Source organism: Patella vulgata, chromosome 6 (assembly GCF_932274485.2).
Source record: "Patella vulgata chromosome 6, xgPatVulg1.2, whole genome shotgun sequence".
Classification (NCBI taxonomy): domain Eukaryota; kingdom Metazoa; phylum Mollusca; class Gastropoda; family Patellidae; genus Patella; species Patella vulgata.
The window spans coordinates 35,206,394-35,350,572 of NC_065884.2; the positions used below are offsets into that span (position 1 = coordinate 35,206,394).

General features: G+C 35.4%; 1 long non-coding RNA gene across 1 annotated transcript; it reads left to right on the forward strand.

Moving 5' to 3' along the window:
• The first annotated feature begins 34,797 nt into the window (after window positions 1-34,797).
• On the forward strand, window positions 34,798-37,677 carry LOC126825474 (uncharacterized). The gene is made up of 4 exons (XR_007681999.1): window positions 34,798-34,807; window positions 35,068-35,445; window positions 36,251-36,374; window positions 37,047-37,677. It is a non-coding gene; the product is annotated as an uncharacterized LOC126825474 (long non-coding RNA).
• Window positions 37,678-144,179: the final 106,502 nt, after the last annotated feature.

A 144,179-nucleotide genomic window follows, 5' to 3' on the forward strand; every position in this document is an offset into this window, starting at 1 on the left:
ATGAGGCATTTCTTTTTCTTCAAATACTCGTCGAAATTAGCACTGTGTCTCTTTTTCACGTTTGTTCCGCTACCCCTGCCATCCGGAAGTGACACGTGACAGATATTCATAGACATGCGCTGATCCAGGCGGAATTCTTCATTGCTCTGTAATACGGCAGCCACTTTCTGTAAAAGGTCTTCGGCTTTTAACAAACGATGCTCACGAAACGGTAACCAAATAGGTGATTTGAGTCCTGGGTGACTGATGGCTATTCTAACGTAGTCACTTTCTCTAGCGTCCAAGGTTTGGCGAATTACCTCAATGATGGCCCCAGAGGTGTCGTGTAATTGCTGTGGTACATCTACGGCCGGAACGTGGGACCAATCCTCGAGAAAATCTATGTCCACACATAGCGATTCGGTTCTAAACAATCTACTGTATCTTCTATCGACGGGTCGTAAAGAAAAACTCATCTTGCTCGGTTCGGTGATAGCGTGAAAGTGTCAGAACCTATCGCGTCTCTCCCTTTTATCCTCCTTATGCCGTGACGTCATCAAACGTTCGATATCGTACACCCCACGTGATATAACGTTGCACATGCGTTGTATAACGTTGCATCACGTCTATATTTAGCCTTCAACACTCTACGATGTATAACGTTGCATCACGTCTATTTTTAGCTTCCAACGTTCAACCTACGATGCATCACGTTATGCTAAGCGCTGTGACGTCACACCATGAATGGACTCGTCTGTCAAATGGATTCGTCCTTACGGTAATAAAACGACACACCATCCCTCTCTCATTATCAGAATGGGTGACCGCGCTCCGATCATTCGCCTCGAGAAAAACCTCAACGTAGATACCCTCTTGTATCTCAGGGGTAATACTCTGGCCGTGATTACCTCTGACGATATCTTTGTCTTACCTGACGAGGTATTAAAAACACCTCCCAGGAAAAGACCCCCTCCCGAATTAGTGGAGACCATCAGACGCAACCGACATAAAGTGCGTCGCACCCTCATATTCTAGTGAGGACAACGACCCTTTTCAGGGCCAACTTATGCAATGTAAAAAGAGTTGTTTCCCCTTCCTCTCCCCTTCTCCCACTTCTTCTTCTTCTTCATCTTTCCTCTGCTGTGCTCTATCTCTCTCTCTCTCTCCCGCGCGCGTGCCTCTCTCTTTTCTCACACACGTGCAAGGGGTCACGCACGTGCAAGGTCACGCACGTGCAAGGGATCATCCTGTGCAAGGTCATGCACGTGCAAGGTCACGGGGTCATTCAGTGCAAGGTCACGTGCACGTGCACGCACGCGCAAAAAAAGTTCCTGAACAGGCCCCCTAACTACTCTTACTATACACAGATCTAAGTACATATATCCATCAATGTGGAATCGGATTGGAAGAAGTCTTAAAAAGATATTTCCATTTATTTATGTATAATTCCGGAGATATCTCAATCTCCAATTTAGCATGTTCTACTAAAAAGCTTTCATACTTATTAATATTGAGTCTTTCGTTTCGTATTTTAGCCCGATATATATAGAACTTAGTTAAAATAATTTTACATGATTAATGAAGATCCATTCAGTATTATTTATATAATCTGGTTTGTTATTTAAACTAAGATGTTTCATATGTGTTTTTAATATTTATCTTTATATTGCTGCGATCTAAGATAGTATGAAAATGATTATATTATTTGTGAAAATGGGCAGAAAACAAAGAGATATTCTACATTTTCTATATTAGATTCGCAGAAAGTGCAGAGTGTGTTATCTACTTTTCTAATTTTCAATAATTTATCATTTGTGAATATAATCCTATGGAGATATTTGTATTCAAAGCTCCCCAGTTTTGTACTAAGACATACAGTGTTTATTATTTTAAATGTATTTTCTACGTCTAGATAGCTTAACTCTATATCTAGAATGTGTTCCCATTCTTCAATGTCTTTTGGTCTGCTGAACTTTGCTTTTATCGGGCTATCATAAACATCTTTTGAATCTACGTTGTGAAAATCGGTATGATGTATTTTGTAAAAATTAGTATTTATATCTTCCAAAGGAGTTATATTACAAATAAATTTTATATATGTTCGGCTCCTGTAAATACCCCAAGATACATTTTTCTATTCCATTTAAGATAATTTGATGTTTTTCTAAATATTGATTATCGATCTTATTTATTTTATCAAAATATTCACTAACGTATCGAATATTATTGTTAAAAAGAACTTTTAAAATATAATTTTATTTTTTTATAGAAAGGAATGTTTAAATTTAGCTTTTTTGGAAAGTTGCAAGCCGTTAATAAATGCCACCATATTCAGTCATAATGAATTCATATGGCATGAGCCATGTTTGGACGGGTGACTGGTATAGTTTTTTAATCAAAAAAATGCTATTGCATATTAGGAATTCTTTTAAGTCAATCATTTTTAATCCGCAATTTTTATTGGTCTGTATAAGAATATCTCGCTTTATTCTATCAGGTCCGTTCCATATAAATTTGTAAAATATTGAATTTGGTTCTTGAATAATAGAATCCTACACTGGATTAACAGTTGCCGGGTAAAGAATTTGTGAAATACAAAATGTTTTAATTATTTGTATTTTTCCAATTAAAGATAATTTATGTTTATCCCATTCCTTTAATATTTGTTCTATTTCAGTCATTTTATTTGTAAAGTTTAATTCGCCGGTAATATGAGTGTCTTTTGAAAAATGTATCCCGAGAATTTTTATGAATTTTTCGCATACAAATATACCGGTTGATTTTAATTTTTGCATTAAATTCATACTATATCTATTAGATCACTATTTCAATTATAACTTATCATGCCTACCTATGAAATGATAATCCACTCCCTTTTCGCCTGACATTGAATTAACCAAAACAACCACAACTCTCCGCCATGTTGGTAAATGCCAACGTAGGCTAAATCTTCCCGTTTGTGAAATGGCTGGCAACCTCCGTCGGCAAACGATCACGTGACCATCATACACTCTAGTCAATATATACACTTCCATGGCTCAACCCTGGATCAAAGGGGCGTGGGGGAGGTGTCATATTTTTTTTATCCATGCAAGAGAAAGTATATGCGCATGATTTTTTTAAACGCCAATAAGGACTAAAATGTGTAGGTTACATAAAAGCTCGGATAGATAAAATGTTGGTCTCTAATGTTTTTGTGACCAACAACACTTAACATGGCGGCAGGTGTCAAGACGTGTCTCACACTGCTATTCTAAGATCTGTGTAATATGAGATCGGATCATCGGATCATTTTATGAGTTTAAATTGTGTGTAGTACGACAAATAGCGATGTGGTAAAGCTGAACTGTATAACTTTTATATAATAAAACCTCTGAAAGTTACTTTTCCTGTGTGTACAAATTCAGGTAACCAGGGACGCTTACTGTGTGATTTCAGTGACTGTGAAGTCGCCATCTTTGTTTGCTTGTCTTTGTTGTCTTCTGCTCGTATGGTGTCTAGAGATCCTTAATTATGACTTCAATTAGTAGTACTAGAATTTCATTCGACAATTTGAGAAAACGAATAGGTTCGGGTTCAACAACTAATCCCGAAACCAAGAAGAATAAACCATCAAAAGATAATGTTTTCCTTGATGAAGAGGTTAGCACCGCTGTATCAAACCAAGTCTTAGCTTGCTTACAGGACGACAGAGTTGCCTTTAAACTAGCAAACCTCCTGGCCCAGGTCGTTGTCCCACAATTTGAAGAAAAACTTGGCGTTCTTAAAAAGAAAATTACAGAGTTACAGACTGAAATACAAACTAAAAGTTGTGAAATCCAAGAATTACGAGACAAAAACGACGAATTGGAACAATATGGGAGAAGGGAGGGGATAAGAATCGCTGGAATCATAGAAAGACCTGGCGAGGACACAGACAAGATAGTCATAGAGGTTGGTAAACTAATTGGTATTACTATTACACTAAATGATATAAATAGAAGCCATAGAGTAGGAAACCCACATGGAGAAAGCACAAACCCAAGACAGATTATATGTAGATTTAAGGGTCATTACACTAAGAGGTCCTTTATAAAGCAAGCTAAAAATCTCAAAGACATAAGAAGCAAAGTAGAAATATTCTCTAGTGTCAGCCCTGAAGGAGACCAAACTGAGTTAAATTCGAATCAACCTGGCTCATCCCAACTTACTACCTCAACACCAAGAACCCACCAGAAAATTCCAGATATTTTCCAAAAAAATGTTTTCATTAATGAAGACCTTACAAAAGTTCGCTCCAACCTGGCTTACCAAGCGCGTCAACTCCAAAAAGAAAAGAAAATTCAGTGAACATGGACAAGCGATAGCATAATTTTTGTTAAAAAACGCGATGACAGAGTGGTCCTAATAAGAACACAGAAACAACTAAATCAGATCATATCGGAAACAAAATTAAAATTGACTCTTCGTCGTACAGATGTGGATGATTCTTTTGTTAATATTCCAATGGACGAAGGACCTACCCAAGCACAGTCATTTTTATTTATTTGTCTTTTGTTTACAAACCAAATAAGCAAAAAGAAACTAACGGTATGTATACATTGCTCAAGATGATACACGTGCATATGTGACTGACTAAAATGGCAAAAGAGATTACCTGATTGGCTGAAACTTTCCCCACGTGATCGTTAACGCCTTAGACTAGCGGTAAATGAGCAAACTTCTTGATATATCTGAATTATATTATAATATATATATTAATAGTTATATCCATTTTATACCAATCATCACCTTAGTCTGTGAATATAGATTTATAATTTTAAATCCGCGGATAAAATAAGTGGTATATCACTTCATAGCTAGCTAGCTTTATCGTTGTGCATTTATTTAATATGGGCATACATACCAAACTATACCATTAAGAGCGTATTTTGATCTAAAGATGCATACCATCAGTAGCGATAATTGATATTGTTTCTACATGCCTGCCTTTTTCACTGGCCATGAATATGGTATCATTGTGACATCGATTGATTTAAAGATGTATACCCCTAGTTATCCTAAGTTGGAATTATAGCTGTGCGCCTAACTTTATCACTGCACCAGCATGGCGACAACCTAATTTTAAAGATACCCCTAGTTATGCTAATTGACATAACTATATGCCTGCCCTTATCACTGTGCATGAATATTTGATCTATAGATACATACACTTGGCTTTGATTATTGAAACATCTGTCTTATAAAAGTATATCCCTAGTTATGATAATGAACAGTATATCTGTATATTTACCTCTATCACAGCCTGAATATTGACTTAAAGATGTATACCACTGGTTAGGATAATTGATATCACACTATACACCTTCCTTTAGGTATGCATGTATTTCCATACATATCCAAAATTACTATAATGTATGTACCCCAACATACATACTATTGCTATTAAGCATACATCCCTACACACTCACCATTAATTGTAATTAAGCATATCCCTACATACCTACCATGATGTATGTATCCCTACATACCTACTACATGTAGTATATATGTATCCCCACATGCCTACCACTACTATTATGTATGTATCCCCACTTACCCCTACATACCTACCACTACTATGATGTATGTATCCCTACATACCTACCACTACTAAGATGTGTGTATCCCTACATACCTACCACTATGATGTATGCATCCCTACTTACCTACCATTATGATGTATGCATTCCTAATTACCTACCACTACTATGATGTATGTATCTCTAATTAGCTACCATTATGATGTATGTATTCCTACATACCTACCACTACTATGATGTATGTATCCCTACATACCTACCATTATGATATATGTACCCCCTACTTAACCACCATTATGATGTATGTATCCCTACATACCTACCACTACTATGATGTATGTATCCTTATTTACCTACCATTACTATACTGTATTGGTCCCTACATATTTGCCAATACCAGTATACACGTATACCAACATACCCACCATTGACTAGTACCTAATGCATGATCTGGTTATATAGAGACCTTAAGGCAACATAGTATAAAGAAACTTGTCAAGCAGGAAATTGTGGATTATAACCCACTTTGACTTATACTGAAACTACCCACTATTAACATGTGTATATTGACCGCGATCCGATACTCATCCAACACACAATCGAGATATTATTTTGACTCGCATCTATTGTTATGTGCCTTGTCAAACTGTTTATATGTCCAATAGAGATATTATTCTCTGCCTCTTATGTATATACTTTGTTCTCATCTTTTTATATTTGTTGTTGAAAATATGTTCACTTTGAATCATACCATTTGTCGTCATCCCCGTCGTCTTACGTCTTGGTTACGCCATCCTCATCGTGGCCATCGCCCTTGTCTTTGCCATTGTCATATCTGTTGTCAAACTTCTTTAATCAAGATTCCAAATTAAGATTGTTGTCTGTCAAATACCACCCACTAACCATTGCTAGCCTGCTCCTTTTAGTCTCTGGCGATATTATCCCAACCCTGGTCCGAATAAACTCAATATAATTCACTTAAACGTTAGAATCCTGCAAAACAAATTAGACTTACTGTCCATCGATTTTTCCGACGTTGATATACTTACCTTATCTGAAACGTGGATAAATGACTCTACTGAAACTAAGAAATTACGATTAAGTAATTTTCATGAACCCATTCTTGTTAACAGGTCTGGTGGACAAGGTGGCGGAGTAGGCATCTACGTTCGCGAAAATCTGTATTATAAACATCGTAGGGATCTTGATTTAAACGGCCTTGAAGCAGTTTGGATAGAAATCCACGCCCTAAACAAAACCTTTCTAGTTAAATGTAGAATATTGGAATGAACTTGAAAATAGTATCTCACAAGCTAAGGACGACAACAAACCAGTCCTTATTCTAGGCGATTTTAACCCAACATACTCGGAAACTAAATGAAATATCTAATCGCTTTAACTTGGTTCAGCTGGTAACACAGCCTACGCGAATTACAGAATACTCTAGTACAATCCTTGACTTGTGTTTTGTAAACTGTCCTGATTTTATTCAGTCTTGTGAAGTCTTGGAAGCAGGAATAAGCGACCACTGCCCAGTCAAAATTATTGTGAACATACCAAAACCGCAGAGAGAAACGTTCACCCGTCTAATTTAGAACTACGATACACAGAATTTAAAACATCTTGATGAATATTTTGGGAACACTGACTGGAATTACTTTTTGCAGAACCCTATCCAGCCCACCACTATTGCCACTGTCATCTCTGAAATTATTATTGATGGAATAAAAAGCCATATCCCCTCAAAAAAAGTTACAATAAGAAGTCTTGATACCCCATGGATGAACGGCTATATCCGTCGTCTAGTAAGAAAACGTACTCGTATTCACAGGAAGGCCAAAAAGGACAATACCCCATCTTCATGGTTCGAATTCAGACAATTTCGTAACCACGTTGTCAGTGAAATCAGGAAATGTAAGTTAGAATATTTTAGTAAAATTGACGATAAAATTAGTTCTAATAAATTAAATGATCGAAAATGGTGGAATTTAGTAAAATCAAACACTGTCAATTCTGGACAGACTAAAAAGGAGCTCCCCCCACTAGAAATAGACAATAATATCTTTTTCGGAAACCGCGAGAAAGCAGATGCTCTTAATACATTTTTCGCTAACCAGAGCCAAGTAGAAAACCCTCAAGATGACTCCCCAAATGTAATACTCCATGATGTATCTATCGAAGATCCCAGTTTCTCGAATGAAGAAGTTGGCAACATTCTATTATCCTTAAATATTAACAAGGCTACAGGCCCCGATCATGTGAACAATCGTATATTCAAATCATGTTTTAAAACCTTATCTAAACCCCTAGCTCTTCTGTTTAATATATTATTCGAATTCGGTACCTTCCTAGATATTTGGAAGCTTGTCAATGTTGTTCCAGTTTATAAAAAAGGTGATATACACGACGTGTGCAATTATAGGCCAATTTCACTTCTTAGTTGTCTATGCAAAGTTTTTGAAAAATGTCTTCATAAATATTTACATAATTTTTTATTAGAAAATGAAACTATTTCCCACTTTCAGTCGGGCTTTAAACAAAATGATTCTACTATATATCAATTAATTGAAATCAGTGATTATATTGCTAAGGCTATGGATGAAGGACAAGAAATTAAAGCTGTATTTTGTGACGTAAGTCGCGCGTTTGACCGAGTCTGGCACAAAGGTTTACTAAACACATTATTTGCTGTAGGAATTAGGGACACATTTTTACTCTTAATAAAACATTACTTATCAAATAGACAACAAGTTGTAGTTATTAAAAACGAAACTTCTAAAATAAAAACAGTGGAAGCAGGAGTTCTCCAGGGCTCCGTCCTAGGCCCAACATTGTTTCTCATTTACATTAACAACGTCATCAAGAACATAAACTCCCATATCAGACTGTTTGCGGACGATACGTCTTTGTATGTCATAATAGAGGACCCAGTTTTATGCCAATCTAGTCTTAATGACGACCTTTCTAAGATATCTACCTGGTCAATTGATTGGAAAGTAAATTTTAACCCAAATAAAACAGAAAGCATGACCTTTTCACGGAAAAAAGACCCCTCTTCGTTTCATGTGAATTTTAACAATACCGACATAATAGATACAGCTGACCACAAACACCTTGGGCTAATATTCCATTCCTCGGGACAGTGGACTGTTCACATTAACTCCGTAATTACTAAAGTAGGTAAACTCGTGGATGTTCTAAGAAGTTTCAAATATAAGTTGTCAAGGAAATCATTAGAGACTATATACAAATCCTTCATTCTCCCCATATTTGATTACGCTGATGTGATTTATGATAATTGTAATACAACTGACACTGACAAACTTGAAAAAATCCACCTAGATGCCCTAAGAACTATAACAGGTTTGGTTAAAGGTACATCCCACAAAATTCTATACACTGAATCAGGACTCACTTCTCTGAAACAACGAAGATATAGGCATAGGTTAACCATATTTTACAAACTAGTAAACAAACTGGCCCCCCAAAACTTATGTCTTCTTGTCCCACCTAAAATATCTGACATTAATCCATATTTTCTACGCGACACCAACTCTCTACGATCTGTCCATTGTAACACAGAAACCTATAAATCTTCCTTTGTCCCACTGACAGTGCACGATTGGAACGAACTACCTGCCAATGTTAAAGATTCCTCTTCACTTAAAACATTTAAACAGCATCTTTCCAAACATGATAAACAGGTCCCCTTATACTTCTACCTTGGCAATCGCTCAGTAAATGTCGTCCATACAAAACTTAGACATGGTAAAAGCGCACTAAATTATCATAAATTTCTAATGCATGTCTCCGAAAATCCTTCATGTAAGTGTGGCTACTACATGGAAAATACTGAACACTTTTTCTTTTTTTGCCCACTGTACAAGGAAGAACGAACCCGTACCATCGAAAGTAATGCGAGCTCTAGATTTGTTTCACGTATGGTAGAATAATTGATAGATTTTTATAATTATTGGATCAATATAATTGCGTAAACTAATTTTCAATTTTCTAAATTAATTTCCAATTGTCTAATTTAATTTTCAATTTTCTAATTTAATTTTCAATTTTCTAAATTAATTTTCAATTTTCTAAATTCATTTTCGTTTCTCTAAATTAATTTCAATCTCTAAAGGCAAATTCAAAAAAGCCTTCGAACGATTCCCTTTATTATTATTCATGTAATTTCTAAAGTAGGACAATTTATAATCTAACTTCTATTTTTGTTCCGCGTAAATGGAGCTTCTACTCTTCCTATTTTAGTTCAAATAGTTTAAATAATATGTCATTCAGTAAAGTGAACCGGGTTGAACAACAGACAGAAGCTTATATAAGTTCTCTCCAAAAGTATAAAATAGTTTTAAAAATATCATGTTATCTTAAAATTACACTCCAAGAATGGGTAACTCACTGTCTAATGAAATGATTAATTCATTAAATAACTGATTATTTAAAAAGGACATCGAATGAGAACACTAAAGTTTATGTACTTATAGCCAATGGTTACTATATACACTTTACAGCAAGTTCACACCAATCTGATTGAAATTACTCGACATATTACCGTTTTAGTATCAGATACCGGAAAACACTTTTCAATTTTTCAATGACAGCCTTAATCCGGTTGACGTCACAGGGACCACACATACAATCTACTAACGTCGTATCACTATCATTAAATAATTGATTATTTAAAAAGCACATCAAATGAGAACACTAAAATTTATGTACTTATAGCCAATGGTTACTATATACACTATACAGCAAGTTCACACCAATCTGGTTGAAATTACTCGACATATTACCGTTTTTGTATCAGACACCGGAAAACATTTTTCAATTTTTCATTTACAGCCTTAATCCGGTTGACGTCACAGGGATCACACATACAATCTATTAACGTCGTATCACTATCCATACACACCACCAGTTGACAGCGACTGTCTTTGTTATGGCATTATAAAAAAAAAATTCTAAATTGGATCTGAACTTAATTATTCCTAATCATCTGTTTTATTTAATTTGAGGGGGGATTAAGGAATCAGTATAGTTCAAGCCCAATTTCTTTATTCCATTAAAGTCAAAGACTCATCAAGTATAACATACAAACAAATAAATAGTTTGCCAAATATAGAAATTTCTCTAGATTAATTAATTCATTTGTTTTTTACGCCCATATTTTCATGTGGACGTATTATGCTGTCGCCCCTGTCCGTCCGACCGTTCACAATTTATTTGTGGATACTCTACAGGTCACAATTGTTATCCGATTTTGACGAAACTTGAAATATGGGTCTATCTTCCAAAGATCTTGTATTCTTTCGATATTGGCATGTATCGGACCATAACTTCATGAATTATGGTCCCTGATTGTACGAAAAATCAAGTTTTTCGCTTGTGGACACTCTAAGAGGTCAAATTTCACCCGATTTTGATGGAACTTGAAATGCATGTTTATAACTCAAAGATCTTGGTTCCTTTCGATATTTGTGCATATCGGATCGTAACTTCCTGAATAATGGCCCGGCTTGTATGAAAAATCGCGTTTTAAGACTGTGGTCCCTCTAGAGGTCACAATTATTATCCGATTTAAATAACCATTTGAATATATCACCGTTACACCGTAATGTTGGTTGAGTTCTAATTTTGTAAAAATCGGACCAAAACTGCCGGTCAAAATGGCCGCCCCTCGTACGCAAATAATGTAAACATCTGGTATATCAAGGTTATGGACCCTCTAGAGGTCATAGTTTAGATTCGATTTTGATGAAACTTGAAATGCATGTTTATAACCCAAAGATCTTGGTTCCTTTCGATATTCGCGCATATCGGAACATATCTTCCTGACTGAATTATGGCCACTGATTGTACGAAAAATCGCGTTTTTAGCTTGTAGTCCCTCTAGAGGTCACAATTATTACCCGATTTAAAAAGACCCCTTAGAATATATCACCGTTACACCGTAGGGTTGGTTCAGTTCGAATTTCGTGAAAATCGGACAAAAACTGCAGGACAAATTGACTGCCTGTCGTACGCAAATAGTGTAAACATCTGGTATATCAAGGTTGGGGACCCTCTAGAGGTCACAATATTGATCCGATTTTAATGAAACGTGAAATGCATGTTTATAACCCAAAGATCTCGGTTTCATTCGATATTCGCGCATATATACAAGATGGCGGAAAGGGTTAGACGCATGTAACTTGGTTTCCCACAACATGTGAAAGTTGGTTCATATTCAATAATATATACAATGAAAATATGTGTATGTACTACATAATGTACTCTGATATCCCTACTAAATTCCTTGTTTGAAAATAGAAGCGGTTGTTTATGAAATTAGCCAAATATATTGTCTACTGAATGATGACGTCACCCTGCACGGACTTCTCAACTCCTCAATGCATAGAACTGTGTCGCCAACAAATACGATATGGCATGAAACCGTTTTTGTTGTTTGACTCAAAGTTTGTCTTTCCCTTTTATAGACAATTTTTTAGAATATCACATGCCGCGGTTCTAGTGTATCTTCTATTTTTTCGACTGATATACATGGAAAAAAGAAATCAAAGGTTTTATTTGTGACTTCCGTAAGTACAAACTATCTTTATCTTTGTGGTTGTGGTTCTGCACTTTGAATGGAGAAGTTGTTCAAGCGAGGATTGTTTAGCAGCTCCTCGAGCCCGCCTGAATCTGAACCTAAGCGTTTGAAAACCAGGAGTGAATCAAATACAGACGACGAAGTCCTGATGGATTCAGTATCCATAAATGAACATGTCATAATGAATGTCCTCAATAATGACACCATCATATCGAAAATAGCAAACGCCGTGGCATCTCTAATTGCTAACAAATTGTGTGAGTGGGTCGCCGAACTCGAAAATAGAACAAAACGGCTAGAATCAATTGTCAGAGCCAGAGATGCCGAAATAATCAAACTAAATGAAAAATTAGACGATCTCGAGCAATATGGGAGAAGGGAGGGGATACGGATCTCGGGGGTTAATGAACATGTTGACGAAAGGACTGATGATATCGTCATAGAAGTTGGCAAGATACTTGGGGTCGACGTTGATAGTTCAGATATTAATAGGAGCCACAGAGTGGGCGCCCCAATTCGCTACCACAAAACAGAAAAACCACGCCCGATAATAGCCCGCTTCAAAGGCTAGTGACGACTAATGAATTATAATCTTTAAACAGTTAATAAATGGAATTAATGTATCCATTTACCCCCCCCCCCCCAAAAAAAAAACCCAACAAAACCCCACAAATTAATTTCGACGAATACAGTCCCTTTAAATCAAACAACTTTTTCCCTGGCACACATATTGCTCACAACTTTATCTTATTGATTTGTCCATTGATTTGGCTTGGGCCTCTTTTACTGGAATACCACATATAAATTGTGATCTAGACCAAATCTTAAATATGCTTCGTACAAATTTAGTCGAACTTAACAAATAAAAAAAAAATAAAAAAATGGATCCATCGCAATTTAAAAAGAAACTATTATTACCACTACCCGCAGGTCAGTGTCCTTACATGAAATTGTAATATCCCAATAGCTAAAGGAAAAATGTCCCAACGCTATGTCAAAGTGATAAAGCCATTGGAAACCGACATGTTATTCATTTTATTTACCCTTGTCTATAGATGTGTATGTATGCAAATAATGTCATAGGTTAAATGTCATTTTTATACTTTTACTCGTAATTCTTTGTGTAGTATTGTCACTTAAACTGCAATGTTGGATTAGCCATGCACAAAAAATCGTTATGGGTCAGCAATGTTATCTTAACACATGTTGTTGTTATAATGAACTATGCCAACATAAAAAAGACCCTTGTATATAAATATATACATGTATAAAATAAATGTCATAGGTTAAATGTCATTTTGTATTGTGAAGTATTGTCACTTCAAACTATCGCACAGAAAATCGTTATAGGCCAGTGAAGGTTGTCTAACACATGTTGTTGTTATAACTAACTAGGCCAGTATCAAAGAGACACTCTTCCAAAACCAAATTTCACCAGTCTTATATATAGAAGGTTGCAGAACAAAAATTGTCTACAAATTATTTATTTGAAGTGCTAATATAACATTGTCGATTTGCATGCTCCTGTAAATCATCAATTAATGTAAGAGCATCCTAGATGAAATAATCTATTAAAACACAAACCTAGCAGCAACTATATATAACTATATATATATCTAAACAGCACAATACCTCACGTACAAAGTGGTCTTTAGATAATAAGTCCCTGCATATGATAGTAGGATACACCATATTCTTTCTGAGCCTTAAACTTCACATGTTACCCTACCGCATGATTGATAAGCATTCCAAGAGAATACTTGGAAATATGTACATATGTTACCCTGTTAGTGATCTTCTTATATTGAGTATATATTGTTTTATTCAAAAGACGCTACAATTCCATTTCGTTATTTTGTTAATTACTTTTAAAATATATGTAATATGCCTTATTATGTACACTTCACAGAACAAAACATCAACTCCTTGCTTTAAAATTTACCAACTATTTTGCATTTTTCCATCTATAATCTCGTGCTACTTAATATTTGTTGTCACATATAACCTTGCTTCTTCTTCTTCGCCCATTGGTTTAAAACAAAGTGTCATTCCAAAACAATCCCTAACGAAATAGCCTTATTGAAGAAATGGGTAGAAGAAGTATTACATGCTTTCCATACTACAGCTATATCTGCTCATCAAAATGTTATATGTGGCACACTTACTTCCATCAGTATTAAAAATACCATAATCTTGTCACTAATAATTTATATCTTACTCTTACTTAGTGGTAACGTACAGCCCAATCCGGGACCAAATAAACATCTGAGTCTCTTATACTTAAATGTACGTAGTATCTCACAGAAACTTGATCTTATAGAAGCTGAATTCGCCGATAACGATATCCTAGCATTTTCCGAAACATGGTTAGGTAAAGACTCAATAGTAGAAAACTTAAACATAGATGGTTTTCATTTACCTGTACTACGTAACCGTGATGATGGATTTGGTGGGGTGGGAATTTATGTTAAAAACTCCCTATTTTATAAACCTAGACCTGATCTTCATATACCAAATCTTGAAGCGGTATGGGTTGAGATCAAAACTAAAAGTAAAACCGTTGTCGTTGGCTGTTTTTACAGGGAACCTAATTCAACTATTGATTATTGGGACCGGATAGCAAATAGTGTGTCACTAGTTAAAGCTGAAAACAAACCTTGTCGTATTGTAGGCGATTTTAATGTTAACCTTACGTTAAATACATCATCCAGATTGTTTGATATTATAAAACGCTTTAACTTAACCCAACTGGTTAGAGGCCCAACACGAATCACACCCCACTCTTCAACTTTACTAACTCTCGTTTTAGTTAGCTGTACCGATTTCGTTCATTCAACAAATGTTCTTGAAGCAAGTTTGAGCGACCATTGTCCGGTTCGAGTGCTTTTTACATTTGATAACCCCCAATTGAAAAGCTTTTGAAGAACTGAATAGGCACTTTGAAACATTAAATTGGCAAAGTATTTTTGAGATAGACGAATCCCCTAATAATTTGGCTAACGCCTTTTCTGATGTGTTGATTAAAGCCATTGGGGATTACACTTCACACAAAAATGTGATTATACGCCCCCGAGACGCGCCATGGATGAACGGCCATTTGAGGGAAATCATACGTAAAAGAAAGCGTATACACCGCCACTCGAAACGTCATAACACTTACGAATCTTGGGAAAATTTCAGATCGTATCGTAACTTTGTTATTTCTGAAATTCGCAAATCGAAACAATTATACTACATAAACTTGACCCAAAAATTTCCGAAATGAAAATAATTGGTGGCGACTTGTCAAATCAATTTCCACTAAACAAGGTAACTCAATTAAAGAAACACCCCCTCTCCATTTTAATAACACGACATTTTACGACAAGAACGAAAAGGCGAATATTTTAAATAATGTATTTGTTAGTAACAATCAATTAAGCGACATAGACGACGAGCCACCGACACTACCATTTAATGATTTTTCAATCGAATACATAGTGATCACATCTTCCGAAGTGCATGATATTTTAACTTCCGTCTGCGTCAATAAAGCCCCCGGGCCCGACAACATCAATAATTTAATATTAAAATCGTGTGCAAAACCCCTATGCAGGCCCTTAACAAAACTTTTCAATTTCTTATTTGACAACGTCACTTTTCCCAAATGTTGGAAACAAGCCAGCGTAGTACCGATCCACAAGCAAGGGGACAGGCATGACCCTCAAAATTATAGACCAATATCTCTGTTATCAACCCTAGGTAAAGTCTTTGAGAAATGTATTTTTAAATATATTAACAATTTTCTTATTAGTTATGATGTCTTGACTCCGTTTCAATCTGGTTTCAGAAGTAATGACTCTACAATATTCCAATTAGTTGACTTATATGACCAAATTTGTCGGTCGCTTGATCACGGTAAGGAAGTAAAGTCCATATTCTGTGATGTTAGTAAGGCATTCGACCATGTTTGGCATAAGGGTCTCATCTATAAATTAAACTCTATTGGAATCCGGGGAAAACTGCTAAGATTAATTGAAAATTATTTACAAAACCGTCAACAGTCAGTTATAATCCGTAGTCAAAGCTCTGATGTCCTCAAGATAAATTCTGGAGTACCACAAGGCTCGGTTCTCGGGCCTCTTCTATTTCTGATTTATGTAAACGATATTACGCGTGGAATAAATGCAAATATCCGTCTTTTTGCGGATGATATATGGTAATCGATGATCAACTGGGATGCCAATCCCTTCTAAATGAAGATTTAAAGAAACTTAGTAACTGGTCAAAAAGCTGGAAAATGAAATTTAATCCGCACAAAAAAAGACTATTACATTCTCGAGAAAACAAAACCCTACTCTTATTAATCTTTACTTTGAAGGAACAGCACTAACTGATAGCAAAGAACACAAGCATCTAGGAGTATAGATTGTTTCAGAAGTTTAAAATATCGTTTAAGCAGAATGTCCCTTGAAACAATATACAAAGCATTTATACTACCGTTATTCGACTACGGTGACGTAATTTGGAATAATTGTACTAAACACGAAAGTACTCTACTTGAAAATTTAAATCTTTATGCCCTTAGAACAATCACCGGATTAGTGAGAGGTACATCCCATAATCTATTATAAAGAATCCGAGTTCACTTCGCTTGAAATTAGACGTTATCGCCATAAACTAATTCTGTTTTACAAAATGGTGAATAAAATAACTCCAGGTTACTTGTCTATCCTAGTTCCTCCCAAATCCTCGGACGTAAACCCTTACGAAACGCGGAATTCACAACTATATAGAAATATTCCTGCTAATACAACATTCTATAAAAACTCTTTTCTACCGTCCGTAATAAAAGACTGGAATAATTTACCTGAGCACACAAAAGCATGCCCTACTATAAAATTATTTAAAGCACACTTAACCAGTAATGATATATTACTACCTTAATATTTTTACGCGGCAAAGCGTTCTTCTCAAATAATTCATACAAAACTGCGTCACAATAAAAGCAACTTAAACTACCATAAATTCACTATGCACTTAACGGACAACCCAGCTTGTTCCTGTGGCCATTATATAGAGGATACGGAACACTACTTGTTACACTGTCCAAATTTTACCAATGTTAGATTCCAAACTATAAATACATTACCAAATATTTTTCTTAATTTACAAACTCTAACAAACGGTGATAGTAATAATACCCTTCAAATTAATACGCACATTTTTAATACAGTCCATAAATTTATACATTTATCCAAGAGATTCCAATAACCATCGTAAAATATTAGCTGAATTAATTACTTTCTCGGTTAATATACATCTGACGTCCTCAAAACATCATACGAGCAAGCGTATTATGAAAAGGTAAGGTATTGTAAGTGACACAAATTATTAAATTGCTTGCATGCACGATTAATAGTAAGTAGAAAATACCATATTATTAAATGTTTTTTATATATGAAGTGTACATATTACAATTGTATTTGTAGTATATTTATTAAATAAGGAGACGAATTAATATGAGCCTTTGGTTTGTTTTTGAATCCTTATACCTTTTGACAATGTATGTATACAATATCCATCTTATTTGAATAAAAATATTGTTTAAATCATATTCGCGCATATCGGATCGTAACTTCCCGAATTGTGGCCCCTCATTGTACGAAAAATCGCGTTTTTAGCTTGTGATCCCTCTAGAATTCACAATTATTACGCGAGTTAGAAAACCTTTCAAACAAATCACCGTTACACCGTAATGTCGGTTGAGTTCAAATTTCGTGAAAATCTGACCAAAACTGCCGGACAACATGGCCGCCCCTCGTACGCAAATAGTGTAAATATCTGGTATATCAAGGTTGTGGACCCTCTAGAGATCACAATTTTGATACAACTTTAAATTTATGTTTATATCACAAAGGTCGTGGTTCCTTTTGATAATCACGCATATCCGAACATAACTTCCTGGATTATGGCCCCTGATTGTTCGAAAACTCGCATTTTTAGCTTGTGGATTCTCTAGAGGTCACAATTGTTTATCGCACATTCGCATTTTTGGGATCAAGGAAAATAAATTAAACATCCAGGAAGATATTGTTGTTGATGCGGCACATCGCGTTGGAGTTGTTAAGCTGGCTAATAATGATAGAGAGGTGCAACTTAGACCGAGAGGTATTATGGTTAAAATTCTTAGAAGAGATTACAAACAGAAAATTATGTTTAAAAGGAAACATTAAAGCATTCAGGTATCTCAATATCTGATGATATGACCTTCAGAAATGTTCAATTACTAACCAAAATGAATGCTCATTCTAGTGTTAAGAATGCGTGGTTTGCAAATGGGAAGATTTTTATTGAGGGGCATCAAGGTAACTCGTGCAAGTTACAACCAGATGTTGATATTGATGAACAACATTTAAAAGCTACAAAACATGACAGAGCTCGTTAAATCTGATAATTATCCAAATATGCCGACGCGAACTTAAGCAGAGGATTATCTTGTAAAAACTCGAACCTGAAATTTGCTCACTCGATGACAATTATATGAAACTTTGATTTGAGTGTACAACGCATTTACTCATGCGTCCTAAGTTTACCTCGATTTTGTTAACAGATTTCGTTATCTAAAAATTAACCATGTGATATTGAGTCTGTCTGACATGACGTCACTCCATTAGTATTTGTAACACAGAACATGTTTGTAATCATCTGTGGAAAATAACCACACTAACTTATCCCGAGAACACAACTCATAGTGTGACGTCACACTACAGGTCCCTCATCTTACAATAATACTAATTTCAAATTAAATTTGATAAGCAATTCGCTTATCAAAAATAGTTACGGCCTACTCCCATAGTAATATTTGCATGGAAAATGCTATTTCGAACCAAATTTTATTCGACTTCAACGACATTTAAGCACGATCGCTTCAGTGATTCACATAAGTTACAAATGCCCAGAAAACTATTTATTTATAAATTCAAAGGTCTGTTGTCATCCACCAAATTGGATAGAAGAAATTAAACAAACGGTATTTGAACAAACGCTGAGTTAATGCGATCCTAATAGATGCATATAGCTATATGAAAGAAATACTCATTCGCTTGTAAGCTATTTCAAATTAAATGATTCTCTGACAATTTACAATGCTGTCCTGAAATGTGAGAAACCGGACTGTCTCTACAACATTACACGAAATTATTTGTTCCATCACAATACCCAAGAAAAGGGTGCCTGGAACGAATTTTCCTATTTGTATTATCTTTATGACTTTATATATTCCTTACTTTAATTCACTTCTGCACATTTTCTTTCAGCACATTCTATTTGTTATATCATTGACCCAAATCACAACATTCAGAGAAACACATTGGTATGAAGCCAACTGTCATCACACCACCAGTAACAAATTATCACGATATCAATCAAACGTGTGTTCATAACTCTTAACTAATAATAGGTTTTTGCTTAAACAATTTCACTATCACTCTCAAAAGCCAAAATCCATATATAGCAAACGATATTTCTCCTAATCCAGGCCCCAATTCATCACGAAAACAAGCAGATTTCCACAACCTTACTATCTTCCATCTAAATACTCGCAGTATCAGAAATAATCTAACCGAGATACAAAACCTGACTAATGAATTCCACATTCTCACCTTTTCTCAAACTCATCTTGACGAATCTATTAGTAATGAGGCCATTTCTTGGTCTGGATTTCACCCACCAATTCGTAGAGACAGGAACTGCCTTGGGGGTGGAGTACTCGTTTATGTATCTGAACTACTGATATATAGACGACATGATCTGGAACTAGGTAATACAGAATGTATCTGGGTTGAACTCAATCTCCAAAACTGGTTAATTAATTTTAACCCTATTAAAACAAAAGTCCTGTTATTTTCATTTAATCCCCATTCACATCTACCAAACTTAAAACTCGGTGACATAGAATTAGAAATAGTCCCCACATATAAACACCTTGGTGACTTCGGGTATCCAAACAACTTGGTATTCTACGAAAACTGAAATTTCATTGAATAAAAAGTCACTAAACATAATCTAAACATATATAATAAGACCTAACCTGGAATACTCTTGCCAAGTTTGGGATGGGTGTAATGACTCCGACTGCGCCAAACTAGAAAAAATCCAATTAGACGTTGCCCGCATCGTTACCGGTTTACCGAAATATGCAAGCAAACAATCGCCATATCTCGAACCAGGATGGGAAAGCTCGATCGAAAGGAGACATCAAAGGAAACTTACAACTCTATATGAAATTCACAATAACCAATGTCCTATGTACTTATCTGATATCTTAAACAGTTATAAACCTCCTAATACTACATGCACACTACGAAACCCTCAAAACCTAAAACCACCACTTGCTAGAACCACAACATTCCAAAAATACTTCTTTGCCTCTACCATCAAAGCCTGGAATCGTTTGAACACTACTACTAAAACATCGAGAAATAAGACAATTTTTAAACGTAATATCAAACCTAAACCCAAAACAAAAACTATTTCAGACTTCCTATGTACAGGGGACCGTAAATATGTGATAATTCATACAAAACTACGTCAAAACTGCAGTACACTGAAATCGGATCTATACCGAGCGAACCTGGTCCAAAATCAAAATTGCTATTGCGGCCATACCATTGAAAATGCACAGCATTATTTCTTGGACTGTCCAAATTACAAGACACAGCGCCACGATTTGGTAAACAACACGCCAGATCATATTAACATTAATATTAGTACATTATTATGGGATGATGATAACTTAAGGAATTCTCAAAATAATCGACTCAGTCAAAACATACATAAATACCTTAAAGATACAAAAAGATTTGACAATGTTACTTAATTATTACTTTTCTTTATATCCGAAATAAACAGTAAAATTTGTTTAAAACCTGATTTGGGTCAACATTTTAAAAGTGTACTTCCAATAACATATAAATTCTATAGTGAGGTGTAAACGAACATTCGCCAGTGGTTTAAGGGCAGTCCTTATCCTAAGTTACTATTTGGTAATACACCTTTAAGCTTGAAATAACCTCGAACCAACAGCTCTTGCAACCTTTCGATATTTTCTCCTGTAAGATAGTTGCAAATGGGGTTACAATTTCAAGATCCTTGCACTCACTGGAATAATTCTCAGACAGTTTTCTTATGATCCTCTTCGTCAATCTTGAGATTTATTCCCCAGCACCGTCTTAATTCTCTTCTTATTGTGTACCCCTTGTTATCTTGAATAATTTCATGTACTTATGAAGGAAAGGATGTTTTTGTAATTTTATGTAACTTTTGTGGTAATAAAAGTTTAAACCAATAATACAACCGGAGATGACCTTCCAGCTTTTAATTCTAGAACCCTCTGTTCATTTTCTCCACCAATTATTGTTGAGCCTGGACTAGTGGATATAATCAAATGTCTTAATGCCAAAAAGGCCAGTGGTCCTGACAGGATTAGACACATTTTACTTAAATCGTAGAACTAGAATACTAACGGGAACGCCCACTCGGTGGCGTATAACGGTGATGACATAATTATGTTGTACATCGCATGCGCAAAGTCAATAAGGCACAAGTAACTTCCGGTCGTATGTCAACATGGCAGAAGCGTGCGATGTCCTGAAATTTCAAGAACTTGATGGTGTAATAGATGTAAGTTATTTCATAATTTTAATGGATTTTAGTTAAATTAGTTATATAATATACCATCGGGAGTATAAACCATTCATTTTCGGACATTAAATTATCCTAACACACGTTTGTGTCTGCATCATTTTCGACTACATATTATTTATTATTAATAAATTATGATGACATTCACACTTCATTTAGGACTTGTTATTATTTTTATTTATTGTTTTGTATATATTGTTGTTAGCCTTTGGCATGCCCGTGCCAGTTTTGGCTGGTTTCCCAGTGCCCTTATCTTGTTTATATCAAGGGGTTTTACATAGGCTAAGCCTGTTCTCCAGTCCCATTCAGACATCCTGAATAAAAATATTGTTTAGAAAAAAAAAATGTTTATTCTTTACAGCTTTTCTTTGCTAAAGATTTGTTTGAGACATCTCAACCTGTCGTTCCAGTAGCATCCGTAAGTTTTCTACATATACAACATACATACATAGTCACATAGTGTTCGTAGCAAATGGACAAGTTTTGAAACTCATTATAGTCTCGACCCATGTCTATATATTTTTTTTCTTCTCAAACAATCAAATTGCTTTGGAACAGTTTATTTTATTTTGTATAATATTTGCTTTAAAGAACTGTATTAATTTGGTATCAAGCTCCTAATTAGATAAAATTGTAAGGAAAATTATAACCTCCAACCCTGTCTTTGGTTGTGTACAGATTTACACTTGTAATTTTAATTCATGGTTTTGTTTGGTTTTTATTTACATTTTTTCCATTGTTTTTTTATTTTCTTTTTAAGGTTCAAACTAATCCAGTTAAAATTAATGGGAAAGTTCAAGTAGTGGTTATATGAAAAATGATCTGATGGTCACATGATCTCAAGGGTTTGCCGAACCTCAATCGAGTTTAACCCCAACATGGAATATTATACATCAAAACTGTTCTAGTATAAGTTTATCTATCATTTGGAACAAATAGTTAAATTACTATTCAAGATAACTAATTTAAAAAACAAGAACAACAATATGTGGTTGCAATGATCCAAGACTGTTCAAAGATATTTTATTCACATGGCAGTGATGCTTGTTAAATAAAACTTTTGAATTTAACAGATAATGGCCATTGATAAGTACTAAAGGCAAATAGAAATCCACAAAAAAATCCATAAGCTTATGATAATAATGATTAAACATACATTATGCAAGAGCTAAATCTGGCTATTGCAGGTTTTCTTTAGGCCTGAAATGTTTTCTAAATTATTAATTAGACATTAATTAACTTATCCAGGCCCTAATCAACTCTCGATGGTGTCGGATTTCTCCGATATTAAATAGATTAGAACAGTTTAGCCATATTTTGATTAAAGCTAAAAATGGAGGAGTGAGACTTTACTTCGAACAACCAGTACGATGGTTGAAATTATTGCACACGTCTTGTCAAACCTTCAAAGGCTAATATCTTCGCTCGCAATAGAGTAATTTGAATGAAATTTTCAAATTATTCATTTTACATTATCTGTTTGCGAACTATTATAGCAAGAATGGCTAGCTCTTTATCAAAATCTTACATAATGTATATTTAAGAATAATTTAATACCTTTATAAAGCTCACACATTACAAGTAGTGCACCTGTATAAAATGGGTATAAATTTTGTTATCATTGTTAATATTTTATACTGAGATGCAATAAAAATAATACATAAGTTTTATAAATGGAAGAATGTAAATCTTGTTTGAAATGAATCAAGGTTTAACGTCCTACTTAGTACTTTTCAGCTCAATTTTGTTTTAAAGATTTGCTTTAATCTTGCAATTCTGAATGTAACAACATCATATTACGATGATAACATGTGAGAATGTTTTGAAGATTGCGTAAACGCACCCCTAACAATTCTCAATCAAAAAAAAAAATAAACCCAACAGAATCAGTATGTTGATTTTTCTGGTACACACGTGGGGTATATAATGCAGCCTTTAAAAAGCTAGGTTTTGTGCAACTGTGGAAGATGCAAAGTAATGCCACGTCATCTCAGAGGTGCTATTTCATTGCGTCTCGGTATATTTTGTTTACAATTATTATGCAGGACGGAGGGCCTGACGAGGAACGACGAACCGAGGTCCCGTGTACATATTGGCGTACACGTAAAAGATCCCTTGGCAGTTGGAATTCGATATAAAAGTAGGCCGTAGCGCCGCTGCCCGGGCAAAATTTCCCTCATAGCACACTGTGTGGCGTATGACCGTCTTCATTAGCCCAGTTTAGGAGCAGAGCAGTAGGACGTTAAACCCCATTTCATTTCATTTCATTTTTTTTTGTTTACAATTATCAACCCGGCCCCAAGTTCACAAAGCATTCCCAGAATTTACTCAACTTTCAATCACTGTTTTTGAGAAATATCTTTGATCCAGAAACACAAAACTTTTCACATAGTTTCTTACTGATATATTTACATTAAAACAACAATAGTTTATAAAGGGCTATATTTTAGTTAACATAAGACAAACAATTTTGAGTAAAACCTTAACTTAAAAATGAGAATGCTTTGTGAACTCGGGGCCTTGTTTTCTTTTCATTACTTATTAACTACAGAAATAAAAAATCTGTAGAACACTGCTGATTAAATTCAAGATTTAATCTTAGATTCAATCACATTTATATTTTTATACTTCCAATATCGATATTAATTCCAATAGAGCCAGGAAATGTTTAGTTTAATTATACACTTTCTAGTTGTTGTATGAAATTATAAGTATAATCTGTGTTTTTGTTTCTGTCATTGTGTGAAATACTTGCAGAAAAGTGCAGTAAATAAAATACCTGACATCATTGTTCACAGTTTACCTCTATAACTTCTCATTTGACCTCAAATCTATGTGGAGTGGAGTCAGTTGGAAGAAATAAATCAAAATGGAGTCAAATCTACATTTTAATCAAATTCGTACTACATGATTATATTCTATCACTTTTTGCTGGTTTATATGGCAACTATATATTATTGCTAAGCTATTTTTGAATTGTAAATTACATTTACAAATATGTAAATATTGATTCTTTAAATTATATATTGTCAATCAAAATCTGAATATGCTATGTGCTATGTAGCCATATATGTGAAATAAACTATTATTATTGCTATTTACTTTCTCTGTAAATCCCTGTTAATCTGCCGACAACTTAAACAAATTTCTTTTTGAGTGTCCTCAACAAAACTATTACATACAGAAGCAAGTACACAGCTTTCGTAACTTATATGTTGACTTGTGTTCATGAAAAGAGTAACGTGTCTGAAATATCTTGCGAATAAGACTGTAACTGTTTTGATGTTATGCCCCTACATATCTTCATATTCTCAACAGTTCTTATAAGTAAATCAATAGGAGATGAAACTTTAATTTGAACAGAAAACAAAAAAATATTATATTGTACTTCACAATTCAAGTACTTGGCAATGGTTAAATGATATGTTACTCTTTTATCTTCAGTTTTAAAAAGAAAGATATAATCACTTGAAGACTGACATTTCCAAGAAGCAGGCATTTAACATAAAGATGATTTCTGCAACCTCTGAAAGGTTACTTCGTTTGTATGTAAACATTGTATTTCCTCGGTTTTCCTTGGCAGAGTCCAATAGACAAAATAGACAAATTCATCAAATTCAATTAAAACAAGAAGAATTGGATTCTCATACATGTATTCATAATTTTCTCGGTTTCTGAATAAAATCGAAAAAATTATAAAAGTAAATAAAAAGAAGAATTGGATATTCATACAAGTATTTATAAATAACAGTATGGGAGATTGCATAAAGAGCTGGTAGTTCTCACTATAATAGTTAAAAACTAGATAATGTAAAGGGAATTTGCTGAAAATTTCAGTCAAATTGATCCACCCTGAACCAAGTATTTAGTGATTGAATTTTGGGCCTAGCCTCGATAATCATTACTAGTCTCGATATTCCATTTTTTTATTTAATCAGAAGCAGCAGCCTGGGTTCTAATCCAGTATATATCGCAGGCTAGCGATGCCATCGAGCGTTGATTATGGTCTGGATAAGTTAATTAAGGTCTAATTAATAATTTAAATAACATTCCAGGCCTAAAGAAAGAACTGCAATTGACAGATTTAGCTCTTGCATAAATGTTCATATACTGATATTTAATAAGGAAACATTGAATGTTCATATTCATAATTAAGTTAACAGAAATTTAAGTTACCGGTGGCTTCCTTGGATCCAATTTCTTTATTGTTACGTTTTTCTGTGGAAGAATTAAGTTTGGTAGACTCCCTAATCCCTCTTTTAATCTTCTATATGTGGATCCAGAATTTTTGTAAACATCTGAAATATTCATAAAATCAAAATAAAAAGCTTCCCACAAACAAAACAAAAGGTTCAGATATAATTATTTTTTTTCCAAGATTATTTCGAATTTAAAAGTAAAAGGATTTGACAGGTCAAGGTCAGTCATAAATAAATAAACAATTTTAATTTTTATGGGGCTGCTCAGTTAAAACTTTGACCATACAACCTTATTCGACTATAAAAAAAAATAATAATTAGTAATTCATAAAATTAAAGTAAAAGAAGATATATTGGTAAGAAAGTAACGCCATGCTGTCACACTCATCGGGTGTAGTATTCGTCAATTTCATAACAAATTGCAAGTAGACTAGGCCTAGCTACGGCACTAATGTAAACAAACCTATATGCATACAACTTTGATGAGAGAAATGGTAAAATCTAACGGGCAAACATGAGAATACAGACACTCAGCTAGTATGGGTTTAATTTAACTTCAGTGTAGGTTGTCAGGGTGGACTGCAAACTAGAATCTACATAATTAATTTCTTTTGAGTTTTCACTTACTTTTCCAACGAAACAATCCGGCTCAACTTGTCTTGAACTGTATGATACGTAATGATTCTCTCTCCACTCTATGTTCTTTTTGGGTAAGCGATAGAAAGATCAACCCCGATTTCTTTTATTGCAGGCGGAATATCCGAACAAAACACAATTCGCGCCAGGCATTTTGTCAGTGCGAGCAGAAACCGGTAGTACGCTGTGCCCGATATCAGCCTCATAAGGTAGTGACGTCACACGGTTGGGGTTCCCGTTAGTATTCTAGTTCTATGCGTAAACACACTATTAATTCAATATGTGTTCCCTTGACTATTCTTTTTAACAAGTCCATCATTGAGGGAATATTTCCTGCTCAATGGAAGGTAGTAAATGTAATCCCCATCTTCAAAAAGGGGAACCCATGTGTTCCACCAAACTACAGACCCATTTCTCTTTTAAGCACTGTTACTGTTAGTAAACTTCTCGAACGTATAATATTCAAACACCTATACAATTTCTTTCATTCCATAAACCTTCTATGGCCCGTATTTTCAATTGATGATTAAAATAACCTCTGATTTGGTCTAGTCAGAGATTAAAAAGTTGGAGATTAGCACTATAGCAGATGATTAAAAATGATATTCTCAAAAGGAAGATTAGCTAATCACTGACTATAATTTTTTAAAAACTATGTTTTAATTTCCTTTTAAACACTGATGTTACATTATCCTTTTTAATCGCTGATTTCTTTAAGTCGAAGATTAACAGGTATTTTTCCTATAATGTAAGGGGCCTTCAGACAGGAAGTGAGGTCAATCCGAAAGCACGTGGAGCATTACTCTTCCCATTTCACAAGCTTGATTATTTTAGGCGTACCGGTAACCAAGGAAGTTGTGTTTTTGAAGGTGAGCAGAATTATAATTAAAAAAGACATGGCAATGCCAGCAATGGGAATGGCAAGACAGAGGTCTTGGAGCTGGACCACTGAAGAAAAAAATAGACTCATAGAATAGGTGGAACAAAATGTAACACTCGTGGAAGACAAAAAGACCGACAATAACTCCACAAAAAAAAAGAACTTATCTCATCTGGAAAAAAATCCAGACAGACTTCATGAAAACACATGGGCACAAGGATCTGAAAAGAATGAAGGAGCAGTGGACACGCATAAAGGATAATGCTGTTCTGTTGACAGAACGATTTTTGTTTAAAACACTTTATTTGTTTACTTTAAGTTCTAGCAGACGATAAATTTATTTGCTGTTGTCACTAGTATAGTTAAGACCAACTTGATTACCACACTGATCCGCAGTGAATATTCGCTTGGCCGCTACAATCACTGATAAGGATGACATCGATGCGACTTAATGACTAAAAAATATTAACTTTTTTCTTTCGACAAATTAAATTCTGAAACATTTTTTTTTAGTATTAGAAAAATAAATAAAGGTGTTTGAAGTATATCTTGATAAAAAATATTCCATATTTAGCGTAAATAGGTACAGAAAATAGTACGCGGAGGCGTAAAATGGGTAAAACGATATAATTCTGCCCGTACCAGTTCATATTACTACGTTCGATGTAAACAACGCACGTGTGACCATCAATTTTTCTGTTTGTTTACTCTGAATTCTTTCAGAAGTACATTTTGTACTGCCTAATCTGATTGACCTGCTCGTGTTTGTTTTAAAACGAACAAAAACAAGCCACAGAAGTAATCTTTTTTGGCGTTATCGATGCCATCTTGCTTTGTTGGTAAACATTGTGATGTGACGTCACCCTTAGAACTACAGCGGTCTGACCTTTTAAAGGTCAGTCATCTTGGACAGAGATAAAAGACGGATGTCGAATTAGGTCTGTTAAACAGATTGCTTGATTACGCGTACTAGTGGCTGCTCCACAAACGGTTGGCTAACTTTACCGGAAGTAAGAAAATTATGTTACGTCAAGGCGCAATTTAATTCGAAGATTTATTTATCCTATTAATAATGGCTAAATTTGTAGTAAGAGGCACGGGTAAGTTGATTTACATTTAAATACTCTGTTTAGCTTATTAAGCGTGTAATATATGTGCCAAATTAGTTCAGTTTATGTATAAGACCCGTTTGTAAAGATTTCCTGGTTGAAGTTAGCAGGCAGTTAACACAGCCACACATAATTTGTGTACAAGCGCTATAGCTTATATATCGACGTTTAATTACTTAAGCTTTATTTACTTTATGTAGTTTAATTTGAACGATATTATTACTTAAAAGGATATATATTATATATTACAGATTTCGAATGGTTAATTTAGTTATATTGGTTTAGTTCATGAATGATGATGAAAATAAATAGTTGCAGTTTCCCAATCAACAATTGTCATCTTTCTATATGGGCCATGTTACCCAAACCAAAAAGCCAAACACACCATACGAAAACCTCTCCTCCACCATTCTTCTACCACAAACAATTGAATTAGCCGCCCACTATTCGAAATTCAAGCTGTATAATGGTGAAGAAAACAGAACTCACAATGATTAATCCTGTTATGCAACTTTAACAACAAAAGCAAATTTTCTTCATTTTATATCTCGATTGTAATTTGCAAACTACTTGGTTTAGAGTATCCCGTTATCAACGTAGAAATCTACTTTGACAATTCCAAACAGGAGCAACTCATATAAATTATGGCGTCACAAGCGAAGAGGAATAGAAGCATCCAAAGGGGCCACTTCACATGGGCTGATAAATTTTTATTTGTCTTAATTGGCAAAAATCGACCTGAGGAAGAAATTAAACCTGCTCTCGATGCTTTTGAAGAAGCTTATGAAAATTTAGAAAAGGCGCACCAAAATTATTGATCTTTCATAGAAGAGGATGTTTTAGAACAAGAAGATTCTTGGCTCGATGAATCTTCTGATGCCATTGGTCAAGCCAGGATTACGGTATCTGATTATTTAACAAATTTACGCCAAGCTACTTCATCACAAGTTACCACTAGAACGCATCTAAAAGTAGAAGTCGAAAAGGCTGAAAAACCTAAATTCTCTGGAGAAATACTGGATTATTTTCAGTTCAAAAAGGATTTTGGCTTCGTTTATAGCAAAAGCTATAATTCCGATGAACTTTTGTATATCCTGAGAAGAAGCATTCCAAAAGAAGCCCAAAACTGGATCGCCAGTGTGGAGTCACTTAACGAAGCATGGGTAACAATGGACACTATTTATGGTGATTCAAGAGTCGTGTCGGATACAGTATTAAAGAAAATGAGCAAAATTAAACCCCTACCGGAAAATGACCTAGCCAGACTAACACATTTATACCACGAAATTAACAGGTCCAGGAATATTATGAAACAAATTGGCCGTGCTTCCGACCTGGACAATTCGACTACACTGGCAACCATTGAAAGTAAACTGTCTAGAACTGATAGATTAAAATGGGCAAGAAAGCAAATAGAAGGAAACATACCAGCCAACATAGACAACTTTTTACAGTTCATAAATGAAGAAATTATTGTTCAAAGACTGGCAGGAGCCGAAATACGAAGTTTGTTAAAGGGCAGTGTTGGTGTTGAAACAGTAGAGATCGAGAAAACCGCAACCACTGTTTCCAATCTTCATCCACCAACACCCTCTACAACACCCTCTACAACACCTAGTAATGTACAAAACAAGAAGCCTTCGTGTTGGATATGCAAAGGTGAACATAAACCACCTGTTTGCCCTAAATTTTTAAACCTAAATCCAACAGAAAGACTGCAAAAAATTAAAGATGCCAAAGCAAGCATATTTTGTATAAATAAACATTTCGGCCGTTGCAGACAAAGGAAACCTTGTGACCAAACCACAGATGGGCAAGCTTGCAAGTATTATCATCATCCAACTCTACATGGTGCTCCATTTGAAATAATACAAATGAGAGGTATAGAGGCAGGAGCTGTAGCAGACAGTGGAATTTTACCAGTCACCACAGCTGAATTGTCAAATCAATGCCAAACAATTACCAAGGTAGATTCTTTAATAATGGTAGACGGATGTGCAGCGTTATCCCTTATTAAGAATTTAACTGCTTCAGACCTAGAATTAAAGGGATCAGACATAATGGTAACACTCGGTAAAATAGGCAACGTACAAGAGACTTACCAAACCAAAATGTATACTCTCTATGTGCAAAACCTAAATGGTGGACCATATTATAAAGTTAAAGCTATTGGTACATGTATCCCTGAGATTTGTAGTGACATAGAACAAATCGACTTAGAATACTTCTCAAAACGATTTCACGTTGACTTACAAAGGATTCAACGTAGATCAGGTTCACCAGATTTGTTGATTGGAATAGATCACATCAAGTTTCATACTGGAGAGCTTGAGGTTGATAAAGATGTGGCTGTGATACATTCAATTATAGGCCCAATAATATTTGGAGCAACCAACATTTCTGACAGCTACAGCAACGAGAAGTCTTACACAGAAAATTTATGTTCAGAAGTCGAGAACATTTTTCCCATATCTATAGACAATTTTATTCGAGCAGAAGAGATGGGAATAGATATAAATAGTTGTTGTATGGAAAGGCGACCAGGTCAAAAACTGTTAGGTTCTACAGAGCGACACGAAGAAAACATTATTCGAAAATCCGCTACAAAGATTAATGGTCAATGGCGAATTCCCATTCCTTGGTGTAAAGATCCTTCTAATCTTGGTAACAATTACAATCAAGCTTTATCAAGGTTGGAATCTGTAGAGAAACGCCTAGCTAAAACACCAGAATTGGCAAAATTATATGGCGAGCAAATCATTGATCTAGAGAAGAGAAAATGTGCAAAGAAGCTGGAGAAACAAGACATATCTCAATACAACGGTCCAGTATTTTATCTGACTCACCATGCAGTTTTGCGGCCAGACAAAGTATCTACTCCATGTCGTTTAGTGTTTAATAGTGCTTTACCATTTAAAGGGCATACACTAAATGACTTTCAATATAAAGGACCAGATCTCTTGAACTCTTTATTGGGTGTCATTATTAGATTCAGAGAAAAGCAAGTAGGTGTAGTTGGAGATTTGTCTAAATGTTTCAACAAGTTCTTTTCGACCCAAAAGTAGATGCAAATACCCACAGGTTTCTTTGGCGAAATATGGAAAACAGGTCACCAAACATTTATGCTATGCAAGTTTTAATTTTTGGTGACAAATGTTCTCCAGCAATTGCAAATACAGCAGTCAACCTAACAGCCGAAGAATATTTAAATACCTACCCCGAAGCTGCTTTAGATATTTTAACCTGTCGTTACATGGATGATTTATGCAACAGTTATGAAAGCTTAACACAAGCTCAACAAAGAATACAGGAAACCGACTTGATTTTATCCACAGGGCACTTTTCTGTTAAGCAATGGGTGTCAAATAAAGACATAGGAACCAATCAAAACTCAACAACAAATTTCAAATTGCTGGGACCCAAAGACGAGAAGGTATTAGGCATATCATGGGACCTACAGCTCGACAAGCTTAAAATTTGTTCAAAAGTTCCTAAGATGTTTAAAGGAAAATATGACACTGATTGGACGATGCCTGTATTCCTAAGCAAACGTATGGCATTTAGCGTATGCGCAGGCATATTTGACATGATTGGCTACACAGCACCCTTTGTAATTCGGGGAAAAATTGGCATGCAAGAATTGTGGAGTGCTAAATATACTTGGGATGAAGACCTTCCACAATCTATTAAGGACTTTTGGTTTCTTTGGTTCCAAGAATTAAAGGAGATAGACACTGTCAATTTTGAACGTTGTTTGACCCCAGAAAATGCAATAGGATCACCAACACTTGTAATTTTTTCTGATGCCAGTTCACAGGCTTATGGAGCCGTAGCTTACTTCCGCTGGACATTAAAATCTGGTTCGTTTGCAGTTGGTTTCGTGATGGCAAATCTAGGGTTGCCCCTTTAAGAAATATTGGTATTCCAAGACTGGAACTAAACAGTCTAATTGTAGCAGCTCGCTTAAACAACACAATTATAACCGAATGCAGAATCAAAGTCGAGAAAACTGTTATATTTTCTGATTCAAGGATCTGCATTAGCTTGGATTAAATCTGACTCTCGTAATTTCAAGCCATATGTGTCTGTTCGTGTCGGGGAAATTCAAATAAAAACCGAATCTGCTGAATTTCGATTTGTCCCGAGCGAACTCAATGTTGCAGATGATGTTTCGCGCGGTCTACATATAAGTCAACTTGGAGGAAGGTGGACCCTTGGTTCAGATTTCCTTACCACACCTGAGATAAGTTGGCCTGAAGACACTAGCGACCCCGACACAGAAGAAAAGGCTATTATTTCTACAGAAAAGGTCAAGAAATCATTAGCCGCAGTCGCAATAAATAACACGCCATATCACGAGATCTACATACAAAGATTTTCTTCATATCGACGAGCTATATCGGTTACAGCTATAAGAGACAGAGTAATCTACAACTTTAAATCGTCTCTGCAAAACACACCAAAAATTTCTGGTGATATAACAGTCAAAGAACTTAAAAATGCGGAGAAAAAGTTAATAATCGATGCTCAAAAATCAATAATACCATCAATAAAAAAGGGAACATTAAAATCTCTTAATCCAGTGCTTGATGCAAATGGTATTTATGTAGTGAAAGGCCGTACTAACAATCTAGTTTCGTATGAGAATTATCGCCCACCAATTCTGACAAAATCCTCATGGCTATCTGAACTGATTGTCCGTCACGTTCATCAAAATTGTGGACATCCTGGGGTAGCGGCTTGTGCAGCGAAAGTTCGTAGAAAATATTGGATTATTGCGGTAACGAAATTAGCTAAAAAAGTAAAATTTCAGTGTGTATTTTGTCGCGAATGGAATGCCCAAACAGAAACACAAATAATGGCAGAGCTTCCTTCTGTTCGTCTTAAACCACATACACCACCATGGTACTATACAGCAGTGGATTTATTTGGACCCTTTAAGGTCACTGTAGGGAGGAAAACTACAGACAAAGCTTATGGAGTGCTGTTTACTTGTTTAAATGTAAGAGCAGTACATATTGACATTTCAAAGGACTATTCAACTATGGAGTTTCTTCAAGTTTTACGACGTTTTTTCAGTTTACGAGGCCAAGTCCATACTTTATTTTCCGATCGCGGTTCGCAGCTAGTCGAACTGATGCTGATCTCCAAAAAGCTTTAAAAGGCTGGGATCAAACCCAATTAAAGGACCTTTGTCATTCGCGTCAAACCAATTGGAACTTTTTCACACCAACTGCCGCTCACCAAAACGGATGTGCTGAAAGCATGATAAAAACAACAAAATTGGCTATTAAACGTGCTATAGGGGAGCAAACTGTGTCACCTCTAGAGCTCCAAACTGTGTTCTTTGAAATAGCTAATTTAATTAATGACAGGCCGATAGGAAGAATTCCAAATGATCCCGACGACGGACATTATTTATCGCCAAACGATTTACTTTTAGGTCGCGCTTCAAGTAGCATTCCACAAGGAGTTTTGTCAAAAAATTGTGGAAAACTGGTAGCAACGTTGGTATCGAGATGTGTTTCCGACACTTTTACCCCGGAAAAAGTGGCACACTGACAATAGAAGTGTTTGCATTGGTGATTACGTACTGTTAAAAGATTCCAATCCGATTCGTGGAAAATGGACAAAAGGGATCATAACCGATATATTCCCTGGAACAGATGGTAAAATAAGGAACGTTAAAATAAAAACTGTTGCAGGCGAATATGAACGTCCAATCACGAAAATAGTTGTGATCTATCCTGTGCAAGGATACGAGGACTGAGTTATCTACCCTGTGCAAAATATTAGGATTGAGCTATCTACCCTGTGCAAGGATATTTTTTCTTATAATTAAGGCAATTATTGTATTCGCACCATTTATAGCCAGTTGCATGGTATTTCTTATTGCGGCGGGAGAGTGTTCTGTTGACAGAACGATTTTTGTTTAAAACACTTTATTTGTTTACTTTAAGTTCTAGCAGACGATAAATTTATTTGCTGTTGTCACTAGTATAGTTAAGACCAACTTGATTACGCGTACTAGTGGCTGCTCCACAAACGGTTGGCTAACTTTACCGAAAGTAAGAAAATTATGTTACGTCAAGGCGCAATTTAATTCGAAGATTTATTTATCCTATTAATAATGGCTAATTTTGTAGTAAGAGGCACAAGTAAGTTGATTTACATTTAAATACTCTGTTTAGCTTATTAAGCGTGTAATATATGTGCCAAATTAGTTCTGTTTATGTATAAGACCCGTTTGTAAAGTTTTCCTGGTTGAAGTTAGCAGGCAGTTAACACAGCCACACATAATTTGTGTACAAGCGCTACAGCTTATATATCGACGTTTAATTACTTAAGCTTTATTTACTTTATGTAGTTTAATTTGAACGATATTATTACTTAAAAGGATATATATTATATATTACAGATTTCGAATGGTTAATTAAGTTATATTGGTTTAGTTCATGAATGATGATGAAAATAAATAGTTGCAGTTTCCCAATCAACAATTGTCATCTTTCTATATGGGCCATGTTACCCAAACCAAAAAGCCAAACACACCATACGAAAACCTCTCCTCCACCAGTCTTCTACCACAAACAATTGAATTAGCCGCCCAAATGCGAAGAAAGAATATTCGCACCATTTAAAGGAAAAGAAGAAAACTGGAGGAGGACCCCCACCCCTATCGGAGGTTACACAGAAAATTGTTGAGATGATCCCAAAGGAATTTGGCCAGTTTGTTAATCCATATGACGACGATGCTGCAGAGATGGCTGAAGACGAAAATCCAGTCTCAACTCAGGTATTATTTCTGAATAATATAGAAGGCACAAAGATATTATTTTTACATGCAGCAAGCTGGCAGAGAGGCCCACTAGAAACACACTTTTTGGATATGAGGCTTACAAGTCACAAGGCCTACGAGCATCAACCCAATGCCCCCCCCCCCCACCTTGGGTTTGGCAAAATGAAGTGTCTTTAATCCGCATTGGCGTGCTTCCCCCTTGTCATTGATGCAGGACCTGTGTACACATTGGCGTGCATGTAAGAGATCCCTTGACAGTTGGAGAATTCGATATAAGAGCAGGCCGTAGTGCCCCTATCCGGGAAAATTTCCCTCATAGCACACTGTATGACGTATGCCCATCTTCATTATCCCAGTTCGGAGCAAAACAGTAGAACGTTAAAACCCCATTTCATGTCTGTAATCCGGGAGTTGGTTGGGTGCTGTGATGCATTTCCCAGAAAAACACACAATTATTCTGATTTTGATTCAGGGTGTGCAGTTTTCAATTTCAAGGTGCTACTTGCTGTTATTTGTAAAGATTTTACAGCAGGTATTTTTTGCTGATGGTATTTAGGTTCATTTTTCAGGCGCTGATGCAATAAATTTTTCGGAAAAAAAAATGAAACAGCCCCCCCCCCCCAAAAAGGGGCCCATACGCCTATGTTGCGGGGCAATTTTATTTCAATAAGGTTTGTGTGTTTGGATTCTTTAGCAGTGAGAGGAAATCGCAGAGCACCCACAAGGTTAGACAGGCTTGTACTAGCTTTCACAGCATTCAAGTTCAGAGTCCCGTTTTCAAGCATGAATTATTCATTTTCAGAATTGACTGAGGATGTTCATGAACATATAGAATTAAACGAAGATGATATTAGACCTAATGATATTGGTGATACAGTCGAGGTTGACAAAGTTAAAGAATTAGAAAATGAAACCCCAGTTTTAAGGTAAGTAACAATCCTGACAGTTGGGTTCGAATTTCATGAAAATCTGACCAAAACTGCCCAACAAAATGGCCGCTCCCCTTATGCAAATATTGGAAATGTATTTGTAATACAAATGCAAAGGTTGTGGACCCTCTTGAGGTTATAATCTAAAAAATTTAATCTGAATTTGATAAAACTTAATATATGTTTATAACCCAAAATTTGTGTTCCTTTCGATATCTGTGTGTATCGAACCCTAACCACCTGGATTATAGCTCCTGATTGTACGATAAATCACGGGAGAGGGGCGGTAGGGGGTTGAATGGCCGAATGGTTAGCGTGTGCGCTGTATCATAAGATCTGTCATTGAGTAAACTGGCGTGGTTTTGATTCCCTGGTAGTATGTGGCAAGGAGTGTCCAACCTCGTGATTTTTCTCCAGGTTCTCCAGTTTCCTCCCACTGCTAAAGACCCTTACGCGCAAACGAATTATTGAAATAAAATAGAAGCATGTGTTGGTCCCCAAAATGACATGGTTTGTGTCGAGTGGATGTTAGCCCATCTCCATCTGTCTCGGAATAAATCGCTTTATTTGTGGCTTGTTCTCTGTCCATCTCTTTCAAAATGTGTCTGTTCATAATTTTTTAAATAAAGAATCAAGATTTAATTTGGTAAAATATACTATATTTTTCAGGCGAAAACCTGAACCTGCTCAAAAAAGAGTGAAAACCTCAGTTTCACCAATAGTGAGTGAATTTGAAAGCAGTATATATGAATTATCCAAAACAGAGCATAACTGCAAATTACAGCTTTTAAAAGAAGAACACACAGTTAAAATGCAAATTCTTGATCTTAAGAAGCAACTGCTAGAAAATCAGAAGATCAAGCCCATCTAGCCCATTGTGATGAAACTGACTATGTATGTTTATAACCCACAAATCTTGGTACTTTTCCCTTCATTGTTAGCTTGTTGGCCTTCTAGAGGTCGTAATCTTATTTGAATTTGTATTTCATGAAAATTGGACTGATACTGACAAAATGGCCATCCTCCTTTATGCAAATAATATAAGCATGTAGTACCAAGGTTGTTGACCCTCTCGAAATCAGTTTTTATCCAATTTTGATCCAGTTTTTGCTTCTATATTAACACATGTGGTGCTGTAACAATCAAGATTATGGCCCCTGATTGTACATGTATGAACAGTCGTTGTATTTTAGCCCCTGACCATCTCATGCAAAGCATATCTAGTATGACAACCGCTTGTTACACTTCTAGCAAGAAACATCATATGTCATAATAGCCAAGTTAATCTAATTAATGAAAACAGAGTTAAGTTGTTTTATTAAAATATATTTTTACGTTTACAGACCATTTCGGTTTTATATTTCACTGAAGTTCAATTAGAAGAATGATTTAATATCCTTTACCAGAAGTATTATTTATTGTTTAATGTTAGAAACTGTAATAAGTTTGAGAAATCATGGTAATTTGATTGACACCATATTTTTTATAATGTTTGAAGCCAGCACCTAATAATTATTTTTAGAATATAATTTGGAAATATTTCTTAAATCAAAACCAAATTCATGTTTTTCAATGTTATACACTCATAGTTCATAATTTATGTTTGATATTATTGACTTAAGTATGTTCATGTAGGTAATTTCCTTTAACTTTTAAGCCTTATTCGTGTAATTATACTTTTCAAGACTGTTATAAGTTCTTTTTATTTAAAAGTATGGCATACCAAGCAGTTATTCAAGTTAATCGAGTAAATTATTTAAGAAGAGCAATGCGTAGGGAGCGTGTTTTTAGAGACAGGGGAAATCCCTTTGACCTTTATGATAATGAGGAATTCCGAAAGTGCTTTCGATTTACAAAACCTTCCTTTAACTTCTTACATGATCTTGTATGTGAAAAAATTAGGCATCAAACAAAACGTAGTAATGCAATTCCATCCCTGCAATTATTTATAACTTTAAGGTACTTTGCAACTGGGTCTTTTCAATTAACAGTCGGTGATTTGTGCCATGTATCTCAACCTTCAGTAAGTAAAGTCATAAAACGCGTATCAATAGCTCTAGCTGAACTAAAGCCAGGCTATATCCAATTTCCCATCGACTTAATGAAGTTAAAATCTGACTTTTATGACATAGATCAATTCCCGAATGTGATTGGGGCCATAGATGGTACACATATTAAAATCTGCAATCCAGGGGGAGAAGATGCAGGTAGATTTATCAATCGTAAAAAAATTTTCTCTATAAATACTCAAGTAGTGTGTGATTCAAAGGGAAAAATATTGAATATTGTTGCTAGATGGCCTTGTAGCGCCCATGACAGCCGAATTTTTAACGAAAGTAATCTGAAAACACAATTTGAAAATAATGCATTATCTGGCGCATTAGTTGGCGATCAAGGGTATGCATGCTTGCCTTATCTCATGACTCCTTTGGGTAATCCTATAATCAGAGCTGAAAGGCGTTATAATAAAAGCCATATTAAGACCAGAGGTATAGTTGAAAGGACATTTGGAATATAGAAAAGGCGGTTCACAGTTTTACGGTTAGGTATTAATACAAAATTGCAAACATACAATTGCTGCAGCTGTCTTACATAATATTGCTGTTGCTCTTAATGAACCTGACCCAATAGATGACGCTGAAGATGATAATGATGAAGATGATGATAATTATGAAGCATATGCTAGTCCCAATTGACCTATTTTGTGTGGAGTGGATGTTAAACCCCATCTTTATCGCTGTCCCTCTGCATGGTGTAAGGCCATGTTCACTATCCCAGTTAACGCAGAAACGTGGCACATTAAACCCAAATATTTAAATTTATTTTAGTACTTTTGAATTTAATCAGCCTTTTAAACTACCCCCCTGAGTTGACTTAATTTTGACATTACTTAGACACAGATTAAAGGCAAATCATTGTTCGAGAATACAAACTTTTGCTGTATTCTCAAAAGCTGATTTGTTCAGTGATTAGATTAATCAAAGTTTACGTTAATCACTGTTTATTTTTTAGACAACGTTTGATAATATCATTTGCTTTATAATCAATGATTTAACCTCAGATTAGATCAAGTCACTGTTTGAGAATACTGGCCTTTATGGTATTCTCAAACAACGATTAACTCAATGATTATGCTAATCAGAGTTTATAGTAATCTTAGTTTAAAATTTAATCAGCTTTTCAGAATATGACTGGTAAAAAAATCGAGGATTAAATCTCTGTTTTGGACTAATCCACGTTCGAAAATATGGCTTGCAAACTGGATTCAGACCACAACACTCAACGGTTCGTCAACTTCTTGAAATATATCACGATGTCGTCACTGCGTTTGAGGACCACGGATTGTCCTGCTACGTTTTCTTTGACATTTCAAAAGCCTTTGATCGAGTATATCACAGAGGCCTGATACATAAACTAAACAACTACGGTGTTGACGACCAATGTCTTAAGTGGCTATCAAGCTACATCAGTAACAGGAAACAGGCGGTAACCTTCAGAGATTTTACATCACATGAAACAACTCTAATGTCAGGAATTCCGCAGGGTTCTGTTTTGGGACCTTTCCTCTTCTTAATCTATATAAATGATATCCAAGATACGTTAACAAACATAGCACGCTTATTTGCTGACGATACAGCTTTATGCAGCAATGGAAAAACGGTTAATGATATAGAATTATCTCTAAACCATGATTTAAATGCCATAAATATTTGGTCGCAAAAATGGTTAATTAATTTTAACCCTATTAAAACAAAAGTCCTGTTATTTTCATTTAATCCCCATTCACATCTACCAAACTTAAAACTCGGTGACATAGAATTAGAAATAGTCCCCACACATAAACACCTCGGTGTTACACTATCAAGTGACTTCAGGTGGTCAAAACACACTGATACTTATGTTCTTCGGTATCCAAACAACTTGGTATTTTACGAAAACTGAAATATTCATTAAATAAAAAGTCACTGAACATAATCTATAAAACATATATAAGACCTAACCTGGAATACTCTTGCCAAGTTTGGGGTGGGTGTAATGACTCCGACTGAAAACTCCAATTAGAAGTTGCCCGCATCGATACCGGTTTAACGAAATATGCAAGCAAACAATCGCTATATCCCGAAACAGGATGGGAAAGCTTGATGGAAAGGAGACATCAAAGGAAACTTACAACGTTATACGAAATTCACAATAGAGACTTTTGGCAAGCTTGAATTCCTGGCCCGTATCGCGTATCCGTATTGATTTTGCGTGTGACGTCATCAATGCTTGTGTATTTCTCATACGTGATACGACACACGGATACGGCAGCACGTATCGAATAGCTTTCATACGGAAAAGGTACGTATAACATTGTTGTCTTTTTACCGTCCTTTTTGCTACTTTCAGACGCTGGAATGTTATATCATAGCGTGTATATGAATCTATGTGTATCCTAGAACAAGGTGTATATTTGATGTGATTTTAACCATGGCAAAGACTGGAATTTAATCGTTACTTTTGATTATTATTATTATTATTATGAACATTTTTATAGCGCACAATTCACTAGGTGCTCAAATGCGCTTTACAAAACATTATAAATTATCACACATTATAAATTATCACAAAACAGTATCACAGAAACAAAATAATAGAAGTCAGTAAAATAAAAGATTACTAAAAGATTAACAAATAATTAAAATCGTTATAAGCTAAAGGCTTCTTTAAATAAAAAAGTTTTGACAGAATTTTTAAAAACAGAAAGAGACACAGCGTTTCTGATAGAAAATGGAAGCTTGTTCCATGCAATTGGCGCCCGTACCAATTGTTTTGAGTCTTGATCGTTTAGAACATAAAATTAATGTATCAGAGGATGAACGAAGCGTTCGGGACGGTGTATATAATTCAAGTAAATCTCGTAAGTAAAGAGGTGCAAGACCATGAAGTCATTTAAAAACCAAAAGAAGGATTTTATATTGAATTCTAAAATAAATAGGTTGCCAGTGTAATTCAATTAAAATAGGGGTTATGTGCTCTCTAAACTTTGATCTGGTGATAAGCCTTGCAGCACTATTTTGTACCATTTGTAGTTTATTAATTAAAACATCTGGGATTCCTGCTAAAAGGGAGTTGCAATTATCTAATCTTGATGTTACTAGGGAGTTTACGACAGTTTTAATGGGATCAATAGTGAGGGTTGACCTTATTTTACTAATGTTTCTTAGATGGTAATATTTTTCCTGACTGACAGTCTGCATCCTGGTTGATATCCGTGCTAAATTTAAGGAGATGGGACCTTGCAAATATGTAAAAGGGGTATAAACTTTCCGAAATGATACATTAGTAAAACCAAAAATTGCTGTCGAGTCGAAGTCGGAAGATTTTTAAATAAGATTCGACACTGAATGTTTCTTAAATTTTAAATAGCTCAGCGACTGTCGAGCGACTTTACTCCTTTCAGGAATTTGTAGGCTAGTCAATTACTGCCATCATGCTGTAATAGAGCTAAGCTCAGCTCAGCTAGCTATACGTATGAGGCGCGAAATTCTGCCAAAACCCTAAAACTACATTGACACAACGTATAACGTGATGATACGGATACTTCATACGGATGGGAAAAATTCCACTTGCCAAAAGTCTCCAGTAACCAATGTCCTACGTACTTATCTGAAATCTTAAACAATTATAAACCTCCTAATACTACATGCACACTACGAAAAACCTAAAACCACCACTTGCTAGAACCACAACATTCCAAAGATCCTCCTTCCCCTCTACCATCAAAGCCTGGAATCGTCTGAACACTACTACTAAAACATCGAGAAATAAGACAATTTTTATACGCCCACATTTTCATGTGGACGTATATTGTCGTCGCCCGTGTCCGTCCGTCCGGATGTCCGTCCGTCCACAATTGTTTGTGAAAACTCTAGAGGTCACAATATTTATCCGATTTCAACGAAACTTGAAATATAGGTTTATTACCCTAAGATCTCGGTTCCTTTCGATGTTGGCATGTATCGGACTGTAACTTCATAGATTATGGCTCTTGATTGTACGAAAAATCACGTTTTTAGCTTGTGAACACTATAGAGGTCACAATTACTATATCACCGTTACACCCTAAGGATGGCTGGGTCCGAATTTCGTGAAAATCGGACCAAAACTGACTGACAAAATGTCGACCCTATAGAGGTCACAATTTTTATGCGATTTTGTTGAAACTTGAAATGTAAGTTTATAACCCAAAGAGCTCAGTTCTTTTCGATATTCGCGCATATCGGACTGTAACTTCCTGAATTATGGCCCCCGATTGTACGAAAAATCGCGTTTTTAGCTTGTGGACCCAATGGCTATAGAGGTCATAACTTTTATCCGATTTAATATATCACCGTTATACCCTAAGGATGGTTGAGTTCGATTTTCGTGAAAATCGGCCCAAAACTGACAGACAAAATGGCCACCCCTCGTTCTCAAATAGTGTAAAAATATGGTATATCAAGGTTGTAGACCCTCTAGAGGTAACAATTTTCTTCTGATTTTGATAAAACTTGAAATGTTAGTTTATCACCCAAAGATCTCGGTTCCTGTCGATATTCGTGCATGTCGAATCGTAACTTCCTGAATTATGGCCCCTGATTGTACGAAAAATCGCGTTTTTCTATTGTGAACCCTATAGCGGTCAAAATTCTTATCCCATTTGAAACCAGCGGCTGTCAGGCAGAATACGCCCACATTTTGCAAGAGATGGATAGAGAACAGGCTAAAAACAAACGGGATTTTTTGTACAATCAGGGGCAATAATCCAGAAAGTTATGGTCTAAAATGCGCAAATATCAAAAGGGGCTGAGATCTTTGGGATATAAAGATATGATTTAAGTTTCATCAGAATCGGACAAAAATTGTGACCCCTAGAGGGTTGACAACCTTCGTATTACATACTTTTACACAATTTGCGAACAAAGAGCGGGCATTTTGTTTGGCAGTTTCATTTCAATTTTCCCGAAATTCTAATTCAACCTTCATTATGGTGGAAAGGTGAAATATTTAAAATTGGAAAAAAAATTGTGATTTCTAGAGAATCCGCAAGCTAAAAATGCCATTTTTTGAACAATCAGGGGCCATAATCCAGGAAGTTAAGTTCGAGTATCCGCGATTATCAAAAGGATCCATGATCTTAGTGTGTAATGGTAAATATTTACACATTTTTTTTTAAAATCAGATAAAAATTGTGACCTCTACAAGGACCACAAGCTAAAAACGCGATTTTTCGTACCGTTAAGGGCCATAATTCAGGAAGTTACAATCCGATATGCCGAATATCGAAAGGAACCAAGATCTTTGGGTTATTAACTTACATTTCAAGTTTCATAAAAATCAAAAGAAAATTGTAACCTCTAGAGGTTCACAACATTGATATACCATATTTTTACACTATTTCCGATATTTACGAAATTTGAACTCAACTATCCTTAGGGTGTAATGGTGATATATTCGAACGTTTTTTTTTTTAAATCGGATAAAAATTATGACCTCTATAGGGTCCACAAGCTAAAAACGCGATTTTTCGTACAATCAGGGGCCATAATTCGGGAAGTTACGTCAGATATCGAAAGGAAACGAGATCTTTGAGTTATAAACTTACATTTCAAGTTTCAACAAAATCGGATAAAAATTGTGACCTCTATAGGGTCCACAACCTTGATATACCATATTTTTACGCAATTTGAGAACGAGGGGCGGCCATTTTGTCTGTCAGTTTTAGGCCGATTTTCACGAAATTTGAACTCAGTCGTCCTTAGGGTGTAACGGTAAGTTACGGTCCGATATACGCGAATATTGAAAGGAACCAAGATCGTTGGGTTATAAACTTACATTTCAAGTTTCAACAAAATCGGATAAAAATTGTAACCTCTGATATACCATATTTTCGCTATTTGAGAACGAAGGGCGGCCATTTCGTCTGTCAGTTTTAGGCCGATTTTTACGAAATTTTTACGGGGCCATAATTCAGGAAGTTACGATCCGGTATGCGCGAATATCGGAAGGAACCAAGATCTTTGGATTATAAACATGCATTTCAAGTTTCATTAAAATCAAAATTGTGACCTCTAGAGTGTCCACAAGCTAAAAACGCGATTTTTCGTACAATCAAGGGCCATAATCCATGAAGTTATGGTCCGATACATGCCAATATCGAAAGGATCTGACATCTTGGGGAGATAAAGCTATATTTCAAGTTTAGCTGAAATCGGATAAAAATTGCGCCTCGTAGTCAAATAGCGTAAAAATATGGTATATCAATGTTGTGCACCCTCTAGAGGTCACAACTTTCTTTTGATTTTGATGAAACTTGAAATGTAAGTTTATTACCCAAAGCTCTTGGTTCCTGTCGATATTCGCGCATATCGGATAGTAACTTCTTGAATTATGGCCCCTGATTGTACTAAAAATGGCGTTTTTACCTTGAGGTCCCTCTAAAGGTCACAATTTTTATCTGATTTAAAAAAAATGTGTGAATATATCCCCATTACACACTAAGATCTTGGATCCTTTTGATAATCGCGGATACCCGAACTTAACTTCCTGGATTACGGACCCTGATTGTTCGATAAATGGCATTTTTAGCTTACGGATTCTCTAGGGGTCACATTTCTTTCCGATTTTAAAAACCGTTTAAATATGTCATCATTCCACCATAATGAAGGTTGAATTCGAATTTCGGGAAAATCGAAATGAAACTGCCCAACAAAATTCCCGCTCTTTGTACGCCAATTGTGTAAAACTATGCAATACGAAGGTTGTCAACCTCTAGAGAAACTTAAAATATATCTTTATATCCCAAAAAATCCCGTTTGGTTTTAGCTTGTTCTCTATCCATCTCTTGCAAAATGTGGGCGTATCCTGCCTGGCAGCCGCTGGTTAAACGTAATATCAAACCTAAACTCAACACAAAAACTATTTTAGAATTCCTATGTACAGGGGAACCTAAATATGTGATAATCCATACAAAACTATTATTATTATTATTATTATTACAGCATATTTATAGTGCACCCTTTCATGTAACATGTTCAGGGGCACTTTACAAAGTGACAATGTAAATCACACATAAACAACAAGATTATGGGCATGTTAACGATTGTATACAGAGTCAGTTAAAAGCCTGATTAAATAAATGTGTTTTAAGTTGTTTTTTAAAAGAATATAGAGATGTACAACATCTTAAACTAAATGGTAGATTATTCCATAAAACAGGTGCTTGATAACTAAAAGAGCGCTGACCATAAGAGACTAGTTGAACAGTTTTGAGCTTTAAAAGTAGTTTATCTGATGTACGTAATGTTCGGCCAGGTGTATAAAGTTCTAAAAGATCTGAGAGGTAAACAGGAGCTAAATTATTTAAACATTTGAAAGTAAGTAATAAAATCTTAAAATCAATTCGATATTTAACAGGTAACCAGTGTAAATTATATAAAACAGGAGTTATGTGGTCACATTTCTTAGTTAAAGTAAAAAGTCTAGCAGCAGTATTCTGTACTTTTTGTAATTTATCTATAAGCTTTAAAGGTAAACCAACTAAAAGTGAATTAAAGTTATCTAATCGAGAATTGACCAGAGAATTAACAAGTGACTTAGTGGCCTCTACAGTTACACATTTACGTATTTTACCTATATTTCTAATATTAAAATAGTACAATTTACAAATATTATTTACTTGAGCTCCCATAAGCATAAAACTATCAAAGATAGCGCCAATATTACGAGCAGAATAAGATGAAAATATATCACAATTACCAATTACAACAGGGGGGTTATCTTGTGCAGATTTACTTAATTGATGCCTTGAGCCTAATAACAAATATTCGGTTTTATCATCATTCAATTTTAGAAAGTTCTTTGACATCCATTTTCTAATTTCACTAATACAGTTCTCAAGTTGCAGTACACTGAAATCGGATCTATACCGAGCTAACCCGGTTCAAAATCAAAATTGCCAATGCGGCCATACCATTGAAAATGCACAGCATTATTTCTTGAACTGTCCAAATTACAAGACACCGCGCCACGATTTGGTAAACAACACGCCAGATCATATTAACATTAATATTAGTACATTACTATGGGGTGAGGATAACTTAAACATGCATTATGCAAGAGCTAAATCAGCATAGGCTTCAGATGTCATAGAAATTATAAATTAGATCTTTATTTACACAACAAGCCCAAAGTCAATTCTGTAGACCCACGGATGACTTGGATTCGGCTTGGATTTAAACAGGATTTCATTGATTGATTAAATTTTTAAATTGCGTCGTAAGCGGAGATTAGCCGTTACGTTGACGTCATACTCCCATAAAAGGCAGTGATAATCGAGGCTAAATGATAGAGCGTACGAAGCGAGACCGCTGTTGAGCGAGGCCGCATGTCATTGAATTTGATTGAAAGTTCGATATACGGCCTTGATATTATATTTAGTTGTGGTTAAAGTGAGAGTTTGGATGTCGGTATTATACGCTCTTTTGTCACTTGCGTTTTCAGAAAAATTATGGAAATTGATAAACATCGCAGCTAACATCACCCCTGTTGAATTGCAGTCCCATTGGATCACTGTTTCCTATTTGTCTGCTTCGGGGGTCACGTAGGCATACCAGTTGCAGTACAAGAGTACACGCAGGCTAATAAGAAGTCGGCTATAATTATGTACAATGCTGCCTCATTGATTTGGTCCATTCCTTTCAAACTTTCGCTTCTTATCTATATATTAAAAGTCTTATTTTTAATTTGTAGTAAAAATAAATGTGATACGAATTGAATTGCAACCCCGTCTCAAACCGAATAGGCTAACGGTACCACAGTCATTGAAAATGTTACTTGATAATCGAGATTATGTAGGTGGAGTTAACGTCTGTCAATCAAACGATCGGCCATTCTCGGAGACGGTGAAGATAGAGTTGACTCCTATTTCTAGTCACAAAATACAAAGGTGATAACTTTGTTCAGAATAAAGTAATTTGACTGAAATTTTCAATATATTCTTCTTTCATCATCTATTTATGAACTGTTATAGCAAAAATGGCAAAATCTCTAATACAATCTCCCATAATGTATTTTTAAGCAATTCTCAAAATAATCGACTCATTCAAAACATACATAAATACCTTAAGGATACAAAAAGATTTGACAATGTTATTTAATTATTACTTTTCTTTATATTCGAAATAAACAGTAAAATTTGTTTAAGACCTGATTTGGGTCAACATTTTAAAAGTGTACTTCCAATACCATATAGATTCTATAATGAGGTGTAAACGAACATTCGCCAGTGGTTAACAGTGGTGCTTATCCTAATAGTCCGGTGGTTAAAGGGGGGGGGGGGGTCAATCGCCACCCCATCTGTGAATTTATGAGACCAAGTATTTCTAGACCAGTTTTTTGCGTGGATTCCGAATCTAGGTGGTTATCATTTATGCTGACATAAATGATTATCATGTTATATATTAATAAAACATAAATTTCTAGGACTGTCCATCTCTAAAGAAGTGTGTATGATGACCCTGGACAATTGTTTTGACTTGTGGGGAGGTGGGCTGGGGGTAGCAAGAGAGCGTGTATGGATGGGGGGGGGGTAAATTGACGGGAAATGATGATTTTCTTAGAGCTTGGTAAAAACGTTACTTTTAAATTCCGCTGCACACCTCGATATATGGGTCTAAGATTCCCATGGTATGGGGCGGGAGGGGGTATAATTTTGGGGACAGAAACCAGTTGGTTCAAAATTGACCTGAAAAGTGTTTTATCGTTAGTTTTTTTCGTTCAATCTGATTAAAACACATATGCTATTTCGTTTCGTGTTTTAGTTCAAAATTTCGTTTTACTTGTCTTCACAACACTAGGATCTGGAAGAGTTGTTATACAACAGGCGGTCTAGTTGATGTGAGGAATTAGTCAATGAAGCGGTCTGTTACGGCGAGTTCTTGGCGTGCTCTACACGGAACTGTGGGTAAACCCCCAGAAACGTCAACGCTGATTGATTAATCAATGTCTGATGTCATAGGGTCAAAAGCCGCTCGTATGACCCCTGACGCGACCTCCCAGTGCAACTGATCAGATCTTCATGTAGTGTAGGCCATCGAAAGTATAAAAAACGAAACGAAATATACATCTGCATTTTAATCAGATTGCTTTTTCGTTCAGTGCGAATTTCGTCATTCTAAATACTAAATTATAATGGTACTTTTCAAGAGATCTGGAAATGTACATAAAAAAACACAGTAAATCAGAGACATCTTTAGATATTAGTTTATTCTTAGTCTTCATCAGAAGATTCAAAATCATAGTTTATAATATGAGCGGGATATATCTTCTGGATGGCTAATCAACAGCTCGCATATATCCTTGTAAATCTTCATTCCAGCCTTGTATTGCAGGATTATCTTGTCCGATCATTGGTTTTGCAGCCTGTCTCCATATTGTTACAACATAATTGTTGCGTTTAATGTGCAGCAAAGATGGTATTAAAATTCCTTCAGAAAATCTTTCTTCTAGTGTCATCTACTGATGTGAATCGCCTTACAAACATTTTTTTCTACTCCAGCAATTACGTCATCAGAAACATCATTTGTCTGTCCCAGCTCTTTAAAAATTGTTAGAAAGTTGGAAAAAGAAAGACAGATAGTCATTACCACTGAAAGCATGTATGCCAAGATATTCTTGACACTTCAATACTAATCTTGATTGGATAACAAGAAATATATCAAGATTAGTATTGAAAGTCCCGAGAATATCCTAGAACTGACAACAAACCACGAGGACACCAAAATAGCTTACCTACTCCTCTTTGCATTGCAAATTAATGGAGGCGCTGAAACAAATTGTATATTGCGTTCTTGCTCAGGCGAAATAGACATCCCAGTCATTCTCCTCGCAAACAATGATGCAAATACACACATTCTGATCGATAATGAAACGGGCAAAGGTAGAAAATATCGCGGAAGGCGACATACATCAGTAGATGACGCTAGAAGAAAGATTTTCTGGGTGACAAAATAACAGACTTTTCTTTATTACCACCTTCCCGTAGTGGTCTTTTGCTGCATGGGTGGAATGAACATTTATAATGTGAATTGGTATCTGAAGCATATGCAAAGGATGTATGCGAGCTGTAGGCCAGCAACCAAGAAGATATTTATCCCGCTCATATTATGATGAAGACTAAGAATAAACTAATATCTAAACATGTCTCTTATTTACTGTGTTTTTTTATATACATTTCCAGATCTCTTGAAAAGTACCTTTATAATTTAATATATTGAATGACGAAATAGGTACTGAACGAAAAGGCTAACGAGAAACCACTTTTAAACTTTTAAGGTCAATTTTGAACCAAATGATTTCTGTCCACAAAAATATATGTTGCCCCCGGCGCCCACCCCTACACAATGGAATTTCGGGAAAATCGAAATGAAACTGCCCTACAAAATGGCCGCTGTCTGTACGCAAATTGTGTAAATGTATAAAATACGGAGGTTGTGGACCCTCTAGAGGTCACAATTTTTATCCAGTTTTGATGAAACTTAAAATATATCTTTATATCCCAAAGATCTGAGTCCCTTTTGATATTTGCCCATTTCAGACCATAACTTTCTGGATTATGGCCCCGCTTTTGTTTCAAGCTTGTTCCCTATCCATCTTTTGCAAAATGTAGGCGTATTTTGCCTGACAACCGCTGGTATCAGTATTTAATGATTGAATTAACTTTTAAATACTGGGGTTTGTATTTCTTTATATATTTAGTCCTAATATCCTAAAAGTCTTAAAATTAAAATAAAATGATATCCATCTTGAATATCTTCTAAATTGCAGTTAGTATAAATTCTATCGCAACTTTTAATTTTATTATATATTCCCTTTCGATGTTGAGATTATGGCTTGAGAGTCTTTATTTAGTTATTTCTTTACGATATTTTATCAATTTGTTTTGTTACGTCATGTTGTAAGGAAAATGTATCAATAATTTGTTTATATTGGATGGTTGTCGTATTTGCCCGCAGCACTCTTGTTTAATTATGTCGAGTAGTCTCCCTATAATGATCAAAATATCGGATTTACGAATGATATGAAGTGAGTTTTCCCTCATATAACTAAGCCGTAATTTAAATAATTCATTTTTTACATTTATTATCAACGATTCGTCATTTATAAGCATATCTTTAAAACATTCGTTAAGTAAATTGTTTTCTGTATTACATAATCGAATCCAATATTTAAATATTTTAATTTTACGAGTAATTTCTAATGGTTACCTGCCCATTTCAAAATATAACGTACAGGTATTCCTAGAATTACGTGCCCACAAATTTTGAGATAATTAGTATGAAATAATCCATTTTTACTTTCAAAATAGTCAGATATGTGCCCCCCTCCCCCCATGGCATACTGAGTCGCAATGAGAAAATTTTGAAAATTGAGTTATTGTTATTTTCACATCCTCCAACTCATTACCTTCAATTTGATGTATAGTTTGTTTGAATTGGGCAAAAGTTGACTGAGCTGTGTCCATTTGAAGCTACCCAACTCAGAAAAGTAAGTTTTGAGAAAAAGCAAGTCAAAGATTTGGTATGTTCCAAAACAAAATCCTATAGCAACCAGGTCATTTATTTGCTGTTTTGTCGTTGAATATATCTTTCCATGGGTTTTCAGGGGTACTGAAGACGAAAATCGTAGTAAAAATTTGATCCTACGATTTCCGCCATTTATTTGCTATTTTGTCGTTTAATATTTTTTTATTTAGGATTTCAAGGGTGCTGCCGTCGAAAATCGTAGTAAATACACTCCTTTCGTAACGAAACATCCACAACACATGCGGCATATTCACATGATAGTGTTATACTGAAGAATAATCTATACATTAGTAGTCTGTTTTGTATATTATAAATACGCCGAGACCTCCCTAGCTTTGTGAAACCCCTATATCTCTGAACCATACGATAAGATAGTACCTATGTATACTCTTCAAAATAAGAAACGTATAGTGACATTTCGTCGTCGGTATCCCCTTCCTCTACCAACAGGAACCGCGACTCGTCGCTGAACCAAACTGTTCTCCGGCGTTGCTGTGGCCATACCCTATATGATTGAACCCATTGAAGTCGGATTTGACGGTGCCCGCGTATCTCAAAACTACAGCGCTAATATGGTTGGCTCTTATGGTTTCACGTAAGCCTCTATGGACTGTCTGGTCTGAGATCCTACGCCGTCAAGGAATTGTTGTTGCAGTAGAGGTCGCTGTTGTGAACCGTGTCCGCAAATAACGTAACCGGATGTGACGACCCAGGGCAGGTGGGGTCACTCTTTCTTGGCCTGAGCTTGGGCGGTCACCTGTTGAACTTTGTTGTCGGTACCTATCCCAAAGGCGAGAAATGGTACTCAGGGAAACATTCAGCAGCCTGGCTACATCTTTCTGGTAATTCAGCTGCTTGTAACCGACCGATAGCATAGTTGCGTTGGTTTTCGTTCAAATGTGGCATCACTTGGCTCGTTGAGTGTTTACATGTACAACTGATTTTGAAACCGAGAGCCCCAAGATTTTAAAGGCCTTAGGCCTTAGAAGTTGTTAAACTCATGTGTCTTGGTATGGCCAGTCACAACCAGTGACCCTACATTTAAAGCCAATAATGAATTTCTTTTATCCTTACATAATGACATTAAAAACAATTAATATACTATTCAAAAAAAAGTAGGGGATATTTGATTTTGGGGGCATAATACTAAAATATGCAAATGACTACGAAAAAAGTCACTATAGAACCTAACAGAAGAAACATTTCCAGTTACATGTGACGCCCAAACGCACCAATAGCTACCGCATGGAATGCAGGTGATGCTTGGGATCATCATGGGGGTCCAACCCAAGATTTGCACGACTCTGACTTTGAATGTTACAGTCATTGTGGCATTGAATTCCAGGGTGGAAACATCAGTTTAATTGTTTTAGTGACCATATTTCATAATTGTAAAGAGAATTTAAAAGGCTTTAAATACCCTCAATAGTTTCTGAAAATATTACCTGTTCATCTGCATACATCAAAAGGGATAAATTAAGTGTTTGGATATTACTTGAAGGACAATATTATCAGATATAAACAAGAATGAAAATAGACACTACGGGGACAGATGTGACTATCCTTCGTTACGGCACCGAAAAGCGGTACTTAGACACCACCGAATGACTCTGGAACACTTTGCCTTGTTGGTTAACTATGTTTTTATATCTTTAAAACATGCTAATACAACGGTTATATACAGGAAACTACACAAACAGCTATGACATTAAATATAAGCTAAATATAAGTTCCCTAGCTTGCGGTTCGCGGCGGTACGCTCTTCTTTTGAAGTCTACATGGTAATCTCCTTCGGTTCCTAAGGCGAGGCGACTAAAGGTATGTCCCTCTGGGAACACTGCGTGTTGTCTCTATTTCTTCTAAGAAACCAGCGGCTAACCTTCCCTCTAGGAACGGGTGGGACGATTTACCCAATACTACCCAATACCACCCCAATACCTCCTCAATATCACCACACACAACCCAATACTACAACATCATGATGCAAATTAGACAGATTATTTGACTTTTTTTCAAAAATAGATCTATATCGCGGAAAATGTACTTCAAATGCGATACCGATGCCTGGCTGTTCCATATGCCTCCCTATACCACCCAAGACAAGCCAAAAATAACCCAATACTACCAAATACTCATCAGATACTACCAAATACTACGCAACATGATCAAGTAACAACCTAATATTGTCAAATAACAGCACATTAGTATAATTACTGCAACGAATATTCAATATTTTGCAGAAAATTGAAATGTTTACCCAGTTATCTCCCTTTCCAACCGATAAATAGATTTTAGATTGCTACTCAGCTTTATCATCTTCTTTGGCTTTGCAGTTGGTTTCCAGGGCGACAAACTTAAAATAAGAAAAACAAGTATGACGACATACCATATTTCATCTCATTGTTAAACGGGTGCTGTGACATAAGTCACACTGGATTGTTTATCAGTACCAATACAAGTTTCACTTCAACAGTTTATTAAACTGAAATCATCAGTGTCAAAATATGATCAGGCGATACAAAATACAACGTGAATGTCAATACAGTACTAGGCTAGGCCTATATCAATTCAATCTTCATTCGTTCAATAACAAAGTGCAGTAACAAGGAAACAGGCCCGACATGGGCTCAATGAAAACACAAACGCAGCTCTCACAGTGTTAGTAGTTCTGTTTTCATGTAGTTTTGTGAACCCGGTGTCTCAGACTTGACCAGACATTTTTCCAAACTCAAGTGGAGCCGTCTGCTTGACAAACTATTTCTAGTAAGCGATCTATTGTTTAAAATAAGAACAACTTCAGCAATGACAGTTAACAACACTCAGTGCTCACTCTGGGTTTCATTTTTTTCCGGCAAATTTTCATTTTAATTTATTAGCCATATATTTTCTCCGCCAAATATATATTAGATATTTTCAGTATTTTTTTAATTTTTTTTACATACGTACATACAATATACATATGATATTACAATTTATAATATTCTTCTTTGCTTTGCAGAAGCCCATTTTTTAAATCTTTTTCAACATCTGGGTTAACCACTTTTCCATTACTTAGTAACACACAGTAAATTTGTTTTTAATGAATATCTGTATATCTGAAAATTTCCATTTATCCTTAAAAGATCTACCTTTTCAGAATAGAGACTATGGATTTTTTTATTGCACCGACTTTAGTAATGATGATCGAGGCTAGGCCTAAAATTCAAAAGCTAATATCGCTAAGTTGTCAACACTTCGTCAGATACTAACTGTTCTTTTACAAGTGACTTCAAAATTTGTCGTACCGATCGGATCATTCTCTCCCATACGCCACCCATGTGACCAGCTGCAGGAGGATTAAAACGCCAAGAAATACTTTTCTGTGCACAAACATCAATAATTCTAGAGTTATTAAAGTTCTGAATAGCTTCTTTCAGTTCCTTGTCAGCTTTAGTAAAGTTCGTACCGTTGTCACTTCTAATGGACTCAGGATAACCACGAACACTAATAAATCTACGCAATGCATTTATCACGGAGTTCGTGTTCAAATTATGAGTTATCTCAATGTGAACAGCGCGTGTTGTCATACACGTGAAAAGACAACCGTAGCGTTTAACAGTACATCTACCTTGTTTTACTAATAAAGGTCCAAAGTAGTCCACACCGACATAAGTAAATGGGGGTTTATCAGGGGCCAATCTCTCTTTTGGTAAATTAGCCATAAACTGTTCTTCATGTTTTTTAGTTCTACGTTGACAATCAATACATTTATTAAGAAAGCTTCGTACAGCCGAACGCCCTTTAACAATCCAAAATTTCTGTCTTAATGCTGACAGAACCGATTCTTGTCCCATGTGACCAACGTTCATATGATAATAACGAATAATTAAATCTGTGACATGATGCTTATACGGTAATATTACAGGATGTTTTAAATGATCATCAACAGGTGCGTATTCTAATCGTCCACCAACACATAACAAATCATCCTTGAATTTGGGATTGAGTTTAAACAACGACGTACCAATTTTCTTCAAAGACTTCTTTGTGGATTTTTCCGAATCATCTTGAGCTGAACCAATAATGTTCAAAGCATCAGAGAAAATATCACGTTGAATAAGTTTCAGAATCGCTATTTCTGCTTGATTAAGTTCATCAACAGTCAAATATTTCGGCACACTTCTAGGTTCACTGAATTCCAAACGACTATTTACTCGATCCCGAATAAACTGCTTAAAACGTAATAACCAAGCTACTACTCTTTTCAATTTCCACCATGACGAAAAAGGTAGTAAAAGATTATTCAAACAATCTTCATTTGACACAGTAGCATAAATATGTGCTTCTTTTCTAACTTCTGGATCACTGCTTTGTAAATCTGTGTTCCAGAGTCTATCATGTTGTTTTAAACAAATGTCCGAACTCCCAAGTTTATCATCACCTAAGTTAAGTTTTACAAAATTAACGCAATAATCAGCAGTGTCCTTCCTGGTTTCGCCCACAGGTCCCAAAACCATCCAACCCAAACTATACCGAATTGCGACAGGTTGATCTTCTTCACCTGCTCTGTAATCATGCGGAATAAACAAATGAGGTTTCTCTTTAACACCAATTACTAAATCAATTTCCATACAGCCTAAGTCCTCATATTTAACATCATTTAAATGAGGCCATTTTCGAATATCGAATAACCGTGGAATACAACTGTAGCCTGAGTAGGGTTTTCTTAATTATAATTTTCCGTTATTTTCTGGCCCTATATCTAACTCTGCCCATGATCCGAGATCGATCCCCTTTATCACCATTTTCTTGTTATTTGGTTTACTATATTTATGTAATGTAGATTTCTTTATCTAATTTGTCCATATTTGTTTAATGTGTTTGGTGTGCCGTCCCTTAAATCCTTTGTCTTTATATATATACTAGCAGGATACCCGGCTTCGCTCGGGGGTCATAGGTAAGCGTTTTTTTCCATCCACTGGAACCAGGTGTTATGACTTTATATGTGCAGTGGGTTAGGATAAGGGTTAGGAATGGCCTAGGGTTAGGGGTAGGGCTAGTCCTGTCTACATCTCGAGACTCTGACGAAATCTGCAGGCCACACCCTTACCCTAACCCTTATCCTAACCCACAATCCACATTTGACGTCATAACACCTGGCTCCAGTGGATGGAAAAAAACGCTTACCGGGGTCATAACTCCGAAACCGGAAGTGGTAGACTAACGCCACCTGGCCTATGTTACTCCCCGGTCCGAGCTACCCCTATACCCCAAATTTCAGACTCTGGGCAGACCTAGTGTAGCCGCCAACCCCGAACAGACAGACAGACAGACAGACAAACGACAGTCACAAATATATAGATAGATAGATAGATGAGCATTCATAGTAGTGAAAGATGGATATCGGCAGGCATCGACAGAATATCTTTGAGTCATGTTTTTTTGTGTTTTATTATTGCAATTAGTATTCTGAACGCGTGCCTATCATTATTTTTGATGTGCCTATGAATTGCCGAATTTTATTCATATTTTAATGCTTTCCTTTCATATTTCCTGTAAATCTAGGGGACACAACTCTATTTTTATTAATTATTGTTTAAATACAGTTTTCCTTAAATATTAATTACCTCCTTTAATATGTTTGTAGATTTTTAGTGTCAAAATGTAGGAAATATATATTAACAACTTTTGCATTAGGTTTTCGTAGTTGAGGCAAGGGTTCTTTTATGATTTTAGAATATTCCCAAGTCTGAGCTTACCAGTCCTTTGTCTTTTAAAGACAGTTAATATAGTTTGCCTACGATATCACCTTAGGTGGAAGTGGACGTAAAACTCCAGAAACGAACGAACGAACGAACGAAGTTTGCCTGTGCGTTGAGCGAATTGATCTGATTATTATGTCAATCCCTGTTATTGCAACAGTAGAAATTACTGATATAAAATTATAAAGGAGCTTAATTCTTGAACGGTAAATTTTCTTTTATTTATAAGTTTAGAGTTTGAATATTGTTAGCGACGCCCACAAAGCGTCCCGAACCTGTCGATTACCCGGCGCTGTTCAGCCATCCCAACAACCGAATTATATTATTTTCATGTTTAATGTATAAATAAAGCTGTTTTGGAGATATTTTAGTATATTTTTATTTGGAAGCTATCCTGTCTAGTGAGCGGGTAACACAACTTTGTGAAATGGGTAAAGATTCAACAGTTCTAACATTATTTAATAACACAGATGTGTCTCCGTTCAGCGATTTTACAGCAATGTCTACAATCTCACTACTATTTATTTCAGCCGTTCCGGTTATACCAGTAAGTGTAATAGGTGATGATCCATTTCCACTGCAAGCCTGACCAAGATATTTCCGTTTAAGTAGGGTAATTTCACTCCCGGTGTCTTAACAACGCATAGGTTCTCTTTTTTTGATTGTTTACTTCCAACTCGACTGGTATGGTGCCTAAACAAACTTTACACTCGCCAGCCCCAGTTGCAGCAGTTACTGCTCCACAGTTCTTGACATCAATATTTCCATTGGTTTTCGAATTGCTATTAAAATTACCATTTCTTGTTTCTTGTCTCTTCGCTTCCGTATTTCTTCGTTCCGCCAAAATACTAAAATTAAACCCATGTAACAATGTATGGTGATTTCTACTACAACCTTCTATTTGGCATTTAATGCCAGGTTTATCACACAGTTTTGACTGATGTCCTGAATTCAAACATTTAAAACAAAGTCGGTTATCAAGTGCAGCCTTAACACGTTCTTGATCAGACAGTTTACTAAACTTAAAACATTTCCAAATTTGATGTTGACCGGAACAATAAACACATTTTAATTCTTGATATGTTTCTTCATTATGTTGTACTTCATAGGCATAGGTCTATCAGTAATTTTGTCTTTTGATTGAATCATAATATCTTCACCGAATTCATTATTAACCAGTTTAGCTTTTACGAAACTAAGAAAGTCTGAAAATTTCGGTCTAAGGCCTGATTCTAAGATTCTTCTTGCACATTCAGTCCACCTGGCACGAAGAAATAGTGGCAGTTTTCTATTTAATAACATAAGAGTATATGTAAATGATTCAAATCACTCACATAATCGGGACCCATCCTCGTCAAAGTTCTACTAGTAATTTCTAAATGTCTACAAAATTCTAATAAGGTTATTATGTATAGCTGAAAAATGGCTATACTGTGCCGATAGTGCGTGAAATCTTCTATTGTTTTGCACTCGTTATACTATACGTATTTCTTATCTCTGGAATTGTCAAGAACCACCAAAGTTGTGGCCTTGACACAGGAAAGGTTACACCCAGAGCAGGGGAAATTTTTTATCTAACACGCGGTCTTCGTGAGAACCTTCTTTACATATATGTAGACACCAACACAGTTAATAATTAATAATAGTTTATATTCAGCAATATAATGATTACAAAAGTTTATATTGAAGTATATAAAGTTCTATATATAGTCTATATTTTGATGATAATAATCATAAGTCAGAAGATATAAAGCTCACTTAATTGCTTGAAAACTATTCACCCACACGATGAATGTCTCATTGCAAAATGAATTAAAGTCACTTACTAATATGAAACACAACACACAATTCATAACATGAAATTATTCACTTATCACTAAATCCCTAATACACGCATTAGAGTCACTTTTGTTCATACTAATTTAAAATCACTAAAATAAAAAACACATAATGTATACACGTTGTAAAGACAATATGCCTTCCACGCTAATCGACACCACGGTGGTCACGCTTTCACTGCCAGAATTCCCGCCACACCAGCGGTTTATATTACCTCATGAATATTAAGTGAAATTATATACTCATGTACTCGGACAATTTAGACACTAAACAAATTTGAACATTACATACCGGCCCCTATCGAATATAAATGAGATACCATAACATAAAATGTTCAAAATTTCTAACTAAAAAACTTGATTCTTTACTTAAAATATAAAGATCACTATCGATTAATTAACAAATGATTCTTACTTTCACGTACATAATAAAATATTTTTATTATACATGCTTTAATATTGTTTACAAAATACATAACACTATGAAATGACATTATCCAATTTGATGTTTTTCTTTGAACTACATATGATCGAGTTTACACACTTCACAATAATTAAAGTTCACTTTGTTTTAAAACAATTCAATAATCATATTTTACTTAATTTGTAACTTAATTATCTTGTTCTAAGATAATACACAGTTTAACTATAGGACGAATTAAAGTTGTGGTTTTAGTTTTGATTCTAACGCTTCGTACTAAACCAGATTTGTCAGAAAAAATCTCAATTACACGTCCCATTATCCAGGAAGCACGAGGGGCGTTAGAAGCAACAACTAAAACCACATCCCCTATATTAAAGTTTCTTGAAGGTTTAATCCACTTCTCACGTTTCTGTAAAGTAGAAAGATATTCTTTGGAAAATCGCTTCCAAAATATATCCGACAAATATTGAATTTGTCTCCACCGTTTCCTCGCATACACATCTTTGTCAGTAAAAAGTCCTGGAGGAAATGTCACGTCACTTTGACCCAATAATAATGAATTAGGGGTAATTGGGCTTAAGTCATCTGTGTCATCTGACACTCGCGTAAGCGGCCTACTGTTGATTATAGACTCGACTTCACAGAAAAATGTTCTTAATTCTTCATCACTCTGGGATGTCTTAAGATATTGCTCACTTAAAATAGCATGAAGAATCTTACGGATTGTCCGAATAATTCTCTCCCAAGCACCGTCGTGATGTGACGCGGCTGGAGGATTGAAATGCCACTTTATCCCATTTTTAACAGTAAACTTCTCAATAAAAGTTTGATCAAGTTCTTTTAAAGATTCTTTCAATTCATTACATGCACCGATTAAATTAGTCCCGTTATCCGAAAAGATTTTCTTGGGAAAACCCCTTCTAGCACAAAATCTTCTGATAGCACTGATACATGATGATGTATCAAGACTATCTGCAACTTCGATATGCACAGCACGAGACGTCAAACATGAAAATACAACACCGAAACGTTTTTTCATGGAACGTCCTAATTTGACATCAAAATGTCCGAAATAATCCATGCCACAATAAGTAAACGGAATTTCACTAGTCTCAAGTCTAAATGAAGGAATGTCCGCCATTTTTTGTTCACCAATTCGAGCTTGATATTTTCGACATCTTACACACTTGCTCAAGATGCCTTTCACCATTACTCCAGCTTTAACTATCCAATAAGTCTTACGAAGTTCTGATAAAGTATGATTTCTACCAGAATGTCCTACTTTAACATGACAATGTTTAATTATCAATGTTGACACATGATGGTTTTTTGGTAATATCACTTGATGTTTCGAATCATATGGTATTTTAGCATTACGTAACCTGCCACCAACTCTCAAAATACCATCTTTTACAAAAGGGTCAAGTTTCACTATGTCACTCTTTAACTTGATAGATTTACTTTCACAACAAAGCTTATGTTCTTCGGGAAATGAACAGCGTTGCACGGATTTCACTATTTCAGTCTCAGAATTATTAATTTCATCTACTGACAAAGATTTTGTCAACAATCTGTTAGGAATATCTGCCTTTTTAACTTTAAGACGTAATATTTCTTTCAGTCTTAACCACCACGCCACTGAACGTTTTAGTTTATACCATTCCGAGTAATACTCAAATAATCTATCCATTGTAACTGACGATTTGTCATCAAGAGCTACAGTACACACAGGAAGTGTTTCGGGTTTGTCATTTGACAATATCGGTTGTTCAGGCCACTCACTAATAGGTTTCCACAAAAAGTCTGGTCCTTGTAACCAATTGGAATTGTGAATCAAGCTATGAGCACTTGAGCCACGTGATGCTAAATCCGCTGGATTTAACTTTCCTGGAACATGATACCACTTATCTATGTCTGAACCGTCACGAATTATTGCAACACGATTTGCAACTTGATGTCGCATAGTGTCATTGTTTATATATACTATTCAAACAAAGTAGGGGATATTTGATTTTTAAGTGTTATTAAAGTCACCTAATGAAACTGACGAAGAAACAAATGACAAAATGAAATGAAGTTCACATTCATCGATTTATTCCAAATGATCGTTAGACTAAGTAAGGCACAGACTGACCATTATAAGGGTAAAATGATGACCGGGGTCAAACAGCAAAGTTACCACAGCATCACAACCAAGTCAGTAACGGGTAAATCCTCCCCTGTTTGCCAAACAAGCATTGATCCGACGTGGCATACTCCTAATGAGACGTCTAAGGTCATTTTGGTCCAGATTGTCCCATTCCTGTTGCAACGCAGCAGCAAGTTCTTGGACATTGGCAGGACGTTGTTGACGTTGACGTAACCTCTGTCCAAGCATGTCCCAGACATGCTCGATGGGGGAGAGGTCGGGACTCAGTGCTGGCCAAGGTAATGTGGTGATGTTCTGTTGTTGGAGGTAACCTGTAACGATCCTGGCCCTGTGACATCTTGCGTTGTCATCCTAGAAGATGAAACGGCGGCCATGACATCGTGCGAACGGCACAACATGGACTGCCAAGATGTTGTCCCGGTAGTACTGGCCTGTAACACGCCCTGCAACAACATGTAAAGCCGTTCTTCCAGCAACAGTGATGCCTCCCCACACCATAACAGAACCACCCCCAAATCGATCATGTCTGATGACGTTAACGTCTTGGAAGCGCTCGTTTCGACGACGCCACACCCTCCTACGTCTGTCCAAAAAATCAACAGTGAACCTTGACTCATCTGAAAACATCACATTGCTCCAGCGTCGATTATCCCAGTGTTGACGATCCCTACACCAACGACGTCTTGCCTGAATGTGATGATCTCTCAAACAACGGATCACGCGAGGACGTCGGGCGCGAAGGTGACCCCTATGCAGTGGATTCCGAATCGTCTGGCCACTCACTCTCACACCAGTGTCTGTTTGAAGACGAGCGCTGATCTGATTTGCTGTGATGACACGATTTCTCAAGGCCAAGGTACGGATAAATCGATCCTGGGCTTGAGTTGTCGCCCTTGGTCGACCTGAGCGTGGTCTGTCCTGTACAGATTGTGTATCACGGTATCTGGACCATAGCCTGCTTATGACAGACTGAGAAGCATTCATCGTCCGCGCCACAACCGCCTGTGTTGTGCCGATCTGTAGCATGCCAAGGGCACGTAACCTTTCATTTTGGGTAAGCCGACGCATATCAAAATTTGTTTTCTGGTCACTAAAACAATTAAACTGATGTTTCCACCCTGGAATTCAATGCCACAATGACTGTAACATTCAAAGTCAGAGTCGTGCAAATCTTGGGTTGGACCCCCATGATGATCCCAAGCATCACCTGCATTCCATGCGGTAGCTATTGGTGCGTTTGGGCGTCACATGTAACTGGAAATGTTTCTTCTGTTAGGTTCTTTAGTGACTTTTTTCGTAGTCATTTGCATATTTTAGTATTATGCCCCCAAAATCAAATATCCCCTACTTTTTTTGAATAGTATATTTCAAAACAGTTTGACTGTCTGTCCAGAAATATACATTGTTTACTGGAAGGGTCAATTCACGAGTCAACATATTATTAATCTTCACAATTGCCGTAGCCGCAGCCAATTCAAGTTTGACTATAGTGTGTGGTCTTATTGGCGCCACACGGGAACGACCTAATAAATATGACACATAGACTCGTCCACTTTTATCCTCAAATCTCAAATATGTCACGGTTCCATACGAGTCTGCGCAAGCGTCAGCAAAATGATGCATTTGGATGTCAATCAGTTCACTAAATTCCTTTGGTTTCAAACAACGGTTCACTTTTAGATTTTCTAAATTTTGAATGTCATTAATCCATTTTTCCCAATCTCGTTTATGATTAGAAGGAATGGGTTCGTCCCACGAAAGTTTTTCTTTGCACAACTGCTGTAAGATTAACTTCGCTTGAAGTACAAATGGTGAAGCGATTCCAAATGGGTCGTAAATGGAACTCATCACGGATAGAATATTTCTGCGTATTGCAGTTTGCTTAATATCACCACGACTAAATGTTATTGCGTCTGTTGCAATATTCCACTGTACACCTAGCGCTCTCTGCACAGGCAGTGCATCAGCGGAGATGTCTATATCATTGATCGACATGGCACGATCCTCTTCAGGAATTGTAAGCAATACGTCCTTACTATTGCTCACCCATTTGGTCAAATGGAACCCGCCTTTTGCTAAAATGCTACGGAGTTCTTGCACAAGACTAATGGCCTCATTTTCACTTGATACAGATTTTAAAAAATCATCCACGTAGAAGTCTCTGTTAATTGATTCTAATGTCTCTGTAGAATAATCGTCTTTATTATCTATTGCGACACGTTTTAACGCATAGTTGGCACAACTTGGCGAGCTGACTGCGCCAAAAGGATGTACTAACATTCTATATTGTATCGGGGGCTTATTCAAATCACTATCAGGAAACCAAAGATACCTTAACATATCGCAGTCATCCTTTTGCACGTTGACCTGGTAGAACATGCTGCAAATATCTGACATTACACATATAAAGTCCTGACGCCACCTAATGAGAACACCCAGTAATAGATTGGTTAAATCGGGTCCTTGCATTAATTGTTCATTTAAAGAGGTGTTCATAAATGGCAAGGGACAATTAAATACACATCTCACTTTGTTAGGTTTTTTAGGATTTGTTACACTATGGTGGGTTATTAGCCACACACGGCCGTCACTTCTATTTATGTCATAAATCGGCACCTTTTCCGCAAATTTGTTCGCTTCCAAACTGTTCATGAATGTTGAATATTGTTCGAACAATGTCTCGTCCTTTAACAGACGATTTTTAAGTTTATAAACAAACATTTCAGCTTGCATTTTGTTGTTTGGCATATTCACGGATCTATTCTTAAATGGTAACTTTGTTTCATAGTGATTATTGTCTTTCAAAACAATAGATTCATCCATTACTTTTAAGAAGTTTTTATCTTCTACAGATAATGCATGTTTATCCTCGCACAAGCGTTCACTAAAATCCATATTCACATAATCACGGAATTGACTTTCTAAATTTGATGACATACCACCAATTTCTACAAAGTTAATATTTATAGTTCTATTCATTTTCCCTGGTAATCCATACACTAACCAGCCAATTGGAGATTTAATGGCGTATGGTTCGCCTATTTTCCCTGTCACGACTTCTAAAGGCATTGTCGCAGCAGGCATATTCATACCTATCATCATTGTCACCTGAGGAACGACAATATAATTTCCACATTTGAAAATATCTGGTATGCTGATACCACGTAAATGTTCCCATTTTTCTAAGTCTCGTGATGTGGGCGCATCGTCAATAGATACAGGCATTTTATCCTTTACATACACATTAGGTAGGTCCAAATATTCTCCACCATTCACTTCACTCACTTGTAAAGTATCTAAAACCATATCTAGATCAACCACTTCTTCAGAGTTTATAGTTTTCATTGAGACTTGTTTCTTCTTTTGTCTTACTTTTAAGTTAGAAGCCAACTCATAGTCAATAAATACCGCACTTGAACCCTGATCCACAAATGCATAGGTTATAATAAATGAGTCCGACAGTTTTGATTTTACACAGATGGGCGTGATTGCCATCAAAGGGTTTGAAAAGTCAATGTTTTGTACAGACATCTCTGTATATCCTGATACCAAAGACTTTTGTTCTGGGTTTCGCGCTTGGCCAAACTTATTCACTATTCTATCTCTTCTAGGATCATGCATAATCGTTACATGAGGCCTAGGGCACTTAGCACATCTTGTCCAACTAATATTTGGACATTCAGTTCCCATATGACCTCGGTTGAGACATCGGAAACATAGTCCAAGTTTCAAAGCACTTTCAGATTTTCCTTCAATAGTCAAATTATTAAATTTGTGACACGACAATAAACTGTGAAAAGTATTATCAGCACAATATGAACATGGTTTGGTTATGGCCGAGTTCTGCTGTGGTGTTGTGGTGGTGGTTTATAATCATTATTCACCTGTGTTGAGAAAACTTTCTTAGACGTTGAATCCCGTTGATGATACAAGGGTTGATGTTGAGGTTTTCTTGTGAACTGATAACCAAGGCCACTAATTCTCGGATCATTTTCATCTCTTGATATTTTACCGACAAAATATTCAAAGTCCTCTAATGTGGCGGATTTGTTCTCATCTTCTCTGAATCTGCCTACTTGTGTTATCCACCTTTGTTGTAGGGCTGTAGGTAATTTGGATGCTAATAGCCTCAAAAATTCATAGCCATCCATAGTTGACATCTCACTGTTACTCTGTTTCACATTACAACAACTGATCAGAAATAATGAATATTTCCGTAATCCCACTTTATCACCAGAGGAAATTCTTGGCCATTCTTCAGCCTCTTTCTTAAATGCTGCAGCCAATATGTGTGGATTTCCGTAATCTCGTTTCAATAATGATTTTGCAGTTTCATAGGCCTTTGAAGGAGGGATTATCATTGGACACTGTTTTAGTAATTCATAAGCATCATCCTTAGTATACTTAATTAGAAGTTCTAGTCTTCTTGCACTATCTTGTGTATTATTCTCCACGACATATTTAATATTTTGCATAAATGTTGGAAATTCCAATGGATTTGATCCATCAAATATTTTGATGTCTTGTGTGGGTAAGGGCTTGTTCGCGCTGGCTTTGTATTAAACGATTTAGTATATCTTTCATACTCACATTGTCATCTTCATTCTTCACTAATGTCTCACTTGGCACTGACTTGCCAGTTCAGATTCTAATTGAATTTGGGTTTTTTTGCGTTGTAACAATTTTATTTGATCATCTATTGTATTTTGTTCCTCTAGAGCCGCTAATTTTTGTTTTAACTCGATTTCCTTTTGAATGTTTTTTAATCCTTATTGAGATAACGTTGTTGACGAAGTCTTTCCACTTCCGTTGGACACATTAGAAACACTGTCATGAGGCTGTATTTGGTCCCCTTCGTCTTGAACTTCAATAGAGCTGAGCGGTTTCACCAGTATGAACGTCAGCGTCCACTTGAATATGGCCCACTGGAGGCATATGCTTAGCTGTTCCCACTGGTTGTTGCACAATAATTTTAGGATCAATGACTTCACCGGCCCCATTAGGGTCATTATCAACAGAAACACTGCCAGTAGATGACATTGTTCAGAATTAACACTTTATTTTTTACAGTGCATCACAATAGCAACGGTAGATGTCTTTTCACTAATATTATGTATAGCTGAAAAATGCCTATACTGTGGCGATAGTGCGTGAAATCTTCTATTGTTTTGCACTCGTTATACTATACGTATTTCTTATCTCTGGAATTGTCAAGAACCACCAAAGTTGTGGCCTTGACACAGGAAAGGTTACATCCAGAGCAGGGGAAATTTTTTATCTAACACGCGGTCTTCGTGAGAACCTTCTTTACATATATGTAGACACCAACACAGTTAATAATTAATAATAGTTTATATTCAGCAATATAATGATTACAAAAGTTAATATTGAAGTATATAAAGTTCTATATATAGTCTATATTTTGATGATAATAATCATAAGTCAGAAGATATAAAGCTCACTTAATTGCTTGAAAACTATTCACCCACACGATGAATGTCTCATTGCAAAATGAATTAAAGTCACTTACTAATATGAAACACAACACACAATTCATAACATGAAATTATTCACTTATCACTAACTCCCTAATACACGCATTAGAGTCACTTTTGTTCATACTAATTTAAAATCACTAAAATAAAAAACACATAATGTATACACGCTAATCAACACCACGGTGGTCACGCTTTCACTACCAGAATTCCCGCCACACCAGCGGTTTATATACTATTCAAAAAAAGTAGGGGATATTTGATTTGGGGGGCATAATACTAAAATATGCAAATGACTACGAAAAAAGTCACTATAGAACTTAACAGAAGAAACATTTCCAGTTACATGTGACGCCCAAACGCACCAATAGCTACCGCATGGAATGCAGGTGATGTTTGGGATCATCATGGGGGTCCAACCCAAGATTTGCACGACTCTGACTTTGAATGTTACAGTCATTGTGGCATTGAATTCCAGGGTGGAAACATCAGTTTAATTGTTTTAGTGACCAGAAAACAAATTTTGATATGCGTCGGCTTACCCAAAATGAAAGGTTACGTGCCCTTGGCATGCTACAGATCGGCACAACACAGGCGGTTGTGGCGCGGACGATGAATGTTTCTCAGTCTGTCATAAGCAGGCTATGGTCCAGATACCGTGATACACAATCTGTACAGGACAGACCACGCCCAGGTCGACAACTCAAGCCCAGGATCGATTTATCCGTACCTTGGCCTTGAGAAATCGTGTCATCACAGCAAATCAGATCAGCGCTCGTCTTCAAACAGACACTGGTGTGAGAGTGAGTGGCCAGACGATTCGGAATCGACTGCATAGGGGTCACCTTCGCGCCCTCGCGTGATCCCTTGTTTGAGAGATCATCACATTCAGGCAAGACGTCGTTGGTGTAGGGATCGTCAACACTGGGATAATCGACGCTGGAGCAATGTGATGTTTTCAGATGAGTCAAGGTTCACTGTTGATTTTTTGGACAGACGTAGGAGGGTGTGGCGTCGTCGAAACGAGCGCTTCCAAGACGTTAACGTAATCAGACATGATCGATTTGGGGGTGGTTCTGTTATGGTGTGGGGAGGCATCACTGTTGCTGGAAGAACGGCTTTACATGTTGTTGCAGGGCGTGTTACAGGCCAGTACTACCGGGACAACATCTTGGCAGTCCATGTTGTGCCGTTCGCACGACGTCATGGCCGCCGTTTCATCTTCCAGGATGACAACGCAAGATGTCACAGGGCCAGGATCGTTACAGGTTACCTCCAACAACAGAACATCACCTTGGCCAGCACTGAGTCCCGACCTCTCCCCCATCGAGCATGTCTGGGACATGCTTGGACAGAGGTTACGTCAACGTCAACAACGTCCTGCCAATGTCCAAGAACTTGCTGCTGCGTTGCAACAGGAATGGGACAATCTGGACCAAAATGACCTTAGACGTCTCATTAGGAGTATGCCACGTCGGATCAATGCTTGTTTGGCAAACAGAGGAGGATTTACCCGTTACTGACTTGGTTGTGATGCTGTGGTAACTTTGCTGTTTGACCCCGGGTATCATTTTACCCTTATAATGGTCAGTCTGTGCCTTACTTAGTCTAACGATCATTTGGAATAAATCGATGAATGTGAACTTCATTTCATTTTGTCATTTGTTTCTTCGTCAGTTTCATTAGGTGACTTTAATAACACTTAAAAATCAAATATCCCCTACTTTTTTTGAATAGTATATTACCTCATGAATATTAAGTGAAATTATATACTCATGTACTCGGACAATTTAGACACTAAACAAATTTGAACATTACAAAGGTTGTACCATCAGCATGTTTAATAATAGGTAAATTTTCTAATTTTGTTAAATGCGCTTTAGCCATAATATGTGGTCTTCCAAAGTTTTCCTGCAACGTCTCCTTTGCAGTTTTATAACCTATTTCAACAGGTAAATTAACGCAACTTTCAATAGCCTCCTTAGCCGTTCCTGTACAATGTTGAATTAACAATTGAAGCCTACGTGACTCTTCAGGGTTTTGTTCTTCAAGACAAGTTTCAAAGTTATGTATAAATGACACATATTTTAATGGATTTCCATCGAAATTGCATATATACTCAAGTTTAGGAGTTGAAATAACCTGACATAGTTTCTGTATAATATTATCATTGTTTACACTTTGTGGACTAGGATTATAAGTGGGATATGAACTACATCTGACAGGAGGAACAAACTGTCTTGGTGCAAATGGTTCTTGATTATACAACATGTTATTATTATTTACATGATAATTATGCGCATTAGGATAAATTAATTCTGGTGCTTGTGAAACAAAAGGCATTCTATAAATCTCAGGTGACAACACATGAGTAATCGGAGAACTATTAAATTGTAGATTATTTGACAAACTGTGTGACTTAATACCAGGTAAAGTATTAACACTTTTACTATTTAACAAATGATTACTACTTAACTTAAAGATACATTATGTAAGATTTAGATAAATAACTAGCCATTCTTGCTATAATAGTTCGAAAGTAGATGATGTAAAATGAATAATTTGAAAATTTCATTCAAATTACTCTATTGCAAGCGAAGATATTAGCCTTTGAAGGTTTGACAGACGTGTGCAATAATTTCAACCACCGTACTGGTTGATCGAAGCTAAGTCTCGGTCCTCCATATTTGATTAAATCAAAGTATCGCTGAACCATTCTAATCTATTTAATATCGGAGAAATCTGATGTCATCGAGAGTTGATTAAGGCCTGGATCAGTTAATTAATGTCTAATTAATACTTTAGAAAACATTTCAGGCCCAAAGAAAGACCTCCAATGGGCAGATTTAGCTCTTGCATAATGCATGTTTAACAGGCATTCCATAATGTCTTGAAGGTAAGCTAATATCAATATTATTGTTAAGACTAATACGTCTAGGCATATAAAATGAACTACATGTAACTGGTTTAACTTTAGGAGATACACTGGATGAATTAACTGGAAATTCCACATTTTGTGTTATAGGCCTAGAGTAAGAATCAGCTGGTAAGTCAAAGGATGTGGTATAAACAGGTAATTCATTTGAGGAATTAACAACAGGTAACTTATCATTCTCAGATGAAACATAAGTTAAAGAAGATGCGACATGTAAGTAAGTATTAACAGATGTACTACTATTACTAACAGGTAAGGTATAATTAACAGGTAAGTCGTTAACATTTGACATAACATTAACAGATGTACTACCATTACTAACAGGTAAAGAAAAATTAACAGGTAAGTCGTTAACATTTGACATAACATTAAACATGGGCTCAGTTACAGGGGTAAATAAATCATATGAACGTATAGATTTTACAGGCATTTTATCATAAGAAGTTTGTACTGGTTCAATAGAATTTTTATACTGTAATGTATGGTCAACAAAGTCACTGACATAATCACTTTTATCAACATCAGCTTCATTTTCTTCACCTTCTGTTTCCTTCAGCTTTTCTCTATCTTTATTTTCAGCTTCCTCAGAAAGACGCAAACCAAAGCTTGGGCTTCTTCCATTGTAGCATTCAGTAATTCCTTTTCTTCACTTATTCTCGACAGCTCATTTTCTTTTCTGGTCATCTCCATCTCTGTTTTTAATCTAGAAATCTCCACTTCATTTTGTTTTCTTGACAACTCGTGTATATCTTTTAATGGCTTGGCCTTGAGTTCTGCCAGGGCCATCTTCTCTTTTCTTTTATTCACCGAACTGGAAGTACTGCTTGAAGAATGACGACTACTAAATAACGATTGTCCTTCAATTCTCTCCATGTTGATTTTTATAAAAAAAAAACAACAAAAACACACAATTTCCCCGACTAGGCTACAACCTGTACAAATAAACAAAGTCTAGTAAGAGCAACAGGCTCGTAGCTACATGAAAACTTAATGTGACATAAGTCACACTGGATTGTTTATCAGTACCAATACAAGTTTCACTTCAACAGTTTATTAAACTGAAATCATCAGTGTCAAAATATGATCAGGCGATACAAAATACAATGTGAATGTCAATACATACAGTACTAGGCTAGGCCTATATCAATTCAATCTTCATTCGTTCAATAACAAAGTGCAGTAACAAGGAAACAGGCCCGACATGGGCTCAATGAAAACACAAACGCGGCTCTCACAATGTTAGTAGTTCTGTTTTCAAGCAGTTTTGTTAACCCGGTGTCTCAGACTTGACCAGACATTTTTCCAAACTCAAGTGAAGCCGTCTGCTAGACAAACCCGGGAAAAAACTACGTCATACTTTGATGTCAAATATAAATAATTGAAAATATGAAATCTGTAAGTTCTTTACTTAAAGTTTCATGTGGTACTCCACACACATCAGAAGTCTAATTACACGAGGCATGGTAACAAAGATATACAACAAAACATAACAAATTATTTAGGAAAGATAGTACTGAATTATAACCACTAAAACATCTGTGTCTTAGATGAGCCAAGCTTTAAATATTGTCGACAAGTAAATTTAGTACTTGTAGTTTATAGGGTATGACCTATTGACACAATTTACATTAAGGTTAACTGGCGGAACAAGGCAATTATAAAAACATACTGCAGTTCTGCAGTAAATATTTATGAAGATGCCTGCATGTAGAAACAAGCTCATTTCTTCTATATAAGGAGAAAAGTTCTGGTTTGAAAATAATGAAGTATTTCTCCCATATGCATAAGTTGCATCTATTCGTGGGGGGGGGGGGGCTGTACGGTTTAGAATTCTTTAAAATTGTCCATGTGATGCTGTAATTTATATTATCGTCTTTAAGTTTCCATATGTATTTACTCAATTCCGTGCAGTTTTTCAGCTTAGTGTTTCTAAAAGAATAAGTGTGGTTATTAAATCTAGTTTTAAAAGGGCCCTCCGTGAGGCCTACATAGGTTTCTTCTGGTTTGTTGTTAGCGGAGACTGTCGCTTGGTATATTACTGACTCTGTCAAACACTTTTTTGGTAAGGGGCAATTTCTACAATTACATTTTTCGTTATTTGAGTATGCATCACTTTTAGCCAGGATTGATTTATTGTGGTTGTTGATGCTCTGTTGAATATTATTCATTGTACAATAGCTAATTTTGACGGTATTTCGGTTGAATATTTTGTGAAGTTTGTTTGTGATTGGGAATTCCTCGTCTAATATTTTAAGGAAAGTTTTACCAACATTTGTCTGTACGTTTCAGCTGTATGGTGGATTGAACCAAATTACATTTCTTTGTCGTTTACGGGGTCTGTTGTTGTAGTTTTTATCTATTTGTGTATATGCTTGATAACGACTTGTGAAATCTTGTTGAAACGTCGCAGTGAAATAAACCATAGTAATTGTTATTCCATCAAAGTGTGTTATCTGATTATGTTCCAATTACTAAATGCCATTTAAAGAATTTCTCATCTCATCAAAACTATAATTTGCGGCCTGTTACAGCTCTGCCGGCTTCTTTGATAATATAAATAAACCAGAACTTGATTACCCAATCAACAATCTTAACCGTTAAGCCAGGTTGAATGTATATATGAGTACAGCATTAAACATTTGTAATAAACATGTGCATTGTAATAAACATTTTCAATTTCGTTAATTTTAAGATAAAACATCGTCCATTAAGTAAATATGCAATACTTTAATCTTTGACATGAAAAAATAAATATAAACATATCCATTTTTTGGGTTAAAGCACATACTATTACGTTAATTTTAAGATAAATACAAATATATGCGATTTGGTGTGAAACACATTTGTAAATTTTAATAGTTGACATGAAAATATAAATTAATAAACATGTGAAATTTAAAATAATTACAAACATATGTAATATGGTGTATTCAACAGATTCGTTAATTTTAATAATGGATATATTATATATATCTGTGGATATAAACCTTGGAATAATTAGAATTTTTTTCAACAGTGACAATATTCGATGAATCGGTAATATTTGAACTGGAATCATTTAAAAGACAAAGGAAACGCGTCAATAAGTTATTAAAAGACAGATATAAAGATAAATTCGTGTGCTTTCCTGATATATTATACCCAAATGATATTTTACAGGACCGCGTGCACTTGTAGACAACGTGTTCTCATACTAAAATCACCAGGATGAAGAAATATAGTATAAGAAGACTCTTGAGTAGGCCACGAGACCGTTAAATGAACGTTTTTAAATCTAAAATACTCTTTTATATGGCGGTTTGCCTGTTTATTTTATAAACTGATTATTTTAATGCATTTTTAAATCTTTGTTCATTTCTTTTAAATGAAATGAAATGGGGTTTAACGTCCTACTGTTCTGCAATTTCTTTTAAAACTCTTTTTATATTATTTTATGCTATGTTATATATTGATATGCTTTTAACGTGTAATATTGAATGAATAAACTATAACGGGGACATGTATAATATCTTGTTTTCTTTATTTTAACTTCGTCGTCTTGGAAACAAACTGATTAATCTGAATAGCAATCTAAAATCTTTTTATCGTTTGTAAAGGGGGATAACTACGTAAATATTTCAATTTTCTGCAAATTATTATACTGATGTGCTGCTAATTGACGATACTAGGTTTGTATTTTATAATATTTGGTAGTATTTGATAAGTAAGTAATATGGTAATTTTGCACCATTATCTTGTAGTATTGGGTAGTATGTGGTCATATTGCAGTGGTATTCGGATGGTATTGGGTAGTATTGGGTAAATCTTCCCGCCGATAGGAACGCTCTATGATGTCTGAATGATGTTTTTCCCAGCCTCTCAGTCGAGGAGACTGTGGGAATGTCAATCTAAGAATACCAAATGATGTCCGTTTCCCAGCCCCATGTTTCAATGGTGTCTAAAGAAACATAAATCCCACTCGTTCTTATAAAGAGGGCGTGTGCATGAGTCATGGACTGACACACGGGAATTTGGCCAGGCACTTCTTTTATCTGATTGGTCAGCTGCTCAGAAGCTATCTCTAGCTGTTCATTAAATATACTAAGCAGCAAAAGAAACGTCATGTTGGTATGTTACTCTGAATAGACGCATTGCTTAAAACTTGCCAAATGGTTTTATTGTATATTTGTGACCACATCTCCAACTTTACCTGAGCAATAAGGCTCCTTCCCAAACACAGAATTGAACCCAGGAAATATTCTCAAAAACGCAACCTGACTTCTGAGATGGTAATGTGTTCTCCGTGATTTTCATGTAACTCATGCTACATGTGCTGTACACCGGGACCAGCGCTATAAAATGCACCAACATACCTCGTTGAATCATTCATACTACAACGTCAGCAGCATGCCACAACTCACGATAGCTCAGAGGAAAAGGCGCTTGGAAGACTCGACGCCGGCCACACTGCCCAAGCCAATCACTTCCAGGTCAATGTTCGGGTCCTGTACAGGCTTCAGCAACGCCACGGATGATCGCCCCCGAACTGGTAGACCAAAGGTTAACACAAGGCAACAAGACCGCCATGCTGTGCGACAGCACGTGCAGAATCCCCTCAAAGGCATCTGAGACAGCACGTCAGACAGTGGACTTCAATAGTATAGGCCTATTTTTTCGATTGAAATGGACACGACGAGACAAATGAAAATGTTTGCTCACCTACTGCTACGTTCAACAAACATATCAGGCAACATTTCTACATCTTCTCCATCATTTTGGCAATAACAGTTCGCTCCGCCTTGTTATTTCTCTCCATACATACACCCAATCGTCTCACATATTTTACGTTTCGAATAAAACTCACAATCTTTCATTTCTACCCGAGTAATTCACTTCAATTTAAAAGATTGCATATAGTATAGAATAGTCGAGTTTATCAGGCCACCCAAGGAAACATTCCACCCGGAATTCATAAAAGTGTTAAGTGACTCAGATAAGCGGTTTTGGCGTTCACGTCCAAAAGACTCAATATTTTGAGCTGAAATCTCCAGAGAAGGTAAATACACCATATATATGTATTTGTGGGTTAAATTGCAGGAGTAAACGGACTTTTATTTCAAAGCCGGTCCCTGTAAAAGAACTTGTAATCCCTGGAGTCGCTTCTTGTTGTGTATTATTGTTATCGAAATAAAACCATAAATAAGCAGTGTTCTATTTACCTGGTAGCACCCAATTTATGATGTTACCATCTGCAGCACCCTCTTCGTTATCAGGATGTTCTAATACTATATCTGTCTGAGTTGGAGCTGAAATAGTTTTAATAACTTCCATTTTCTATAACAAATTGACATTTAAAATGAAATATAAGAAACATACCTCTGACATTTAATTCACTGTGGTATTCAAATTATTGAGCAACATAATGTGACCAAAACGCCGGGAAGCTTACTCCAGATCCAGATGTGACTCACTCTAACAGGGCAATGGTCTCTTAGACGAATTTACTTGTTCGTCTGGGAAATAATAAATATATTATTAAAGGGGCTAAATGATTTCATATATTATTTTTAAGATATATCTTACCATCAGAAGTGGGTTTTGTTGACATTGACGTTGAATTCGAAAACAAAGATAAAATAACCATTGTTCAAATCCATATGCATACCGATTTCTAACGGTATACATATTAAAATCAAGGTTACTTTAATATATCGGATTCAGGTATCTGTGACAATATGCAAATTGCTATAATTTGTTTTATATCTAGATTACAAAAATTCTTTACACTTTTAATCTAACATTTGTTCAAAATTTGATGAACCACGAAATGCTTGCAATCTCATTTGTTACAGGTGAGCAATATGTTTTATTGCGTATTAATATATACGTTTATATATTAAGAATTTAATACTCCTAATAATAATTGTCACTTACTGATAGGCATGCTTTCAAGAATACTTTTTTGATTAAATCATGTCATGTAACCGATTTCATATTATAATATTATCCGACGCCAAATTTTTTATCAGCCGGGTCACTTGATTTGCTTTGATACGGTAACGTGGCCGGCGTACGCCATGTAGAAACCAGTTCGCCTATCGGAGGTCAAATCAAGCAGGCCCACTAATTCATGTCTGTTTACTTCCTGATCCTTCCGCCCCAAAATTATGAATATGCGCCAAAACTTGACAGAAAATGGAAATTCAAACACCCGTCTTTGATTCTAGACAGAAGATTCAACTAAAATTCCAATGCAAAAGAGGGGAGATGGAAGAAAGGGAGAATTGTAATTAAGTGTAATTATTAACACTAGGTACAATTTTATGGATGCCCAATTACTGCATTTATTAATTCTATATCAGGCAGAGTTTCGACGAGGATAAATTCGTCTTTATTATTATTTTTATCTTATTATTATTATTATGAATATTTGAATTGGACACAATTCACTGGGTGCTCAAATGCGCTTTACAAAACATTATAAAATATCTCACAAAACAGTACTGCAGACAAACACAAAATATAATCATAAATTATTTAGTAAACAACACATTATAAAGGCATAAAAAAAACAGAAGTCAGTAAAATAAAAGATTACTAAGAGATTAACACAAATTTAAAATCGTCGTTATAAGCTAAAAAACGTTTTGACAGATTTTTTAAAAAAAAAACCAGCAAGAGACGCTGAGTTTTTTAAAGAAAATGGAAGCTTATTCCATGCAATTGTCGCCCGTACACTAAAAGCCCTATCACGAATTGTTCTAAGTCCTGATAGTTTAGAACATAAAATAAATGTATCAGAATAGGAACAGTGTATATAATTCAAGTAAATCTCGTAAGTAAAGAGGTGCAAGAACATTAAGACATTTAAAAACTAAGAGAAGGATTTTATATTGAATTATAAAATAAATAGGTAACCAGTGTAACTCAATTACAATATGGGTTCTGTGCTCTCTAAACTTTGATCTTAGATACTAGCTTCTTTGAAAATTCTGGGTTTCATCTAGTTTCCATGACAGCCTGTTGGACGTTCTGTTCTGTGTATATGGTATATAAAGTTTTCCGGTATTAAATAGTTTAAAGGACAATTCCAGTATATATTTATTACCGAAGATTCTCAATTTTACAGATTGGTGGAGATACCGGGCAATTGTAATGAGGGGTTTAAATTCGTTGATTTATTTATTCGTTCCTTTATTATTCCCCTCATTCATTTATTGTCCAATGTATTGTTTTAATAACTTATTTAACTTTCAATAGATTTCTTTTTCTTCCAAGTATACCTGACTACATGCTTGGTAACCGACGGAGGACAGCCGACTCATTCATAGTTTTAAATGTGTGATAAGCTTAATCCTTATTATTCACTTTAGTACGTTCGTTTCTGGAGTTTTACATCCACTACTACCAAGGTTGATATCATAGACAAATGACATTTAATTCGTTCGTTCGTTCTTGGAGTTTTACGTCCACTATCACCAAGGATGATATCGTAGACAAGACACATTTAGTAAACTTGAAGTTAATATATATGATATTCATGGTAAAGCCATTTACAGAGATTAAATAACAATGAGAAGTAAAAGGTAAACGATTCTAACAAAAAAATTATGCACAAAAAAAACAAGATAATTGACTTACTAAATAAACATTCCAGACTATGGTTATGAGGGTGCCATTGGATAAACAGGGTAAAGCTGATATGGGGATGATTGTGGGGCCATATACGTACAGAGAATTAAATAATATGTTCTGTTGGCTGGTTGTGAGTACCTGAACCTCGTTCCATTTGACTCTGGTGTCAAGGAAATCAACTTTAACCCCTGATGTTAGTTGGCATAAACCGTTCTTAATATTAGCGATAAATACATCATGGTTTCTTAGTGTCCAAGATGATGCAAACTTCAGGCTCTTGGATAGTAAATGGAGTTGGCCATCGGTAAGGTCATTACCGTTGAGGTTAACAACCGTCTAAGTGAGGAAATCTGTCTTGAGTTGCTTTAGTTTTTCAAACTTTTTAAGGTGACGGTGCTTAATTCGTCCTTCGCTGGCTTGGTTGGTGGAAATCTGGGCCTTGCGGATGGAAGCACAGTCCTCATTTGGAATTAAATTGTTGAGTTCCAGATGCGATTCTTCTATTTGTCGTTATAGTCGGTGTTTAATATTACGATGATGTTGTATCCGGTGATGTTGTATACGTGCACGTGCTATGGATTTACTAGCTTGTAGCAAGATCTTTTTGCAGCATTCTTGTAGCACAATGTCACTATCTCTGCATCTCATGAGGAAAGTTCAATTATTACACACTCTTACATATTTAACTTCAAGTTTACTAATCTGACGAACACACGTAACTGCTACATCACCCTATTGACGTTGAACATAATCTTTGAGTGGCATTTAGCGAATGAGAAATGCATTAGCAGTTACTATGGGGAACAATCACTAGCTTTATTCTAAAAGTACGAAGTTTCGACATTCAGTAATATGTGTGTGTGTGTGTGTGATATAGCTTTATTTAGCGTCCGCTTCCACCGAATTACAAAAGGACGCTGAACAGACGAGCAAGTAAACAAAAATTTACAGAACATTTACAAACAAACGTTGAGATAAACAAACATTGAACAAAACATTGCACAGGGAACTCATTTAGTAATACAAATGTGTTTTTTCTACAATACTTGTGGGGAAGTTGCTTATTTCGAATAAAGGATCATTAGCCAATTGTGTGATATTAATATATTTTGTACTATATATGTTTCTACGCATTTAATGAATGATCAATTAAAGCCCAAATATTTGAGAGTTTCTAGCATAAATGACCATTTAAATGCTTTCACGAAATCAATAAATATAAACTTCCTTCAACATCATAATTATCCGCATAAACAATTATAGTTTGGAATTTGTCTTAATTTAAAATAAATAATCCTATCTTTGATTTATTCTGTTTGATTCTCGTGTATTATTTGTGGTAATACCACTTTAAGACGTTGAGCCAATACGCGTGACAGTATCTTAAAATCAACGTTCAATATAGATATCGTCTGTAATTTTCAATTAATAGCGGATAACCTATCTTAAATATAGAAGATATTACACTAGTCCGCTGTAAGTGAGTCAGTAATTTTACAAAGTTCTACTGAAAGTTCGTCTAAACCAGGTGATTTATTCCTATGAGTATTGCGTCAGTACCACTCTTCTATTGTTATTATACCACCACACCCTAAATAGTCTTCGGTTTGGCTTTTCGTTTTAACTTTGTTTCGTTATTTTTTTGTTGGTGTTTTATTATTAGGTTCTTGGAAAGTATACAGTACTTTGTACTAGTCTCTTATTTCATTCAATATTTTACTTTAATCTTTAAAAATTTCACCTTTGGTATTTGATAATCTATTAATTGATTTCTTTATTTATCTATGTTTTTCAAGTCCAAAAAATGCAAATTAATTTTCTCTCATAGTTCCACGCAATTTTGTTCCTATTATTTTGTGTTCATATAACTTTTGTAACTCTACTTCGATTTTAAGTATATCGAAGTTAAGATGTTGATTGCCTGTTAAATTTGTATCTCTATCTTTATATTTTGTTTCTAAATCATTTTCGAAATCTTTTAAATTATTTCTGGATTTCTTATGTTTAATTTTACTGTAATCTGTTTGGCTATTTTCTAACTTAGATTAATATTTATCTAATATTGTCTTTATTAATACATGTAGTTATATTTACCATCTTCTGAAATTGAGTTCTTTTTTTTTTACAATAACTGCTAAACTTTCATTGGGGCTTATTGGAAATTATAAGTAAACACATGGATGATCTGTATATTTAATACCTATCAGTTTTTATTTTACATGCATGTATTTCCCTTTAGTTTTCAGATTATTTTTTTGACCGGGTGCAATGTTTCTAAGTATATTTAGACCTGTAACTTCGCGAGTTTTTGACCGATTTTGATAGTTATTTTTTCTAGCTCTTTTGTCTTTTAAGATCCTGATGAGCTCGAAATTAAAAACACCACTGACAGTGACAATTACGCTTCCTACTTGGATCTACGTCTCGATTTTGACAATTGACATAAACTGAATGTTAAATTGTACGATAAACGTGATGACTTTGACTTTCCGATTGTTAACTTTCCATTTATTAGTAGTAACATTCCAATATCACCAGCTTATGGGGTGTTTGTGTCTCAGCTTATTCGTTACGCGAGAGCTTGTTCCTTTTATTCTGATTTTTTAAGTAGATCGATACCCCCAAGGGCACGGGGAATATCGGTGATATATCCCAAGATACTAGTAATGGTATGGGAGATATTTTTCGTTCAGGTGCCTGTAATGTTTTAAAGTCCTCGGATGCTTCATTAATCTCAACCCATCAGTGTTCTGTCAAACTATCTGATATTTTGCATTTTTCACCACATCAATCTAACTGTTATATTTCTAAATGTATGTCTAATAATTGTAAAACCTGTCCTATTTTAAATAGCAATACCCATTTTACTAGTTCTTTAACTAATAAAACATATTTTACACGTGGGTTTGAGAAACTAAACTGTAAAACCTCCAATATTATCTACGGTATAGAATGTACACTCTGCGGACTGATTTATGTTGGCGAAACTAAAGGACCTTTACACTTACGCAATAATGGTCATCGTCACTACATTAATAAGGGTAGTAACCAGATTCTCTATAGACATTTTAACCAACTGGACCACTCTATACTATCAATGAGAGTGTCCATATTAGAGAAAATTTACCACCATACTAACAGCCCTACTTTGAGTACTCGCTTTCGCAGAGACCGAGAGGAATATTGAATACGAACATTAGGTACTGCCACCCCTTATGGATGCAATGACAATGTAGCTAGTATTGGGAATTTATCAAGCCCTGCGTGTAGCAATGTTAATGTCATGACGTTATTCCCAAAGTTTCGTCGTCGAAAACGCAGTCATGGACATCGTCGCTACACACCACCTAAGCTCAGAACTATATCACTGGATGCCCTTTTAGAAATTATTCAAGAACCATTAGGGCCATACCATATCCGTACTAAATTATATTCTATTCCACTTACTATTTTGAAATTACTTTAATCTGAATGTTTGGATTCAAATTGTACTGATCCTGCATCCACTGAATACAGGGTTGTATCCATTGTTCTTGGCATTGCCCACCGTCGTTTGGACATTGCGACTGAGCCTGATGCGTCGCACACCACCAACAGTTCATTTCTAAAACTGAAATTTGCTAATAAAGGCATTGATGCTATCGGGTTAAGCCAAATATCACACCATAAGCAAGTCACAGAACACAACCCTCCTTACTTCAAAGCTGTTACTGTTCCTAGGATTTCTTATACTTATACTAAACCCATTGCATCCAAAATATTTAATTACAGAAACGCATTATCTGACATCAATGCAAAAGACTTATATAATAACCCTCTACCATGTTCTTGCTCTACGTCGTCCTTCCTTTACCCACCAGCTGGACATGTGGTCAATGGTGATTTGAACATAGTCCAGAATAATAAGCTACGTGAAATTTTGTCCAAAGGATCCAAATACCGGGAACCGCAACCATTTTCATGGGATCAAAATTTCAAACTTATTATGGATGCCGTAGAGGACTACGCTAGATCATGGGCCAAGAGGGAAGATGTTATCTCGGATACTCTCTCTGATTGGACTAAGTCTATCAGTCGTTTACTTAAACGAAGAATATACATGCAACGTTTGTCAGTTGACACTAGGCCTAAGTCTATTTTCAATGATGTTAGCATTGTTGAAAATCTCAATGCCTTGCATGACAAGTATGTCATTGTTCCGGCTGACAAGGCGTCCAATAACATAGTGTTTATATGTAAACGACATTATTTTGACTGTCTGTTCAAAGAACTTAATTTCGGGAAACCAATCGACAGTGCTACATATAAACGATCTACTCTTAGTAAGGATGAAATTATATCCAATCACAAATCTGTACTCACTTCATTTGGTACTCCGTGTGGAGATACCTATACAGATTTGCCCTTGTTATATTGGATACCTAAACTATACTATTCAAAAAAAGTAGGGGATATTTGATTTTTAAGTGTTATTAAAGTCACCTAATGAAACTGACGAAGAAACAAATGACAAAATGAAATGAAGTTCACATTCATCGATTTATTCCAAATGATCGTTAGACTAAGTAAGGCACAGACTGACCATTATAAGGGTAAAATGATACCCGGGGTCAAACAGCAAAGTTACCACAGCATCACAACCAAGTCAGTAACGGGTAAATCCTCCTCTGTTTGCCAAACAAGCATTGATCCGACGTGGCATACTCCTAATGAGACGTCTAAGGTCATTTTGGTCCAGATTGTCCCATTCCTGTTGCAACGCAGCAGCAAGTTCTTGGACATTGGCAGGACGTTGTTGACGTTGACGTAACCTCTGTCCAAGCATGTCCCAGACATGCTCGATGGGGGAGAGGTCGGGACTCAGTGCTGGCCAAGGTAATGTGGTGATGTTCTGTTGTTGGAGGTAACCTGTAACGATCCTGGCCCTGTGACATCTTGCGTTGTCATCCTGGAAGATGAAACATCGGCCATGACGTCGTGCGAACGGCACAACATGGACTGCCAAGATGTTGTCCCGGTAGTACTGGCCTGTAACACGCCCTGCAACAACATGTAAAGCCGTTCTTCCAGCAACAGTGATGCCTCCCCACACCATAACAGAACCACCCCCAAATCGATCATGTCTGATGACGTTAACGTCTTGGAAGCGCTCGTTTCATCGACGCCACACCCTCCTACGTCTGTCCAAAAAATCAACAGTGAACCTTGACTCATCTGAAAACATCACATTGCTCCAGCGTCGATTATCCCAGTGTTGACGATCCCTACACCAACGACGTCTTGCCTGAATGTGATGATCTCTCAAACAAGGGATCACGCGAGGATGCGGGCGCGAAGGTGACCCCTATGCAGTCGATTCCAAATCGTCTGGCCACTCACTCTCACACCAGTATCTGTTTGAAGACGAGCGCTGATCTGATTTGCTGTGATGACACGATTTCTCAAGGCCAAGGTACGGATAAATCGATCCTGGGCTTGAGTTGTCGCCCTTGGTCGACCTGAGCGTGGTCTGTCCTGTACAGATTGTGTATCACGGTATCTGGACCATAGCCTGCTTATGACAGACTGAGAAACATTCATCGTCCGCGCCACAACCGCCTGTGTTGTGCCGATCTGTAGCATGCCAAGGGCACGTAACCTTTCATTTTGGGTAAGCCGACGCATATCAAAATTTGTTTTCTGGTCACTAAAACAATTAAACTGATGTTTCCACCCTGGAATTCAATGCCACAATGACTGTAACATTCAAAGTCAGAGTCGTGCAAATCTTGGGTTGGACCCCCATGATGATCCCAAGCATCACCTGCATTCCATGCGGTAGCTATTGGTGCGTTTGGGCGTCACATGTAACTGGAAATGTTTCTTCTGTTAGGTTCTATAGTGACCTTTTTCGTAGTCATTTGCATATTTTAGTATTATGCCCCCAAAATCAAATATCCCCTAGTTTTTTTGAATAGTATACATAAAAATCCCTACATGCAAAGTTTTATAGCAGGTTCATCCCATTGTTCCACAAAACCACTTTCAAAAGTATTGACATCTATACTAACGGCTGTTTAAGAGGGTATTCAAAAATACTGTGACAAAATATACTCTCGTAGTGGTATAAATCAAATGTGGATATTGAAAAATTCCAAAGAATTACTTGATGGTTTGCAATCTAGATCCCTTGCTTCAGTCTCATCTATTCAAACGTTTGACTTTTCTTTGTACACTAAAATTCCCCATAGTAAATTGAAAGCCCGGTTGAAAGACATTATTCACAGTGTCTTTTCGTCTAAATCAGGTACTGCTAGATATCAATATTTAGTTGTAAATTACATTTCCACATATTTCGTTAAGAATCACAGTGATTCCAAAAACAAATTCACGGCCATCAAGATAATTCAGATGTTGGATTTTTTAATTGATAACATCTTTGTTGAATTTGGAGGGGAAATATATCAGCAAGTGGTTGGCATCCCCATGGGCACCAACTGTGCACCTTTGCTTGCTGATTTGTTTCTCTATTCGTACGAAGCCGATTACATACAGACGCTCCCACTGCTAAAAGATCCCTATGCGCGAGCGAATTATTGAAATAAAATTAAACCATATCTTAGTCCCGAAATGACCTAGTTTGTGCCGAGTGGACGTTAAACCCATTTCCCTCTCTCTTCAACGTACGGAGGGTCTGGGACCGTTGTCAATATTTGACGAAAAGTTCCATTGCCCATGCGTAACCGGGAGTTTTTTTTATGTGGTTGATTATCCATTATTATTTGGCTAAGTCAAGTAAGAGTTGCACCCCTTCCAGAAATAAATCGTGTCGACGAATTAGGATTTATTAAAAAAAACATAGATATGACCCATGAAGATAGAAAATTTACTGGTAATGCAGATGGATTTTCTGAAATGGCAATTTTTAAATTAATTTCATGGGTGTCGACATCTTGTTTTAGGACTAGTTACTTCCCTTAGACTATGTTCATGTTAATATAAAAGACTGGATAATCTAGCCCATGACCTATTATTCTCAAATGTTGACAACCCATCCAGACTAATGTCCGTAGAATATTTTTTCTGGATGATAGAGACTAGGGTTTCTATAGCCATGGTTCCTCTGCCATTAAAGGAGTTGTCGTAATGATTAAGATATCAGTCCATTTTGAACTTATAGATCAGTACACCGATAATGAATGAAGGGGAGGGAGTATATTATTAAACATTACATTTTAAAATGTTATATTTACATTGATATGTGTTTATACACCAAAATCAAAAGAAAACAATATAAACAATAAAAAAGATGATAAAACGATATGCAAAAGGAATTTTAACGATACTAACAGTTTAAAAGATATATTAAAAGATAATAAATTAATATAATTGATATTTGGGGAACTCTAAATAAAGAAAAACAGCAATTTATATTGCGTAGAAATGACCAGTCGCAGAATAGTGGAATTAATTTATTAATGGTATCATGCGATTTCTATCCTCTGATACATGCATGTAAAATAAAAACTGATAGGATCAGTGATTTCGGATTCGTAAAACGTTTTGAAAATATATTGATTCCAAGGCCACCACCCATTCTTGGAAGGAGACTAACCAGAAATGTATTAATTTCGGAAATAGGAGACGAATTCCCGAAACGCCGGCCGATTTTCACCCCTAAACAACTTTGTCGGCACGGAAAACGTCAAGGGCGAAATTCGAATTTTTGGAATATTCAAATACCAAAAATGCGACCATAAGCCAGACTATCCTGAAATGTATTAAATTCAGAAATAGGAATTTAACAAACTACGGTCTATTATGTTTATTACAAGCCCGTTAATGCATATTTTTCACTATTTTTTATATTCAATTCAAAATGGTGACTATCAGTTGACCTAAATAAAAATTCTGCTCTGAACGTTGTTTAGGCATTCCTTCAAGAATTCAGAAAATATAACTCTCGTGTCTGTAAGTACGAATCAGTAGTGTCGTAGCTGGTAGAGAAATAATAATCTGTCCTATATTTCGTCGATTTTTTTTTGAGAACTTTGATCCTTAATTTCTCCAAGAGGAGATAAGTTAGACAGTTTCTAATGACATCTTTCAAGTCGCATCGGTATGACCAACTTACATTCTAAATTTCATGAAGTTGTCAAATTGGCCTTAACTTCCGGAACGAAATCACAGCGACGAATTTTCGAAATTCGAAAATCTGAAATTGCAGGTGAAAATGACTTTCGTCAAGGTACTCAAAGAAAACAGAATTAGTAAAATAGGTCAATAAACAACAAAGTTACGACTATGCATTTTTAGTTTTTTCGTTCGTAAAATTCTTAAAACGTTTTGAAAATATATTTAAACAGACCACACCACCCATTTTTTTTTGGGGGGGGGGGGTAGGACAAAGTTTCAGAAACATCCTATGGTTAGATCCTGAGAAATCCGATCTGCAGAAAATAAACACAAAAAAAAACAAAAAATAATAATCTTAATAAAATTTAATAACTAGATCTGCTACTGTCTCATGCAGATATGAAAGCTTTCATATTCATCGTCACGTGACATGCATTATATCAAGTATCTTAAAAGACAAAAGAACCAAAAAAATTTAAACTGCACTTGCTCGCAAGACTGAAGGCTTTCAGCCTAGCCAAGGCGTCACACGGTCGCCAGATGCATGACAAAGACTATCCCCATCACTCCCCCCCCCCCCGCAAAAAAAAATCACCCACTTGCATAACTCAGATATTGACACGTTCTTTGCGTGCGCATTACGATAGAAGGGAATTGAAAAATAGATTTGAACAGATCACATCATGATAATCCTAGATCGGTAAAATCGAACAGACGCCGGCAATCCAAATATGTAATCAAAAACTCAAAATTCCAAGAAATAACAATTTTAGTAAATTTTCAAATTTTGAAGAAAAAATGAGAACGACATGGTATCTCAATTCAGTCGTGATCGCATCGCAATAACCCCAGCTGTACAAAAATATAACTTTTTCGAAAATTGGATGGGAATTGACATAATTAGGGCCGATTTTCAATGTTCGTGCACGTTAAAGATTTACGTCACTTCCGGTCTGTTCATAACTGTCGCAATAGTTATAAGTCCTAGCTGTTAAAAACATTTGAAAAATCAATATTCAGAACTCTTATCTGTTATAGTTTCGGAGATCTACACGAATTAGAAAAAGAATAAACAAAACTCCGAATGGGACAAAAAAAAGGAATCTCAGGTCTAAGATAACTACCAAAACCTACAACATACTTACCGCCATTAGCTTTTCATTTTTGCTAAGAAGAAGGCGACTTCCTTATAAATAGCCACAGCGGAGCGCTTTATTTTCAGTGGTACGAAGTGATGACGTCATGTAGATAAAAGACCTGGCACATAAATTCTACGACTAAATGTTATTTCCACTATAGAAGCATCAATTCCATATTTTGGTTGACAGTAAAACACCCTTAGTTCAAATATTGCCACTTTGAAAAAAATAACTCTCTATATATGCTTTAAACGTATGAAAAACGTTTCGGACTTTTGTCGATGTCCAGTGCCATTTTGTTGCTACTCCTGCTACTTTTGACCGTTGTACGTTGGTTTGATACAAAGAATACCGATTAGGCTCTCTATAGCAGAAGTTCCACAAGAAATCATTAGATTGCCCTTTTGAGAAAAAGGCCTTTAAACATGCCCGTACAGTGGCGCTAGTCTACTCTTATACAGAATTCCAACTGCCAAGGTATCTTTTACGGTCACGCCAATGTGTACACGGGACCTCGGAATGGGATTCATGTCAGCTACTCAAAAATGTAACTGGTTCAAAAATTGATTGAATATTCAATGAATTATCGCCAATTTCCTGGTTTCGTGCACGTTAAAGATTTGACGTTACTAACGTGTAAATATTTGATAATATTTATAATTAGCCTATGCTTAAACATCATCAGGATTCCTTTACAAGTACAATATCATATGCTACTGCAATAAAGTTATTAATTTCACTTGCTTATAAACACCGGGATGCGTCGATTCTTTCGAGATGATTACGGTTATGAGATAATTTTGACAAAGAATCAACAATATTAATTCAAAGACTAATTATTACACACAGAAATCAACTATTTCTGTTACAGGGTCACTAAGCCCATATTTTGGTAGAAGAAAACACTCATAGTTGAAATAATTTAAGTTTAAAATATCGTCACTGTGAAAGAAAAAAAGCACTCTAGACTCTCGATTGAGAAAGTTTGAAAAAAAACATTGGCGGCGTGTCCGAGAAACATGCGTTTAAACTTGATCGAAATCGTAAATAACCTTACCTTTCAAAGTCCCATAACTTTTTTAGTTTGCAATAAAAAAACTTGTCGCTAAAGCACAATCTTCACGTGGCTATCAAACATCATAATACTTTAACTGCTCGGTAAACAATCAATTGATACATCGCATTTTGCCCACGGACACCCATTTTTCAGAATTTTGTCAAAATTTGCATACCTTTCTTGGCCACTTCCGGTGATTAGAGGATTTTCATTTATAGTTCATGGACTGGTTTGGTCCTTCGACTTCATATTCCATAAGTTTCAGAAAAATCGTAGGCGCCGTTTTAAAAAAATAAGAACTCTACGATTTGACCAAAATGCGAAAAAAAAGTGAAGAATCAAATTTAACATTTCAGAACAAAACTTACATTGTTGGAATCGGATTGATGTCAGCTATCCAAAACTATAAGTCAAATTTCAAAATTCCAAAAAATAAAATATTAAAGACCCCTACGCGCAAGTGAATTATTGAAATAAAAAAAATAAACCATATGTTAGTCCCGAAATGACCTAGTTTGTGTTGAGTAGACGTTAAACCCCCATTTCTCTCTCTTTTTTCATACACAGATATATCAATTAGGCTCTCTATAGAAGGAGTTCCCCACAAAATATTAGATTGCCTTTTTGAGAAAAAGACCTCTAAACATGCTCGTACAGCGGCGCTAGTCTACTTTTATATAGAATTCCTACTGCCAAGGGATCTTTTACGGTCACACCAATCTGTACACGGGACTTCGGAATCGCGTTCATGTTAGCTACTCAAATATGTAACTGGTTCAAAAATTGATTGAATATTCAATGGTTTCGTGCACGTTAAAGACTTGACGTCACCAACATATAACAATTTAATATTAATTACCGATTGGGTCCATGCTCAAACAACATCATGCGTTTTATCACAGGTGCAATATTCGATACCACTGTATGGTACTACTACAAACGTTTAACTTGCATATAAACAGCGCTAGCCGTCGATTTCTGTTGAGATGATTACCGTTATAAGATAATTTTGACAAGAAGCAACAATATTTATTCAAAGACTAATTATTGCACACAGCAATCAACTATTTCTGTTACAGGGTCACTAGCCCCATATTTTGGATAGAAGAAAACACTCATAGTTGAAATAATTTTAGTGCAATTATCGTCACTGTGAAAGAAAAAAAAGCATTCTTGAATAAGCTCTATACGTTGACAAAACGTCCAGATTTTATCCCCCCCCTTATATTTCGCTTAACAATGAAAGGTGCCGTGTTCAATTTTCGATTCCTTTGTTCTCCTACTCCTGAAATTTGTAACTGTTGTATAATGGTTTTATATATAACACTACCGATAGGCCTCTTTGTAGAAGTTCCCCAAAAAATATTATGTTGACTTTTCGAGGAATAGACATCGAAAAATGCTCCAAATCGTAAAAATACGACGTTTTCGATTTCCGATCTCATTTTTCGGCTTACCTTGACATTTCAAAAAATGATACAGTGGTTTCACACAACAGAGTACCCATTAGTCTCTCGATTGAGAAAGTTCTCGCTTAAGTACCATCTTGTAGATAATTCACGTGACTAACAAACAACATTATACTTTAACTACTCGGTAAACAAGCAATTGATACATCGCATTTTGCGCACAGGCACCCATTATTCAGAATTTTGTCAAATTTTAGATACCCTTTTTGACCACTTCCGGTGATTAGAGGATTTTCATTTATAGTTCATGAACTAGTTTGGTCCTTAGACTTCATATTCTATAAATTTTAGAAAAATCGTTGGAGCCGTTTTAAAAAAAAAGAACTCTACAATTTGACCAAAATGCGAAAAAAAGTGAAAAATCAAATTTAACATTTCAGAACAAAACTTATATTGTTGGAATCGGATTGATATCAGCTATCAAAAAATATAACTGAAATTTCACAATTCCTAAAATTAAAATTTTTCGAAAATTGTCCATTTTTCACCCAAAAAATGAGAGCGACAAAGTTTCTAAATTCCACAGTTTTGAACTGCTATCTGCTCGGACATGTCTCCAGCTATCCAAAAATGTACATATCTCAAAAATCGATTGAGAATTAACGGAGTTGTAGCCGATTATCAATTTTCGTGCACGTTAAAGATTTGACTTATTTCCGCTATGCGCACAAATTTCGAAATAGCTTAAAGCAGTAGCTTCACACTACTTATCCGACAGAAAATCAAATAAAAAGAAATAACTAGACTTGTTCGCAAGACTGAAGTCTTTCACCGTAGCCAAGGCGTTACACGGTCGCCAGATGCATGACAAAGACTATACCCACCAGTCACCCCGCCCCCCTTCCCCCCCAAAAAAACCCACACGCTTGCAGAACTCAGATAGGGATATGTTCTTTGCACGCGCATTACAATAGGAGGGAATTGAAAAATATAGTTGAACAATTCACGTCATAATAATCCTAGATCGTTAGAATCGGACAGATGCCGGCAATCCAAATATGTAATTGAAAACTCAATTATCCAAGAAATAACAATTTTAGTAAATTTTCAAATTTTCAAGAAAAAATTGAGAATGACATTGAATCTCAATTCGACAGTTATCGCTTCCGCAATATTCCCAGCTGTACAAAAATATAACTTGGAAATTGACATAATTAGGGCCAATTTTCAATTTTTGTGCGAGTTAATGATTTACATCACTTCCGGTCTGTTCACAACTTTCGCAATAGTTATAAGTAATAACTGTTAAAAAATGGGAAAAATCAATATTGAGAATTCTATCTGTTACAGTTTCAGACCACTAAAATATCAAATAACAAACAGTGCAATAATCATAATTTGATTCAAGTTAAAAATAGTACAAATCTAACTGAGGATTCCATTACCAAATTTGGATTAATAAATGCAAGATCTGTTCGTAACAAGACGACTGTTTTACAGGATTATGTAACTGAGAATTCAATAGATGTTTGTGGCTTCACAGAAACATGGTTATCTAATGATTCAGATTCTGCTACTATTTGTGCATTAACCCCTAAAGGATATTCTTTTGTTCATTCTGCAAGAGGAAAGCGCGGAGGTGGAGTTGGGGTTTTATTTAATTCTTCTATTGTGCTACATAAACAACACAAACATGGACACTTTACAACATTTGAATGTTTGGACTGTATTTTTAAGTTCTCAACCGGGAACATTCGTATTCTTACAGTATATAGACCCCCAAAAAAGAACCTGTGTAAATTATTCTTTGATGAGATGTCACCACTTCTGGATGATCTAGTGGCCTTTAAAGGTGAAATATTAATATTTGGCGACTTTAATATACACTTTGAGAGTCTGACTGATGCTGATACGACTCATTTTTGTGAAATTCTAAACAATAGGTCATTCATTCAACATGTTTCATCACCTACTCATAATCTTGGACACACCCTTGATCTAGTAATTACTAGAATGGAAATTTTAACTTTAAAAGGACTGAACATTCAGGATAAACTTATATCTGATCATTTTCCAGTAAGTTTTTATATAAATATTAAACCATCACAACCACATTGCAAAACAATCACATACAGAAAATTCAGTTCTTTAAACAATGGAGAACTCCTGGAAAGAATCCGTGATTCAGATTTTAATCAGATTCCATCAATAGACAACATTCATGAAAAAGCCCTAGCCTACAACAATAGACTCGAACATGTATTAGATGCCATCCTTCCAAAGAAAACTGTCACGTTGAAAGTTCGTCCTGGCACTCCATGGTTCAACGATAACATATTAGAGGCTAAGCGATGTCGCAATAAGGCTGAACATATGTGGAGAACTACGCAATTACATGTCCATTAAGAGATCTACAAGACAGAGAAAAACCGTGTGACTAGACTCATAGAAGAATCAAAATCAAAATTTTATTCAAACAAAATAGATAACAGTGAAAATAAACAGAAAGAACTATTTAAAGTTGTGAATTCCGTAATTGACATAAATTCTGACTGTAAAATTCTACCGGATAGTTATAATGATAGTGACCTCGTAGAAACATTTTCTAAATTCTTTCAAAATAAAATAGCACTTATTAGAAATGAAATCAACAAGACAAATGATTCCATTAATTTTGATCCTCATATCTATGACAAAGCTAATTCATCTGTGACATTTTCAAAATTTAGTAATGTAACTGAGTCGAGTGTCTCGAACATGATAAAGGCCTCGCCACCAAAGTCGTGTGCACTTGATCCCCTTCCCACACATATCCTGAAGACTTATTTACTTGAAATAGTTCCAGTAATTACTGATATGATTAATTCCTGTATAAATACTAGCACTGTTCCGGATGTATTCAAACTTGCCTTTGTAACTCCATTAATTAAAAAGACTAGCCTTGATTGTAATGTTTTGAAAAATTATAGGCCGGTCTCAAATTTAAGTTTTATATCTAAAATATTTGAAAAATGTATTGCCAGTCAGTTAAAGTGTCATATTGAAAATAATTCTCTGCACGAGCCTCTACAGAGCGCATATAAAAAATTCCACAGTACTGAAACTGCTTTAACTCGTGTTTCAAATGATATTCTTTTATCTCTTGCTAACCAAAAATGTATTCCTTTATTAGTATTAGACCTGTCTGCTGCCTTTGACACAGTCGACCACAACATTCTTTTAAATCGTCTCCGTTTTAGATTTGGTATTAATAAATCTGCTCTTAATCTTTTAGAAAGTTATTTAATTGGTAGGCAGCAATGTGTTGGTTTAAATGGTAAATATTCTTCTCATTGGGTTTTAAAATCTGGCGTTCCGCAGGGTTCTGTTCTTGGTCCTATTTTATTCACGTTATACACCTCACCACTTGGGGATATAGTTAGAAAATATGATTTACAATTTCATCTATACGCAGATGACACCCAAATTATATATTTCTTTTTCACCTAAAAATCCAGATTCTTATGTCAGTTCAAAAGTTGTTATTGAAGAATGTATATCGGAAATTAAATTGTGGATGTCAAAAAACTTTCTAAAATTAAATGATGATAAAACTGAATATTTATTAATTGGCTCAAATAAACGATTGTCAAAAATTGAATGTAAATCTCCCTTCTTAATTGGTAATAGTGAAATTAATCCCTCGTCATCTGCACGTAACATTGGCGTAATATTTGATATGAATATGAGTATGGAAGCTCAAGTAAATTATATATGTAAATTGTGTTATTGTAATATAAGAAATATTGATAGAATACGTAAATTTATCCCTTAAGACTCCACAAAAACACTTGTTAATGCTTTGGTCACTTCTAGACTGGACAATTTTAATTCATTGTTATCTGGTCTTCCAGCCAAACTTAAATATGTATACACCATTGCGATGTTTACGCTCTTCGGATGATCATTTTCTTTTAAAGCCCAAATATTCAAAACTGTTAACTTTTGGCCAAAGATCTTTTAGTGTTAAAGCACATGCTTTATGGAATAAGTTACCGTATGATATCAGGTCCTGTAATAATGTCAATACTTTTAAGAAAAAACTTAAAACCCATTTATTTTTTCAAGCTTTTTAAATGTATATATCTTGCAATTTATATTGATTCTTGTGTTGTTTTAGTATTTTATTGTTAATTTTCATGATTTTATCATTTTTTATATTTGTACCATTGTAAAGCACCTCTGAAAACGTGTATGTGAAAGAGGGGCTATAACAAATGTTTGTAATAATAAACATGCCCGTACAGCGGCGATAGTCTACTCTTATATAGAATTCCAACTGCCAAGGTATCTTTTACGATCACACCAATGTGTACGTGGGACCTCGGAATCGCATTCATGTCAGCTACTGAAATTTGTAAATGGTTAAAAAACTGATTGAAAATTCAATGAATTACCGACAAATTTCCTGGTTTCGTGCACGTTAAAGATTTGACGTCGCTACCATATAAATATTTGATAATAATTACAGATAGCTCATGCTTAAACATCATCAGGTTTTCTGTAACAAGTACAATATTCCATATTACTGCAAATAAGTGTCAAATTGGACTTGCTTATAAACACGGTGAGCCGTCGATTCGTGGGGTTATTGGGGTTATGAGATAATTTTGACAAAGAAGCAACCATATTATTTCAAAGACTAATTATTAAACACAAAAATCAACTATTTCTGTTATAGGGACATTAAACCCATATTTTGGGTAGAAGTAAACATTCATAGTTGAAATAATTTTAATTCAAATATCGTCATTGTGAAAGAAAAGGCACGCTTGAATATGATCTATACGTTGACAAAACGTACAGATTGTATCCACACTTACTTCATGTTTCGCTTAACAGTGAAAGGTGACGTTTTCAATTTTCGATCCGTTTGTTTTCCTACTCCTGTTATTTCGGACTGTTGCGCAATGGTTTGATACACAAGACTATCGATTAGAAGAAGTTCCAAAAAAAAAATATTATGTTGACTATTCGAGAAAAAGACCCCTAAACATGCTCCAAATCGTAAAGATATGCCGTTTTCAATTTTCGATCTCTTTTTTCGGCTACCCATGACAATTAAAACAATTGTACAATGGTTTCACGCAATACACTACCCATTAGACTCTCGATTGAGAAAGTTTGAAAAAATCGTTGGTGGCGTTTCCGAGAAACTTGCGTTTAAACTTGATAGAAATCGTAATAAAACTTACTTTTCAAAGTCCCATAACTTTTTCAGTTTGAAAAATAACCTTGTCGCTATAGTACCACCCTGTAGATAATTGACGTGGCTACCAAACGACATAATAATTTAACTACTCGGTAAACAACCAAGTGACACATCGCATTTTATGCAAAGGCACCCATTTTACTGAATTTTATCGAAGTTTGGATACCTTTCTTGACCACTTCCGGTGATTAGAGAATTTTAATTTTTAGTTTATTGACTAGTTTGGTCCTTTTGCTTCATAGTCCTGAAGTTTCAGAAAAATCGTAGGCGCCGTTTCAAAAAAATAAGAACTCTACCATTTGACGAAAATGCGTAAAAAAGTGAAAAATCAAAGTTAACATTTCTGAAAATTTTTTATATCGTTGGAATCGGATTGATGTCAGCTATCTAAAAATGTAGAATTTCTAAATTCCAAAAAATAAAAATTTTTGAAAATTTTCCAATTTTCACCCAATCCACTATGCGCACAAATTTCGTTTTACATTTAATCACTAACTACCACCCATTTTCATGGATTATACCAAGTATCTTAAAAGAAAAAAGAACAACAAAAAATAATTATCAAAATCGGTGAAAAAGTCGCGAAGTTACAAGTCTAAATAAAGGGAAATAACTGAGACTTGGATTGCTTTAATCGGAATGACTTTCCGTTCCAGAAGTTTCAGAAAAATGGATCAAGCCGTTTAAAAACGGGGCGGATGAGAAAATGAAACGAAAATGGCGGGAAAGAACTAAAAAGGGGCAGGAAAATATCCAAAAAATAAATGAGATTACTTTCAACGGAAGTAATATTTTTTGAATCAGATTAACCTTAGCTGTTCGAATATTTAGGTTAAATTTGTAAATTTTGATGTGCAGTACATGAACTGTGAAACGTCAATCTGTCGTAATTTATTGTTGGACGTGTGAAGGAATCGAGCTAGTGATGCCGAGACTTACTGAAAATCAACGGAATGAAGCCATGGGAATTCCAGGGCTGGCATGTCTACACGTGCTATTACCAGACACTTCAATTGTCACCAGTCCACTATTCGGCACATAAAAGGCGAAATACGAAATTTTGAAATTTTCAAACACCAAAAAATCGATCTTGATCCCGAGCTATCCTTAAATGCATTAATTTCAGAAATAAGAGACGCATTGAACATATTACGGCCTATTGTGTTTATTTTCACGTCTGTTCAAGTGGATTTTTCACTGTTCTTCATATTCAATTCCAAATTGAGACCATCAGTTGACCGAAATCAAAATTCTGTTTTTAACGTTTTTAGGCTTTTCTTCAAGGATTTGGAAAATATAATTCCCTTGTCTGTAAGTAAAATATCAAAAAAGCCTTAGCGACTTTTCACATTTCAAGATGGTGGCACTTCCGGAATGGGCTACAAACTCCATTTTCTGTGAACGAATCAGAAGTGTCGTAGCTAGTAAAGAAACAAAATTTCAAGGCAATCTGACCTATAATTAGTCGATTTTTTGAAAACTTTAATCCTTAATTTCTCCAAGGGGAGATAATTTAGAAATTTTTTAATGGTATCGTTGAAGTTGGGTCAATGAGATCTACATACATTCCAAATTTCATGAAAATCGTACCAATATTAAAGAAGTTGTCAATTCTGTTTTACTTCCGGGACGAAATGTCAATGACGTTAATTTCGAAAATCGGAAATAGCAGATTTCAAGTAAATATTTCAAGGTACTCAAAGAAAAAAGAATGAGTAAAATAGGTCACATAGTCACAGAGTTATTGGTTTGTAGGTCAATATCTTCGTTCGTAAAATTCGGTGATTTCGGATTCGTAAAACGTTTTGAAAATATATTTAATCAAAAGCTGCCACCCATTTTTGTGGGGATAGGTCAAAGTTTCAGAAAGATCCCATGGTTAGATTCCGAGAAATCCGATTTGCAGAAAGTACACACAAAAAAAATAATAATAATAATAATCTTAACAAAAACAATAAGCTTTCATATGAAATATGAAAGCTTAATTAGATCTGAACTGTCCCATGCAGATATGAAAGCTTTCATATTCATCGTCACGTGACATGGATTATATCAAGTATCTTAAAAGAACAACAAAAAATAATTATCAAAATCGGAGAATAAGTCGCGAAGTTACAAGTCTAAATATAGTGAGAAACATTGCACCCGGGCAACAAAATAATCTGGAAACTAAAGGGAAATAACTGAGACTTGGATTGCTGTAATCGGTTGACCGAAATCAAAATTCTGTTCTGAACGTTTTTTAGGCATCCCTTCAAGGATTCAGAAAATGTAACTCCCATGTCAGTAAGTATAATATCGTGAAATTTTTCTCCTTTTAATATATGATAAATATTATCGCGGCGCAGCCAACCGCTAGAAATTCCAGAGATTTTAACCACCGGAAGGATGACTCAGCACTCAAAAAAAGTCAAAATAGGCGATTTCGGTTTTTATTGTTGCGGTCATTTTAAAAGATTGTCTTGTAATGATAATGTGTATAGTACTAACACCTATCACATACGGAAGAGGCGATAAGATCCCTTTACATTTGCAATGTCAAAATTAATTAAATCAAAATTTAAATTCCGAAAATCGGGGGGTTTTTTTGCTAAAATTTTTTTTTTTTTTTAAATCGGATCAAAATGGGAGTAAAGCACAGAGTCCGGGGTGGTAATGGGCGTACCGTGTCCAAATTTTATGGTTTTCGGACAATCGGTGAAGGTGTCGTAGCGAAATTCCAATTTTTTTTCTCTTACATAATCCGTAATGACGAACAGCAGGAAACGTGTCAAGAACAAACGACATGAACGAATGCATGTATCGCCTTGAAATTTTCAGGGCACCTAGGTACCAACGTGAAAAGTTCCTAGCCGGAATTTGGTAGTCAATGTACCTTTGGTTCCAGCGTGGCGCATGCGCGAAGTCAAACGAAGTTGTGGTGGATTTTGGGTGAATTTCGGAGTGGTTTGGTGTGGTCGGGTGGATCTGCGAGGTCGGGTTGACCTAAGATGGCGGTCAAAATACATGAACAATCTTTCATGAATTTTTGCGACCGGCGTTGATTTTCAATGCACAGGCATCGTTCCGGTGGTACGATTGCCTTCAAATTTGCACAGAATGTACCTTGGGGATTATAAATAGAAGAGAGTGGAATTTCGAGAACGTTGAAAATAAATTCGAAGCCCACCCCCACCCATCAATGTTTTTTTTGCTAAAAAAATTTGCCGTATTTTATCGATTTTTTTTATTGTTCTAGATATCTGAGCATTTTCTCCTTTTAATATGTGATAACTATCATCGCGGCGCAGCCAACCGCTAGAAATTCCAGAGCTTTTGACCTCCAGAAGGATGCCTCAGCAGTCAAAAAAGGTCAAAATAGGCGATTTCGGATTTTAGTGTCGCAAACATCGTTGCGGTCATTTTAAAAAATTGTCTTTTAAGGATAATGTGTATAGTACTAATACCTATCACATACTGAAGAGGCGATAAAATCCCTCTGCATTTGCAATTTCAAAATTAATTAAACTAATATTAAATTCCGAAAATCGTTTTTTAGCTAAAACTCTTTATTTTTAATCGGATCAAAATGGGAGTAAAGTACAGAATCCGGGGTGATAATAGGCGTATTGTGTCCAAATTTCATGGTTCTCGGACAATCCGTTCCGGTGTCGTGGCGAAATTCCTCATTTTTCCCCGGACCTGGAGCCGTGCCAAGAACAAACGACTTGAAGGAATGCAGGTATCGCCTTGAAATTTTCAGAGCACCTAGGTACCAACGTGAAAAGTTCCTAGCCGGAATTTTGTAGTCATGGTACCTTTAATTCCAGCGTTGCGCATGCGCGAAGTCAAAAGCAGCTAAATATGTTGTTATGAAGGTTTTTTTTTTTTTTACAAAATGGACCTATCTCTTCGAAACTTCGGCTTCCCCCCACCCCCATTTCCGACCTCGGCGCATCCAAAAATTGTCTCCAAATTAAAATCGAACAACTAGTTCTATCTCTATTTTTTTTGTTTTACTTTATGTACCCCCGGGAAAATGTCCACCGCTCGCCCCCCATGGGTCGGGCCCTAAAATTTCTTGTTTGGAATTGTGCTTGGGACCATAGGCCAGATACGCGGTGTGCACGATAGTAGGGTTGTGACGCGCATGCGCGGCCTACACTCGAAAACAACCTTTTCGGCATGGAAAACATCAAAGGCGAAATTTGAATTTTTGAAATATTCAAATACCAAACATTCGACCATGAGCCAGGCTATCCTGAAATGTATTAATTTCGGTAATAGGAGACGTATTGAACATACTATGCCCTATTGTGTTTGTTTAGAAGACCGTAATTGTCGATTTTGCCTATTTTTCATATTCACTTCAAAATGGCGGCCATCAGTTGACCTAAATTTTGCTCTGAACGTTTTTTAGGCATTCCTGTAAGTGCAATATCGCAAAAGCCATAAAGACTTTTCACGTTTCAAGATGGTGGCATTTCCGGTTCGATCTACAAACTCATATTTTGTGTATGAATCAGTAATTACTGGTCTAGTATCGAAAAAAAAAATTGGTCATTCTAACGTATATTTCGATGATTTTTTTGAAAATTTTGATCCTTAATTTCATTAAGGGGAGATAATTTAGCAAATTTCTAATAATATTTTTGAAGTCGTATCGGTAAGATCTACTTACATGCTCAATTTCATGAAAATCATACAACTATTAAAGAAGTTGTCAAATTGTTCATAAATACCGGTTCGATATCACAGCGACGAATTTTCGAAATTCGAAAATCTGAAACTACAGATTTGAAGTAATTGTCTCAAGGTTCATCAAAGAAAAATGATTTAGTAAAATAGGTCAAATAGTCAAAAAGTTACAGCATTGTAGGTCAAATGCATTCGTTCGTAAAATTCGTTTATTTCGGATTCGTAAAACGGTTTGAAAATATATTTAATCAACAGCCACCACCCCCGTTACCCTTGAACATATACCGATGAAACTATTAAACAGGTTTCCATGTAAGCATTTCACACATCAAATAAAATGTACGCAGAATCAACCAAATCCGGCAATATCAATTCATTTTATACATTTGTTACATGTAAGTGATCCTGACAAAATTACATTACTTCCGGTGATAATGAAAATTCTAAATTAGTTTTATGAAATCATAAATGGCATAAGGCATCACATGGTGAAATTTTTTTATGTAAATCGAATAATAATTGCCACTTTTATAGAACAAAAACCTTGAAAAGTGACCTGTAGAAAATCGTCTATTTCTCTGCAATCGTACAAGTTAGAAACCATTTTTAGTTATCTGTATGATCGTGTGGGTTTAATCTATTTGTTGATTGGTATCAAATATCATAATTTTAAAAACAATACAAATCAGACTCATTTGAATAAAATATCTGTTTAGAAGGCTAAAAATACAGTTCTTGCCAAAATGACGTTACTTCCGGTGATAGAAAAAGTGTTAAATTACTTGTATAAAATCGTAAATGGCATTAGGAATCACACACTGGAAATTTTATGAAAACCGAATAATAATTGACACTTTTATGGACCAAAAACCTTCAAAAGTTACCCGTTGAAAATCGTCTATTTCTAACTGAACAAGTTAGAAACCATTTTGTGATATCTATATGATCGTATGGGTTCATTCTATTAGTTGATTGGAATCAAATATCAAAATTTTAAACAAATAACAAATACGACTCGTTTGAATAAATTACTGGTTTGAGGGCTATAAATACATTTTTTGCCCAAATTACGTCATTTCCGGTGACATTGAAAATGTTAAATTGGTTTGATCTAGTTAAAATTGACATTACGCTTCAAATGGTGTCACTTTTATGAAAATCAAATAATAATTGACACTTTTACAGGCAAACTAGCGTAAAAAGGGACTCATGCAAAATTGCCCATTTCTCGGCAACTGCTTATTATACAAACTAATTTTTACATACATTCTCTTCGTATGGATTATTGTTACTAGTTTGACCTAGTTAAAATTGACATTACGCATCAAATGGTGTCACTGTTATGAAAATCGAATAATAATTGACACTTTTACAGGCAAACTAGCGTAAAAAGGGACTCATGCAAAATTACCCATTTCTCGGCAACTGCTTACATAACAAACTAATTTTCACATACATTCACTTCGTATGGATTATTGCTACTAGTTTATGAAAGTTGCGAAAAGATATATTAAAATATGAAAAGCCTGAATGGGTTGTAAATAGCTCAAATTTTCACCCTTTTTCACCTTTAAATCGAAATTACCCGAAAATGAAATCGAAATTAAAAAAAGTGAGTCCGATGTTTTCTGCGAATTTACAGAGCACACCCTTTCAGTCATACCAGATTTGAAAAAAATAATATTTGCTTTCAAAAAGTGGTACCGAACTCTCAAAATTGTATTTTTTGCTAAATTTACGTCACTTCCGTTGCCGAAAGGCAATTTTACCGGTAACAAAAAAAAATGACATTTTGGACCACGAAGCATATGAACTTTGTTTTATACAAATCGAACAATAAACAATAAATCCAGGACTGAAAAACTGAATTAGCCAATAGGGGCCAAGGAAAAATACGGTGGCAAAAAATGTTGACATTTTTGGTCAAATCAGATGACTCTTTAACCCTAAGTAAAATACCAGATAAAAATATTCATTAATAAAAAAGTTTTTTGTAAAAATTTAAATTTTCAAAATTTGGCGCCTAATATCTCCTAAGATTCGTCGAAAATAAAAAATCCAAAGAACTGTAGCTATGTGCCTTGTCTCCGGCTATGTCAAAATGTATCTCCTAAGATTCGTCGAAAATAAAAAAATCCAAAGAACTGTAGCTATGTGCCTTGTCTCCGGCTATGTCAAAATGTATCCGACAATTATTGATAACATTACGGCGAAATATCGAAAAACAACAACTTCGGTGATTTCGGACATTTCGCATTGTCGCAGAACGTTGGAAATAGCTTTAAAATTTAAGTCAAAGCCACTTTCCCGGTAAAACCGAATACATCGAATAGATCCGACAAGTAGTTTCTGAGATATGCTCAAATGGAAAAATAATAATAATAATAATAACTAGACTTGTTTGCAAGACTGAAGGCTTTCACCCTAGCCAAGGCGTCACACGGTCGCCAGATGCATGACAAAAGACTATTCCCACCTGTCCCCCACCCCCCAAATAAATACACACATTTGCATAATTCAGATATTGACACGTTCTTTACATGGACATTACGATAGAAGGAAAGTGAAAAATATAGTTGAACAATTCACAACATGATAATCTTAGATTGGTAGAATCGAACAGATGCCGACAATCCAAATATGTAATCGAAAACTCAAAATTCCAAGAAATAACAATATTAGTAAATTTTCAAATTTTGAAGAAAAAATGAGAACGACACAATATCTCACTTCGGCCTTTATCGCATACGCAATATCCCCAGCTGTACAAAAATATAACTTTTTCAAAAATCGGTTGGGAATTGACATAGGGTCGATTTTCAGTTTTCGTGCACGTTAAAGATTTACTTCATAACTTTCGCGATAGTTATAAGTACTAACAGTCTAAGACATGTGAAAATCAATATTCAGAACTCTACCTGTCACAGTTTCAAAGATCTACACGAATTAGAAAAGGAATAAACAAAAAGAATCTTAGGTCTAAGATAACTACCAAAACCTAAAACATACTTACATGCATTAGATTTTCATTTTTGATGAGAAGAAGGCGACTTCATTATAAATAGCCGCATCGGATTCCTTTATTTTCAATGGTATCGAGTGATGACGTCATGTAGACAAATGACCTCGCACATAAATTCTACGACTAAATGTTATTTAATAAAATAACTTATTTTCAGCCTAGAAGCACAAATTCCGTATTTTGGTTGACAGTAAAATACCCTTAGTTTAAATATTGCCACTTAAAAAAAGGGTCTCTATATATTCTTTATACGTATTCCGATTATGACCATTTCGAACGTTTGTCGATATACAGTGCCATTTGTTTGGCCACTCTTGATACTTTTGACCGTTGTACGGTGGTTTCATACACAAATATGTCAATTAGGCTCTCTATAGAAGGAGTTCCCCCACAAAATTTGAGATTGCCTTTTTGAGAAAAAGACCTCTAAACATGCTCGTACAGCGGCGCTAGTCTACTCTTATATAGAATTCCAACTGCCAAGGGATCTTTTACGGTCACACCAATTTGTACACGGGACTTCGGAATCGCGTTCATTACAGCTACATTGAATATTCAATGAAATATCGCCAATTTTCTGGTTTCGTGCACGTAAAAGATTTGACGTCACTAACATATAAAAATTTAATAATAATTGCAGATAGAGTCCATGCTCAAAGAACGTCATGCATTATATCACTAGTGCAATATTCGTACTACTGCACGATACTATTGCATACACTATTGCATACACTTAACAAATTGGATTTGCTTATAAACAGCGCGAGTCGTCCTTTTCTGTCTAGATGATTATGGTTATAAGATAATCTTGACAAAGAAGCAACGATATTAATTCAAAGACTAATTATTACACTGCTACAGGGTCACTAAACCCATATTTTGGATAGAAGTAAACACTCATAGTGAAATAATTTTAATTCAAAATATCGTCAACGTGAAAGAAAAAAAACCACACTCTTGAACAGGCTCTATACGTTGACAAAACGTACAGATTGTATCCACCCTATGTTTCGCTTAACAATGAAAGCTGCCGTTTTCAATATTCGATCCCTCTGTTCTCCTACTCCTGATATTTGGGACTGTTGTACAATCGTTTTATGTATAATACTACCGATAGGCTTCTCCGTAGAATAAGTTCTAAAAAAGAATTATGTTGACTTTTCGAGAAATAGGCCTCTAAAATGCTCCAAATCGTAAAAATACGACGTTTTCGATTTTCGATCTCTTTTTTCGGCTACCCCTGACATTTTAAAAAATGATGCAGTGGTTTCACAAACAGAGTACCCAATAGCCTCTCGATTGAGAAAGTTTTTAAAAAATCGTTTGGGACGTTTCCGAGAAACATGCGTCCAAAGTTGCTCGAAATCGTAAAAAACATTACTTTTCAAAGTCACATAACTTTTTAAATTTTTGATAGAAACATGCCGCTTTAGTACCATCCGATAGACAATTCAATTGGCTATTAAAGATACATTATGGGAGATAAGATAAAGAGATGGCAGTTCTCGCTATAATAGTTAAAAACTAGATAGTGTAAAGGTAATTTGCTGAAAATTTCAGTCAAATTGATCTACTATGAGCCGAGAAAGAAGCGGCTGAAATTTTTGCATAGTCTCGGTCATCATTACTAAAATCATTAATATAAACAGCATAGTCTCGATTATCCATTTTTATTGATTAATTATCAATAGCCGTTAGCGGCATATAGGAATCTAATCCAGCCAACATCGAAGGCTAGCCTTCACATTGAGAGTTTATTATGGCCTGGATAAGTTAATTAATGTCTAATTGATAATTTAGATAAAATTTCAGGCCTAAAGAAAGACTTGTAATAAGCAGATTTTGCTCTTGCATAATGCATGTTTAAAAGATATAAAACTTTAGCTAATCGACAAGAACACAATTGATACATCGCATTTTCCGCACAGGCACCCATTTTTCACAATTTTGTCAAAGTTTGGATACCTTTCTTGACTACTTCCGGTGATTAGAGGATTTTCATTTATAGTTCATAGACTGGTTTGGTACTTCGACTTCATATTCCTGAAGTTTCAAAAAAATAAGAACTCTACGATTTGACCAAAATGCGAAAAAAAGTGAAAAATCAAAGTTAACATTTCAGAACAAAACTTATATTATTGGAATCGGATTGATGTCGGCCATCCAAAAATATCACTGAAATTTCAAAATTCCCAAAAGTAAAAATTTTAGAAAATTTTACAATTTTCACCAACAAAATGAAAGCGACCAAGTTTTCAAATTCAACGTTTTTCAACTGCTGTCTGCTCATAGACTGGTTTGGTCCTTCGACTTCATATTCCTGAAGTTTCAAAAAAATAAGAACTCTACGATTTGACCAAAATGCGAAAAAAAGTGAAAAATCAAAGTTAACATTTCAGAACAAAACTTATATTATTGGAATCGGATTGATGTCGGCCATCCAAAAATATCACTGAAATTTCAAAATTCCCAAAAGTAAAAATTTTAGAAAATTTTACAATTTTCACCAACAAAATGAAAGCGACCAAGTTTTCAAATTCAACGTTTTTCAACTGCTGTCTGCTCAGCAATGTCTAATGCTTTCCAAAAATGTAACTATCTGAAAAATAGGTCAAGAATTCAAATAATTCTGGCCGATTTTTCATTTCAGTGCATGTTAAAGATTCTACAAAAGCCGGACATTCTGGTAATTTCGTTTTACATTTAAGCACTAATACACGAAAAGGTTAATTTGATTACAGAGATTCGAAACATTCGTTCAAATAGTTTCTGAGATTTAGGCTGCCCCATATGAATTTTGTAATTGGTTTTGCATAACTCAGATATTGACATGTTCTTTGCATGCGCATTACGATAGAAGCGAATCGAAAAATAAAGTTGATCTACACGAAATGGAAAACGAACAGTTTCGCGTAATGGACGAAAAGCAATAACGTGGTCCACACCGAAGTTGTGGTAAAAACTGAAATCGCAATAGATATTAATATCAAAGTAAAATGAAATGGGGTTTAACACCATTCTGCTCGGAATGGACCATGAGGAAAGTTTCGAACGTACAGCGGCGCTAGCCTACTCTTATATACAATTCCAACTGCCAAGGGATCTTTTACAGTCACACCAATGTTTACGCGGGACTTCGGAATCGCGTTCATGTCAGCTACTAAAATATTGTAACTGGTTCAAAAATTAAATATCGCCAATTTTCTGGTTTCGTGCACGTTAAAGATTTGACGTCACTAACATGTAAAAGTTTACTATTAATTACAGACAGAGTCCAGGATCAAACAATTGAAGCAGTCAAGAGCCAGGATGTTCGCGACTACTTTGTTTTTTTATATTTACTGATACTATCATATTTCATTATTATAGTGTTATGTTCTTTCGTAACCATTTGTTTAAATACCTTAATTGTTCGTACCTTTCTAACCAGGGTAATTATATAACTGTTAAATTAAACAACGGATAACTCCTACCTCTTAAAATGATTTATATAATTAGTAAATAATTATTTTTATCTAATGATTGTTGTTTTGTGACATATATAGTGTATAACCAATATACATTTTACTTTTATAATCAATATGATACTGTGTATTAGTCGTGTTTATGTCCTTATGATTTGAATTTCTTCATTCAATATTTGTAAATCGCCAGTAGAAATAAATGTCCCTGATATAGATACATTATGCTGGCTGGAAGTTGCACGGTAGGCTAGCGTTTGGGACTGCAATCGAAGGTAAGCGATGAACTCGCTGCTCTCGACATGCTACGTTCCGATGGCACAGAAGCTCCTTTAAAGCGTCTTTCTGTTTCAGCGTGCGCTGTATCAAACGGTCTGTCATTGAGTCAACTGGCGGGGTTTCGATTCAACGGTTGTACGTGACAAGGAGTAGGGTCGCCTGTCCAACCTCATGGGTTTTCTCCGGGTCCTCCGGTTTCCCTCCACTGCTAAAGACCCCTACGCGGAAGCGATTTATTGAAATAAAAAAAATTAAACCATATGTTGGTCCCGAAATGACCTAGTTTGCGTCGAGTGGACGTTAAACCCCATGTCTCTCTCTCTCTTTTCATTCACATATACATGTATATCAATTAGGCTCTCTATAGAAGGAGTTCCTCAAAGAATATTAGATTGCCTTTTTGAGAAAAAGACCTCTAAACATGCTCGTACCGCGGCGCTAGTCTTCTTTTATATAGAATTCCAACCGCCAAGGGATCTTTTACGGTCACACCAATGTGTACACGGGACTTCGGAATCGCGTTCATGTCAGCTACTCAAATGTGTAACTGGTTCAAAAATTGATTGAATATTCAATGAAATATCGCCAATTTTCTGGTTTCGTGAACGTTAAAGATTTGACGTCACTAATAAAAATTTAATATTAATTACAGATAGATTCCATGCTCAAAAAACGTCATGCCTTTTATCACAGGTGCAATATTCGATACTACTGTACGATAATACTGCAACCGTTTAACAAATTTGACTTTCTTATAAACAGCGCGAGCCGTCGATTTCTGTCCAGATGATTACCGGTATAAGATAATTTTGACAAAGAAGCAACAATATTAATTCAAAGACTAATTATTACACATAGCAATCAACTATTTCTGTTACAGGGTCACTAAACCCATATTTTGGATAGATAACTGAAATAATTTCAGTTCAAATATCATCACTGATAAAAGCACTCTTGAATAGGCTCTATACGTTGACAAAACGTACAGATTGTATCCCCCTTATGTTTCGCTTAACAATGAAAGGTGCCGTGTTCAATTTTCGATCCCTTTGTTCTGCTACTCCTGAAATTTGGAACTGTTGTAAACAGTTCCCCAAAAATATTATGTTGACTTTTCGAGAAATAGACCTCTAAAAATGCTCCAAATCGTAAAAATACGACGTTTTCGATTTTCGATCTCTTTTTTCGGCTACACCTGACATTTCAAAAAATGATACAGTGGTTTCACATTGAGAAAGTTTAAAAAAAATTGTTGGGGGCGTTTCCGAGAAACATGCGTCTAAAGTTGCTCGAAATCGCAAAATACCTTACTTTTCAAAGTCACATAACTTTTTTATTTTTTGATATTTTATTTTTTTTAATTGGCTATTAAACGATATAAAACTGTAACTAAACGACAAGAACACAATTGATACATCGCATTTTCCGCACAGGCACCCATTTTTCACAATTTTGTCAAAGTTTGGATACCTTTCTTGACTACGTCCGGTGATTAGAGGATTTTTATTTATAGTTCATGGACTGGTTTGGTCCTTCGACTTCATATTCCTGAAGTTTCAGAAAAATCGTTGTAGCCGTTTTAAAAAAATAAGAACTCTACGATTTGACCAAAATGCGAAAAAAAGTGAAAAATCAAGTTCAACATTTCAGAACAAAACTTACATTGTTGAAATCGGATTGATGTCAGCTATCCAAATATATAACTGAAATTTCAAAATTCCGAAAAATAAAAATTTTAGAAAATTTTGAAAATTTTCAATTTTTCACCAAAAAAATGAAAGCGACAAAGTTTCTAAATTCCACAGTTTTGAACTGCTATCTGCTCGGAAATGTCTCCCGCTATCAAAAAATGTAATTATCTCAAAAATCGAGTGAGTATTAACAAAATTATGGCTGATTTTCAATTTTCGTGCACGTCAAAGATTTGACGCATTTCCGCTATGCGCACAAATTTCGTTTTACATTTAAGCACTAACTACCACCCACTTTCCCGAGAGAAAATCAAACTTCCGACCTCTATCTCTTATAGTTGCTGAGAAATAGTCAAAACGGAAAAAAATAATAATAACTAGATCTGCATAGCAGATATCAAAGCTTTCATATAAACTTCAAAAGGGGTTATTAGAATCTATGAATCATCAACCACTCTGACGGATGTAGAAAGGAATATATTGTTACTAAATCTGTTGTACTGTTTCTTGTTATGGTAAAGAAAACATGAATACAACTATGAGATTTGTATAGAATTGGCATTAATCAATATATTTATTGTTTAATACTACATGTATATTATAGATACAAAGTGAATTAAATGAACCCAATTACATGTACTTTATATAAGCAATGTTTTTTTATTCATCGTTACTTTGAAATCACATTATTTTCATTGATGATAAAAAGGTTGTATTTGTACCGAATCCAAAAAGTATGTTGTATGACATTGCATTATCTGTACCAATTATTTATTTGCAAACCAATATACAATGTTTATTTCTACTCCAATATATTTGTTTCAACCCATGATAGTTTATTCACTCTTCTCACTTAAATACAAGAATAACACACGATTAAATTACTGAAACAAGTAATGCTGGTAGATTATAATTTGATATTGTATACCATTTACTCTCTGTTAGATAAGGCGACGTGGTAATCTGTTAGATAAACATACATGGAAGTATATGTTAGATAACTACAATTTATGATATATTTTAAACCAAGGAAGTGGCCTTTCTAAAAATAAAAAAAAATAAAGGAAAATATATTTCATACAATTGTTATACTGTTACTGTTATCGTGAAGAAACATGATTGTTTATTTAATGTTGTTTATGACAAACATGTAATCATGTACATTTTTTAAATAAGAACAATTATGCTACATGTATGAATAACTCTCAAAAATTATGTTTTCATCAATCCAAGTATTTTTTTATTTGTATTACTTGATTTATACTGAATAAAGATTACACAAACATACAAAATGGTGTTGGCTGTGTGACTGAATTCCTCGTTGAGAAGTGGTATCGGGTGTCCCATAGAGAAGAAGCAAACCCTCCTTGTGATACACTTGTGAACATTTTAAAAGACCCATTTCGCTGTGTTCCAGAAAAATCCCCATTATAGCTAGTGCATTACATGGTTGTTGTTGGGGGAAAGGTGGGTCTTTTCTGTTGGCAATGATTTACTTTTTATAGGCCCACATTGAAATGTGGTCGTATATTGTCGTCGCCCCCCTTTTGCTGTTAATATCCGATTGACTTTAAATTTATACGCAGTGTTTAAGGTCATAAGACGAAGAAGCCTTTGATTTGCTCTGCCCAGGCAACGTTCCTGTGCTCCGATTGCCTTCAAATATGCACAGAATGTACCTTGGGATTCTAGCGATCACATATTAAAAATAGAAGAGTGTTGGATTCCGAGAACGTTCAAAATAAATTCAAAACCCGCCCCCAAAAATCAAAGGTTTTTTGCTTTAAAAATTGCCGTATTTTATCGAATTTTTATTGTTTTTGATATCTGAGGATTTTTCTCAATTTAGTATGTGATAAATATCATCGCGGCGCAGCCAACCGCTAGAAATTCCAGAGATTTGGACCACCGGAATGATGCCTCAGCAGTCAAAAAAGGTCAAAATAGGCGATTTCGGTTTTTAGTGTCGATACATCGTTACGGTCATTTTAAAAAATTGTCTTTTAAGGATAATGTGTATAGTACCAGTACCTATCACATACGGAAGAGGCGATAAAATCTCTTTGCATTTGCAATTTCAAAATTAATTAAAACCAATATTAAATTCCGAAAATCGTTTTTTTGCTAAAACATTTTTTTTTTAATCGGATCAAAATGGGAGTAAGGCACAGAGTCCGGGGTGGTAATGGGCGTATTGTGTCCAAATTTCATGGTTTTCGGACAATCGGTGCCGGTGTCACGGCGAAATTCCACTTTTTTCCCCTCATGGAAGCCGTAAATTGACTTGAAGCCAGGGTCCTTGAAGTTGTACAGCTGCACCCGGTGACCGATATTTATTTAACGGGGAATAAGTGATAATTCATATTATAGCAGTAAATAATTAAAATATTTCATAGGGATTATAATAATATCTATATCTTGTCTGGGTACAGGGTTAAAACCAATATTAAATTCCGAAAATCGTTTTTTTGCTAAAACTCTTTTTTTTTAATGGGATCAAAATGGGGGTAAGGCACAGAGTCCGGGGTGGTAATGGACGTATTGTGTCCAAATTTCATGGTTTTCGGACAATCGGTGCCGGTGTCACGGCGAAATTCCACTTTTTTCCCCTCATGGAAGCCGTAAATTGACTTGAAGCCAGGGTCCTTGAAGTTGTACAGCTGCACCCGGTGACCGATATTTATTTAACGGCGAAAGGCAGGTGACAAGAACAAACGACTTGAACGAATGCAGGTATCACCTTGAAATTTTCAGGGTACCTAGGTACCAACGTGAAAAGTTGCTCGCCGGAATTTAGTACTCATGGTACCTTTGGTTCCAGCGTAGCGCATGCGCGAAGTCAAATCCAGCTAAACTCGAAAACAACCTTGTCGGCACGGAAAACATCAAAGGAGAAATTCGAATAAAAAATGATACAATGATTTCACACAACAGGCCAGCTATTAGCCTCTCGATTGACAAGAGTTTCATCGCCCTCCATTCATTATAACCAATGTCATCGTGCCCTAAAGAATCAACAAATCAGCTTGCTTATCTCTGCTTACCCTAGGCAAAAAATGCTCATCTTTGAACTCAATCATGACATTGACCTAGTGAACGCCTACACCAAGTTTGAACATTCTAGCTTAATTAGAAGGAGAGTTCTTGTGTTCCAAAGTCCCGGCCCTTCAAATTGCTTCTATTTTTCATTTTCAATTCAAAATGGTGACCAGCACGTGACCGAAATCAAAATTCTGATCCGATAGATTTTTAGGTATTCCTTCCAGGATTCCGAAAATATGACGCCCGAGTCTGTAAGTAAAATAGCAAAAAAGCCTTTTTGATTTTTCACGTTTAAAGATGGTGGCACTTCCGGTTCGATGGACAAACTCCATATTTTGTGTACGAATCAGTAATTACTTGTCTAGTATCGAATTTTTTTTTTAGGTCATTCTGACCTATATTTCGACGATTTTTTTGAAAACTTTGATCCTTAATTTCACCAAGGGGAGATAATTTAGAAAATTTCCAAGGACATCATTGAAGTCGCATTGGCAAGATCTACTAACATTCTAAATTTCACGAAAATCGCACAACTATTAAAGAAGTTGTCAAATTGGTAATAACTTCCGGTTCGAAATGACAGCGACGAATTTTCGAAATGAAAAAATCCGAAATTGCAGATTTGAAGTAAATGTTTCAAGATACTCAAAGAAAAAAGAATTAGTAAAATAGGTCAAATAGTCACAGAGTTACAGCATTGTAGGTCAAATGCATTCCTTCGTAAAATTCGGTGATTTCGGATTCGTAAAACGTTTTGAAAATATATTTAATCAACAGCCACCACCAATTTTTGGGGGGATAGGTAAAAGTTTCAGAACGATCCTATGGTTAGATTCTGAGAAATCCGATTTGTGGACAAAACACAAAAAAAAAATAACAATAATAATCTTAACAGAAACAATAAGCTTTCATATGTAATATGAAAGCTTAATAATAATAATAATACTAGACTTGCTTGCAAGACTGAAGGCTTTCACCCTAGCCAAGGCGTCACACGGTCGCCAGATCCATGACAAAGACTATCCCCGCCACTCCTCCCACCCCCAAATAAAATCACATACTTGCATAACTCAGATATTGACAAGCTCTTTGCATGCGCATTACGATAGAAGGGAATTGAAAAATGTAGCTGAACAATTCACATCATAATAATCCTAGATCGGTAAAATCGAACAAATGCCGACAATCCAAATATGTAATCGAATACTCAAAATTCCAAGAAATAACAATATTAGTAAATTTTCAAATTTTGAAGAAAAAATGAGAACGACACGATATATCACTTAGGCCTTTATCGCATCCGCAATATCCCCTAAGTAAAATACCACATAAAAATATTCATTAATAAAAAAGTTTTTTGTAAAAATTTAAATTTTCAAAATTTGGCGCCTAATATCTCCTAAGATTCGCCGAAAATAAAAAATCCAAAGAACTGTAGCTATGTGCCTTGTCTCCGGCTATGTCAAAATGTATCCGACAATTATTGATAACATTACGGCAAAATATCGAAAAACGACAACTTCGGTGATTTCGGACATTTCGCATTGTCGCAGAACGTTGGAAATAGCTTTAAAATTTAAGTCAAAGCCACTTTCTCGGTAAAACCGAAGACATCGAATCGATCCGACAAGTAGTTTCTGAGATATGCTCAAATGGAAAAATAATAATAATAATAATAACTAGACTTGCTTGCAAGACTGAAGGCTTTCACCCTAGCCAAGGCGTCACACGGTCGCCAGATGCATGACAAAAGACTATTCCCACCTGTCCCCCACCCCCCAAATAAATACACACATTTGCATAATTCAAATATTGACACGTTCTTTACATGCACATTACGATAGAAGGAAAGTGAAAAATAGTGTTGAACAATTCACAACATGATAATCTTAGATTGGTAGAATCGAACAGATGCCGACAATCGAAATATGTAATCGAAAACTCAAAATTGACACGTTCTTTACATGTACATTACGATAGAAGGAAAGTGAAAAATATAGTTGAACAATTCACAACATGATAATCTTAGATTGGTAGAATCGAACAGATGCCGACAATCGAAATATGTAATCGAAAACTCAAAATTCCAAGAAATAACAATATTAGTAAATTTTCAAATTTTGAAGAAAAAATGAGAACGACACGATATCTCACTTCGGCCTTTATCGCATAAGCAATATCCCCAGCTGTACAAAAATATAACTTTTTCAAAAATCGGCTGGGAATTGACATAGGGCCGATTTTCAGTTTTCGTGCACGTTAAAGATTTACTTCACTTCGGGTCTGTTCATAACTTTCGCGATAGTTATAAGTACTAACAGTTTAAAGCATGTGAAAATCAATATTCAGAACTCTACCTGTCACAGTTTCAAAGATCTACACGAATTAGAAAAGGAATAAACAAAACAGTTTTCCGAATGGGACAAAAAAGGCATCTTAGGTCTAAGATACCTACCAAAACCTAAAACATACTTACAAGCATTAGATTTTCATTTTTGATGTGAAGAAGGCGACTTCCTTATAAATAGCCGCATCGGATTCCTTTATTTTCAATGGTATCAAGTGATGACGTCATGTAGACAAATGACTTCGCACATAAATTCTACGACTAAATGTTATTTACTAAAATAACTTATTTTCAGCCTAGAAGCACCAATTCCGTATTTTGGTTGACAGTAAAATACCCTTAGTTCAAAAAAAGGTCTCTATATATGCTTTATACGTATGCAAAATGTTCCGATTATGACCATTTCGAACTTTTGTCGATATACAGTGCCATTTGTTTGGCCACTCTTGATACTTTTGACCGTTGTACGGTGGTTTCATACACAAATATATCAATTAGGCTCTCTATAGAAGGAGTTCCCCCAAAAAATATTAGATTTCCTTTTTAAGAAAAAAGGCTCTAAACATGCTCGTACAGCACCCTTATAGTTGCTGAGATCTAGCTTCCCCAAATAAAAAAAAATAATAACTAGATCTGCTACTATCCCATGAAGATATGAAAGCTTTCATATTCATCGTCACGTGACATGGATTATATGAAGTATCTTAAAAGAAAAAAGAACAACAAAAAATAATTATCAAAATCGGTGAAAAAGTCGCGAAGTTACAAGTCTAAATATAGTGAGAAACATTGCACCCGGGCAACAAAATAATCTGAAAACTAAAGGGAAATAACTGAGACTTGGATTACTGTAATTGGAATGACTTTCCGTTCCAGAAGTTTCAGAAAAATGGATCAAGCCGTTTAAAAACGGGACGGATGAGAACATGAAACGAAAATGTCGGGAAAGAAATAAAAAATGGCAGGAAAATATCAAAAAAATAAATGAAATAACTTTGAACGAAACTAACATTTTTTGAATCAGATTGACCTTAGCTGTTCGAATATTTAGGTTAAATTTATAAATTTTGAAAATTAAAGGCATAAATTGTCCCGCAAACAACTTTGTCGGCACGTAAAAGGGGAAATTTTAAAATTTTCAAACACCAATAAATCGATCTTGATCTCGAGCTATCCTGAAATGCATTAATTTCAGAAATAAGAGACGCATTGAACATATTACGGCCCATTGTGTTTATTTTCACGTCTGTTCAAGTGGATTTTTCACTGTTCTTCATATTCAATTCCAAATGGAGAGGATCAGTTGACCGAAAATCTTTTTTTTTTTTTGCTAAAACTCTTTTTTTTAATGGGATCAAAATGGGAGTAAGGCACAAAGTCCGGGTTGGCAATGGGCGTATTCTGTCCAAATTTCATGGTTTTCGGACAATCGGTGCCGGTGTCGTGGCGAAATTCCACTTTTTTCGCACTTACTGAAGCCGTAAATGGCGGAAAAAGCCGAACGACAGGCTTGTCTACGATATCACCTTAGGTGGAAGTGGATGTAAAACCCCAGAAACGAACGAACGAACGAACGATAGGAACCGTGTGAAGAACAAACGACCTGAACGAATGCAGGTATCGCCTTGAATTTTTTAGGGCACCTAGTTACCAACGTGAAAAGTTCCTCGATGGAATTTGGTAGTCATGGTACCTTTGGTTCCAGCGTGGCGCATGCGCGAAGTCAAAAGGAATTAAGGTCGAGCACATTTTCGCGACCGGGGTTGATTTGCTCTGCCCCGGCAATGTTCCGTTGGTCTGATTGCCTTCAAATTTGCACGGAATGTACCTTGGGATTCTAGCTATTACATATTACAAATAGAAGAGTGTGGAATTCCGAGAACATTGAAAATAAATTCGAAACCCATCCCACCCATCAAAGTTTTTTTGCTTAAAAAATTGCCGTATTTTATCGAATTTTTATTGTTCTTGATATCTGAGCATTTTCTCCTTTTAATATGTGATAAATATCATCGCGGCGCAGCCAACCGCTAGAAATTCCAGAGATTTGGACCACCGGAAGGATGCCTCAGCAGTCAAAAAAGGTCAAAATAGGCGATTTCGGTTTCTAGTGTCGATACATCGTTGCGGTCATTTTAAAAAAATGTCTTTTAAGGATAATGTGTATAGTGCTAATACCTATCCATCCAAACTCAACATATCTAAGCAACAAAAGGTGAAACAAATTGAAATTGTACCCAAATACCGCATAGAATGGAAAAACGACTTTGGTTGATGCAGTATGAAATGCACAGCGTATACTTTCTTTTGGACATGAGTATATATTGAGGCTAGACCACCCTAGAAGTTTATGAAATGAATTAAGAGTAGTTTGCGAAATAAAAGCGTCTGAATAGGCTCCAAAAAGGAAAATACAAGATTTTCAGCGTCCCATAATGTATTACCTAACCAGCAAATTTTTAACATTTAGATGTCATAAAATCGTCCATTGATCAGGATATACAATGATACTTTAGTTGTTTTCATTCGGTGAAATCTGGCATAGTAATCACTTTTTCACAAGATCACCACTTATTTTACTTTTTACGTTTTTTTTTTCAAAAATATCGGATATTTTTTCGACTACTTCTGGATTTTGGATCATTGTCGAGATAGTTTTAACAATTTGTTTAGATACTTAACTTTCTGTCACAGAAGTGTCAGAAACATCTATTCAGTAGTTTTTTGTAAAAAAGATAAATAAAAGAACATTTTCAATAATTTAACGATTTTTCAACTTTTTTCAAAGATTGAGCCCATTTTTGGACCCCTTATATTATTTCAAACCTTTTCCTTTTAGATTGACGCCACGGACTACCGATAAGACTCTGCGTTAAAAAAGTTTCAGAAAAATCGGAGTTGTCGTTTTCGAGAAAAAGACGTCTAAAAAGGCTCCAAAATCGGAAAATACTAGATTTTCGGCGTACCACAATTTATTTTCTAACCATCGAAATCGTACCATTGAGATGCCATATAATAGTCCATTAATGGGGCTATCCAAAGACACTTTACTTCTTTTGGTCCGGTAATATCTGACCGAGAAATCCAGCTTTTCGCAAGAGCGACAATTTTTTAACCTTTTTTTTTCATTTTTTGAATACTTCCGGTATGGAGATTATTGTCGGAATAGTTTTAATAACCAGTTTGGGCAATTAAATAGCGGCAGGGCTTTGTAATGATATATTACATTATCTGATCAGATAAAATGACCCTGAGAAATCATATGTTCAAAGGTGCCAAAAATGCAAAAATGTCAAAATATCGAAAATTAAATTTCAATAACTCAATACATATTATACATCGTTAGAATCTTAATTAGGTCAGCTATCCGAATCTGTAATCTTTTTGTAAAAATTTGTTTAAATACTAAAGTAATAGAGTATTTTGCAAAATTTCACGATTTTTCGACTTTTTTCGATTTTCAGTCCCTTTTTTATCGTATTCCAGACATTTCAAAGTCTTATTGGATGGCATAATTCACAAGACTATTGAAAGGACTCTCGATAGAGAAAGTAAAAAAAAAAAGTTGCGGTTAAGATTTCGAGATACAGGCGTCCAAAAACGCTCCACATCAGAAAATACTTGATTTTCAGCTTGTCATATTTTGCTGCTTGGTCATAGTATCCGTATAAATTGGGCATCATACGACAGTCCATTCCTCGGGCCACTCAACGAAAGCTTAATTTGTTTAATCCATTGCTACTGCACGGAGAAATCAAGTTTTTCCCCAAAACACCCATTTTTTGCGTTTTTTTCGAAATATCTATCATTATTTCGACTACTTCCGGTTTCCGGTTCGTTTTTGAAATTGCTTTATGCAGCGGTCGGACTATATAGCTTTATGTTCTAGGACTTTCAGAACTGTCGATTTATCCTTTCCAAAAAAATATAAAGGTTGGGAAATGGGCAGAAAATTTGAAAAAAAATCGAAAAATAAAGGGCGATAACTCGGAATGAAAGTTATATTTCTGGTATCGGATGGTCTTCAGGTATCCAAAAATGCAGGTCAAATTTGAAAATTTTGAAAATAAAAAAAATTGTCTCTTAAAGAAAATTTTTCATTTTTTGAACGCTAGAAGTCAACGACGAAGTTTCGAAATTTCGAAATTTTCAACTGCTATCGTCCGAGAAAAGACTCAGGGTTTCTGAAAATGTCATTTGTATGAAAATAGGTACAGAATTGACGAAGCTACAGCCGTTTTTTCCCAATAGAAAATTTGGTTCCAGATCGATATCTGTTTCCGATCATGGAGAAATAGGCTGCGGCGGAAAAAAAAAATAATAATAACTAGACCTGCAAGCAGCACTGAACCGGCTTTCAGGAATCAGACAGGAAGTGTGTCATACAATAGCCCATTTATCGAGCTACCAAACGATACTTTAGATGTTTTGATCCGGTCACACCCGACGGTGAAATCCCGATTGTTCCAAGAGCACCGATTTTTTTTACTGTCTTTTTTTTTTAAATATCGAATATTTAATTGACTACGTCCTGTTTACGGATCATTATCGGGATAGATTTAACAAGTGGTATGGGAACTTAATTTCCTGTACCAGAAGTTTCAGAAAGATCCATTGGACACTTTTACCTCCCTTATACCATTAGAAGCAGATTTACAGATATAACGATTTTTCGACTTCTTTTCAAAGATTGTGGCCCTTTTGGGCCGTTTATACTATATTGAGGCTTTTAAATTTGGATTCACACCATAGACCACCGTTAGGACTCTAAGTAACAGAAGTTTAAGAAAGGAAATATGAGAAGTTTTCGAAATAAAAGCGTCTGAATAGGCTCCAAAAAGGAAAATAATAGATTTTCAGCGTTCCATTATATATTGCCTAACCCGCGAATTTTTACCATTTAGATCTCATAAGATTGTCCATTGTTCGAACTATCCAATGACACTTTAGTTGTTTTGATTCGGTGCAATCTTGCGTATTAATCACTTTTTTCGCAAGATCTCCATTTATTTTATATTTTTACGTTTTTTTTTTCTCAAAATATCCGAAATTTTTTCGACTACTACCGTTTTATGGATCATTGTCGGGATAGCTTTAACAAGTTGTTTGGCTACCTTACCTTCTGTACAAGAAGTTTCAGAATAATTCATTCAGCTGTTTTCCAAAGAAAGAAAATTAGGAGATCATTTTCAGTAATGTAAGGATTTTTCAACTTTTTTCCAAGATTGAGGCTCTTTTTGGACAACTTATGTTATTCCAATGCTTTTATTGTTGGACTCATAGCCCACCCATAGGATTCTGCGTTAAAAAAGTTTCAGAAAAATCGGAGTTGTCGTTTTCGAGAAAAAGACGTCTAAAAAGGCTCCAAAAACGGAAAATACTAGATTTTCGGCGTACCACAATTTATTTTCTAACCATCGAAATCGTACCATTGAGATGCCATATAATAGTCCATTAATGGGGCTATCCAGCGACACTTTACTTCTTTTGGTCCGGTAATATCTGACCGAGAAATCCAGCTTTTCGCAAGAGCGACAATTTTTTAACCTTTTTTTTTACATTTTTTGAATACTTCCGGTATGGAGATTATTGTCGGAATAGTTTTAATAACCAGTTTGGGCAATTAAATAGCGGCAGGGCTCTGTGATGATATATTACATTATCTGATCAGAATCCTAATTAGGTCAGCTATCCGAATCTGTAATCATTTTGTAAAAATTTGTTTAAATAATAAAGTAATAGAGCATTTTGCAAAATTTCACGATTTTTCGACTTTTTTCGATTTTCAGTCCCTTTTTTTATCGTATTCCAGACATTTCAAAGTCTTATTGGATGGCATAATTCACAAGACTATCGAATGGACTCTCGATAGAGAAAGTTAAAAAAAGAGTTGCGGTTAAGATTTCGAGATACAGGCGTCCAAAAACGTTCCAAATCAGAAAATACTTGAATTTCTGCTTGTCATATTTTGCTGCTTGGTAACAGTATCCGTATAAATTGGGCATCATTCGACAGTCCATTCCTCGGGCCACTCAACGAAAGTTTAATTCGTTTAATCCATTGATACTGGACGGAGAAATCAAGTTTTTCCCCAAAACACTCATTTTTTGCATTTTTTTCGAAATATCTATCATTATTTCGACTACTTCCGGTTTCCGGATCGTTTTTGAAATTGCTTTTTGCAGCGGTCTGACTATATAGCTTTATGTTCCAGGACTTTCAGAACTATCGATTTATCCTTTCCCAAAAATATAAGGGTTGGGAAATGGGCAGAAAAATCGAAAAAAATCGAAAAATAAAGGGCGATAACTCGGAATGAAACTTATATTTCTGGTATCGGATGGTCTTCAGGTATCCAAAAATGTAGGTCAAATTTGAAAATTTTGAAAAATAACAAAAATTGTGTTTTAAACAAAATTTTTCATTTTTCGAACGCTAGAAGTCAGCGACGAAGGTTCGAAATTTCGAAATTTTCAACTGCTATCGTCCGAGAAAAGACTCAGGGTTTCTGAAAATGTCATTTGTATGAAAATAGGTACAGAATTAACGAAGCTACGGCCGTTTTTTAATTTTTATGCACCGCACAAAATTCGGCCACTTCTGGTCTGCGCAGAAGTTTCAAAATTGTTTAAAGGAGTAGCCACCACATGGTTTCCCAATAGAAAATTTGGTTCCAGATCGATATCTGTTTCCGATCATGGAGAAATAGGCTGCAGCGGTAAAAAATAATAATAATAATAATTTTAGTAAAAACAATAGTCTTTCGAAAGCCTAATAATTTTAGTAAAAACAATAGTCTTTAAGCCTAATAATAAATAATAATAATTTTAGTAATCACAATAGGCTTTCAGACAAGTCTGAACGCCTAATAATAATAATTTTAGTAATCACAATAGGCTTTCAGACCAACGTCTGAAAGCCTAATAATAATTTTGTTAAAACTATCTCGACAATGATCCAAAAACCGGAAGTAGTCGAAAAAATATCCGATATTTTTGAGAAAAAAACGTAAAAAGTATAAGAAGTGGTGATCTTGTGAAAAAGTGATTACTATGCCAGATTTCACCGAATCAAAACAACTAAAGTATCATTGTATATCCTGATCAATGGACGATTTTATGACATCTAAATGGTAAAAATTTGCTGGTTAGGCAATACATTATGGGACGCTGAAAATCTTGTATTTTCCTTTTTGGAGCCTATTCAGACGCTTTTATTTCGCAAACTACTCTTAATTCATTTCATAAACTTCTGTTACTTGGAGTCCTAGGGTGGTCTAGCCTCAATATATACTCATGTCCAAAAAAAAGTATACGCTGTGCATTTCATACTGCATCAACCAAAGTCGTTTTTCCATTCTATGCGGTATTTGGGTACAATTTCAATTTGTTTCACCATTTATTTTCCATAAATCGCGATTTCTCAGCCGGGTGTCACTGAATCAAAACAACTAAAGTATCGTTTGGTAGCTCAATTAATGGGCTAATGTATGACACACTTTCTGTCTGATTCCTGAAAGCCGGTTCAGTGCTGCTTGCAGGTCTAGTTATTATTTTTTTTTTTTCGCCATAGCCTATTTCTCAGTGTCTGTAACAGATACCAATATGAGACCTAATTTCCTGTCGGAAACCATGTGGTGGCTACTTGATAAACTATTTTTGAAACTTCTGCTTCGACCGGAAGTGGCCGAATTTCGTGCGGTGCATAAAAATTAAAAAACGGCCGTAGCTTCGTCAATTCTTTACCTATTTTCATACAAATGACATTTGCAGAAACCCTGAGTCTTTTCTCGGACGATAGCAGTTGAAATCTTAACCGCAACTTTTTAACTTTCTCTATCGAGAGTCCATTCGATAGTCTTGTGAATTATGCCATCCAATAAGACTTTGAAATGTCTGAAATACGATAAAAAAGGGACTGAAAATCGAAAAAAGTCGAAAAATTGTGAAATTTTGCAAAATGCTCTATTACTTTATTATTTAAACAAATTTTTACAAAAAGATTACAGATTCGGATAGCTGACCTAATTAGGATTCTAACGATATATAATATGTATTGAGTTATTGAAATTTAATTTTCGATATTTTGACATTTTTGCATTTTTGGCTTCTTTGAACATAGGATTTCTCAGGGTCATTTTATCTGATCAGATAATGTAATATATCATTACAGAGCCCTGCCGCTATTTAACTGCCCAAACTGGTTATTAAAACTATTCCGACAATAATCTCCATACCGGAAGTATTCAAAAAATGAAAAAAAAGGTTAAAAAATTGTCGCTCTTGCAAAAAGCTGGATTTCTCGGTCAGATATTACCGGACCAAACGAAGTAAAGTGTCGCTGGATAGCCCTATTAATGGACTATTATATGGCATCTCAATTGTACGATTTCAATGGTTAGAAAATAAATTGTGGTACGCCGAAAATCTAGTATTTTCCGTTTTTGGAGCCTTTTTAGACGTCTTTTTCTCGAAAACGACAACTCAAATATTTCTGAAACTTTTTTAACGCAGAGTCCTATGGATGGGCTATGGCGTGAGTCCAACAATAAAAGCATTGAAATAACATAAGTTGTCCAAAAAGAGCCTCAATCTTGGAAAAAAGTTGAAAAATCCTTAGATTACTGAAAATGATCTTCTAATTTTCTTTCTTTGGAAAACAGCTGAATGGATTATTCTGAAACTTCTTGTACAGAAGGTAAGGTAACCAAACAACTTGTTAAAGCTATCCCGACAATGATCAAAAAAACGGAAGAAGTCGAAAAAATTTCGGATATTTTGAGAAAAAAAAACGTAAAAATTAAAAAAAAATGGAGATCTTGCGAAAAAAATGATTACTACGCCAGATTTCACCGAATCAAAACAACTAAAGTGTCATTGGATAGTTCGAACAATGGACAATCTTATGAGATCTAAATGGTAAAAATTAGCGGGTTAGGCAATATATAATGGAACGCTGAAAATCTATTATTTTCCTGTTTGGAGCCTATTCAGACGCTTTTATTTCGAAAACTTCTCTTATTTCCTTTCTTAAACTTCTGTTACTTAGAGTACTAACGGTGGTCTATGGTGTGAATCCAAATTTAAAAGCCTCAATATAGTATAAATGGTCCAAAAGGGCCACAATCTTTGAAAAGAAGTCGAAAAATCGTTATATCTGTAAATCTGCTTCTAATGGTATAAGGGAGGTAAAACTGTCCAATGGATCTTTCTGAAACTTCTGGTACAGGAAATTAAGTTCCCATACCACTTGTTAAATCTATCCCGATAATGATCCGTAAACAGGAAGTAGTCAAATAAATATTCGATATTTAAAAAAAAAAGACAGTAAAAAAAATCGGTGCGCTTGCAACAATCGGGATTTCACCGTCGGGTGTGACCGGATCAAAACATCTAAAGTATCGTTTGGTAGCTCGATAAATGGGCTATTGTATGACACACTTCCTGTTTGATTCCTGAAAGCCGGTTCAGTGCTTCTTGCAGGTCTAGTTATTATTAGGCTTTCAGACTATTGTTTTTACTAAAATTATTATTATTAGGCTTTCAGACTTTGTCTGAAAGACTATTGTTTTTACTAAAATTATTATTAGGCTTTCAGACGTTCGTCTGAAAGCCTATTGTGATTACTAAAATTATTATTATTAGGCGTTCAGACTTTTGTCTGAAAGCCTATTGTGATTACTAAAATTATTATTATTTATTATTAGGCTTTCTGACTTTGTCTGAAAGACTATTGTTTTTACTAAAATTATTAGGCTTTCGAAAGACTATTGTTTTTACTAAAATTATTATTATTATTATTTTTTACCGCTGCAGCCTATTTCTCCATGATCGGAAACAGATATCGATCTGGAATTAAATTTTATATTGGGAAACCATGTGGTGGCTACTCCTTAAAACAGTTTTGAAACTTCTGCGCAGACCAGAAGTGGCCGAATTTCGTGCGGTGCATAAAAATTAAAAAACGGCCGTAGCTTCGTTAATTCTGTACCTATTGTCATACAAATGACATTTTCAGAAACCCTGAGTCTTTTCTCGGACGATAGCTGTTGAAAATTTCGAAATTTCGAACCTTCGTCGCTGACTTCTAGCGTTCGAAAAATGAAATTTTTTGTTTAAAACACAATTTGTGTTATTTTTCAAAATTTTCAAATTTGACCTACATTTTTGGATACCTGAAGACCATCCGATACCAGAAATATAAGTTTCATTCCGAGTTATCGCCCTTTATTTTTCGATTTTTTCCGATTTTTCTGCCCATTTCCCAACCCTTATATTTTTGGGAAAAGATAAATCGATAGTTCTGAAAGTCCTGGAACATAAAGCTATATAGTCAGACCGCTGCAAAAAGCAATTTCAAAAACGATCCGGAAATCGGAAGTAGTCGAAATAATGATAGATATTTCGAAAAAAATGCAAAAAATGGGTGTTTTGGGGAAAAACTTGATTTCTCCGTCCAGTATCAATGGATTAAACGAATTAAACTTTCGTTGAGTGGCCCGAGGAATGGACTGTCGAATGATGCCCAATTTATACGGATACTGTTACCAAGCAGCAAAATATGACAAGCAGAAATTCAAGTTTTTTCTGATTTGGAACGTTTTTGGACGCCTGTATCTCGAAATCTTAACCGCAACTCTTTTTTTTAACTTTCTCTATCGAGAGTCCATTCGATAGTCTTGTGAATTATGCCATCCAATAAGACTTTGAAATGTCTGGAATACGATAAAAAAGGGACTGAAAATCGAAAAAAGTCGAAAAATCGTGAAATTTTGCAAAATGCTCTATTACTTTATTATTTAAACAAATTTTTACAAAATGATTACAGATTCGGATAGCTGACCTAATTACGATTCTAACGAGATATAATATGTATTGAGTTATTGAAATTTAATTTTCGATATTTTGACATTTTTGCATTTTTGGCACCTTTGAACATAGGATTTCTCAGGGTCATTTTATCTGATCAGATAATGTAATATATCATTACAGAGCCCTGCCGCTATTTAATTGCCCAAACTGGTTATTAAAACTATTCCGACAATAATCTCCATACCGGAAGAATTCAAAAAATGTAAAAAAAAAGGTTAAAAAATTGTCGCTCTTGCGAAAAGCTGGATTTCTCGGTCAGATATTACCGGACCAAAAGAAGTAAAGTGTCGCTGGATAGCCCCATTAATGGACTATTATATTTCATCACAATGGTACGATTTCGATGGTTAGAAAATAAATTGTGGTACGCCGAAAATTTAGTATTTTCCGTTTTTGGAGCCTTTTTAGACGTCTTTTTCTCGAAAACGACAACTCCGATTTTTCTGAAACTTTTTTAACGCAGAATCCTATGGGTGGGCTATGGCGTGAGTCCAACAATAAAAGCATTGGAATAACATAAGTTGTCCAAAAAGAGCCTCAATCTTGGAAAAAAGTTGAAAAATCCTTACATTACTGAAAATGATCTTCTAATTTTCTTTCTTTGGAAAACAGCTGAATGAATTATTCTGAAACTTCTTGTTCCCATACCACTTGTTAAATCTATCCCGATAATGATCCGTAAACAGGACGTAGTCAAATAAATATTCGATATTTAAAAAAAAGACAGTAAAAAAAATCGGTGCTCTTGGAACAATCGGGATTTCACCGTCGGGTGTGACCGGATCAAAACATCTAAAGTATCGTTTGGTAGCTCGATAAATGGGCTATTGTATGACACACTTCTTGTCTGATTCCTGAAAGCCGGTTCAGTGCTGCTTGCAGGTCTAGTTATTATTATTTTTTTTTTCCGCTGCAGCCTATTTCTCCATGATCGGAAACAGATATCGATCTGGAACCAAATTTTCTATTGGGAAACCATGTGGTGGCTACTCCTTAAAACAATTTTGAAACTTCTGCGCATAACGGAAGTGACCGAATTTCGTGCGGTGCATAAAAATTAAAAAACGGCTGTAGCTTCGTCAATTCTGTACCTATTTTCATACAAATGACATTTTCAGAAACCCTGAGTCTTTTCTCGGACGATAGCAGTTGAAAATTTCGAAATTTCGAAACTTCGTCGCTGACTTCTAGCGTTCAAAAAATAAAAAAATTTCTTTAAAATACAATTTTTTTTATTTTTCAAAATTTTCAAATTTGACCTGCATTTTTGGATACCTGAAGACCATCCGATACCAGTAATATAACTTTCATTCCGAGTTATCGCCCTTTATTTTTCGATTTTTTTCAAATTTTCTGCCCATTTCCCAACCCTTATATTTTTTGGAAAGGATAAATCGACAGTTCTGAAAGTCCTAGAACATAAAGCTATATAGTCCGACCGCTGCATAAAGCAATTTCAAAAACGAACCGGAAACCGGAATCTTATGAGATCTAAATGGTAAAAATTAGCGGGTTAGGCAATATATAATGGAACGCTGAAAATCTATTATTTTCCTGTTTGGAGCCTATTCAGACGCTTTTATTTCGAAAACTTCTCTTATTTCCTTTCTTAAACTTCTGTTACTTAGAGTACTAACGGTGGTCTATGGTGTGAATCCAAATTTAAAAGCCTCAATATAGTATAAATGGTCCAAAAGGGCCACAATCTTTGAAAAGAAGTCGAAAAATCGTTATATCTGTAAATCTGCTTCTAATGGTATAAGGGAGGTAAAACTGTCCAATGGATCTTTCTGAAACTTCTGGTACAGGAAATTAAGTTCCCATACCACTTGTTAAATCTATCCCGATAATGATCCGTAAACAGGAAGTAGTCAAATAAATATTCGATATTTAAAAAAAAAAGACAGTAAAAAAAATCGGTGCGCTTGCAACAATCGGGATTTCACCGTCGGGTGTGACCGGATCAAAACATCTAAAGTATCGTTTGGTAGCTCGATAAATGGGCTATTGTATGACACACTTCCTGTTTGATTCCTGAAAGCCGGTTCAGTGCTTCTTGCAGGTCTAGTTATTATTAGGCTTTCAGACTATTGTTTTTACTAAAATTATTATTATTAGGCTTTCAGACTTTGTCTGAAAGACTATTGTTTTTACTAAAATTATTATTAGGCTTTCAGACGTTCGTCTGAAAGCCTATTGTGATTACTAAAATTATTATTATTAGGCGTTCAGACTTTTGTCTGAAAGCCTATTGTGATTACTAAAATTATTATTATTTATTATTAGGCTTTCTGACTTTGTCTGAAAGACTATTGTTTTTACTAAAATTATTAGGCTTTCGAAAGACTATTGTTTTTACTAAAATTATTATTATTATTATTTTTTACCGCTGCAGCCTATTTCTCCATGATCGGAAACAGATATCGATCTGGAATTAAATTTTATATTGGGAAACCATGTGGTGGCTACTCCTTAAAACAGTTTTGAAACTTCTGCGCAGACCAGAAGTGGCCGAATTTCGTGCGGTGCATAAAAATTAAAAAACGGCCGTAGCTTCGTTAATTCTGTACCTATTGTCATACAAATGACATTTTCAGAAACCCTGAGTCTTTTCTCGGACGATAGCTGTTGAAAATTTCGAAATTTCGAACCTTCGTCGCTGACTTCTAGCGTTCGAAAAATGAAATTTTTTGTTTAAAACACAATTTGTGTTATTTTTCAAAATTTTCAAATTTGACCTACATTTTTGGATACCTGAAGACCATCCGATACCAGAAATATAAGTTTCATTCCGAGTTATCGCCCTTTATTTTTCGATTTTTTCCGATTTTTCTGCCCATTTCCCAACCCTTATATTTTTGGGAAAAGATAAATCGATAGTTCTGAAAGTCCTGGAACATAAAGCTATATAGTCAGACCGCTGCAAAAAGCAATTTCAAAAACGATCCGGAAATCGGAAGTAGTCGAAATAATGATAGATATTTCGAAAAAAATGCAAAAAATGGGTGTTTTGGGGAAAAACTTGATTTCTCCGTCCAGTATCAATGGATTAAACGAATTAAACTTTCGTTGAGTGGCCCGAGGAATGGACTGTCGAATGATGCCCAATTTATACGGATACTGTTACCAAGCAGCAAAATATGACAAGCAGAAATTCAAGTTTTTTCTGATTTGGAACGTTTTTGGACGCCTGTATCTCGAAATCTTAACCGCAACTCTTTTTTTTAACTTTCTCTATCGAGAGTCCATTCGATAGTCTTGTGAATTATGCCATCCAATAAGACTTTGAAATGTCTGGAATACGATAAAAAAGGGACTGAAAATCGAAAAAAGTCGAAAAATCGTGAAATTTTGCAAAATGCTCTATTACTTTATTATTTAAACAAATTTTTACAAAATGATTACAGATTCGGATAGCTGACCTAATTACGATTCTAACGAGATATAATATGTATTGAGTTATTGAAATTTAATTTTCGATATTTTGACATTTTTGCATTTTTGGCACCTTTGAACATAGGATTTCTCAGGGTCATTTTATCTGATCAGATAATGTAATATATCATTACAGAGCCCTGCCGCTATTTAATTGCCCAAACTGGTTATTAAAACTATTCCGACAATAATCTCCATACCGGAAGAATTCAAAAAATGTAAAAAAAAAGGTTAAAAAATTGTCGCTCTTGCGAAAAGCTGGATTTCTCGGTCAGATATTACCGGACCAAAAGAAGTAAAGTGTCGCTGGATAGCCCCATTAATGGACTATTATATTTCATCACAATGGTACGATTTCGATGGTTAGAAAATAAATTGTGGTACGCCGAAAATTTAGTATTTTCCGTTTTTGGAGCCTTTTTAGACGTCTTTTTCTCGAAAACGACAACTCCGATTTTTCTGAAACTTTTTTAACGCAGAATCCGATGGGTGGGCTATGGCGTGAGTCCAACAATAAAAGCATTGGAATAACATAAGTTGTCCAAAAAGAGCCTCAATCTTGGAAAAAAGTTGAAAAATCCTTACATTACTGAAAATGATCTTCTAATTTTCTTTCTTTGGAAAACAGCTGAATGAATTATTCTGAAACTTCTTGTTCCCATACCACTTGTTAAATCTATCCCGATAATGATCCGTAAACAGGACGTAGTCAAATAAATATTCGATATTTAAAAAAAAGACAGTAAAAAAAATCGGTGCTCTTGGAACAATCGGGATTTCACCGTCGGGTGTGACCGGATCAAAACATCTAAAGTATCGTTTGGTAGCTCGATAAATGGGCTATTGTATGACACACTTCTTGTCTGATTCCTGAAAGCCGGTTCAGTGCTGCTTGCAGGTCTAGTTATTATTATTTTTTTTTTCCGCTGCAGCCTATTTCTCCATGATCGGAAACAGATATCGATCTGGAACCAAATTTTCTATTGGGAAACCATGTGGTGGCTACTCCTTAAAACAATTTTGAAACTTCTGCGCATAACGGAAGTGACCGAATTTCGTGCGGTGCATAAAAATTAAAAAACGGCTGTAGCTTCGTCAATTCTGTACCTATTTTCATACAAATGACATTTTCAGAAACCCTGAGTCTTTTCTCGGACGATAGCAGTTGAAAATTTCGAAATTTCGAAACTTCGTCGCTGACTTCTAGCGTTCAAAAAATAAAAAAATTTCTTTAAAATACAATTTTTTTTATTTTTCAAAATTTTCAAATTTGACCTGCATTTTTGGATACCTGAAGACCATCCGATACCAGTAATATAACTTTCATTCCGAGTTATCGCCCTTTATTTTTCGATTTTTTCGAATTTTCTGCCCATTTCCCAACCCTTATATTTTTGGGAAAGGATAAATCGATAGTTCTGAAAGTCCTGGAACATAAAGCTATATAGTCCGACCGCTGCATAAAGCAATTTCAAAAACGAACCGGAAACCGGAAGTAGTCGAAATAATGATAGATATTTAGAAAAAAAAAACGCAAAAAATGGGTGTTTTGGGGAAAAACTTGATTTCTCCGTGCAGTAGCAATGGATTAAACAAATTAAGCTTTCGTTGAGTGGCCCGAGGAATGGACTGTCGTATGATGCCCAATTTATACGGATACTATGACCAAGCAGCAAAATATGACAAGCTGAAAATCAAGTATTTTCTGATTTGGAGCGTTTTTGGACGCCTGTATCTCGAAATCTTAAACGCAACTTTTTTTTTTAACTTTCTCTATCGAGAGTCCATTCGATAGTCTTGTGAATTATGCCATCCAATAAGACTTTGAAATGTCTGGAATACGATAAAAAAGGGACTGAAAATCGAATAATAATTTTAGTAAAAACAATAGTCTTTCAGACAAAAGTCTGAAAGCCTAATAATAACTAGACCTGCAAGAAGCACTGAACCGGCTTTCAGGAATCAAACAGGAAGTGTGTCATACAATAGCCCATTTATCGAGCTACCAAACGATACTTTAGATGTTTTGATCCGGTCACACCCGACGGTGAAATCCCGATTGTTGCAAGCGCACCGATTTTTTTTACTGTCTTTTTTTTTTAAATATCGAATATTTATTTGACTACTTCCTGTTTACGGATCATTATCAGGATAGATTTAACAAGTGGTATGGGAACTTAATTTCCTGTACCAGAAGTTTCAGAAAGATCCATTGGACAGTTTTACCTCCCTTATACCATTAGAAGCAGATTTACAGATATAACGATTTTTCGACTTCTTTTCAAAGATTGTGGCCCTTTAGGACCATTTATACTATATTGGGGCTTTTAAATTTGGATTCACACCATAGACCACCATTAGTACTCTAAGTAACAGAAGTTTAAGAAAGGAAATAAGAGAAGTTTTCGAAATAAAAGCGTCTGAATAGGCTCCAAACAGGAAAATAATAGATTTTCAGCGTTCCATTATATATTGCCTAACCCGCGAATTTTTACCATTTAGATCTCATAAGATTGTCCATTGTTCGAACTATCCAATGACACTTTAGTTGTTTTGATTCGGTGAAATCTGGCGTAGTAATCATTTTTTTCGCAAGATCTCCATTTTTTTTAATTTTTACGGTTTTTTTTTCTCAAAATATCCGAAATTTTTTCGACTTCTTCCGTTTTTTTGATCATTGTCGGGATAGCTTTAACAAGTTGTTTGGTTACCTTACCTTCTGTACAAGAAGTTTCAGAATAATCCATTCAGCTGTTTTCCAAAGAAAGAAAATTAGAAGATCATTTTCAGTAATCTAAGGATTTTTCAACTTTTTTCCAAGATTGAGGCTCTTTTTGGACAACTTATGTTATTTCAATGCTTTTATTGTTGGACTCACGCCATAGCCCATCCATAGGACTCTGCGTTAAAAAAGTTTCAGAAATATCGGAGTTGTCGTTTTCGAGAAAAAGACGTCTAAAAAGGCTCCAAAAACGGAAAATACTAGATTTTCGGCGTACCACAATTTATTTTCTAACCATCGAAATCGTACAATTGAGATGCAATATAATAGTCCATTAATAGGGCTATCCAGCGACACTTTACTTCTTTTGGTCCGGTAATATCTGACCGAGAAATCCAGCTTTTTGCAAGAGCGACAATTTTTTAACCTTTTTTTTCATTTTTTGAATACTTCCGGTATGGAGATTATTGTCGGAATAGTTTTAATAACCAGTTTGGGCAATTAAATAGCGGCAGGGCTCTGTAATGATATATTACATTATCTGATCAGATAAAATGACCCTGAGAAATCCTATGTTCAAAGGTGCCAAAAATGCAAAAATGTCAAAATATCGAAAATTAAATTTCAATAACTCAATACATATTATATATCGTTAGAATCCTAATTAGGTCAGCTATCCGAATCTGTAATCTTTTTGTAAAAATTTGTTAAAATAATAAAGTAATAGAGCATTTTGCAAAATTTCACGATTTTTCGACTTTTTTCGATTTTCAGTCCCTTTTTTATCGTATTTCAGACATTTCAAAGTCTTATTGGATGGCATAATTCACAAGACTATCGAATGGACTCTCGATAGAGAAAGTTAAAAAGTTGCGGTTAAGATTTCGAGATATAGGCGTCCAAAAACGCCCCAAATCAGAAAATACTTGATTTTCAGCTTGTCATATTTTGCTGCTTGGTCATAGTATCCGTATAAATTGGGCATCATACGACAGTCCATTCCTCGGGCCACTCAACGAAAGCTTAATTCGTTTAACCCATTGATATTGGACGGAAAATCGAGTTTTTCCCCCCAAAACACCCATTTTTTGCTTTTTTTTCGAAATATCTATCATTATTTCGACTACTTCCGATTTCCGGATCGTTTTTGAAATTGCTTTATGCAGCGGTCGGACTATATAGCTTTATGTTCCAGGACTTTCAGAACTATCGATTTATCCTTTCCCAAAAATATAAGGGTTGGGAAATGGGCAGAAAATTCGAAAAAAATCGAAAAATAAAGGGCGATAACTTGGAATGAAACTGATATTTCTGGTATCGGATGGTCTTCAGGTATCCAAAAATGATGGTCAAATTTGAAAATTTTGAAAAATAACAAAAATTGTCTTTTAAACAAAATTTTTCATTTTTCGAACGCTAGAAATCAGCGACGAAGTTTCGAAATTTCAAAATTTTCAACTGCTATCGTCCGAGAAAAGACTCAGGGTTTCTGCAAATGTCATTTGTATGAAAATAGGTAAAGAATTGACGAAGCTACGGCCGTTTTTTAATTTTTATGCACCGCACGAAATTCGGCCACTTCCGGTCGAAGCAGAAGTTTCAAAAATAGTTTATCAAGTAGCCACCACATGGTTTCCGACAGGAAATTAAGTCTCATATTGGTATCTGTTACAGACACTGAGAAATAGGCTATGGCGAAAAAAAAAATAATAACTAGACCTGCAAGCAGCACTGAACCGGCTTTCAGGAATCAGACAGGAAGTGTGTCATACATTAGCCCATTAATTGAGCTACCAAACGATACTTTAGTTGTTTTGATTCAGTGACACCCGGCTGAGAAATCGCGATTTATGGAAAATAAATGGTGAAACAAATTGAAATTGTACCCAAATACCGCATAGAATGGAAAAACGACTTTGGTTGATGCAGTATGAAATGCACAGCGTATACTTTTTTTTGGACATGAGTATATATTGAGGCTAGACCACCCTAGGACTCCAAGTAACAGAAGTTTATGAAATGAATTAAGAGTAGTTTGCGAAATAAAAGCGTCTGAATAGGCTCCAAAAAGGAAAATACAAGATTTTCAGCGTCCCATAATGTATTGCCTAACCAGCAAATTTTTACCATTTAGATGTCATAAAATCGTCCATTGATCAGGATATACAATGATACTTTAGCTGTTTTGATTCGGTGAAATCTGGCATAGTAATCACTTTTTCACAAGATCACCACTTCTTATACTTTTTACGTTTTTTTCTCAAAAATATCGGATATTTTTTCGACTACTTCCGGTTTTTGGATCATTGTCGAGATAGTTTTAACAATTTGTTTAGATACTTAATTTTCTGTCACAGAAGTGTCAGAAACATCTATTCGGTAGTTTTTTCAACTTTTTTCAAAGATTGAGCCCATTTTTGGACCCCTTATATTATTTCAAACCTTTTCCTTTTGGATTCACGCCACAGACTACCGATAGGACTCTGCGTTAAAAAAGTTTCAGAAAAATCGGAGTTGTCGTTTTCGAGAAAAAGACGTCTAAAAAGGCTCCAAAATCGGAAAATACTAGATTTTCGGCGTACCACAATTTATTTTCTAACCATCGAAATCGTACCATTGAGATGCCATATAATAGTCCATTAATGGGGCTATCCAAAGACACTTTACTTCTTTTGGTCCTGTAATATCTGACCGAGAAGCCCACCTTTTCGCAAGAGCGACAATTTTTTAACCTTTTTTTTACATTTTTTGAATACTTCCGGTATGGAGATTATTGTCGGAATAGTTTTAATAACAAGTTTGGGCAATTAAATAGCGGCAGGGCTCTGTAATGATATATTACATTATCTGATCAGATAAAATGACCCTGAGAAATCCTATGTTCAAAGGTGCCAAAAATGCAAAAATGTCAAAATATCGAAAATAAAATTTCAATAACTCAATACATATTATACATCATTAGAATCCTAATTAGGTCAGCTATCCGAATCTGTAATCTTTTTGTAAAAATTTGTTTAAATAATAAAGTAATAGAGCATTTTGAAAAATTTCACGATTTTTCGACTTTTTTCTATTTTCAGTCCCTTTTTTATCGTATTCCAGACATTTCAAAGTCTTATTGGATGGCATAATTCACAAGACTATCGAATGGAATCTCGATAGAGAAAGTTAAAAAAAAAGTTGCGGTTAAGATTTTCAGTCCCTTTTTTATCGTATTCCAGACATTTCAAAGTCTTATTGGATGGCATAATTCACAAGACTAACGAATGGAATCTCGATAGAGAAAGTTAAAAAAAAAGTTGCGGTTAAGATTTCGAGATACAGGCGTCCAAATACGTTCCAAATCAGAAAATAATTGAATTTCTGCTTGTCATATTTTGCTGCTTGGTAACAGTATCCGTATAAATTGGGCATCATTCGACAGTCCATTCCTCGGGCCACTCAACGAAAGTTTAATTCGTTTAATCCATTGATACTGGACGGAGAAATCAAGTTTTTCCCCAAAACACCCATTTTTTGTATTTTTTTCGAAATATCTATCATTATTTCGACTACTTCCGGTTTCCGGATCGTTTTTGAAATTGCTTTATGCAGCGGTCTGACTATATAGCTTTATGTTCCAGGACTTTCAGAACTATCGATTTATCCTTTCCCAAAAATATAAGGGTTGGGAAATGGGCAGAAAATTCGAAAAAAATCGAAAATAGTCCACCGATAGGACTCTGAGTAAAAGAAGTTTAAGAAAAATCGTAGTTTTCGTTTTCGAGAAAATGGCGTCTCAAAATGCTCAAAAACGAAAAATACTATATTTTCGGCGTACCATAATTTATTTTCTAGCCATCTAAATCGGATCACCATTCAGATGTCATATGATAGTCCATTAATGGGGCTATCCAGCGATACTTTAGTTCTTTTGATCCGGTAACATCTGATGGAGAAATCAAGTTTTTCGCAAGAGCGCTATTTTTATTAACCTTTTTTCTTCATTTTTTGAATACTTCCGATCTGGAGATTATTGTCGGGATAGTTTTAATAACCGGATTGGCTTATCAAATAGCCACAGGGCTATGTAATGAAATATTACATTGTCTGATAAGATAAAATGCCCCTGGGAAATCCTATGTTCAAAAGTGTCAAAAATTTCAAAATGTCAAAATATCGAAAATTAAATTTCAATAACTCAATACATATTATACATGGTTATAATCGTAATTAGGACAGCTATCTGAATGTATAACTTTTTTTTGAAAATCTGTTAAAATAAAGAAATAATAGAGCATTTTCTAAAATTTGACGATTTTTCAACTTTTTTCGATTTTCAGTCCGTTATTTTACCTATTCCAGACACTTCAAAAAAGTCTTATTGGATGGATTCATGCACACGACTACCGGGGGGACTCTCGATAGGGAAAGTTTAAGAAAAATCCTTGGAGTAGTTTTCGAGATATAGGCGTCCAAAAACGCTCCAAATCAAAAAATACTTGATTTTCAGCATGTCATATTTTGCTGCCCGCTCATGGGATTCGTGTGGAATTGGTATCATATGATAGTCGAATCCCCGTGCTACCCACCGATACCTTAATTACTTTAATCGGTTGATATCGGGTGGAGAAATCATGTTTTTCCCAAAAGCACCCATTTTTTGCGTTTTCTTCAAAATATCGGACAATTTTTCGACCACTTCCGGTATACATTTTCTTCGTATGGATTATTGCTACAAGTTTATAAAAGTTACGTAGAAATATTTTAAAATTTGAAAAGCGTGAAATAGGTCAAATTTACACCTTTTTTCACCTCTTAATCGAATTTGCTCGAAAATGAAATAGAAATTAAAAAAACCGATCGAACATTTTGTGCGCCTTTAAAGGGCACACTCTTTTAGTTATATCAGTTTTTTTAAAAAAAATAATATTTGCTTTCGAAAAATGGTACCTAACTGTCAAAATTGTACTTGTGGGTAAAATTAAGCCACTTCCGGTGCCGACAGATAACTCTATAGGTAACAAAAAAATGACAATTGAGACAGCGGAGTATATGAACTTTGTTTTATACAGACGAAAGTCTGAAAGCCTAATAATAATAATAATTTTAGTAAAAACATTAGTCTTTCAGACAAAAGTCTGAAAGCCTAATAATAATTTTAGTAAAAACAATGAAAGCCTAATAAATAATAATAATTTTAGTAATCCCAATAGGCTTTCAGACAAAAGTCTGAAAGTCTAATAATAATAATTTTAGTAAAAACTATAGTCTTTCAGACAAAAGTCTGAAAGCCTAATAATAATAATTTTAGTAAAAACTTCCGGTGCCGACAGATAACTCTATAGGTAACAAAAAAATGACAATTGAGACAACGGAGTATATGAACTTTGTTTTATACAGACGAAAGTCTGAAAGACTAATAATAATAATAATAATAATTTTAGTAAAAACGATAGTCTTTCAGACAAAAGTCTGAAAGCCTAATAATAATTTTAGTAAAAACAATAGTCTTTCAGACTATGAAAGCTTTCAGTCTGAAAGCCTAATAAATAATAATAATTTTAGTAAAAACTATAGTCTTTCAGACAAAAGTCTGAAAGTCTAATAATAATAATTTTAGTAAAAACTATAGTCTTTCAGACAAAAGCCTAATAATTTTAGTAAAAACAATAGTCTGAAAGCCTAATAATAAATAATAATAATTTTAGTAAAAACAATAGTCCTTAAGACGAAAGCCTGAAAGCCTAATAATAATAATTTTAGTAAAAACAATAGTCTTTCAAACGAAAGCCTAATAAATAATAATAATTTTAGTAAAAACAATAGTCTTTCAGACGAAAGTCTGAAAACCTAATAAATAATAATAATTTTAGTAAAAACAATAGTCTTTCAGACGAAGTTTTAAAGCCTAACTAGATCTGCTACTGTATCATTCAGATATGAAAGCTTTCATATTCGTCGTCACGTGACATGGATTATATCAAGTATCTTAAAAGAAAAAAGAACAACAAAAAATAATATCGGTGAAAAAGTCGCGAAGTTACAAGTCTAAATATAGTGAGAAACATTGCACCCGGACAACAAAATAATCTGGAAACCAAAGGGAATAAACTGAGACTTGGATTGCTGTAATCGGAATGACTTTCCGTTCCAGAAGTTTCAGAAAAATGGATCAAGCCGTTTAAAAACGGGACGGATGAGAACATGAAAAGAAAATGGCTGGAAAGAACTAAAAAGGGGCAGGAAAATATCAAAAAAGTAAATGAAATAACTTTGAACGGAACATATATTTTTTGAATCAGATTGACCTTAGCTGTTCGAATATTTAGGTTAAATTTGTAAATTTTGAAAATTAAAGGCATAAATTGTCCTGCAAACAACTTTGTCGGCACATAAATGGTCAAAGGCGAAATACGAAATTTTGAAAATTTTCAAACACCAAAAAATCAATCTTGATCTCGAGCTATCCTGAAATGCATTAATTTCAGAAATAAGAGGCGCATTGAACATATTGTGTTTACTTTCACGTCTGTTCAAGTGGATTTTTCACTGTTCCTTATATTCAATTCCATATGGAGACCATCAGTTGACCGAAATCAAAATTCGGTTCTGAACGTTTTTTAGGCATATATTCAAGGATTCAGAAAATATAACTCCCATGTCAGTAAGTATAATATCGCGAAATTTTTCTCCTTTTAATATATGATAAATAGTATCGCGGCGCAGCCAACCGCTTGAAATTCCAGAGATTTTGACCACCGGAAAGATGCCTCAGCAGTCAAAACAAGTTAAAATAGGCGATTTCGGTTTTTAGTGTTGCAGTCATTTTAAAAAATTGTCTTGTAAGGCCAATGTGTATAGTACTAACACCTATCACATACGGAAGAGGAGATAAGATCCCTTTACATTTGCAATGTCAAAATTAATTAAAACAGAATTTAAATTCCGAAAATCTTTTTAATTTTTTGCTAAAACTCTTTTTTTTTTAATCGGATCAAAATGGGAGTAAAGCACAGAGTCCGGGGTGGTAATGGGCGTAATGTGTCCAAATTTCATGGTTTTCGGAAAATCGGTGCTGGTGTTGTTGCGAAATTCCAATTTTTTCCCCTTACAGAATCCGTAAATTGACGAATGGCAGGAACCGTGTCAAGAACAAACGACATGAAAGAATGCATGTATCGCCTTGAGATTTTCAGGGCACCTAGGTACCAACGTGAAAAGTTTCTAGCCGGAATTTGGTAGTCATGGTACCTTTGGTTCCAGCGTGGCGCATGCGCGAATTCAAACGAAGTTGTGGTGGAGTTTGGGTGATTTTCGGAGTGGTTTGGTGTGGTCGAGGCGGATCCGGGAGGTCGGATGGACCTAAGATGGCGGGCATAATACATGAACAAGCCTTCATGAATTTCTGCGACCGGGGTTGATTTTCAATGCACAGGCATCGTTCCGGTTGTCCGATTACCTTCAAATTTGCACAGAATGTACCTTAGGATTCTAGCTATCACATATTAAAAATAGAAGAGTGTGGAATTTCGAAAACATTGAAAATAAATTCGAAGCCCACCCCCACCCATCAATGTTTTTTTTTGCTTAAAAAACTGCCATATTTTATCGATTTTTTATTGTTCTTGATATCTGAGCATTTTCTCCTTTTAATATGTGATAAATATCGCGGCGCAGCCAACCGCTAGAAATTCCAGAGATTTTGACCACAGGAAGGATGCCTTAGCAGTCAAAAATGTAAAAATAGGCGATTTCGGATTTTAGTGTCGCAAACATCGTTCCGGTCATTTTAAAAAATTGTCTTTTAAGAGAGAGAGAGAGAAAAATGGGGTTTAACGTCCACTCGACACAAAGTAGGTCATTTCGGGACTAACTTATGGTTTAATTTTTTTTTATTTCAATAATTCGCTTGCGCGTAGGGGTCTTTAGCAGTGGGAGGAAACCGGAGGATCCGGAGAAAACCCACGACCCTACTCCTTGTCACTTACAACCGGGGATTCGAAACCACGCCAGTTGACTCAATGACAGGCTTTATGATACAGCACGCACGTGCTTACCATACGGCCATCCCCCACCCCATCTTTTAAGGATAATGTATATAGTACTAATACCTATCACATACGGAAGAGGCGATAAAATCCCTCTTCATTTGCAATTTCAAAATTAATTAAAACGAATATTAAATTCCGAAAATCGTTTTTTTGTTTTTTTTGCTGAAAATTCTTTTTTTTTTAATCGGATCAAAATTGGAGTAAAGTACAGAATCCGAGGTGGTAATAGGCGTATTGTGTCCAAAATATCATGGTTCTTGGACAATCCGTTCCGGTGTCGTGGCGAAATTCCCCCTTTTTCCCCTTACGGAAGCCGTATCTGGACTTAGAAAAAATGAGAACGGCACTCTTTTTTTTTAATCGGATCAAAATAGGAGTAAAGTACAGAATCCGGGGTGGTAATAGACGTATTGTGTCCAAATTTCATGGTTCTCGGACAATCCGTTCCGGTGTCGTGGCGAAATTCCTCCTTTTTCCCCTTACGGAAGCCGTAATGAGAACGAGAACGGCACCTGACCTGGAGCCGTGCCAAGAACAAACGACTTGAAGGAATGCAGGTATCGCTTTGAAATGTTCAGGGCACCTAGGTACCAGCGTGAAAATTTGGTAGTCATGGTACCTTTGGTTCCAGCGCTGCGCAGCGCGAAGTCAAAAGCAGCTAAATATGTTTGTTATGAAGGGATTTTTTTACAAAATGTACCTATCTCTTCGAAACTTTGGCTACCCCTCCCCCCCCAATTTCCGACCTCGGCGCATCCAAAAATTGTCTCCAAATTAAAATCGAAAGTTCCATCTCTATTGTTTTGTTTTACTTTATGTACCCCCGGGAAAATGTCCACCGCTCGCCCCCCATGGGTCGGGCCCTAAAATTTCTTGTTTGGAATTGTGCTTGGGACCATAAGCCAGATACCCGGTGAGTTTCAAGTTGGTGTGCACGATATAAGGGTTGTGACGCGCATGCGCGGGCCTACACTCGTAAACAACCTTGTCGGCACGGAAAACATCAAAGGCGAAATTCGAATTTTTGAAATATTCAAATACCAAACATTCGACCATGAGCCAGGCTATCCTGAAATGTATTAATGTCGGTAATAGGAGACATATTCTTTAAGCCACGACCAATTGTTTATGTTTTCAAGCCCATTAATGTAGATATTTCACTATTTTTCATTTTCAATTCAAAATTGCGTCCATCATTTGCCAGAAATCAAAATTCTCAGATTTTTTTAATTTCGATTTCATTTTCGGGCAATTTCGATTATGTCCGAAATCATGGAAGCTATCGTTTTTAAAAAATATTGCAGTAATTTTAACAGTAATCGATGGATTTTAACTTTCGATATGTTTAGGCATAGCCAGAGACAGGGCATATAGCTGCGCTACTTTTATTATTATTATTATTATTATTACAGCATATTTATAGTGCACCCTTTCATATAACATGTTCAGAGGCACTTTACAAAGTGACAATGTAAATCACACATAAACAACAAGATTATGGGCATGTTAACGATTGTATACAGTCAGTTAAAAGCCTGATTAAATAAATGTGTTTTAAGTTGCTTTTTAAAAGAATACAGAGATGTACAACATCTTAAACTAAATGGTAGATTATTCCATAAAATAGGTGCTTGATAACTAAAAGAGCGCTGACCATAGGAGACTAGTTGAACAGTTTTGGGCTTTAAAAGTAGTTTATCTGATGTACGTAATGTTCGGCCAGGTGTATAAAGTTCTAAAAGATCTGAGAGGTAAACAGGGGCTAAATTATTTAAACATTTAAAAGTAAGTAATAAAATCTTAAAATCAATTCGATATTTAACAGGTAACCAGTGTAAATTATATAAAACAGGAGTTATGTGGTCACATTTCTTAGTTAAAGTAACAAGTCTAGCCGCAGTATTCTGTACTTTTTGTAATTTATCTATAAACTTTAAAGGTAAACCAACTAAAAGTGAATTAAAGTTATCTAATCGAGAAGTGACGAGAATTAGCAAGTGACTTAGTGGCCTCTACAGTTACACATTTACGTATTTTACCTATATTTCTAATATTAAAATAGCACAATTTACAAATATTATTTACTTGATGTTTGATTTTCGGCAAATCTTCGCAGATGCGCGAAATTTAGAAAATTTTCATTTTAAATACAAAAAAAAATTATTTATGAATATTTTTAGTCGTGTTATACACAGTATTAAAGGGTCATCTGACTTGAGAAAAAATTTGTAATTTTTGGTCTCAGTAAATTTCCTTGGCCACCATTGATGTTTTGGGGGAAAAACGCTATTTTCCGTCTGATACCAACGGGTGAAACAAATTAAGGTATCCTATTCATACAGATACGATGATCAGATCTCAAAATATAACACGTCGAAAATCGGTTATTTTCTGATTTGGAGCCATTTTGAACGCCTTTATCTCGAAAACTACTTTTGAATTTTTTTTTAAAGTTCCTCTATCGCGGGTCCCTTCGAAGGTATTGTGCATGAAGCAGTCCAGTACTACCGAGATATCACGGGAATTGGGCAAAAATAGGACTTAAAATCGAAAAAAACCGTCGAAAAATCCTTAAATTTGGGGAAATGCTTTACTATTTTTATATATTTTTACGAATTTGCAATTACGATTCTAACGATGTATAATATGTACTGAGTTATTAAAATTTAATTTTCGATATTTTGGCATTTTTGGCACCTTTGAGCATATTATATCTCAGGGAGATTTTATCTGATCAGATATTGTAATATATCATTATAGAGCCATGTATACACTTAGGTGCCAAAATTTGTTGTTAAAACTATCCCGGCAATGATCCCCATACCAGGAGTAACCAAAAAAGGTTACAAATTTGGCGCTTATGCGAAAAATTAGATTTCTCCGTCAGATATTAGCGGACCGTTGTTGGATAGTCCTATTAATGGACTTTCACATGGCATCTAAATAATACGATTTCAAAGGTTAGGAAATAAATGTGACCCGTCATGGCATAATGAATCGCAATGAAGAAATTTTGAATATTATGATTGTTATTTGCACATTCCCCAGTTCATTTCCTTCCATTTAATACATAGTTTGTTTGAATCGGGCAACAATTGACTGACCTGTGTCTATTTGAAGCTACCCAACTCACAAAAGTAAGTATTGACAAATAGCAAGTCAAAGATTTGGTATGTTCCAAAACAAAATCCCATAACAATCAGGCCATTTATTTGCTGTTTTGTCGTTGAAAATATCTTTCCAGGGGTGTTCAGGGGTGCTGAAGACGAAAATCGTAGTAAAAATTTGACCCGACGATGAAATTCGTAGTAAATGCACTCTTTTCGTAACGAAACTTCCACAACACACGCGGATATTCACATGATAGTGTTGTAGTGAAGAACAATCTATACATTATATTTTGTATATTATAACTTTGGTGAGATGCACTTCAGTTAATCTCGCCAATTAATTAGCACCTTGGTGCCAGCTAGTGGTCAGGAGATAAAGGTTGTTGATTGGGTAATCATCAAAGAAGCCACAACAGCTGTACGCGTGTTTTTTTTTAACAAGTGAATTAAAATAAGGGTATATTAGTATTTTCACGTACAGTAACGATATCAAAATATGAGTCCTCATAGAAATGTCAATTTCATTGGCAAGAAATGCTTATGTTCACTTTCGTGCATTTTGGCTTTAATGTAAATTAAACAATGACAGACTGTGTTTCCCACTCTAGAATCGTCGCATTTCGGCACGTTGGTCGTTCTCATTTTTTCGACCCATGGTGATAGAGAATTTTAAACAATAATATCCAATATGCATTCCTTACTTTGCATGCCGTATGAAGAAGCGACAGTAAACGGGTTTCAGCTATCAATAAAATTCTTTTCGAAAAGAAAATTATTGGCCGTTTTGTTTATTTCCATTTAAGGCCTATAAATTATTTTTTTTAAAGATGAAACGAGATATCAATTAATCACCGCTTGGATTAAATAATGAGTTGTCGACGGCTTTATCATTGATCCGTGACCGTTGATTAGTATTACTCAATGACACAGCCGCTTGTCGATTGATTTGCATAATTCTGCCGCGTGGTTTTGACTAACACTCAACGGCAATCTATATACGATCAAAATTAATCCAATAACTTACATAGGTATATTCAATAAGTTAACCATAATGCAATTAAATACTAATGGTCTCAGACCACGTATGACAGAATTGAACCACCTGGTTAGCAAATCTAAAATTAACATAATATGCATACAGGAAACAAAATTAGGTCCAAAGCAGAAGGACCCAAAACTTACTGGGTACACACTTTTGCGGAAAGATCGTATTAATCTCACAAAAGGGGGGTTCTGGGGGCGTTGCAATATTCGTGAGTGAACAACTCTCATATAAGTTTATTAGAATAGACTCTGGTGAAGTAGAGGTAATCGGATTAGAATTAGCTACAACCGACAAACAAAATATAACCGTAATTAACATTTATAATCCGTGTAAAATCATTGAGGAAGAAGCGTATCAAAAAAATATATGATCAAATAAAAACTAAAGATATTATTATATGTGGAGATTTTAACAGTCACCACTCCGCCTGTGGCTCCCTCTTAATAATAATGCTGGGGATAAACTGAATAATTTCATTGAAAATTCCAAATTAGTTCTACTCAATAACGGTAACCCAACATATTTCGGTTCTGGCAACAAATGGGTGCAACCCACCTTGATCCTACCCTAACATCTTCCAGTATAGCTTTAAACTGTAAGTGGCAAGTCATAAATAATACGCTAGGTAGTGATCATCTAATAGTCTTAACTGAAATAAACTCAAACGTAATTAAAGAACCAGTCACGTGCAAACAAAGATGGAAACTTCAACACGCAGACTGGGCTCTTTTTCAACACTACTGTGAAGAAATGGACCCACGCACAGTTAGACACGATGATATAAATATATTTACCGAGAATATTTCTCGTACGATCTTTAGTGTAGCAGAAGGTTCAATCCCCAGAACAACAGGTGGGAAAACTAAAGGCGCCCCAAAACCTTGGTGGTCCCCAGAATGTCAAACTGCCGTAAATGCAAGGAAAACATCACTTAAAAACTATTCCGCGTATGGTCCTCAGAGAATAAATCTTTATATACTAAGTGCGATGCAAACGCCAGACAGGTCATTTCAGAGGTAAAAGAAAAGCATTGGATGGCATTCTGTGATAGTACTAATGATAAAACTAAAATTTCAAATGTCTGGAAAAAAATACACGCAATAAGGGGCAAATGTTTTATAGTCCTACGCTTAATTATGAATCCCAATCAGCCATGACAAATAGCGAAAAGGCGGAGCTGTAGCGATAAAAATCAGAATGACAAATTCTTAAAACGAAAGTGGGAATTTCATTGGAATAAACCATCGCGTAACTCAGCAGATGATCATAAAGCAATTAACTTACCCTTTACCCTAGAGGAAATGCATAAAGATTTAAGTGGCAAAATTGACTCGGCGGCTGGCGAGGATCAAATAAAATATTGCATGTTAAGAAAACTCTCAGGGGCATTACGTAATTTACTTCTTGAATTATTCAATAAATCATGGTCAGAAGGAAAAATGCCTACAAGTTGGAAAACAGCAACGATAACCCCGTTGATTAAACCATTAAAAGATAAAAATGAAACCGGCTCTTACAGGCCGACAAGTTTGGCCTCTACGTTGTGTAAAACACTTTAGACCATGGTAAATAATAGGCTAAAATATTACTGTGAAAGTAATGGATTAATCAGTCCAAATCAAAGTGGATATAGACAGCAGCGCTCCACTATTCATCATATTGTAAGGTTACAGCATGACATCATGACTATCTCAAAAGAACAATTATCTATGTGCAGTATTCGTCGACCTGACCAAGGCATTTGACTTAGTTTGGGGGGTGGCCTACTTAAAAAAAAGTACATGGACTAGGGATAACAGGACGAATGTTCCACTGGATCAAAGATTTTCTAAGCGATAGGCAAATACAAGTTAATGTAGGTATCTCAATAAGCAACAAATACGAAGTCGAAAATGGCACACCCCAGGGTTCTGTTATAAGCCCCACACTTTTCAATATCATGATTAATGACCTTCAGTCTAATAATAATATTAAGAAACTTATTGACGTAGCGGTTTATGCAGACGACAGTTCAATCGGGCATGCAGCGAATAACTACGGTACGCTTAGAACGAGAATGCAAGAAGCCTTAGACAAATTGTCGAAATGGTCTAATGACTGGGGATTTCGTATATCTGAAAGTAAAACAGCAGGCATGCTCTTCTGTAGGGATCAGAGGGAAGTGTCGTCCATGACACTGGAATTGAACAATAGCCGAATTGAATTTAAAGATCAGGCACAGCTTCTTGGGGTGACCTTTGATCGCAAAATGACTTTTATACCACATATTGAAAATATTGTTAAACGAGGACAGA